Source organism: Diceros bicornis, chromosome 5 (genome assembly GCF_020826845.1).
Source record: "Diceros bicornis minor isolate mBicDic1 chromosome 5, mDicBic1.mat.cur, whole genome shotgun sequence".
In the NCBI taxonomy this organism is placed as follows: domain Eukaryota; kingdom Metazoa; phylum Chordata; class Mammalia; order Perissodactyla; family Rhinocerotidae; genus Diceros; species Diceros bicornis.
The window spans coordinates 92,789,119-92,911,014 of record NC_080744.1 but is presented as its reverse complement, the minus strand read 5'-3'; the positions used below and the strand labels follow the sequence as shown (position 1 = coordinate 92,911,014).

Below are 121,896 nucleotides of genomic sequence, written 5' to 3'. Positions count from 1 at the left end.
AAGGTTTTGCATGGCCAAGGAGGGAAGGAAACTCTTGAGTGCAAGACTCTTGGGGTGGGGGAGCATGGACTGGTACAACTCTCCTGGCTGGGCCAGTGCTTGGCCCTGGGAGACCCTTTGCTAGGATTCAGACAGATACAAAGGAGAAGAAAACACCACCACCACTCAATCAACTCAATATAATCTTAATTTAGGTGATGTTCACCCAGTCTTTTCAAAGAGCACTGTTAGAAAAGCATACAAATCATGCATGGCAACCACCATTTACATCTCACCTTACATTGTGTTTACGTGGTTCACCTTACAGAGCAAGTGATTAAAATGTTGATATCTCACTTATCTCAGGCCTTGGCTTTCTTGCCTAGAGAGGATGGGCTGGTCATTTCTTCCGTATTTATTTGCAAGGCTGGGTTAAAAATCAATCGTGATGAGAAGTTGGTGTTTCATCCATTTTCCTTCAAGCTCATGCTTTGGTGAAGACACAGGAAGGACCTTTTCAGACAGAAAATCTCCACCATACAAAGGACACAGAGCCAGGCCACATTTTTAGTCTTTTATTTTTTTAAGTAAAGAAATTCCATTGAATCAAAGATAACAAAATTACAGTTTTTTTTGTAATGATCTTTGTTTACCACCACACAGAATCAAAATAGAACCAAAGTATTATGAGAACATAAAATGATCAAGGACACCATTGTTTAGTATAATTTCTTAATAAAGGTAAATATCCTCATATTTAGAAAAAATTGCATTGCTAGTTGCAAATTTAAACACCTCAGTGCTGAAGGATCCTGTATTTCCCCGCAAAACCCAGCAGCATGGAGGCTTTCAGAACACAAAGTCAAAAATACATTATTTTCAGGGCAGCATTTTAAGTTTCAGAAAATCCAAACAAAACAAAATAAAACAAAACAAACAAAAATGAGGAATGTGAAAGTGATGGTTCTCAAAAATCAATCTGGAAGCAGATCTGCCAATAGAAGACCATGGCTGGCAGGAGCCTAACCAGGAAAAGGGGAGATGCAAACTGGCTCCCCACCCCCACCCCCAGGTTCTGGTGTCACTAAGGCAGCTGCAGTGGCAGAAGTCAGAAGCTCAGGTACAGTGAAGGTCTTCCTGAGGCAGTGGGAGAGACCCAGATCATCTGGTACTGGTGTGGAGAGGGGACAGGGTTCTACATGGTCTTGTGCTTTAGGAAAACTGAAAAGGCAAAACCAAAACCAAATAAAACCTAACTCCTACACCCAGGAACTTGGGCCACCCACATGAACAGCCTGGGAGGGAAGTTGCTGGCACTGGGACCACGGGGGTCGGCAATTATTCTCGGTGACTGTTGGCTGCTCAACGTGGGTGGTCTGGAAGGAGAATGCCCATTGAGATGAAGGGTATTTCTGCAGGTGCTATAAGTGGACTGTCCCCAACTTATGGCAATAGTAGATTTCTTGGCTAATGGGGACTAAAAGGGGGAGAAGGTAGGTTATAGATTTCATTACTAATTGACAGGAGCTAAGTTAAAAAGACTTAATCCACCATTTAGAAATTAACTTCAGCTTATTCATTAGAGACACATGAACGCTTACCTATATCCATGCTAGGAAAAACAGTTCAGAAAACTTGGGGAGACTGACTCTTCCAAAAGGGGCAGCCTGTCTTCCGTCTGGGAGTCTGAGAATGGCTGCCAAGCTGGACTCTGTGCAGCCTGCTTCCAAGGGCCACTTTGGGAGGGTGCCTGGGCCCCAGCATCCGGAAGCTGTGGCAGCAGCGACACAGGCAAGAGGAAGCAGCTTTTGTTTTGGATAGCACTCCAGTGATCTCTGCCAGCAGGGGCCAGTTCCCCTTCCCTCAGCTTCAAATACAATTTGGCAAAAGCAATCCTCGTTTATGAAGAGGGGATACTTCCCTCTGCTTAGATAACAGAGGAGAAGAAAACCTTTCCCTCAATTGCTTGGCCTCTAAATACCAATTTTCAGGGCTTTTTGAAGCATCCAAGTAATCTAAAGCGGCCTTGAACAACAGAGTGATGCCGAGAGGAAGAAAGGCATCAGAGGATGAAGCACTTGGCCAGTTGTCCATCACTCATATTGTCGGGGGGTGCCTAACGTAACAAGGAGCGTACAGGCCATGTGAAGAAATTCTCTAGTTTTGCTGTGGATTTGCTTCAAACTTCCACAGCAGAAGAAGTGGAATTCCAATGCCAGGGGATATTCTGGCATTGTTGTAATACCAGGGGATATTCTGGAGGCAAGTTAAGGCTCTCTGGGCAAAGAAAAGGATTCCAGATGATACTGTGAGTAGACACTGCAGTGAAATGCTTCCTAACGACTCTCCTGCACTGCCTGAAGGACAAAGACCTGAGTTCTTTCAACTGAACATGATGTTTCGGTGGTCTTTACTTTAGCTCTAACTCAGAATCAATGCCACAGGAAAAGAAAAGCCTCTCACATCTCACACATCTGCTTGTCTGGCAAACACAAACAAGAACACATGTATTGTTTCCCCAGAGCTGGCAAATGGATCTGAAGTCACACAGTTACAAAGAGAGCTCTCATTCAGATGCCAGGCATATCAGCTCAGCTACCCAGAAAGTTCAGCTTGAATGAAGACTGCAGTTTCAGAATGAAAGCCTGAGCAGGAAGGATTTCTGCCCTGGGCCCTCTCAATGCTCTGCATGAGTCACACAGAAGGATGGGGATATTCACCCTCTTCCAAGGTCAGCACCTGTCCCAGTCACAAGACCACCCTCAGAACAGCAAGGATATTGAGATGACCATGGAGACTCTGAAGAGAAGCCAAAGGCACAGGGCTTTGGGCAATATCAAGGGTCTTCACCAGCAAAGGCTTAATGCAGAAGCTCCCTCTCTCCAAGTCCCCTCAAGAAGAGCCTGGGGGCTTGACATATCCATTTCCACTTGCAAGGGCTGTAGGAGGGCTGTTCAGGCAGGCGATGTGTAAACAGATGGAGTGGTTTTAGAGAGGGTCTACGATGAGGTAACCAGGGCTCAAAGAGGTCAAGTGGAGACAGTCAGGACAAGAACTCAGGTCTCCGGGACCCTGATTCCATAACACTGTGTCAAGAAAGGATTACTCCTATTCCAGTGTATTTCCACTCTTATGGTATGTCATAGCCTTCCCTGTAAGTGCGAAATGCTGCTGAGAGGCTAAGAGAATATCGTGACAAAACAGCTTTCTGCTTTCCTTCTGCTCTGGAATCACTGTACAAACTCACAGCAGGGAAGATAAGGTTTTCTTCAAGTCTATTGAACTCCCTTCTAACATAAATGAATCAAGGAAACTTGACACCACTTTGCAGATAATCCTAATTTGACTGGGATCAGTTACTCATCAGTGTCTTTAAATTGTTTAGGAGGCAGGGAGTATAGCCAGGAGAAATGTGGGTGCTTTCCCTCCTTGGTTTTTAACCTATTATTCCTGCAATAGAATTGTCTAAGTCTATGCAACTTACATCCTTAATCTGATTTTAAAATATAATATTCAAATGCTCTTTGAAAATTCAGCCTTGTTTTAACCCAAACAGAACCTTAACAGCAAGAAGAGCACTCACATTATCATCAGAAATGAAGGATTTTAGGAAGAGAAGCAAGGAAAGCTGGAAGGAGGGAAAAGCTGACCTTCATTTAAATGCTGTCCCCTTCTGTACTAGGCAAGTTTGCATCTCTGTAAATTCAATGCCTCTGTGCTCTCATTCAGGGACAAACAAGAATTTTCCTGTAAGACAGCCATAGTCACATTCTCATTTCCATGCTTGACAGCCTGATGCTTGAACAAAGGGCTTCAGTTGATTTCATGCGAGCTAAAATGGGATGTAAGTGCCATTCAGAGTCATACACTGAAAAGATTTCAGCTGGGACACGGCCCCCGTACTCCTGTGGGGTACATTCCAGTTGTATGGCAACAAAGGCTACACCCCAAGCCTTGACTCTCCTCCATGCGGCCACCAGAACTGCCCTGCCGACCAAGCTCCAAGGCCTCTGGCTCTCTACCCTCCCCGCCAGTGTGTGACCACAGGACTTTCTTTTCTCCTCCTGAACGGAGCTGGTACCTGGCCACTGCTTTGTCAGAACAGGTCAAGAGATGTGGCCTAAGGCAAATGAAAAGGAGCCTCTTGTTGCCTGGGATGGTGATTCAACCCCATTAAGTTATTGCTTCATTTACCTAATTTCACAAAAAGTCTTGAGAAATGAAGGGAAGAAATATGACTATGACCCTTCCAGATTACAGCTGTGGTTATTGGGTAGAGGGAAAAGCAATAGCGGAGAGGGATTTGCTTCCAAATTGAGGGGTAGATGATAAAGTGCCAATGTGTGCTAAAAGAACACGAAAAGGAAATGCACTAGAAAAATAACAACTTGGGGAAAAGTCACAATGATGAATTTGGTGTGAGAAATTATAACAAAGCAAAGTTGAGACCACAGAAATCTCAATCTTTTGAGACAATGGCTGTTTTTTATGTTATTAGTTAGGATGATCTGGTGATTGTCAGCAAACAACTTCCTCAGGTGACAGACATCACTGTCACAGTCATTTGGACCAGTGCCCAAACCACGTACCCCTGTGGCCATGAGGGTCAGCATCCAGACCCTCAAGTGGCTCCCTTTACCCCTCAAACACCCAAATGGACCCACCATTTATATTCCTGTTTGTCCTGGAGCAAAAGAGACGAAGCAGGGACAGTTTTAAAAAAGTATCTAGGCAATTTCACTCATAGTTCTGTTTAGTTCTGGATAGCAACTGCTGATTTTTCAAAGTGCAGGGTTTTTAGATATTCGAGTACCACAAGATTGGAGAAGAGGAGTACCTGAAACCTAGAGAGACATTTTCATTAGAGAAGACACACTTTAGAAAGATCTGTCCAAGAGACTACAAATATAGGCTATTAAATTAAAAATCTGGTTTCAAAATAACACCCTCTTTGGTTGGAAAGATCTTTCTCCAAACTCAGATCCAACTTTTGAATTGTTTGGTATCAAAAGCCAAAGTTAGAGAGACCTGGGTTAAAAAAATAAAATTACAATTGAATGCGTAAACAAAACAAAACACCTCTTTATCTCAAATGAGGGACAGAAAAAAAGGCAAATGATGACATCTACATGCTCAGACTAGGAGACTAGCTCCCAGGCTCCGCTGGAGAGATGTTCTCTCAAACCTCAGTAAACTGAGTTTGTCATTGAACTTGAGAACTGGTAGTATTTCGGCAATCTACCTGGTCCAAGTCCCCCATTTTACAGGCGAAGAAACTCAAGTTCAAGGGAGTTTTCCAGGGTCATACAGCCAGTGAGAAGCGGAGTCAGGCGGAGTCCACACTCTTCACTCCCAGCCCAGGCCCCTTCCGAGACATCACACTGGGGTCACACAAGGCGGCTGCTCACGACAGCCCTTGTTGCTCTGGGGGCCCCTGGGAGCTCAGAGATACCTCTAACTATGAATTTCAATAAAATGAGCCACTGAGATGTTTCTAATTTAAAGGCCCTGCAGAAGCATTTCCCAAATTTGCCTGGCGATGAGAATCACCTGGGGCACTTGACAAAAATTAAAATCCCCAGACCCACTGAATCAGCTTTTCCAAGGGGAGGCACCGTGGAGGCTGAAGTTTGAACAAGCGCCCTAGGTAACTCTCATCATCAGCAAAGTGGGAAAACCGTCTTAGAAGACAGTGAGGGAGAAACTTGGTTTGTGACTCCAGGGAATTTTCTTTGCCATGTAAGAGGCCACACTCTGGCCTGGGAGGCCCAGGTCCTCAGGCTCCCAGCTGAACTGCATCCTCAGCAGTGGCCTACACTGGTGAGCTCTTTTCAGGGTCTAAATAAGGACACAGACAGCCACCACGAAATAACGTACATCCTTCACTGTTCTTGGGGAAAGACCTTTTGAATGGCAAAGCAAAACTGCTGTTCAGACACATTTTTAATAGGGAAACTAGAAGTAATTGGCTTCAAAGCAATTAGGTGCTGCAGCTGGACAGGAGGGTGGGAACCCTGTCACTTGTCACCATGGCTAACAATGCAATGAAGAAAACCAGTAACTAAGCACAAAAATAGCCTGGAGCTCCCAGGGACTGCCACCTACTTCAGGACAGGTGTGCCTGGTGGGTGGCCCCCGTTGATGGTGTGAGGTCAGATCCAGGTCACTGAGGGAGATGGGAGACCTGAAACAGCCGGTGAAGGACGCGGGTTCCAGAGGAGGTCAGCTGGAACACGCCAGAGTTCGGGAGGCCTCACTCCAGGTCGGCCTCCACCTGCTCCGTGTCAGAGCACTGAGACTTGTTACGTTCCCACTGGCAGATGGCGTTGGCATACTCCACCACCAGCTTATCCATCCACGTCAGGGGCTCGGGGAACAGCACGGAACCCTCAAAGAAGCCCAGGTGGCCCCCGTGCAGAGGCAGCACAAACATGACGTTCTCCCGTTTCTCTGTGGGGGAAAGGCAGCTGAGTGAGTCACTGGCCTCTGGTTAGCACAGGGCAGGAGGTGCAAAGGGAGCTAGCCACTATGGTCCAGGCTTTCTCCACAGGTGAAGGTCATGCCAGTGGGCATCCGACTTCTACTCACTCTGCCTTGTTCACCACAGTGGGAGGGATCTGGTGGGCCAGGCAAGACAGGGGGATCTAGCAGGTTTGGGAATAGCAGCTTGGCTTTGGAGCAGAATAGGCACCAGCTTAAGAAATCTTTAGAACTCTAAGTGGTTCTCAAACTTGGCTGTATATTAGAATCATCTGGGGTTTTCAAAGATCCCTATCCCCAGAGATCCCTATGCAGCACCCAGACCAATTACATCAGAATCTGTGTGTGTGTGTGTGTTTGGGGGAGAACCCAGGCGTTGGTATTGCTAAAGCTCCGGGGTGATTTGATTGTACACTCAAATGCTTCCCAAATTTGTGCATCCAAATCACTGGGAAATCGCCTTAAAATGCAGGTTCTATTTTAGTAGGCCTGGGGGAGGAGCTGAGATTCTGCATTTCTAACAAGCTCCCAGGTGATGCTGATGCTACTGGTGGGGGCCAGGCTTTGAGTAGGGATTCATAGCATTTATATTGCTTTTTACCAGAGAACAAGGTGAATTCAATGCAGTCAATGCTTTTTCATTACAGACATTTGTCGTTGAAGACTAAAACATAACAAAGCTGCAAGTTGTGTTAAAAGATGCTTAATGGCATATGCTAAGCGGCCATCCTGAGATTACTAACCTGGAGCTTGACTTTATGAGTCCACGTCTAGGTTAGTCCCACATGGGCTAGTAAAGGCCATTACTAAAGATGTGTGTGAAATGGGCAGCCAGGTAGCACAGGAAGCACCTGTCTTCCTAGGCGAATAACTGACAGGGGCCCCTTGCTGGCTACTCCAGGCCTCTGAGCCACTTCCTAGCACGCACACTTCTGGCTCTAGGGGCATTTTTCTTGTCTGACCCCCTTGATTCATCCTTTTCAGTCACCATTTCATAATTTCTGTGTGAAAGCATTAGAGCTACGGATGTTCCTTTAGAGGTACAGAAGGAAACTAGTGCGGCTGCCCTCCCTCACTGCTGCGTGCGTGGCTGAGCGGCTACTTGTGTGTGAGGAGCCTATGGTCTGATAGGGCGTTGATGGGACACAGCGTCTAACACCTAACACACCTGCAACACGCACAGCGCTCACTCTGAGCAGTGCACCGGGGCTTGGGCTGGGTGGGGGTCCTCTGTCCACTGTATTATTTACTTTTGTAGCTTGGGGTTATGAGAGAACCAGAGGCACTCCTCTTCCCTCTGGTTAATATATGATATTTACAAGAGGAAACGTAATCATAGAGGACTATGGAAGGCAGGAGATTAGGTCCTAGGGATCTGAATTACAGTGCAAAGTAACTGCAGAATTCCCAGTGTTTCCTTCTGCTATCCTCTTTCTAGTTTCTCCTTCAGATCCTATCCCGCACGGAGGGAGACTGCACTGGCCTGAAGCTCTATGACATTCCCATGAGCAATGGTCTTTGCTTTCTCAGTTGCTTACATTTTTATCCTCACAGCAGATGGAGAGGCTGTCTGTCACAAGAGGTAGCAGAACTGGCTTTTTTGTTTTGCTTTTCAGGTCAGGTTTTAAGTCTAAATATCTCAGACTTAATGGAACCATAGCCCTGAGACAATAATTTCACAGAACACCAGGGGACTCCCCCAAGCCCCTCTTGGCTATGAATATAAATGATGGTCCTGTCTTTTGCACCAGGATGGAACACGAGAAGGCTCTACCCAGGCCCACTCACAGCCCCAGGACTATCAGGCTAGGCTGAATAAGAACACTGCCACGAGACATCCTTCCCATAGAAGCTGGTCTCCAGGAGAGGACAGCAGGGTGAAGGAGACAGAATTTACTATGGCAATGTGCTGAGGGGGTGAGGGAGCAGCAGGAAGAAACACTTACCTGAAAGAGATTTTGGAATGGTTAGAAGGCTTTCATGCACCAAGGGGTCATCAGCTGCATTAACCAGCATGAGAGGCACATAAATCTGCAATAAGAAAATAAAATAGAATTAAAGTATCGATTCCCTTTGTTTGACCCCATTGATTCAAGGCTCAAATTCATTACTGGACACGTCTTTGAAGCAAAAGGAAGAGGGTCACTGCTCAGTTTGCTGAACAGGTGGATTAAGGTCGCCTCGTACTCTCTGGCAGTAGCATGAATTATAACTGCCGCTGTGATTACAGCCCTGGCAGGTCTGTGTGGGAGCAAGGTTCCCGTGTCCTGGGTGACCCACAGCCTCTGATGGAGCGACAGTAAGTATGCAACGGGGCTCACTGGCAAAATAATTCTGATGATCCTCACAGTGTTTCAGATTAGCCATACCTTTCAGAAAAACAACTTTACAAAGAGTCATGTACATATTCATTCAGTTTATATAGTGGGGAGAAAAAATGGAATATGTTCCACTCCAGAGAAGGGAGCCTTTCTAGAGGAATCTGAACGTTGAAAACAGGAGTAGGCTGGTGGATATCGGGAAGCTCTTAGCAGGGCTGCATTCAACATTCATTTTAGCAAAACAGCCAATAGTCTCCTTTTTCATTTTGGTGGAGATGGTGCTGATAGGGAAACTCAGATATTACCAAACAGCCATGCCCAGGTAGTGTAATGACTGGTTGTGCTAATCTGGAAGTCTCTGACATTGGCTCTAGACAGCTCGACGATTCTGTAATGGCTTAAATGAAGACACCAAAAGCCTGGGTGATGATGCTAAACTGGGAGGGGTGGCCTATGAGCCAGATGGCAGAATTGCAATTCGCAATTATCTGCTCTAGCTGGGGGAGTGGTGGGCCAAACCCACAGGAGGACATTGACAAGGATAAGTGGGAAGTCCTGTGTTTGAGTAAAAAGAGCAATTGTGCAAAGACAGAATGAGGGAGACTGGTTTGGTGGTGGTTCAGGTAAAAAACATATGGGGGTGATGGTTGGCCACAAACTTAATTTAATACACATAAAGTTTATTGTAGCTGCTAAAAACTCCACTCATGTAAACCAGTCTACCTTGTCAACAGACATGTTCCTCATCATTTTGATACAGAAATACATCTATTTTACTCTGTTCTCGCCAGATCATGGCAGGAATTCTGAGTTTAGTCCTAGGCACCACACTAACAAAATACACAATAGCCAAAAAAGGGTCCAGGATTGTAAGAAATCTACATGGAGCTCCTAAGAGGAAGCATGGCAGGAACCAGGGAGGATTATACTGTCAAAGGAGGACTAAGAAAATAGGTGTTGCAGCAATTTTAAGGGCTTTTACACAGACACAGGAGCAGCCTGGTCCTGCAGGCAGCTCTAGGATTAATACATGGAGGTCACGGGGGATAGAGTTTGGTTCAGTAATAAACCCAGGTCAACAACTAGAGTAGTTCGAGCCAGATTCTGGCTGAACTTTCACCAGCGGAGTCTAGGAGGATGCTTGTGATCCCATGCGTGAAGCTGGATGGAGGGACACTAATTCTGAGATGCTGCTGCCTCTGAGTCGGTGCTGCCACTCACCCTGTGCAGGTACCTCATGCAGCTTTCTTCCTCATAATATTCCTTCAGGGAGTTATAGCCATGGAACTTCCTGGGACACACACACACACACACACAAGGAAAAGGACAAAACAATACTTGTCATAAGATCAGAATGCTGTGTTGATTTTATCACTGCTCCAGTTCCCACACTAACTCGTCATATCAGTAGAACATACATAGGCACCAGAGTTAGGGGTTAACAGCACTGGCTTTGGTATCTGGGTTCAAATCCTGACTCTGTTACTTACTGGCTGTGTGACCTTAGGCACAATGTTTAACCTCTCTGAGCTTCTCCTCTGTAAAATGGAACTAAGGAAGGACCTCCCTTGATAGCACTGTGTGATTTATGACATTAAAGTGTGTACTAGCACAGTGACTGACCCAGAGTAATTACTCAGTAAGTGTTACTATAGTAATTATTAGCACAAGTTATGTCTTTTGAGGCAGTATAAAACCAGACGTCACTGTAGACGCTAAGAAACTGAAATTCAAAGGCATTTACTACAACTTTCTTTTCAACAGAATTCTTCCTGGCAGAGTAGCCTGGACTACTGTGAATTGGAATGAAATATGTATTGGATAATAGAAATGAGACAGTGATTCAAAGTTACCAATTCTGTCCATGCACAGGGCAGTAGTCAGGGATAAACTGAAATTTAACAAAACCTTCAGTGCTCCAGCACGAAAGTCCTGCAGGTTGGCTCTGCCCTGTGCTCTGAGAGGCCTCACACAGTTCCATTCGGGGCTCTGATCCCAGCAGGCCGAGTCCACCCCAGACCAGAGGATCTCTGAAAACCTTATTTCTTTCTGACACAGATTAGGACCTCTGGTTTCTGATCGATGGGGTTTTTTTTCTATTCTGACTGGCGTCTTCAAGGTACCCCGCCTCCCCTGAAGCTGTGGATCCCTTCCACTACCAGGCCCCGTGGACATGTCTCACTGGGAAGGACCCAGAAAACTCAGGCTGGACCATTAGGGCCACTTGACAGGGAGGAGGCCGAGGGCAGAGACCATCTCTGGGACACTCGTCTTCATGAAATCAGCCCCTTTGCGGCCTTGGCCACCAGGAAAGCACCGCAGTCCTCCAGGATTACTGGTGCCTGGGTTATGAGGAGGCTTGCCCAATGTGGCAACCGCGAAAACTGCTACTCTCCAACACTGTGGAAAGGGAAGAGCTTCAGGGAGAGCTGCAGAACTTTCTTTTAGGCTTAAAAAGATTCAGAAGATGAATGGTAAATTTAAATGTTTGGTTTTTTTCCTCCTTAGACACCACAATAAAGTCACACACTCCAGCTTAAGGGAGGCTGGATAAAATTTATTCTCACCTTCTGAGCATACCAGCAATTTCCTAGTTTCTATTTCCTTTGAGTAACTGTTAGCAGGCATATTTCAAAGTTATTTGGTGTAACAAAGACACGAACATCACATAAGGAAGGTAAGTATAGATCCTATACTCAGGTCAATATCTGCCTACCTATGGATGAACACCAGCTTGTTTTAGACCATGCCTAACGGCGTCAAATGATCATTAAATAAAAAGGATGATGTTTTTAAAGAGAACAAGTTCAGAGATCAACTTTACCCTTCCAAATAAGGCTAACCTCAATCAGAAACTATCAGTATCAGGAAAGATGACACTGTCGGTGTCTTGACCGCAGGGGCCTGGAGGGGCTGGGCAGGTAAAGGGTAAAAAGTGAAGTGGGTGGGGTTTGCATATTCCACTCAGAGGAGAGTCTTCACGCCCCCAAAGAAAGAGGCTCTCTGTCCATTTCTCCTGACACACACAGCCCTGTTGGTCTATTTTCTGTTTTTCACTTTGATAGAGGCATAGGTATAAGAAATACTTCCTTTTCCTGTACTCCACTGCAGATGCAGGTTATGTGGCACCTGACACTGTTGAGCCACAACAGGTAGGGTGAGGACTGTAGACAACTAGGTCGTGTACACTCCAGCCCCCCAGTTCAAGCTCAGTTATGTCATGTCTTCCTATTTTCCAAGAGAAACTAGAAATTTGGATTTTTCTGTGAAATATTCAAGTTTTTAAACACTGGACATTTATTCAAAGGAAAAGAACCCCTAACACTAAAGTGGGTGGAGGCAAACCCTCGTGCTGGGCAGCTGGCCTGGGGCCTCCTGCCAGGCACCAGCCCTGCAGTGCGGGCACACCTCATCACATTGTCGTCGATCTGCATCAGGGATGTGGCCGTGTAGAGGCGGCTCAGGTCCGTGTCCTCCAGGATCTGGGGTTTCTTCACATGGTCTCCAAAAAGAGCTTGCCTAGAACAAGACACGAAGTAAACAGAGAATAAAAAGCAGACGATAAACCAAATCACCACATTGTACCCATGAACTATCTTACAATTTTATTTGTCAGTTATACCTCAATAAGGCTGAAAAAAGATTTTTAAATTTAAAAAGCAGACAATAAACAACCACAGCCGAGCCTGCCTCCCTGCCCAGAGGCAGCCAGGAGACAGTCTCTGACAGAGCACATGTGGGTAAGTTAGAAATAGATCCCGTCAGCCTTCAGAATGTCACAGAGGATGAGCTGCACTGTTGGCTTTTGAATAACTGAAGAAAGATGAACGTCAAGACCTTATTTTCCTTTTCAGGGGCAGCTAGACAAACTAAAGATTGGGTTCGAGCCTAGGTAAATATCACAAAACTTTCACTGCAGGGGAGGAGGCCTCAGGAGGCCTCTGTGGTGAGTGGGAGGTGGTCGGCCAAACAGTGAGGGGCCTCAATCTAAAGCTGTGGGGACCTTGTCTTTACACTGGTGTTGGCCCTTCTCCCTTTGGCAGAACTTCTTTCCCTCTATGAGCTGTTTCTGTCGCTTAACCCATTTAGCATTTGGGCAAATTGAGGGTTCTCCAACGTGTTGGCTAAAAAGCTAACGTATACTCAGAGGAGTCATCATTTCTGTTAAGAAAAAGATCCATCTCGAGAGGATGACAATAAAGGTAGACATGAAAATGTGTGCGTTCAGTCTTCCATTCCCAGCCAGGGCTCTCAGTCTCACAGCTGAAGGAGGACTGGGTTTGCTTTTTGGCCTACAGCGGGAAAAAGTCATCATGGAAACTAAGTGTTCTGGGATCCATTCACAACCTTGCCCTAAGAAGAGGAACATATTTCTTTAGCATTTATTTTTTTTTCAAACAATTATTAGGAAGATTATATACCTATGAGACAGAACTTACAATTTAAAGCGTCTTCATCACACAGTGCTGTATGTCAGTTATAGCTCAATAAAATTGGGAAAAAAAAATTTAAAAAAAAAGGACAATACTGATGAAAAAAAAATCTTATCCCTAAACTTTCTAGATGTTTGGCTTTCTGTGGTAAATTCAAAAAATGTAAATACATGTAAAGCACATCCAAAGATGCTCCCGATTTTTAAGAATTACACGATGGGGGGCTGGCCCCGTGGCTTAGCGGTTAAGTGCGCGCGCTCTGCTACCGGCGGCCTGGGTTAGGATCCCGGGCGCACACCAATGCACCGCTTCTCCGGCCATGCTGAGGTGGCGTCCCACATACAGCAACTAGGAGGATGTGCAGCTATGACATACAACTATCTACTGGGGCTTTGGGGGGAAAAAAAGAAGGAAGATTGGCAATAGATGTTAGCTCAGAGCTGGTCTTCCTCAGCAAAAAGAGGAGGATTAGCATGGATGTTAGCTCAGGGCTGACCCTCCTCACAAAAAAAAAAAAAAAAAAAAAGAATTACATGAGGGACCTTCTGGACTAATTAATTAGTGGCAAGACTGGGCCCTGTAACAAACAAACGTTCCCCGGGAGGAGTCACTTTTCCTTCCAGAGGTGTGGAAAGGCAGACAGAGGACGGGGACTCAGTGTCAGAGGCCTTACTTCACCCCTTTTGAAACCTCAGCTGAGCCATATCAGGCTCAGGGCCCCGCAGACAACTGATGCTCAAACACCACGAGCTGAATGGAAACAATTTATGTCCAGCCAGCATGGGGGACATAAGTCTCTCTCCGTCCTCCACCCACCTGACACGAGGACCTGAGGACGTGCCTGGCAGCCTGGCAGCACCAGCCCTCCCCAGGCGCCATGTGAACCCCGCCCACAGGAAGCCCGATCTGGGGTGCATGGTCTGGCCCAGCAGTACCACATTTTCTTTTAACCAATGAAAGAAAGAGAATAAGAAACTGATCATTCAGTCGACTGCCTTTCCTAGGATGGCATCAACCCCCCCCAAAACTGTATTTTTGATTATGTGCCAGGCTCTGGGGGGAAATCAAAACAAGCCCAAGCCCTGCAGTGCTTGACAGCTGAGTTCAAGACACAGGATTCACACCAGGGAAGCAACGGAGAAACAGCTGGAGGTGGAGGAGTTGGCTTCAGGGACAAGGAGGACAGAGATGGACCTGAAAGGATGGGCTGGGTTTAGACAAGCAGAGATGATAGGAAGGGCATTCTCGGCAAGGGCACGGTGTGTGGGAGAGGCCAGAGGGCTCTAAGTGGCCCAGTCCAGCTGGAGGGCTGGGGACGAGTGGGGGAGGAGGGAGAGAGGACATGAATAATGATAATCAAGGTGATGAAATCATCGCTGGTGTTTACTGGGAGCGACAGCACACCAGGCACTGCTCTAAGCACTTGTCAGGGGCCAACCCACCCAAGGATCCTGAGGAGAGAGGCAGGACGAGCCTGGTGAATCTGCGGATCCTACGCTTTGCACCAGCGGCTGGGCTCCTGTGACACTGCTGCTTGGTCACAACCCCAACACGCCCAAGAACAAAAGCAGCCTACGGAGAAAGGCTCCTGAGCAATGACAAGCCACCCCCAGGACTGCTCTAATTTGGGAAAGAATGGTGTAGAACTGGTTTCTCGCCTTGGATTTGTTGGGAACGATGAAAGCAGAAAGCCAAGCCATGTATGAATTTGGTAGCTTGGGACAAGTTTGTTTTCTAAGCAAATAACAAAGCGGTCAGCATGGAATCTGCACCACCTTGCCCCTCTTTTTTTTTTCTCCTGAAGCAACAGGAGTTCTGGCTTTTTTAAGTGACTGAAATAAGCTCAGACAGGAACTGTCTTCTGAGAGAAGGGAAGGCGACGCACCTGTGCGAGAGGATGATCTTCTTCATGTTGTCAGCCATGAGGAAGTTGTAGAAGCGCCGGCACTGATCCCACTGCATGAAGGTTTCCTGGGCCCTGAAAGAACCACGAGCCAGAGTGAGGGGCTGCGTCCCAGAGGGGACGCGGCTGGCACAGGCCGGGAGGTGAGGCTCTTGCCCCTGGAAAAGGAGCTTGCCTGGAGGATATGAGCTCCCTCCGCTGGGACAGGGGGCTTTGATGTGTAGGTACTTGACTATCTGAGTACCTATCTATAGGTAGAGACCTTATGGAGACACCATAACAGCGCTGCTGAACGTGAGACCCCATCGAGAAACCTCTCTAAGGCCAGAGGTTTCGTTGGTGACACTCCCGACACCCTCTTCCACCGCCTTCTCATCATCACAGACCCTGCTAGAACCTACCAGTGCCAAAATCAGCTTCAACTGTCATTTGAACACCTTCTCTACTCGGCTTCCTACCCTGCAAACAAGCTTTTCTGGCTTAGTAACAGGAGGGTGTGGGGGAAGGGTGGGTGTGCAGAGGTACAGTGCAGCGGAAAACCTAAAAAACTTCTTTTGTTGCTGTTTGAGAGGCAAAGGGAAATCATACAACTTGAGCTTTCTTTCGATTAGCCCTAGAACATTTAAGGGGCAAGGAAATGGAAGGAGAAGTAGAGAGGCGATCCACCCTTCTGGGCCCAGTTGGAGGGGCTGGTCCGTTCTGAGTCTTTCTGCCTCTAGAGCTAGTGTGTATGGCTGGCATGAGCTAGGCCTGCCTGATGTGAGGTCACCATGACCCCCCAGCAGTGGCACTCGGCAGGTAATATTATCCCCGTGTCCAGATCAGGAGACCAAGGACTCAGAGAGGTCAAGGGACTAGTCCTGGGTCACACTAGAACAGTGAGCGCAGCTGAGGTCTGGGCCAGGCCTGCCACCCCGTGTGGCGGGAGTAGACAGCACTGCCAGCCTTCTCTAGAGCCTCTGCGGCCGACCTCCCTGCCCTCATGTCAAGTGAACAAACACCGATGCGCTAATTCCCCCACTCCACTCAGCAGCACCCCCACCCAACTCCGTGCTCTCCTCCCTTGAGTGTGAACCCAAACGCAGCTGCCACGGAGTCCACGCTAACCTTCATCTTGCAGGTTTCTGAGTCTCGAGGCCTGACTCCATACTGGGAATGAATCTGGGTGTCACTATTCCCACAAAGAATCCATCGTTTTCATATTCTAGATGGCAAAAGAGGGGACTGGGTGGTTCATAGATAGTTTTTAAAAATCCAGGGAGTTTATAAAAGTAATTTCCCCAAAGCTGCCACACTTCAAATTTGAAATGGCAAATGTTTCCCATAATATTGTGGTTAAAAAATAAGAGGTAGTGGGGAGTTAAAAGTAAAAGAGTTTGTGTATTTCATGGTCTGTGACACGCTCAGGAAACACAGGCTGAAGCTCAAAGTGAAGACTAACACCCCCTTTGAAGATCAAAAGGCCATTCTACAAACGCACGGGGGCCTCCCCAAACACCGCAGGAAGAGGAAGGATGGGCCAGATCACTGTGGGAGGGGCCCCAGCTAAGGCAGGACGGTGGACACTTGCCCCTTGGTCTGAGGGAGGAGGGAGGAGGTGCTGCCTCGGCTGGCCCCTTCTCCTCTGACCTTGGACCCTTCCTCAGAGAGTCAACGGTCTCGGAATCCCAGCTTTCTCTTGCCCTCATCCGTTTCTCCCTTTGCTGACCTCCTAACTGTTTTTGTTGGCATGTCCTTCGTGTTAGAGGGAATGCAGAGGTGAGGTAAGGAAGGGAAGAGGTGCTGACCATAAACTTAAGATATGAAAAGATGCTCCAACACTGCAGAAGATTCTCCATTGTGCCCCTCACTGAAAGGCTCTAGGGATTCACAGGTGCCCAGGGTGCAAGGAGAGACAGGGATAAGGATGCTAGGACCAATGTTTCACCCAATCAATGGTGGCTAACACTGATTCCTAGTATCTTTGGTAATTTTATACTGGTTTAATAAGACATAATCAAGATTAATGTGTTATAAAAACATTCATTCCATATATTTAAAAAAAGGCCTGATTTCTTCAATACCAACAACAGCCTGAAAAGAAATCAAAGAGAGGGAAACCTATAGACTAAAAGAAATTTAAGAGACAAATCAACAAAGGCAGTGTGTGGGCATTATGCGGATCCTGATTCAAATAAGGCAACTGTTGAAAAACTTCTGAGACAATCAAGGAAATCTGAACACTGACTAGAAATGGGATATTAGGAAATTATTGTTAATTTTTTGCATGTGATAATGGTATTGTAGTTATATTTAAGAAAAAGTCCTTAGAGTCTTTTGGCGCTACCTAGTGAAATAGTTACAGATGATATGATATCTGGGATTAGTTTTAAAATAATCCAGTTTACGGGGGAGGGGTGAGTGGATGTGGTGTAGAGGAAACAAGAACGGCCTAGAGTTAAGCATTGTTGAAGCTGGTGGTGGGTACACAGGGGGTTTAATATCCTATTCTTTCTATTTTATATGTGTCTAAAATTTTCCATAATAACGAAGAAGGAGAAGGAGGAAGAAGAGAAAGAAAGAAAATAGAAAATCATTTTGGATTATGAGCTACTAAAAATCATTTGCCCTGCTGAGCAGAGTCAAAAATCAAAGAGATACAGAGAAGAGTCAAAATTAGTATTAACTGGTTAATTGTGAGCCTCCACTACCATTTTCGGGGATGGTAACGTGACCAGCAGGTTATCAGAACCTCTATACACATAGCCTTGTCAAGAACCTCACTCATGCAGCTCCCATCAAAGCCAAACTCCAATTTATTTGCCCTGTTCTTGCAGTGAGAGGAGGCAGGAGACAGGACCAGGCTAGTGTGGCAAACGAGCCCAGGGCATTGGGGCTGGTGATGGGATGAAAGTCTAACAAGATGTCCAGGCCACCGGGCTGGCAAGAGTTAGAGCAAGGACTTGAACTGTGGCCCATCTGACACCATTAGGTAGTTCACCAAACTCTGCACAAGCCACTTAATGTCTCCAAGCCTCAGCTTCCTCATCTGTCAAATCAGAGGGTTGGACTAGAGAATCCATTTGCACACCCAGATTGCTCCATGGCTGAAGTATCTAGACAGTTCTATCACAGGCCCGACAGAGGCCACCCTGGGGGACCTGGGTGGTGTCTTCATTGCTTCTGCTAATGGTGGATGGAATTCTGTAGACAGGGGTGGATGTGGTGAGTAAGAGAGCTGGCCAACTAGTGGTGTCAAGAATGGGTCTGAATTCTGGCCTCGGCTAAAGAGACCTGAAGGCTGGGCAGGCTCCTGGGCTAGGCGGAGCACGCATCTCATAAGGATGGGGAGAATGTCTCCCTGGAAACTAGATGACTCGACCAAGAAGGTTTAAAGAGAAAGGTGATGGTGGTAGGGAGGGAACACTCAGATGAAACTGAGACAACATGGCGGACAGGCTTCAAGTATGACAGGGTGATGAGAACAGCAGTCATGAGAGTAAACAGGAAACAAGGGGAGGGATAGAAGGGGAGGGAAAGACGACAACTACAATCGCAGGTATCAGTATGCCACTGGGCAGAGCACACACAAAGTGAACTTAACTCAGGAGAGTACACAAGATCTCAGAGGGATCAGTGAGATTTGCTGAGATGGGACCAGGATTGGAAGGAATCCTGTGATGGATACTGGGTGGCTATTCAAAAAACGAAAACTTTCAGGAAGAGAAGCAGAAAAGTGCTATATGGCAAGAAAACACTTGTATTGAACCCGAAGTCCAAGGTGGAAAAAGTGTGGAGAATGTCTGGATGAGATCTGCCAGGTCAGATAGAAGAAATGAATTTTACATTTCTTGATGCAAACCACAAAATGGACACCCAAGCCAGAGGACTTCAGCTCTCTAGACAGTGAACGAATCCTTTACTTGGCTAAGCAGCAGAACTTCCAAGTTCCTGACTTGCCTCTAGACAGCTATGTTCTCCAGAAGACAGAAAGGATGGAGGAAGTGCTCCCCAGGCTGAGCTAGACACTGGTCCACCAGGAGAAACTGGCTGAGGACACAGGAGAGATGTGTGGAACCTGGGAGAACGCAGCCAGGTCATACTCACAGGCAGCAGAATGCTTTGTATAATCCAGAGGGAACCCTTGTTGGTAGGAAGGCAGGTTTCATAAACTCCAGAAAGAACTAGGATGACTCCAAAAGGGATGATGCCTCCCAAGAGCTGCAAAGCCCTCAAAAAGTGAATCTGTCATTGAGATCACAAATGAGAAGACAGTACCCCAAAAAACCAGTATGGCTTCACTGGGAGTCTTATTCCAGAATGATAGGTATGGACTTTTAAAGAACTTTATCCATCCATCTACCTACTTAATTATTGTCGAAACAAAGTTCTTTTAAAACCTTTATTTCTAATCAATGTAACATTAAATAATAAGATATCATCCATACTAGTTTCCCAGCCATCTGCTGGTGAGGGATTTCTCTTTGAACGGTTAAAAGAATTTTAAAAGGTGTTGTGGAAGGAGATGGAATTTTAAATCCCTTAGAAGAAGGTTCAAAAACACAGGTGTCTACAATTATGTTTGAGTTGATCAATTAGGCAAGGAAGAGATAATCCAAACACTCATGCTGTTGGGGGACTGATGAGAGAAGGCTCAACTTTCCAAGTCATACTTTGCAAAATGAGTGGACCAAGCATTGATTAAAGGAACCGAAGCTGGAAGAGAAGGAACTGGGGAAAGAATGCATCTCCACCCAAAGGAATGCAAATCTCCTGGCTCAAAGAAACTACATCTCAGAGTGCTGAGGGACTGTGACAGCAGCCAGACAGCTTCCCTGTGGTCTCTGAGAAAATATGAGAATGAGAGAGAGATTCTGTAAGACTGGGATGGGTACATATGACTCTCAAATTCGAAAAAGGGAAAAGAAGGCAGAGGTCCTGCAAATTAAGATGCGTGATGAATTTATGGGATGTGGAGGTAGGCAATATGAAAAAATACCTTGAAAGTAACATGCTAATTTAAAGTACATTAAGTGTTTTCCCAGAATGCTACCACACCAATGTAAGAAAACTTTATTTGGGGAGGGTGGGGTTCCCTTCCAGGCTTGCCCATGTAAAATCTTTTTATTTTTGAATTGTGGTATAAAACACATACCATAAAATTTACCATCATGACCATTTTTAAGTATATAGTTCAGTAGTGTTAAGTATATTCATATTGTTGTGTAACAGATCTCCAGAACTTTTTCATCTTGCAAATCTGAAACTCTATACCCACTAAACTATGACTCCCCATTTCCCCCTCCCTACAATCATATTTTTACATAGTGGCCTTCCTCTCTACTTTTAATATAGACATTCTGTCATGTTATGCATTATCTTGATTTTTTTTTTTTTGGTGACAAAGATCAGTCTGGTGCCAATCCTCATCTTTTTGCTGAGGAAGACTGGCCCTGGGCTAACATCTGTGCCCATCTTCCTCTACTTTATATGGGATGCCGCCACAGCATGGCTTAACAAGCGGTGCAGAGGTCAGAGCCCGGGATCCAAACCTGCGAACCCCGGGCCGCCGCAGTGGAGCTTGTGCACTTAACCGCTATGCCACCAGGCCAGCCCCCATTTTCTTGATTTTTAAAAATAAAAGCTGCTTCGTCTTCTACTAAATTTGTGTATCACAATTTATAACTCTCTCTCATGCTGGACATGTGGGCTACTGTTAACTTGGCCTTACAAGACAGTCATACTGCAGTGGGAGCAAAACCAGGACCAGCCTTGAACAGTGTGGCCTCTGAGATGAAGGATGGCGGAGCCTCTGGACCCAAGAGACCCAGGCAGAGGCTCTGGGCTACCAGCTTGGGTTCAGGGGTTCAGGGGCAGGGCTGACCTCCAGAGAGGTCATTACTTCCAGCTAGTTCAGCTTGAGAGTGCAGGCAAAAGAAAACTATCCCTCCAACCTACTGGGGAGTGGGCCCAGAAGCCCTCATGCCTGCCTGGCTGGGCTCTGTGGTAGGATGGGGCGGGGAGCTCAGACAGGAGAAGGGATGGCCACCCGCCAACTCCCTTTCTTCCTTATCAGAATACTTTCCCTTAGGATGTACTTTTACAGGAATGGGATTACTAAGTCAAAGCATATGTCATACACCCTCATTTTTCTGATTAAAAAAATTAACAACAAAAAATAAACAAAAATCCCTGAGGCACTGAGGGCAAACCATTTGGTCAGCTTCACAACTGACTGGTGGAAAAGCTAAGCCATTTCCTAGGTTGGAGTCCTGCCCATAGAGTTTTGTCTCAGCTCAGCAGATTTTTCCCCTTCACTTAGCTCTGATACAAAATTACTGATTGTTAAAACTGTTGGACAGCTCTTCAACTATAAACACAGATTCGATGAAGGTACAATTCTACTAAGGGACCTTATGAACAATAACGCTCGCTTTTGTCATAAACTCATCCATAGTCTGGAGTTTGCCCATTAAAAGCAAAAGAGAGAACAGATACGCCATTCGGCAGGACAAGTGGTGCCTGGCCCTTCTCCTTGGCAGGAAAGGCCTGCTAAAAACACTGGGATGTTCAAGTGGCTAAGACTTAGTGACGCTCACACACATCGCTAGGAACACAGCCAGGAACATAACTGCATTTAGGGAGACCAGGTAATTCCTCTATTGTCCTTTATGGGGGCTCTGTCCCCAGCCTGGGCACGGTGCTACTGTCCTCCTCACCCGCGCCTCCTTCCAAAATCCCTCCCCACTTGACCGAGGACTTCCTTGGCACCCATATGCCCACTGTGTAATCTATTAGTGACATGCATTTGTTGGCTTGCTGCTTTGTAAACACCATTCTATTGCCATTAAGTTCTGTGAGGCTCTCCGTCACACTATCTCTTATACCCAAACTGCAATAAAATGCTTGTATTTTAATCCTATTATTATTGGCAGATTCTGCAATGCAAGATTGTTGAGGTCTTCTTCAGAAATGAAGAATTGATTTTACCTGAAACCAGACCAAAAAACCTTCCCTTCCCTTTTTGTTAAACCCTGTGAGGGCAGGGAATTTCTCTGGCTTGTTCCCAGCTCCATCCCCACTCCCTAGAAGAAAGAATTCTTACTGAAAGAATCAGGGAATGAACGAATCTGTGGGGATCTTCAGGCACCACTACTTCTCCCTCTCACATTCCTGTCTGGTCGCCATTCGCTGGATGAATTCATAATCAAGGCTCTTCATAATCAAGTTTCAGATGATTAACTAAACCAGAGAGGTAGACTGCCTCTGACCACACAGATGTCCAGGGCTGGTTGGCAGCTGTTTATGCTGAGGGAACCTGTGAAGTCGGCTACATACCATGTAGTTCCAGGGCTTTTGTCTCCCTCCTTCGGGGTTCAGCACATCACACAATGAAGCTTGTCAGGTAGCAGCTAGACTCTGCTAACTACAGCAAGCGGGCGCTGGCTTCCGAGCCATGAACTAGCTCTGGCTAGAGGGGAGGTGCGCTACAAGACGAGAAGCCAGAAGGGGGGACGGTCACTGACAAGCGGTTCTCTAGACTCAACCAGGAGGATTTACCAGAAGCATCGACTCCCGTGTGGCCCCCGTAGAGGTCGATGAGCCCTCCCTGCTCCACCTCCACGAAAGGAAGCATGGCTGCCATCATCCCAGTGCTGAGAAGGCTCATCGCCCTCAAGCCTTGGCAGGAAAGAAAAGGTTACACTGGTTTAAAGTGAGGCACTCTCCTTTGGTGAGGGGACCTGCGTCCTGGGCAGTGCCAGCACACACAGTGCGATGGTGTCTTCCTGACCTGTCACCAGTTCCCATGTGTAGGGCCACAGGATCTTGGCCCCAGCATTAGTCTCTGTGCTCCAGAGGATAAAGCTGCCTCTTTCTCTCCTCACGCACGAGGCTGATGTGACGATAAGTAACTATGAGTATGAGGGCCTTGGAGGTCTCAAAGAGGGGTGGTATAGACTATGTCTACAAAATGTACAGACCCTCACAGATGTTAGTTGCCTAGCTTTTAAACCCTTGCCGTAGTTCGCACACCTTGGTTCCCCAAACGTGCGGCTCACGTGCTCTTGCCAACAGCAGATGGCGCTACCGCAGCAAAATGAAATGAAGCTATTGTGTCATTTAAGATCTTGTGCATTGGGAAAATAAAAGAAAACAAACTTGTCCCACACTCTCCTACTAATGAAATCCAGGGCTCTCTGAACACAGAGTCAGTGTTCACAGGAATTTCACAGCACTTGGTTTAGCAGGGGATGCCCGCGATTCCAATTTCACGGAGGATAGAAGGCTTGCCACAAACTGGACCATTTGTCAGTGAGAGCGAGCAGGGTCCTCCTGCCAGGCCCGCCCCCTTGAATCTTGTGGTAGGCCCCTTGCTCACCTCTCTATTATCCCAGTTACTGGGCAGGATGGGACTTTGGTGAATTCTGGTTACATACTGGCTATGAACTGGGAGTTGAATATTTCTAGTCAAGCAAAGATAAAGGAATATGTCCTTTCAGCTGGCTCTCCAGAGCGTAGAGGGGAGTGAAGGGGAGGATTCCCAACAGAAAGATCGGGGGACCAGCCTAGGCCTGCAATACTAGAGCCGGAGAGACCACTGAGGTGCCAGGCCCAGTAACTGCCAAACGTGGCTAAATATCAGCAGTCACCTGTGAAACGTGTCCAAATGCAGATGTCTGGCCTCATGCCCAGACTCATGAATCAGAATCTCCAGGGGTGGGGCCCAAGAAACTGAATTTATTTCTAACACGATCCCCCAAGTGATTCTTAATGAAGTGAGACAATCACCAGCTCACCAGACTGGTCTTTGTGAGCCACTGAGCTAATCTGCTTCTCATTTGACAGTGGCTGATGACGACGATAATGAACAGTCACCGACTGACTTTCTAGGTGCTTCGCGCTGTTCTGAGTACTTCATACTCATTTCACTCTCACAATGGTGCTATGACGTAGGTACTATTTATTATTACTGTCATCCCCATTTTGCAGGTGAGGAAAACTGGAACCCAGGCCTTGGTCCTAGAATTCAGGAAAGGTTCCATCAGGGATGTCATTCATGCCTACTTTGGGTACATTTAAATGCTCCTTTTTGGCCAGGTTGAAGCCTCATAGGCAGAGGCTGAATTCTGGCCCTTTGGATGTGCTGGCTTCAAATTCCAGTAATACATATTTTTAGAAATAACAGAGATAGCCTCTATCCATCGGAAAATGATGAAATAGGTTTAAACTATACCATGAGAGATATAGGTGAGCCAAAAAGGAAGGATTCATTTGTAATGCAAAAGATATTATCATGAAGAATGAGTACAGAAAAATATATGAGTGCACTTGACGAGTCTGGAGAGATGTGTGCGAATGAATGTGTGTGTGAGTGTGGTGACTGTCGAGAGCTCTGGGACCACACTGATCTGGAGGGGGAGTCAGAGCAGACGATAATGCCCTCCTAGGACTCATCCTGCAGAGACCAAGGAGCAAGATAAACTTGACCTAGTAGGTCATCTCCTTTGTGGCGACGCCTGGGATGCTTGAGAGAGACGGATACTTGAAGGTGAGGGCTCAGATTAAATGACTTCTGCAGGTCCCCTCCAGATGCCATCTGAGACTCGACTCCTCTGTAGGTGGGAGGAATCTGGGATCATGAGGCCCAGCTCTCAGGGCCTGGTTTGCCAGTCTCCTGTGTTCTTCATAAACCCACAGGTCTACAAAACTCCTGGAGCGTGAAGGGAGTGAGTCACCTCACAGAGACTCCACCGGGAAACAGCAGCTGTGAAGGGTGGCTTTGGCTTAGTCAATTTCAGATCTGATCCCAAAATACAGCTGCATATCCCAGACTTAAGGGGTCTAAGAGGACAACTCCAGTGTATGATGTGGAAGCAAAACAAGATGAATCCAAGACCCAGAAACTTCTCCTCAGTCTGTCACAGCATTTCCCCTGACCTTCACGGACCAGTGTCTGGTGCACTGAGGCATCTCAATAAATGGTGTTAACTGAGGGACCGGATGGAAGGAAGGAGTGGGAGCATGTGTTGGGGGTCACTCACCTCAGTGCGCTGTACCCCTGACACACGCTGACGCAGCACAGGACCTTTTCTTGGTTTGCCTGAGTCTCCCCCAGGTATTTGCACACGATGTTACCACCAAGGCTAAAGCCCACGACGACCAGCTGGGTCAGGGGGTATGTCTTCTTGATGTAGTTGACCATGGCTCCAAATTCCCAGGTGCAGCCTGTGGACAGAGTAAAGCCACTCAATCATTTTAGGTGCATAAAGATCAGAGAAAGTACAAGCTGGAGGGTTACCAAATGGGTACCAAGATACTAACAGAGAGAGAGAGAAATACACGTGCGTGTGTGTGTGTGTGTGTGGAGAGAGAGAGAGAGACAGACAGACGGACACTTCTCCTGGGCTACCTGGAGAGAAGTTCCAAGATGCCCCTTGGTATAAGAGGAAACAGCATCAGCAGTGCCCAGGAGGGGAGGTATCGTGTATCCAACAGGTGTGCAATGCTCCTTTAAAGGTGACTGGTAAGAAACCTGGCTAGACGCTCACGGAAATCAAAACAGATATTCAGGGTGTGCATGAGCACATTTGTTCGCACAGATGTAAACGAGCAAGAGCAAAACCTTTGGGATTAGCTTCTTAGGCTACAAAACAGGATGCTATACCCATGTGTACCATGATTCATGGTGTTAAGAAGAGTACCAAGTGGATGTTATTTACAGGATCTTCTTGTCAGCATGGGGGAAGGAAGGAAAGAAACTTCAGTCCAGAGGGACGGCCAGGATGCTCTATAGGATTAGGATAAAACGTTCTTGGTGACGTACGGACAGGGTGCCAAGGGAGGCAGACCCATTCAGAAACACACAGAGGAGACTTCTCAGTGGGGCCCAGTTTGCCCAGGAGGGATGATCTCAGCTGGTGTCCCCTTGAGAAGTGGCTGAAGCCATGTTATGTCTCAGCAGCTTTGCTAAGAGGAGGTTAGTGGCCATATGTGAGTGAAGGGATTTATCACATCCTTCTAAGACCCAATCCCTTGCTCTTCAGGGAGCCAGTTTAAAGTAAAACCTAACAGGGAAAGTTAGGGACGTTGGCCAGAAGCATGTACAAGACAGACTGGCAGGAGGAGAGCATGGAGTTACAATGGAAACACAAGCTGCTGACCTCGGCACCAGCTCAGAGGTTTCGACATCCCTGATAAGAGCTGAACGGCTCCTTCCCTAACCAGCGAGGCACGGGGGGCACTACCATTTGAGCCTGTGGCAAACTCCCATTACATCCTTCTTCCTCTTATATTGGGATGCAGCCTAAGCCAGCACAACCCCACGCAGGGGTTCTCAAACTGTGGTGCATGTTAGAATCACCTGGAGAGGGTGTTAGAAATGGGCATTCCTGGGCTTAACCCCCAGAGAAGCTGATTCAGTAAGATGAGGGAATCTGCATTGAAAAAAGTTTTTGAATAGGTAACTCATGCACATGGCACAAAATTTAAAAGACATAGAAGATGTGGTAAAAGGTAATTTCCTATATTCTTTTTAAAAATATCAACAGTAGCACACATATTGTGTAGTACCTTGCTTACCTTTTTTTTTTAACAATATGTCTTAGAAAACATTGTGTAACAATACACATAAAGCTGCCCTGTTCTTTTTTCTTTTAATGCAGTATAATATACACTCAGGGAAGTGCACAGTGGGTGAATTTATACATGTTTACGACCATGTAGCCATTGCCCAGGTCAAGATGTAGAATATTCCTGACACCTCCGGAGGCCCCCTCATGCCTCCTTCCAGACAACAGCCCCTAGACTCTGACTAATGATCACAGTCGGGAAATATTGGGAGCACCTGAGGCTCGGAAGGCGGCAAAAGATGCTTAAGACTAAGGGAAAAACTGGAGGCCAAAGAGATGCTTGCTCCCAGCACGGAAAGATCAGGCTTTACTCTGAGAAGCAAGCACGTCTCTCTTTACAGTGAGACATCAGGTATCTGCTCTTTTCCTCCCTCCTGTATCCAGCAGGGTTGTGGCAGTTTGCAGGCCTTCAATAAACAGCTAATGACTTGAGTGGATTCTGATGGCCTCTGAGTGGGTCCTGGTGACAGGCTCCTGAAGGAACCTTGAACGCGTTAACTTTGGAATTTGAAGTGCCAGCCTTTCGTCCCCAACTAGGTCATTCATCCAAGTTTCTCTTTTTAAAAAGGTAGCAGTGGAAGGACTATTGTACCTCTAGGGAATGCTGGGTTTAAACTGCGGAGCTGTGACGTAAAAGAGGGGGGTCTTCAAAAGCACTCGGTGGCTAGCACAGCCACTCGGTCACACAACAAATAAAAAATTTAGAAATCCTGTTAGAGACATTCGTTCACCTCCCTCAGGCCATAAGGGGCCTTATAAACACGGCCTGGATGAGGCAGCCTGGCCTCCCAGCTGAGTGAAAGGGCTCTGTGGTCAGACTGCCTGGGCCTACCACTTAGGGGCCCCAAATGCTCCCAACTTCCCTCTGATGACAAGCAAGCCCTGGGGACGAGAACAGTCTACAGCTTCCGGGTTCCCTGCTGGAGGCTCGGAGTCTACAGGAACAGGATGGGGCCTGGGAACGGGTTCTTTTAACAAACACTCCAGATGGTTTTTATCATGCAGGAACTTTGGGAGATACTATGACCTTGGGCAAGTTACCCAACCATCCTGGGTCTGTTTCCTCATCTGTAAAATGGAGGCAATCATAGTAAATACCTCATAGAGTTGTTTGGAGGATTCAATACAGTGACATAGGTAAAGAGCTAAGACCAGGGCACGGAACATGATAAGCATCTAATGTTAACTATAACTGTTAATTCTCTTCTAAAAATATCATTTAAGTACACCCATGTTCATAGCAACTTTATTCACAATAGCCAAAATGTGGAAGCAACTCAAGTGTCCATCAATAGATGAATGCATAAACAAAATGTGGTATATCCATAAAATGGAATATTATTCAGCCTTAAAAAGGAAGGAAACACTGATACATGCTACACTATGGATGAACCCAAAGGATGTTATGCTAAGTGAGATAAGCCAGTCACAAAAAGACAAATACTATACGATTCCTCTTATCTGAGGTACTCAGAGTGGTCAAATTCATAGAGACAGAAAGTTGAATGGTGGTTGCCAGAGGCTGAGGGGAGGGGGAATGATTGTTTAATGGGTATAGAGTCTTAGTTTTGCAAGATGAAAAGTCTTCTGGAGATTGGTTGCACTACAGTGTGAATATACTTAACACTACTGAACTGTGCACTTAAAAATGGTGAAGATAGTAAATTTTATGTTGTATGTATTTTACAAAAAAAAAAAAATCATTTAAACAAAGAATTGTAGCTCAACACTTGAAAAGGCCAAACTAGATTTCTAGATTTTTCTCCAAAACAGTGTTCTTCAATCTGATTGCACATTAGAATCACATAGGGATCTTGTAAAACAACAGCAATAGACACTAATGCGTGGGCCCTGCCCAGACTAATTAAATCAGAATATCTGGGAGTGGGACCCCGGGATGCATGTTCTTTTGCAAGATTCCCAAGTGATTCCAAAGTGCAACCAGGGCTGAGAGCCCCTGGTCTAAGGACCAAGGATCTCTCTGGTTCAGATGGATGTGAGAAAACATTTTTTTGAGGCATCCTCCCACTGTCTCTGGAACATCCCTTTTCAGACTTCCTTCCCTTTCCACTTGCAGTAAACGACCTTCACACATGGGGGCACTGCTCTGCCTTTTGGAAGCATCTGAAGCAGGGCTGTTGGCCTGGTAGCTGCTTTCCAAACATTTCCTCCAAGCCAGGTTTCCACAGGTGGCAAGTCCTCCCTCAACACAACCTGGTACTTCCTCCAGGTCCAAGAAACACCTAACAAAAATAATCTTTAAGGGGCCGGCCCGGTGGTGCAAGCAGTTAAGTGTGCGCGCTCCACTGTGGCGGCCTGGGGTTCGCCGGTTCGGCTCCCAGGTGCGCACTGACGCACCGCTTGTCCAGCCATGCTGTGGCGGCGTCCCATATAAAGTAGAGGAGGATGGGCACGGATGTTAGCTCAGGGCCAATCTTCCTCAGCCAATAAAAAAAAAAAGGAGGATTGGCATCAGATGTTAGCTCAGGGCTGGTCTTCCTCACCAAAAAAAAAAAAAAAAATCTTTAAATCTCTAAATACATACAGTTGCTTTCTGGTAATCTTTCCTATAAAGAGTGAAATTAGAAAAGCTGCATTGAGGTTATACATCACTGCATGAATGATGCTCTAGCCCAGTGGTTCTCACAGTGTGCACCTTGGACAAGCAGCAACAGCATTGCCTGGGAACTAGTTCAAAATGCATGTTCTTGGGCCTCACCCCAAACCTATTGAATCAGAAACTCTAGGGGTGGGGCCTAAACAGAGGGCTTGTTACAACATAGATTGCCAGGCCCCACCTCCAGAATTCCTGATTCAGGAGGTCTGGGTGGGCTGAGAATTTGCATTTCTAACAGGTTCCCAGGTGATATTGATGCTGCTGGTCCAGGGACCACACTTTGAGAACCACTGTCCTAGTTGACAGGAAAGGTGGATGAAACCTCAATTTTCTGTTTCTTTTGTCTTTTAAAAGGGCAGTTCAAAAAGATGCTTCATATCACTCATAGTTAAATAAATGCAAATTAAAATGACAATTAGAAATCATTTTCCACCGCCCATATTAAAAAAGATGAACAAGTTTGCCAATACCCAAGACTGGGGAGGGTGTGGGGAACAGCCCCGCTGGCCCATCCAGAAAGAGTGTGCACTGGTATAGCCTTCAGAAAGCAATGTGGTAACAACATCTATTAAGGTTTTTAAAAGACCATTCCTTTGGTCCAGGAATTCCACTTTGGGGGACTTTATACTGCAGATGTGTGCACAGATGGATGCACATGTGTGCAAAAGTATGTAAGAATATTCATTGCAGCACTCTTTGTAACAGAAAAGATTTGGAAACAACCTAAATGCCCATCAATAGAGGCCTAGTTAAATTGCTGTGAAAAAGAACAATGCAGAGTCCAACATGCTGACGTGGAATGACTCCAAGCCATCTTAGCAGGGGACAGAAACAGGGGCAGAGCAGTGGGGATGGCACCACCTCATGTGCACTTGGGTTTTAAAGGGCTTATATGTGCACACATATCTGCTTGAGCATTCAATGAAAAACTGTAGCAGATAGAGATTTTCTGGAGAGGAGAATTGGGGGTCTAGGGTGAGAGGAAGATGTCGTTTGACTCACTGTATATAGACTTTTGCACTGTTTGAATGTTTTTACTATGTATATACATTACTTCAATAAAAATCCAGCCACTTAAAAAATCTAGTGAAAATAAAGAATAAAAAGAAAGATGCTGAAATCCCCTGAGACCGGTTTCAACTACACTAAAGACACTGAACATCTCCCTCATGCTGGAGCAGTGGTTTTGCAGCTTGTGCAGGGGACGTTATTTGTCTGCATAAGAAATGCTACTGAGGGACTTATTTTCAATTGTTACTAAAATCTTTACTTCACCATTTCCTTGAGGTTCTGCTTAATTTTGTTTATCCCTTGGCTAATTATTTATGTCTTTATGGTTTGTTTTAACACTGAATGAGCCTCATTAGGTTATAAATTCCAAAAAGCAGAGATATTCTTGGTCTTGTTTGCCACCGTATCCGTGGGGCCAGATGCTGCGTGGGCACTGGATCAGTATGACCTAAATGAATGGATGGAAGGCTGGATGCACTAGGTTGCAGGCCCTGTACTAGGATCTCAAACACAGATGAGGAAGCGGATTTAAAGGGATGAAATGACTTGCCCAGCCTCACGTGGTGAGTGAATGGGAGAGCTGGACTTTGGACCCACATCTAACCCCAGAGCCCAAGTCCTTTGCCTTGCATCCTAAATCTACACAAGTAACAAGACTGCAGGGACTTATGTTTTAATTATTAAAAGTCTTACTTTCTCACCATCTGATTCCTTTTAGACCCATCTGCCTTCACCCAAGTTGGAGCCTAATTATTTGAGACCTAGAGCAGATGCTCAGATGTCACTGGGGCAGTTACAAAACTTGGATTTGCTACACCACTGAGGGGCAATTACAACTAATTGTGTAGGCCCCCTGGGAGCCTCAGTTTCGTTAAACACAAACACATCTGGTCTGGATAAAGGGCTAGCCCTGCTTAATGCTGGACATGCTGTTGAGTGTTTTGTGAAGAGCTGCCATCTCTTCCAGGCAAGAAGGCAAGGATGTGGTGTCTGCCCAGCCCAGGATCAGCCTCCCGGTGGGTGCTGGGTCCTCCTGGGATCTCCATCTGATGGCGGTTACCACACGCTCTCAGTGTCTGGGAGCCCCTCCCTGGCCTGTTTCACTAAAAGCTACAGCAATCCGTTTTGTAACACTAGGAGGATTTTAATGAGGTTCTATGTATTTAATCCTTATGGAATTAGCACCAGTAACAAGATTAAGGTATCTAATTTTGCTGTAGCTTTCTAAGACAAGGCGAAATATGAGACACTAACTTGGCTTTAGAGAGATGAGTGCTACAGGGCCATCTTGGAAAAGCAACCTGCTGAGAACAGAAAAGACCTTTGTCCTCAACCTCCCACCCCTAAACAAAGAGAAGGCTGAGGCTGCCTGAAAGCTACTATTTCAAAAGCCATTTCCTCAAATGGCACTAACATGACTAAGTACACTCAAATACAGGGACCCAGAGACGTGGTGTTCCTCGTGGATGAAGACTTTGAGTCATCTGTCTCCCCACATCACGCCTGGGCCTGGCACGGGTGGGTGTGCCACCCATGTTAGCTAGGTAAGAAGGAAGTTTGAATCATGTGGCATGAAAGTACACAATACTGGCTAGTGTGACCGTGCAGGGGCTGGGAAAGAATTATCTAAATATCTTTCCCACTAAATTGAATCCAAGAAAATGGTCTGGTCAGGCAACAACATGGCTTGCTGGTGGGCCTAGCAGTCCCTCTCATTTTCATAGTGAAGGTCTGTGAGTCACTTCTTAGAGCTGTGGGGAAGCTACTGCAAAGCTGAGTCACTCATGAAGAAAACAGCTGCAGAAATAAAGGAGAGCCTCTTTGCCTATCTTATTAGTTGGACTTGTCCTTATCTCTGAAATGAAAATTTTCACAAATGACTGCTTTTAGCTTTGTTTTCTCAGGTATACAATGCCTAAAAGTGCCCTCTTCTGGCTGAAGGTTAAGTATTCAGACCTTACCCTGCAAGTGCAGACCCTGCCACTGCTTCCCCACAATCCTGCTCTCGATATTACCCCCATCACAGTCCCTCAACTCCGGCCCCTGGGCACCACCTCAATGCTTGGTGACTCTCGGCAGATGATCTTGTCAGATGTTTAACTAAGAGGCTTGAGCTTCTGCAAATTCACAGCCTTCACTTCCCATTCTCCCTCTCTCTTCACTCGTCTCCTCTTCCTCCTCTCTTGCCACTGTGTCCTTCTGCCATTAGAACACTTGACTGTTGCAGAGGCAACATAATTCATGGTTGTCATCTGGAATCATGAATACAATTCAAAATTGAGTCTGCATCAATTAAAATGATAGACATGAGAAGCTTATAGAAACATCTGTGTTCAGGATCTAATCAAATGTCTTCAGATAGATTGAGCAGTAAAAACAAAACAGAAGTTCCTTAAAAATCACTGTCTGCAACTCCTTATGGCAAGATGTCCTGGATGGTGGGTGATCTCCACAGGATGCTATACAGTAGGGTGACATACATCCTAGTTTGCCGGAGAGAGTGCTGGAGTTTGCCTGTTATTCTGATGCTGATGAGGTTGTTAGGAAGGTCCTCTTTCACTCTCAAAAGTGACTCAGTTGGGACGCTAAATTATATGGTCACCCCAGGTATAGGGCCTCTGGCCCTCCTAAGACTGAAATGCTGCCCTCCAAGCAAGGCAAAGTTTTCTGATCTTACAAAGAGGTTCCAAAAGATCGTTTAAAAAACAAGAAATTCCAGTATTAAACTCAGTTGGACATTTATGAGCTCCTTCTCCAAGCAAGTGAAGACAATGCTGTGATTTCAGGGACCTCTTCTCAGCTTGAGGCCAGAAAGTCATGTGTTTAGAAACAAGGGAAGGGCCCCACTTCACTGTTTAAACTCAGAGGAAAAGGCAATTTAAATCTTTGCCAAAATGCTCTAGCTTGGTGTTCGGTCATAAGTTCTCAGTAGGATCATGATCCTAAGGGAATCAGTCACCTTATGCGGGCCAAAGCCAGGTTGTTATTTTTATTCCTTTCATCTGATATACAAGAGACTTTTAAAAACTCCTAATTTTTTTCTCTCTTTGAATCAAGATCAAATGCGCAGACCCTTTGTCACTTGGCTCTTAACTTGCTGGACATAAAACTTCAAGAGTGAATCTTAGAAATGGACGTCAGAATAACCACAATTGGATAATTCTAGTTTTCAGTTCATTTCCTTGGCTGGGAGACTTGATCCAGCTTTACTTTGCTCTGAACGTGAATACTGGACTGTGGGGATAAAGCACTTAGCCAAAGACAGAAAGATGGAGCAGAATGTTTCTTGAATTTACTGGTCTTATGCAGCATCATTGACAAAAATACTCATATTCCAAACATTGTCTGGGCTAGAAAATCAATTAAGTCGATAAAGAGTAAGCCAACATGTCTACTGCTGCACTGTTCCAATTAAAGATTAAGCTCTTTATAATAAATACGCTTCAAAAAATCTTCAAGACTTCTACGTCTTCCTTCATTTTCAAGTGTTATTCTTTGATCTCATCCACATGATAGGGTTGTGTACCCAGTCTGATCCAGGAGAGCACTCTATTTCAATAAGAAATTTAAGACTGATAAATTTCACGCTTGTGGGTTCTACTAGTCATCCTAACGGTTTCACCTTTTGTGTTTGCTCAGATCAGCTAATATCATTTAATTCATCAAAAGGGAAATATTTAGTATTTGCTAGTTGTAAAAAAATCTATGAACTATACTGATGCAAGTGGTGAGGAATATTTTTTTTAATAAAATAATTTTTAGAAAGTTAAAATATAGCTAATAGAGCATGTACTACAATAAAAAAACTTGCCAGCACTGACTGTAAGAGTTGACTCTGAATTTAGAAGCCAGTGGCTTTGAGCTGGAGGCATGTGACCCTGCTCCTGGGCCCACCAGATCTGGCAAGGAGCCAATACTGCAGGTTGTGCAGCTAGAAAGCAAGCGTGGTCTCCTTCAAAATAACCACCTGGGCCTGACCATCCCTGTAAACAGAGCCACAACTCAGACCAAGCTCCAAAAACAGACTTTTATGCTAAACAAGCAGAGCTTCTCAAATTAGCCCTTGCCAAAGTTCACATGCAGTCAACTGTAAGGAACTGAGGTCGAGGCTAGATCATTTAACTGTTCAAGTAAAGTTTTGCATTTTCTTCTCTCAGCTGGCTCACAGAAAACACAAAGTGAGAGTGAAAGACAAATAAAGACAATAATCATTGCTATTTACAGTATTTGCTGGACTCCACGCCATACACTTTTATATTCATGCCGTTTCAACAACCTTTGTGAACCAGGCACTCAAATTCCTGTCTGTTGGACTCTAAAACACAGGCTTTTCCTTATGCAGGCATTTCGTGAGCTTATCTCTCTAAGTGATATACTAAATGCGGGAGATTAACAAAAAATAATATAAAAATTGAAAACTAAAATCTGGTGCCTATCCTTGAAAAGGTTGCTATTGGTAAATATTCTTTTTGGACAAACCCAGCCAATAGCTTTGGAATGATTGTGACTGTTTCTCCCCCTCCTCCCTGGATGGGGAGCTGTTTGTCACTAGACTGGGAGCTTCGAGAAGGCAGGGACTTGCACTCCCGCCTCTACTCTCATCACAGGGTCTGGCCCCATGAATGTATGTAGGATGTGGGAGGAACAAACACTAGAGCTCAAACCCACCAGGCCTATTTCTGTGGCTCTGAGAAGTTTCTGGATGCTTTTTTGCCTTAAATCTAAAATGCATCTGACTGGGAACTATTTCCTTACTCCTGAGAAGTATCAGCAGGATGCAGCCTCCTACACGGAAAGGCAATGTAGCCTGTTGTTCAAAACCATGGACTCCAGGACTAGACTGCCTGGGTGGGAAACCTGGATCGCCCACTCAGCAGCTTTGTAATCTGGAGCAAGTGATTCAGCCTTGCTGGGCCTTAGCTGTAAAAGTGGGATGACTGATTTCACAATTCTTTAAAGAGCTCAGAACAGTGCTGGCGCACAACCAATGCTAGGTAAGCGATAGCTATTAATAAAAACGGTAATGACCACTACCACCAAAGAAGGGAAAAGTCTTTTTAATGCTCAAATATCTCCCTGCCCCTCTACAGTCTAATGCACAATATCCTAAACAGGAAACGAACACTACAACAGAGGTGGTATTGTGTTGGGGTTAAGAATCCCACAGTTTGAGTGCTGGTTCTGCCACTTACTAGTTATGGGACCCCAGACAAGGCAGTTAACCTCCCTAAGCCTGTGAAGTAGGGAGACTAACACCATCTCCCAGGCAGCAGTGAGAAGGAAGTGAAGGTAACGCACGGAAACACGCAGTGCACGCCTGGCACTTGTTAATGTGAGATAAATGATAACTGCTGTCATGCAGGATTTTCCTTAATGTGTTTATCTTTCAAAGGCAGCACAAAGGATTCTAAGTCACAAGAATGCATAATTATCCATTTAGGAAATTCTTCTGTTCAAGAGAGATCTGTTTTCAACAATTTCTAATCACATCAGCAAAGATGTCCAATAACAAGAGATTAGCGTTTCTGTGGTTTGAAACAGAGTTAGTTCGATAAGTGGGAAAAGGTCTTCTATAATTTTCTCAGAAAGAGAGATCTGAGGGGGCTGCATAACAAGAAAAGAAGAATGTAGGGCTTCATGTTAACACCCTCTTTAGCTTTCCTCTGGTCAAGATCAGTTTCCAAGGGCCAATAGGGTATTCACAGTGCCCGAAAGGCCTGCCATCTGTTTAAGAGCGACGCGGTTTGCACAAAGGAAGGCTCACATAACCATGAGGCACACCTGTGGGAGACACGCTAGTTTGCAAAATATCACCTTACATCCACAAACCATCATTTTCTATCCCTCACTCAGTCCTCATTCAGTCACCACAGATGTAGTGAGCACTTTCTATGGGGCCAAGCAGGATTCTAGGCACTGGGGAGCTATAGCAGGGAGCACGAAGGCCACCAGCTCTCATAGAGTAGACTTCTGGGATGGAGAGACAGGTAATAAACATGCAAACAAATACATCATTTCACCAAATCATAAGTGCCGTGAAGAATGTAAAGGGGGGGATTAGATAGAGGTGGGGTGAGGGGAGTCAAGGAAGGGCTCTCTGAGAAGGTGACGTCTTGGTCAAGACCCAAATGACGAGGAGAAACCAAGTGAAGACCAGAGAAGCGCCTTCCAAACAGAAACTGGGCAGATCTGAGATTAGCAGGACCCTGAGGCCAGTGCCTGGTACTCGAATATACTCTGGGTGGGCTATGGTATGTCCTGGGGATCCAGAGCCCCCTTAATGTCACATCCGGTCACCCCCCATGGAGGAGGCCAACTTGGTTGAGGGCTTATTAAAAGTGAAGGGAAGAAGATCTAAAAGGAGCTTAGGAAACCTATCGGATAACTGCAATATATGGACCTGATCTGGATCCTGAATTGAGCAAACTATAATTAAAGCGGAAAAACAAAGATAGAAGTCAGTTGGGGAAACTGAACTGGTACTAAGGAGTACTGTTAAGTGTTTTAGGTGTGATGATGGTATTGTGCTTATGTTATGGGCTGAATTGTGTCCTCCTGAAATTCATATATTGAAGTCCTAACCGCCAGTACCACAGAATGTGACTGAATTTGAAGAAAGGGCCTTTAACATGACCGTAATCTATGCAGAAATAGAAGTATAATGATGTACACCTGAAATTTATACAATGTTATAAACCAATGTTACTGCAATAAACAAAAAATTAAAAAAAAAACCCTAAAAAAATATATATGGCAAAATGCTAATACTGGTTAAATCTGAGTATTGGATAACATACAATTGTTACATTATTTTCTGTATGTGTGATATATTTTAAACTAAGTACTAAAAATAAACAAAACTGAGAAGGCAAAAAAAAAAAGAAGGAAGAAGAAAGGGCCTTTAAAGAGGTAATTAAGTTAAGATGGGGTCATTAGGGTAGGCCCTAATCCAATATGACTTGTGTCCTTGTAAGAAGAGGAGCTTAGGACACAGACAGAGAGAGATACAGACATGGACACACAGTGAGATAACCACTCTGTGAAGACATGGAGGAGGAGATGGCCGTCTATAAGCCAAGGAGAGAAGCCTCAGAAGTGCCTTGAACTTGGACTTCTGGCCTCCATAACTGTGAGAAAATAAATTTGTGTAGTTTAAGCCTGTGGTATTTTGTTTAGCAAACTAAAACTGAAACACCACAGATGAAATGATAGGCTGTCCGGGACTTGCTCCAAAATAATCTTTGAAAGGGCATACAGGAAGGGGGGTGGTTTACAGATGACACAAGATTGGCCATAAGCTGAGTAATTGTCGAGGTTGAGTGATGGGTACATAGGGGTTTATTCTAAGTTCATTTTACTATTCTCTCTACTCGTGTATAATTTGAACATTTCTATAGTAAAAAGTTTTTTAAAAACTGAAGCAGAAACAAGGGATGTGTAAGACCTATATCTGTGGTCTCAACCCTGTGGGTAACTTAGACTCCTCTGGGGCCAGGGCCTGGGCATTGGTATCTTTTAGAAGTACCAGGGGGAATTCTAATGTTGACAACCATTGACCTACAAAAAGAGAACTAGAAGTTCTTTACGGGAGAAATAAGGGAAGACTTGAAGGAAAAGGCCGTGTTCCTGCAGGAGAAAAGTAAATACTATAAAAATAAACTTTTCCAAGTTAATTTATACATTAAAATTCCCATTCAAAAATTGTGCTACATTGTGCTAGAGTTCACCAATATCTACTTTCCCTCCTTGGGCAGAATGCTTCTCCTTCACCCCACTGAAGGTAGGCTTGGCCGTGTAATTAGCTTTGGTAATAAACTGTGACCAGGAGTGACCGCCATCATTTACAGGCAGAAGGTTCAAGAGCTACATTCTTTCCACTCTCTGTGGGGTGGGTAACGCTCCAGTTGGTGGCTCCTCCATTAGCCTGCGTCCTTAAGTAAGGATGGTGATGGCAGGGACAAAGAACCCCCCTGCCAACCCATGATGGATGTGTAGTGTGAGGAAGAAATACATCTTTCTTTGTAAACCACTGAGATTTGGGGTTGCTTGTTTCCATAGCATAACCTAGTCCATCTTGACCAATACAGAAATTCAACACAGAACTTGACAAAATAACTCTAAAATTCAACTGAAAAAAATAAATAGGCAAGGAGACAAAAGCATACTCTGAAGAAGCAATGAGTCAGGGTTAATTCTATCAGATACTATGCCATATCACAAAGCAACAATAATTAAACATTAATAATGATATTAGATGTAGAAACAAAAGTCGACAAATATATTTGTACTGAAGTATAGAAAGCCCATAAACAGACAGCTACACACGTAAGAATCCCATACATGATGAACTGTGCTGAAGGTTTTTCAGTTCTAGCACATTGTTGAACTACCTCAGTTTATCAGTCAAGAGTAACAAACATGGGTTGCGCTTTAAGGTACTAGGCCATCTTTGTTGAAGGATTGCTCCTTATTTACCAGTCCAGGGAAACATTTACTAAAAACACATTTTTTTAAACTAAAGTCACATCAGTAGCACCTAAGAAACACTAATCTGTGTCTAGCTATTTCGAAGCTACCAAAGACGTTTCATGTTCAGATTTCAACGAAGTGTCTGAATTTCGGATTTTTGACCTTTTTAAGGCCACATTTGTTTGACCTTATCACCCAATGGTTAAAAAATGCATCTCAACAGTTAAAAGATGTACCGATAAACAAAAAGACTAAATAGCACAGCTCAAAAAATCACCCATTTCTTCTAGGTGACCTGTCTTTCTAGAGAACTACTAAAGTATAACAACTATAGGAATTTACTCCTAAAATTCTGATGAAACAAACTGTAACAACCACAAATAAAAGGAAACAGTTGAATTACTTTGAGAAATGTGGGAGCTGGACTCTCCCCAGATGGACTCGCCTCGCCCCATGGATTTTCCTCGCTCAGATTCAGCTCGCCAGCCCAGACACACCACACTCTTAAAAGGCAGCTGTGCATGCTGCTTCTCCCCATAGCCCACTCCCCTCTATTTATGAGCTCCAATCCATCCTCACCTTGTGGACCCACTTCAAATGCTCTTCCTGGAAGAGTCTTTCTTTCCATAACACAGCTCCTTGCCTAGGGAGACAGGCTGGTTTCTCCACGCTGCTGCACATGCTCACCAGACTCCCATTCATCACACTGTATTGTAATTATTTATTGATATTCCCATCTCCCCCTGCAGAATGTCTTATTTATCTGGGTCACACAAAGCAGGGCTAATCCCTTGCTACCATTAACAGATCTTCACCTATTTGAATAAGAATAAACTGAAATTTTTTTTTTTTTTGGTGAGGAAGATTGGCCCTGAGCTAACATCTGTTGCCAACCTTCCTCTTTTTGCTTGAGGAAGACTGTCGCTGAGCTAACATCTGTGCCAATCTTCCTCTATTTTGTATGTAGGATGCCGCCACAGCATGGCTTGATGAGAAGGTGTGTAGGTCCGTGCCTGGGATCCAAACCCGTGAACCCCGGGCCACTGAAGTGGAGCACGCGAACTTAACCACTACGCCACCAGGCCAGCCCCTAAACCGAACATTTAATAAATGGTTACTATACGTTAGGCACTCAACTGCCTGCTAAATTCTTAGTAACCCATGTTTAGTTATAAAATTATAACCCCGAGTTTGCAGTTGAAGAATCTGGAACCGAGATTAAGCAAACTGCTCAAGGCCACACAGCTGGTCAGCAGCAGGGCCAGGGTATCCTCTCTGTGACCAGGTCCCACATTAAGCCTACTCTGCTCTGCTCCTTCAGCCGCTAGACTCCACGACTGTGTGTAAATGCCTCCCGCTCTCGTCTCCTTTCCCGACAGCCCTAGCACAGCACTGGGGTGGGGGCGGGGCCACACAGACCTAGCTCTTCTGCTGTGGCTCTGGAGGCCAGAGCCAGGTCTTGCTTTAGCTGTTCTCCTCACTTGGCTCTTCCACGTCTACCCACTTCTTCTGCTCCATGCCTTGCCCAAATCACTAAACCTCTCTGTGCCTCCGTTTTCTGCACCAGAATTTTACTAGCTGTCTCGCGGGTTGCTGTGGAGCGTAAAGAGATTATGTCTGTGTGAGACACTAGCACTGTCGGGCACACGTTAAGTGCCCTCACTGGCATCTTTCGACTCATTGTTGGCACACCATGCTGTTAGACAACACTTCCAAGTCTCTATCCCGGGCCCTGCGGCCAAGCCATGCCTCCTCGTTCTCTTCTTGTACAGACAGATTTTTTTATCCAAGGATAAGACCTTATAATCATTTTGCATTGTTTTCATTTTTGTTAGATTCTGCCTGTTTCTGCCTTTTGGACCCAATCCTATCTCCCACATACTCACTATTCTCCACGTGCCTATGTTATCTGTAAATCTGGATCTTCACCTGTATCTTCAAGCCACTGACCACACTCTTGAACAGAATAGTCCGTAAAATGGGTGTCTTTACGTGTGGGAGTGAATGTAGAGAACCCAGAAAAGCGCGATGCAGAGGACCCAGTCTGGCACAGAGAAGGCACACCTGCTCATGCTTCCCCACCATGGCCTTCCCTCCCCGCCCTTACACGTCCATCGCCAATGGCAGTGTAAACTAGAACAAACTTGCTGGAGGACAATCTGACACTATGTACAAATATGCATTAAAAATGTCAGCTCCGAAATTCTGCTCTTGGAAATTTACTCCAAAGAAGTCATTAAAGAGAGGAAAGAATTCTATGTAAAGATATTTACAGCATTGCTATTTAAAATGCTGAAAAACTTTAAATAACCTAAATGGCCTACAAAGAGGAATGGTTAAATAAACTATAACAGAATAATAATAGCAATGTGGCTCTTAAGAAAGATTAAACATAATGTCTATGCATCTTTATGTTAGTGAATAAGTCACCATAGATATATACACTATGACTGCACCTAAATAAAAACTATGTATGCACAGATAAAGACAGAATGGGAGGATGAACAAATAGAAATAAATTACAGTTATGGTGAGATTATAGATCTAATTTTCAGTTGTTTCCCATGAAAACACATTATAATTTATTTGGTTATAAACATCCCAAATGTTTGTACATATACAGACACATATTTTATGTGTTTATTACTTATGTGTGCATGAATTATTTGAAAAGAGAGTTAAATAAGAACCAAGAATGAGCAGTCCAGAAGACAGAGCCTTAGCTAACACAGGACTTCAATGAAAGGCAAGAAGCATTTGTGTGAGATCCAGTTCCTGTCCTTAAGGAACTTGAAATCCAATGAGTTGCTAATGTGCGATTCCTTTCCCATAGACATTCCTGTGCCTCATCACAACCCTTGCCTGCCGGTCACAAGAGTCCTAAAGAATGAGGCATGGTGATAAAGGGCATTAGCTACCCAATCTACCTGGCTCCCAGCCCTGCTCTGACACTTACCAGCCAAGTGACCATGTGTAAGACCTTCCACTGTGAGCTGCAGTCTCTGTCTCTATGAGATGGAACGAGATGGGGGTGGTTTCAGTGCCCATCTGAAAGACTGATGTGAGGCATGGCATCATAAGTGCCCAGTACAAGTTGGCTGCTGTTATAACTGTGTGCCCCACCGTCTCCTGCAGATAGGCTAAATTCTAAATTTAGAAGACTAAGGCAGAAGCAGAAGTGGCAGTGCACTTGTAGTGAGAACAGAAAAAGATGGGATTCCACTTGGCCATGCCCTCTGCTTACCGTAGGTGAACATGCGTGGCGAGGTCAATTCAATGTTGGGCAGGGCGCCCAGGTGGTTCAGCACGGCACACCGATAGCCATTTTTCTGGGCGTAGTCGACAAATGTTCGGATGTACTGCTTCTCGCTGTGATTGGCAATTCCAGGGCAGATGACCATGGTAATGTCATCTACAGGGTGGAGAAAGAGATCCCAACATAGCCAATAAATAGTGACACGTAAATGGACACATTATACTTCACTGGCTTAGAAAATGGTAGAAGGGAATTTAACATACATCTTTTTGCTCAGTTTTTTTTGGAAAAATATCTTTCTCTTCTAGCTGGAGCTGTCTACATCAGTGCTTCTCCAACCATTTATCGTGAAGAGTCAGTTTTTAAAATTTTCAATCTATCACGAACAGACACTTTTGAAAAATACAATAAAAATTACTAGAAAAATGAAACAAAAAATAGAAATCTCAATTTTTTATTTAGATTCAACATATAAAATTACTCTGTGGAATTGCTATACAAGTTTCTGAACCTTACTCTTAACGTCTATACAAAATTCCGTATGAATGAATGAATGGAAAAATAAAAAGTAGTGTTTGCATAGACGTCTTTGATCCAGCAATTTTACTTTCAGGTATTTATCCTACAAATATACTTGTTCATTTATGAAACAATATATGTGCAGTATAAACTGTCATGGCAAAAGAGTGAACCTAAGTGTCCAGAAATAGGGATCTGGTTAAATAAATTATTGTACATCCAAGTGATGAAATGTTAAGTAGCCCTTAAAAAAAAAGAGACATCTTTATATACACTGCAATGGCAGGCTCTCCAATCTGTATTAAGTGGAAAACAGCAAGTTGCAAAAAAGGGTTATGATATGCTGCCATTTGTGTGCAGGAGAAAAAGACATTCGTGTTTATAAATGCATCCACAATCTCTGAAATCATATACAAGAACCTAACAGTGGGTGCCACAGGGGAGTAGCAGTGGGAGAGAGACTTATTTGCACTATATATCCTTTAGCACCTTTTGAATTTTCTATCATGAGCATGAATGACCTACTTGAAAATATGAATACATATTTTTCTTTAAGAGAAAAGTGGTGTTTAGGTTATTAAATCTTACAAATTTTCCCTCCAAAAGTTAAGATAAAGCAATTTAAAAATTCTTATACAAGATGCATAAAAAACCTTAAACAGTTTATTAACATTGACCTAGTAACTCTAATTCTTAGAATCTTGACTCAGGTTTTATGATTGAGGATGCTTATTAGAGAATTATTTATAGTAACAAAATTATAAACAAGCTAAATGCCCAAGAAGAGAAGAATAATTAAATTATGGTAAGGCCATGTTGTAGAATATTAAGCAATTATTAAAATTATGTTTTTGAAGACTTTTAGACTTTTAATGAAATGCAAAAATATTTATAATATAACGTCTAATAATTCAAATTTTGGAAAAACTATGCATAGAACTGGAAGTAAATGGAACAAAATGTTAACAATGGTATGCTGGGTGGTGGGATTATAGGTGATTTTTATTTTCTTTTTAAAATGTTTCTGTATGATTTAAATTTCCTAAAATGCATATTTATTTCTTTTGTAGTCAGAAAAAAATCATAAAAAGGAAAAAAGGGCTGCATTTCTTAAAGCATTTCTTGGATGCAAACACTACCTTCCCCAGAACCACCTTCATCAATCCTGTCGGGGGACAGGGATGATAGACAGACATGAATGAGTACAACAAAGAATCAAAGTTTTGCCCTTTTCAACTTTCCACCTCAGTCTTGGTAGAGAGAGCAGATTGATTAAATTGAATTTTGTGCTTTAATGGTACAAGAAGGAGGAGCATTACAAACAAGAGAAAAATATTTAACTGAGTATGGTAGAGAAATAAATATTTGAAAGATCAGCTACAAGACTTATAAACACAATGTGAACTCCTAACCTAGACATTTATTCATTCCTTCTGGGACTGTTTATTGGGAGCCTACTGTTCTGGACTCAGGGGATTCTTACATCCTCGCGGACAGATAAAAAACAACCACTCAAATAAGTTTAGAGAGTGGCAGGTACCAGGAAGCACTAAGGCAAGAGGGCTTGATGGATTTACTGGGAAGGAAACAGTAAAATGGGAGGAGGGACCATCTCCCTGAAGAGGTGACATCTGAGCTGAGGCCTGAATGACAAGAAGGAGGCAGCCATGTGAAGGGCTGAGGACAAGCATTCTAGACAGAAGGAACATAAATTAAACCTTCGTCACTAGCTTCTCAGCAGATCTAGTTACTTTAAATAACCGAGAGTTAGAACATATTTATTGGAATTTACCCACAAATATTTACTGAGCTCCTACGAAAAACTAGTTCTGTTGCCTCCTACAGAACTCAAAAGACAGGTTCTCTTCCAGTAGGAACATCATTTAAAAGGATGCTGCCATCTAACTCCACTTCCTCAAAGTCCCCATTATGAAGCCTTTTATAACGAGTGTTTATTGTGCAGGCTGAACAGAGTAATGCCGAGTTCCAGCAGCAATGGAAATTGGAGTTGTTTCTGAGAAATAGGTGTCCCAGACCCCTGCATGCTAAATATGACCTTAATGTGTCTTTTTGTTCATGGAAAACTAAGCAGAGGTACCTGAGAGCCTTTGTTATCTGCTGTATCCTACAAATAAAACCAGCCTGCACTGCATGTCTAAGCTTCAGTTTCCTCACCAGTAAAGTAGGGATAATAGGGCACAGACCTCTCAGGGTTGTTGTGAGGATTAAATGGGATAACAGTACATATAAAGCACTTAGAACAGTCTGGCTTCTGTTGCTGTCATCAAACCAGAGGCCTGGTCCTGGGGGGCCTGGGCTCCAGGTTCTCCCTCAGTCTCTTACACCAAGCTTCTGTCTTTCACAAGAGGATTAAAAGTCTGTACTCAACACTGCTTTCTGAGGAGCTCTACAAGGTGACTGGCAAGCAGACCCTGAAGCTAATCCCTGCTGGCTGCTCCTAAGCGACGTATCTCAGCAGACTTCCTGCCAGCCCCTGGATGTGACTGCGAGAGTCACCGGCAGGAGCCATGCTCCCTCACTGACTGGTGCTCCTCATTCGAGGGCCCAATCAGAGGACCTAAACTAGCTCACCTCCAACACAATGCTCAGCCAAGGGCTCGAAGAGGTCGAAGGTCGAAGTGGCTCCGTCAGACATGGTGATGAACTTCCGGTGCCCGTAGGGGTGTGGCGACCTTACCCTTCCCATCTTCCCATACAAGGCTGTTTGGATGTGTCCACTCTTCCCCCAGATCAACGGTGGAATGTATCTAAGAAAGAGGAGAGGAGAGGTCAATTTTCTCCATGTTCCTTGACTAATGCTCTGAAAAACCTTTGAGCAAAAGTCTTTCAACCTATTTAAGTTTTTTCCTGATAAATTCTGTTCACTAAGCATAAATATGAGATTTTTTCTTAACCTTCTATCCACGCCATGATTTATCCCCTTTCCCCACTTATTAGTACATCTTGCATCAGATTAGCTTTAGCAATCAATCAGGGCATGCTCGTAAAGACAGGACTTCAAATTTAGGGTGTTAAGTAATTCAACATGGGTTATTTCCATAATGCAGAATAAAAAGCAAGCAAGTAATACATCTTGAACACATGCTACTTGACAGGGTTAGCCTCGTCATCAAAGGAGCTAATGTATACGCAATAGCCAGCACAAGCGCCCGCGCTCGCTAAACGCTCCCTTCCTCGCCTTCCCCTACAAAGGCAGGCCACAGCTGCAGTGGTCACTCCAGTAGCAAACCTGCTGCTCTCCTTCACTGGGAAGGGCTGCAAACTCTTCTAAGAGCCTGTAAGTGCCTTGTGTGTGTGTGTGTGTGGGGGGGGAGCACCATATGCCCCAGAGAAAGTGCTGGAAGGGCAGAACAATGTAAATATTTGTTGGATTAATGAAAGATAAAGGCTTGTTAGCTTAAGCAGGGCACAATGCCGCCCTAACAATTGTCCTTTGTGAAAACACGGAGTGACTCTGGTCCTTGGCAGGAAGTTCAAAAATCACAAACTAGTTAATTACTGGGAAAACGAGGTGCTCCAAGTTACAATTAAGAAATGATTACAGTTCACAACCACAGTGCAAGATGAGCTCATTGACTGAAACTGCTATTGGTTTCTCTTCCGAGGCTTTGAGCCCAAGCTGGACGGCTGGCCAGGATTTGTACGCAATGTAAACTAGAGTCATATAATATAAAATGGTCACGACATCAATCCTTCATCTCTGTATTATATCACACTGGTCAGCATTTTATTAAGAGTTTCCCTTAACCTATTTGCTGATTCATGCCTATCATTTCTATCAAACCACATGATCCTAGAAGCTCTTCTTAAATTAAACCAGATTTACTTTTTTTTATATATAATACATTAAATCTACACAAATTTAAGAGAAGCGAATCTATCACCTTCAGCAAGCCGGTTCCCGCAACAAGCCTCCTCTCTAGGGGTGGGGAGGAGAGGGAAGAGTATTCTAAGACCTGAGGACACGAAGCTACTCAGGTGCAAAGGTCAGTGCAGAGGTCCGGGCCTTTGGGAGGCAGTCGAAGGCATTTATAAGAGATGAGTAGATTATGACAGTAACAAAAAGCAAGCTTATAAAAATAATGTCAGTTGGACATCTGAATACTATACAAGATTTAGATATAGAATTTATAAAGGCTTTTAGACTACCAAATTGGATAATAAATTGTGCACAGGGGGAGGGGTGTGATCCAAAAAACCAAACTCCTCATCATTCCTGGAGGAAAGTTCGAAGAAAATTTTGTTCACAGTATAAATTAAAAATAGAAATGTGCTATTATATTTTATTATTTTTAACAATAAAAACGTCAGAAGAATGGGTTAAATTTCATATACCTGTCTTCTGATCTTGTTTAGAATACAATATAATCTTAGAAAATATAACAAATGAAATAAACAAATGAAATAAAATTTCCTTCTGGTTATTCACAGATTTCCCACATAATCATGATACATGTGATCGTCCTGAAGCTATGCTCCTGATTCCAGGTCATGTCATTTCCTCTGAAGCTTGCCAATAGCCCCCCAAGTGGCCTCCCAGCCTCTAGTCTTGTTCCCACCCACCCCAGCGTCCCCCCTGCCAATGGAGGGATAACTACAGTCATGTGTCACTTGATGACGGGGATACGTTCTGAGAAATGTGTCATTAGGCGATTTCATCATTGTGCAAACATCAAAGAACGTACTTACACAAACCTAGGTGGTATAGCCTACTACACACCTAGGCTCTATGGTACTAATCTTATGGGACCACTGTCGTATACCCGGTCCATCCTTGACCCAAACATCCTTATGAGGTGCATGACTGTAAACACACAAAGCTGGCCAAGGCCCTCCATGGCATTGGCCCTAGGTTGGCCTAGGAGGCCCGCCTCGCCCTGTGCCTGCTTCCCTCTTTCTGCCTAAGCTCCAAAAAACCTGAACCACCAGGCTGGCTCCACCCCAAACAGGCACACCTTGTGCTGAGCTATTTTTATCTCAAGCTGTTTCTTCTGCCTGGAATGCTTTCCTTCTCTCCTTTCACACCCAGTTTTTCTCCAGCTATTACTCGTCTTTCAAGACTCACTTCCAATCAGGTTGCTGGGGGAGCTGTCCCTTCTCTGTGCCCCCTGGCAAAGCACCCTGGACATAGCTCTGTCCTAGCACCCCCGAGGCTTGATTAATTTGTGTACTCTTTTCAAGCACACTCCTCCCTGCCATCTGCAGGAGACAGGCTCTTTCTCCCTCGTGTCGATCCCCAGGGATCAACACACACTAAGCATGTAGGGAGGACTCGCTGATGAACAGAGTACAGACGCACTTAGTAAATCTGAAAAGACAAAGATATACTTAAAAAATCATACCCACCATAATAATGTGAATTCGGCTGTAGTATGATTGGTGTCGGGCTGGTGTCCTCTTTCCAGGCTACCAAGGACCTTTTCAGACTGAGCTGGGATAAAATTCTCAAGGTGTGTGTGTGTGTGTGCGTGCGTGTGCGTGTGTGCTCGTGCGTGTGAATAAGAGACTAGCTCAGGACCACTTGGGACTTTCTCAATTCAGTGTAGGGTCAACTGTGCACAGTGGAAGTTTCACATTGTTTAATTTTATGCTAATACCACCTACTGATAAAACACTGTTTTTAATTAACTTCACAATAACACCACATGAGGGTTTACAAAATAGAATTTTTGGACAGCATTTACTGTGGTCGAGTTTTACTGTGTGTTTTTGTTTGTTTACATAACTTATCCACAGAAAAAACTAAAAACCAGAATAGGCGCCTAGTCACATGGTTTAGGTCAGGGAGAAAACATGGAACAACACAACAGAATATTTTGAAATTTACATAAACACTTAAGAGATGCTGCTAAAACACTACATGGAGGAATATGTTTCACTCTAACTACCTATGTGGTAGTTTGTCAAAAAATATAGCTGCCAATAATGCCACCCATTCCTGTCCCGGCAAGCCATTCTTCTATCAGGAGCTAGATACGTCCCCACCCCCCATGAATCTAGGCAGCCTCTGACTTGTTTGGGCTGTTAGAACGTGGTGGAAGGACTGCTCTGCAGGCCTGGGCCTGGCCCTTCAGAGGCCTAGCAGCTTCTGCGTGTTCTTCCTTGGAAGCCTGGTGCCATGCTGTAAGGAGGCTGGGGCTTGAGGGCATTATGCTAAGCGAAATAAGTCAGACAGAGAGAGACAAATACCATGTGATTTTACTCTTATGTGGAAGATAAACACACACACATAGATAAGGAGAACAGATTAGTGGTTACCAAGGGGAAGGGGGTTGGGGGAGGATGAAAGGGGTGAAGGGGCACATATGTATGGTGATGGATTAAAACTAGACTATTGGTAGTGAACACATGTAGTCTATACAGAAATTGATATATAATGATGTACACCTGAAATTTACACAATGTTATAAGCCAATATAACCTGAATAAAATAATTTAAAAAATAAATAAAATATCAAGGAATAAAATATGTATTGTTGAGGACCTAAAAAAAAAAAAAAAAAAAAGAGGCCAGGTCTTGACTGCCTACAGAAGGGCCCAGAGGGTGGGAAATGGAACCAAGAACTACGTGCATTTTACATTTTATAGCACCACCAAATTGCCTGCTCGAAAAGACGGACCAATATACATTCCTGATGATTATGCATGAAAGTACCTATCTTCCTCACCCTCATCAATAATTGGTGTTATCAGTCTTTTACATTTTGGTCACTTTGACAGGCAAAAAAATGGGTGTTTCATTTCAACTTGTGTTGATTCAAATGTTTACTAGTCATTTATATTTCTTTTCTCTGAATTGTCTGTTCATATCCTTTGTCCATTTTTCCATTTTCTTTTCCTTTTTTCTTTCAATTTGTAGGTATTATTTTCATCACCCCTATATTAAGTCATTATATATTATATGTTGCAAAGGTTTTCTCCCAGTCTATTGCATATTTTAATTTTATCTTTTATCTTATGAACTTTTATATTTTGTGGTTACATTTGTTAGTTTTTTTGCTGTTAAAACCTTTGTGTTTTGCATTTTGTTTTAAAAAGAGCTATTCTAACACCCAATTATAAATATATTCCCCAATATTTCCTTCTATTACTCCTATAGTTTTTAAAAATGTATTACCCTTACATCCACTTATTTTTGTAAATGATGGGAAGTAAAGATCTAATTTTTTCCTAACAGTTAGCTAACTGTCCTTACACCATAAATGGCCCATCTTTTCTCTACTGATTTCAACTGTCATTTTTAACATAAACCAAGTTCCCAATCACATATTTAGATTTGTTTCTGTATTTTCTATTCTGGTCCATATGACACTGCTTTAATTACTACAGCTGTATGAAATATTTTGAGGGTTGATAGTGCAGGCCTCCTTCACTCTTCTTTTTCAAAATTTTCTTGGCAGATATTCAGCACTCTATTTTCTAGATGAACTATAGGATTAGCTTGTTCTATGAAAATTTTGGGATTTTTAGTTGGAAATACATCAAATTTATATATTACCTTAGGGAGAACTGAAATCTTTACCATCTTGACTTGTTCCATTCAAAAACATGATGTATCTCTCCATTATCCAGGTATTTATGTCCTACAGTAAAACTTTATAGCTTGCTTCATGTTTCAATACTCAGTTTTTACTACATTAAACTGCATGCATTTCTAAACGTATTTTTTTTTTTGCTATTCTTGGAGTTAGCATCTGGGCATGTTTTACTCTAACTTCCTGAAAGCAAAGGTAATGTCTTCCACTTCTTTACTAATCTATATGGTATTTTGTCCAATGTTGTGCTGTGGCCAGTGGTTAATAAATGCTTGTTACTAAGAAAGCTAGCCCACAACAAAATATAGAGGCCAGCCTGTCCTTATCTTCTGAACCTATTTATACTCTGGCTATCCTAACAGAACTGCCCAGTGGGAAAGACCACAAGGGAAAATCTGGACACCCCTCCCACCCACATCCCTCCACACACACACATGCTGCCTTGGGGCAGATGGAGTTCACATCAGCAAGGACAGATGGTTGCTGGGCTGTTTAAAAGAGAGTTGAAAACAAGGTTGACTAATGCTCATCTTTGCCCTAAATTTGTGAGTGACCAATTCTTCCTTATGGGACCTGGGTCCCCTGGTTGTAGATCAAACCATTTTATAGCTATTGAACCCAGACTTAGCTGTTATTCCCTTTGATTCTCTCCAGTACCTCTCTACGAAATCAGCACAGGGCTGGGCACACAGCAGGTCTTTAGGATATGTTGTCTGAGTGAGACCCCCACCCCGACCCTCAGCAAGTCCTTTCCCGAGAACCAAATGCCCATCAGCAGCTACTCTCTGGCATTTTAAGTTTGTATCAGACAGGATGCTTTGGTTAAAGCAACAAAACCCAACTGTGACTAACTTAAGAAGGGACTATGTTAGAGGGATGCTGGGGTGTTCACCAAATGGACAAGAGGCTGGAGAACCAGGCTTGAAGAGGGCAGGATACAGGAAAGAAACCAGAGGGCTACCCTAGGGATGTGCTCTTTACACAGTCAGCTGCATCACCCCCAGAAAGAGTCAATGTCCCAGGAGTGGGGTGTCTAGAAGAAGAGAAACTCAGACTGGGTGAGCAGGACACCCTGATTTATTACCTACATGCAATGGGAGAGAAGAACTTCCCCAAAAGGAAATTTGTGTGCCCTTGGAGAGTAAGAATGGAGGCTGGGTAGCAGGGAAGTGACAAATGTCCCCTACAAGGGTTGGGCTGGACTTGTCTTTGGTTCAAGAGTCTTCTTTAGTGACCATGATACTCCACAGCCCCCATCAAACCATCATGTTCCTATCTAGTTCTTCCAAAGTCTCCTCTTTCTCTGTCTCTGTCCCCACCCTGGCCCCAACACTTAGCATTTCACATACTTCTTAAATGTATTTACTTTGAAGCATCTGTTTCACCCATAACACAAGTTGATCAGAAATAGGCAACCCACTTGCTCAAGTGTTTTTTTCTCACACATCCATCTTCCTAAAAGCAAATTTTATCAAAAAAGAGTTTGTGTTATTTTCTTTAAAAAAGACATCTAGAAAAGTAGAGTTTTTATGACTCCCAGTCAATGATCTTTACTGGTCCGAGTAAAGTAGCACATTTTGTGCAACCCGTCACTTTGCCCCCACCATTTTTTTGAGGTAAAATTCACATAACATGGAATTAACCATTTTAAAGTGTACAATTCAGTGGCATTTAGTACATTCACAATATTGTGCGGTCATCACCTCTATCTAGCTCCGGAACATTTCATCACTTCAAAAGGAAATGCCCATATGCCTTAAGCAATCACTCCCTATTCTCCCCTGCCCCCATCCCCTGGCAACCACTAATCTGCTTTCTATCTCTATGGATTTACATATTCTGGACATTTCACATAAATGGAACCTTACAATATTTGACTTTTTTGTCTTGTGATTTTTCACTTAGCGTTATGTTTTTGAGGTTAATTATGTTGTAGCATGGGTCAGTACTTCATTCTTTTTTATGGCTGAATAATATTTCACTGCATGGATATACATTTTGTTTATCCATTCATCTGTTGATGTACACTTGAATTGCTTCCACCTTTTGGCTATTGTGAACAGTGCTGCTATGAACATTTGTGTCCTAGTTTTTGTTTGAATATCTGTTTTCATTCTGCTGGGTACATATCTAGGAGTGGTATTTCTGGGTCATATGCTAATTCTATGCTTAACTTTTTGAAGAACTGCCAAACTATTTTCCATAGCAGCTGCAACATTTTACATTCTTACCAACAATGTACAAAGGTTCCAATTTCTCCATATCCTTGCCAATACTTGTCATTTTCCATTAAAAAAAAATTATGATAGCCATCCTAGTGGGTATGAAGTGGTATCTCATTATAGTTTTGATTTGCATTTCTGTAATGATTAATGAGATTGAACACCCCACTATTTTGGCTCCTGGCCATTTCTTTCACTCTACTTTCATCTCGATCTCCAATATTAATCACAATTTGAAAAATGAATTAGTTGATAAATAAATATATACTATCAGTCTTTTGTTCATTTCAATGGCTATTACTGGTAGAAAGAATCAAATCAGAATGAAATTGGCAACAGTTAAAACTACATGTGGTATAATTTAGTATTGTCTAAAAATTAACAAAAGAATCCAGTTTTCATAAAAGCATTTATACTTGCAAAATTTAACCTAGAGAATTGGACTTGGTGGAAATATCAGCCGTAAGAGAACTTGCTATAGCAGAAGCTACGGTCAGTAACACACAATATTGGACAAAAAACTAATTCTAAGCTTTGTAGTAAAATTTAAATGGAAAACAAACCTGATGAAGATAAAATTGAACTGTATTGTATTAAAAAATCATCATGGAATCAAACTGGCTCAGTAGAATTTGTTTGAGAAAATATTTTTTCTAAAACTCTTTAATCTTAGCATAACCCTGATGAAAATATTTATATTTAAAATGCCCTTGGGTTCAACCTCTCCTAAGCCTTTTCCCGAAGGGAGTGCAGGCGGTCAGAACCCAACTAGAGCTCCATTCCTGCACGTTCCTTCTTCCCAGCCCAACAGAGACAAAAGACTCGGGACCAACAAGGGAGATGCCACAAGCTGACGAGTAAGGAACTAGGTGCGGGGGAAGATCCCCACTGCAGGGTCCACTCAGGGGCTGTGGAATGGGTGGCTGGGCAGGCCACTTGCTAAGGAGCTCCGTGGGGGTCACCGGGTAGTCTTGCTTCTCCTCCTTAACAAGGAAATAATAGGGCTCACGATTTCACAGAGAAAAAGAGAATGGGAGGGAAGAGTTACCATGCTCTAATTCTCTGCATGAATGAGATACCTGTGAGGGCAAAGGCCACTGGAATCTTCCTACAGCAAAAGAACATCACCTGGAGTGAAACCTGAGGCCTCCCCTTAGTGACTTCAGGTACGTTAAGGATGTCCCTCCAAGCCCTTTAACAAAGGAAGTCGGGGCACCTGAGGTACTAATCGGGGCTCTTGCATCATGAATTTATTTACCTTCTTCTTTGAACCCAGAGCATGATAAATAAAACTCCACTTGATCTATAGCACTTCACAGTTGTTCAAGGTCCTTTTTGTACATGATCTCATTTGCCTTCGATAACAAGCCTGTGAAATGGGCAGATGTAGTTAACCCCTTCTTACCACAGGGACCCTGAGGACCAGACAGTTAATGGCTTGGCCATGGTCATCATGCTAATCAAGGGCAGAGTTGAGACTTCAACTGAGGCCTTGACCACCGTGTCCAGTGCTTATCTGGATGATAAAATAGGCATGATGAAGACAAATACATACTTTCATTCCAGAGACTCCTATGACTCTATTAGTCATCATTTAAAAATATTACAGTTATCTAGAACCAATGTAAATGGGGCTTAACATATCTTAAATAGTCAATAGCCAGCCTCTAGCTTTAAAAATATATCAAATTAGCATATGCATATTCTAAGTGTTGGCCATTTTTAGGGCTATGGCCAACCAGGGGCTTTTCAGCAAGATGGAGATCCCTGGTAGTTATTCCTGACAGAAATCTGCTCACTGAGGAACACTGAGTGAAGGCTTCCAAGCCAGAGGCTGGCAGTGAACAGGAGAAAGGGCACTCAGACCACGTTCTGGGGCTTCAGCCAGTACAAGACACCAATAGTCACAGCAAAGGGGATCATTCAGGAGTGACCCCTTCTTCCATTCTAACTTCTGCTCCCTTCTCCTCAGGGTCATTCTGGTTTTTTTTGAGGGGAGGGGGTGGTGGGGTGAGGAAGATTGGCCCTGAGCTTACATCTGTTGCCAATCTTCCTCTTTTTCCTTGAGGAAGACTGTCGCTGAGCTAACATCTGTGCCAATCTTCCTCTATTTTGTATGTAGGATGCTGCCACTGCGTGGCTTAACGAGCAGTGTGTAGGTCTGCGCCCAGGATCCAAAACCACGAACGCTGGGCTACCAAAGCAGAGCAAGTGAACTTAACCACTATGCTGCTGGGCTGGCCCCAGGGTCATTCTGTTTTTAGTGTGGTGGGGTCACGTTTCACCCACAGCTTGGTCCTCAAGTTACAAGGTGAAACTATCAACTATAGTCAAACCACCCCCGGAACATCCCTCGGGAAGGAACACCCTATCTCTTGGTAAGCGGAGCCCAGGCAGTTCTCCTCCAGTGCCGGGCAGACAGCTGGGACGGCATTAACCCCAGATGGCACTGGTGGCCTGAGGTTAGGGCTGTGTTGTGAAACAAAAAAAACATGTCTTTAAAGGCGAGGATGCAGCAAGATGCTCCCTCTCATGGAGAGGCACACAGGCCCTGGCACTGCCAGAGGGGATGAGAGGCTGCAAGCACTCAGGGCTTGTGCTCGTCTGAGTGGAGAGACCGGCTGAAGGGTCAGCACAAATCAACAGTGTGTGTGTGTGTGTGTGGGCGTATGTGTGTGGGTGTTTCTCGGTGGACAGAGTTGAATCTGCAGAAGTTAAAGGTACACATTATGCAACTCTATACTAGAAAGAATATCAGGGTAATAGTTAAATATGGTAATGTTTAAAAAAAAAGAGTAGTTGGGGGCCGGCGCCGTGACATAGCAATTAAGTGTGCATGCTCCACTGCTGGCGGCCCCGGGTTTGGATCTGGGGCACGCACCGATGCACTGCTTGTCAGGCCATGCTGTGGCGGTGTCCCATGTAAAGTAGAGGAAGATCGGCATGGATGTTAGCCCAGGGCCAGTCTTCCTCAGCAAAAAGAGGAGGATTGGTGTGAATGTTAGCTCAGGACTGATCTTCCTCACACACACACAAAAAAGAGTAGTAAGGAATTTATTCTTAATTTACCCCCTGCTTAAATTCACAGGCCTTGGACAGAAGAAGGAACTCCCAGCATAGAGCAATACATCTGCAGGATTCCATCAGGCATCCACAGCCACCTTGGTTATTCGCCTAGGACTCACTCTCAAGGTTTAAAAGGTCATCTGGCAATATGAGTGGCCATCTTCTCAAGGGTTTGTGACTTTAAAATGTTTGTGGACACAGCACTAACCGGAAGTCTCACAAGTCCACAGGCCCTGACGCTGCTCCCTGTGCAGGTGGCTCACCCTACAGACCCGGGCCTGTCATTTACATGCTGCTCCTCATGTTTCCCTCTCCTTCTGAAAAGCCCAAGCCCAAAGGGACACTTCAGTGACGGGGCAAAAAGCAGAGTTACACGGTCCCGGGAAGCCCTCCGAGAGAAAAGCTCTCTCTTCGTCAGGCCTGCAGAGCATCACGGCACGGCTGGCTGCTCCCGTTTCCCTCCTGAGAACCCCACTTTCAAGTGGCTGATAATGTCCTTCACTGGCCTCCTGCCAAGACACCGGCCAGAGATCAAGGCAGGTGCTGGGACTGTTTAGGAGACATGGGCTCAGGAGGTTTCCAGAGAATGCCCATCTCAACAGGCCCTCCACTCTCTTCACAGCACACACTCAGGTAAAGAAAAACAAATTCCCCATTTCAGGAAAAATATTTGTCCACTGAGAAGAAAGATGATCTTTACTATGACCAAGAGATTTGTTTTGAGAGTGACAACATGGACCAGGAATGCCTCCAGGAGCACGCAGCTAGCATCTGGTATCAAACCAAAGACATTATCAGGACTGAGCCTGCCTCTGCCTATATTTTCTTTTGGCTCTTATGTATTGAGTTAATAAAATTCAGAGATGAGCAAGGCACAGTGCCTGCCCTTGTAGGGTTCACAATCTGGGGGTAGAAGCTCACGAAGACTACACAGACAACTACTGTCACAGAGAGCAGGAGAGGGCAATGGGGTCAGAAAGGCAGATGGGATGATATTTTGGGGACACAATGACATGGCTGAGAAGTACCCGTTTAACTCAGTGCACGAGGGTGAGAGCTAAGGACTGAATGTCCCCCCAACATTCATATTTTGAAGCCCTACCCCACAATGTGATGGTATTTGGAGGTGGAACCTTTGGCAAGTAATTAGGTTTAGATGAGGTCATGAGGGTGGAGCCCTCATGATGGGATCGGTGTCCCTATAAGAAGACGATGCAAGACCAGGGCTCTCTCCACCGTGCGAAGACAGAATGAGAAGGTGACTATGTGTGGCCCAGGAAGCAGGCTCTCACCAGGAACTGAATCTGCTGGCACCTTGATCTTGGATTTTCCAGCCTCCAGAACAGTGAAAACTAAATTATCTGTTGTCTAAGCCCCCCAGTCTATGGCATTTTGTTATAGCAGCCTGAGCTGACTAAGACAGGGGGTCTCAGGTTCTCAGAGACTGGGGACATTTCTGAGTATCCAAGGTCTAAGTCAAGGATGGGCTGCTCATGTCTCTTAGACTTCCCAACAACTCTGAGTGATGGTATCACCCCATTTTACAGATGAGAAAAATAGTCTTGACGTGCCTGGTGTCACAAGGTCAGGATCAGAGGACAGGTCTCAGATTTCTCTCCAGAGCTTTTCTGACCAAGACTCAACTAGACATTAAAATAACAAACATCTTTGTGCCTGTTTTCTCCTGTCTGATCAATTGTCAGAATGTTACATTAAATCCTGTTTCTCCAAATTGATAACTGAATTTGTTGGAACTGCTCTTTGGTGTTCTTCACATATATTAAACAAAAAAACATTTCTTTCATGTTACGTGTTTTTCACAGCTATAACCAACTTCTTAATGTTAGTGAAGTTTTTTCTGCAGGAGATTCATCTGGGGGTAATTAATTTGAAAATTCACATTTGATTATTTCTAAGGTGAGTCCACAATGTTAATAAAATCATACTGAATGTCTCCCCAAAGATAATGAGACCCAGGAGAGAGATGATAGGGCAAGAGGATGGAGGTGCTTCTGGAAAGACGAGGGGTGTCTGATTTGGGGAAGCATTTTTATCCCACTTTAATGAGTGAGAATAAATTAATCAGAATGAGCATCAGGGTGTGTGTGGGGGGGAGGGGCACTCTGGGAGCAAAGCTTTGTGGCAGCTCCAGAAGTCAGAAAACTGAGCTCCAGGCCTTCCCGTGTGTGTGTGTGTGTGTGTGTGTGTTGTGTGTGCGTTCACAAGCTTGTGTGCACACAGGGGAGGTGAGGAAGCAGGGAAGGGGAAGAACTGTTCAGAGTTTAGGGAAACATTTTGCAGATGCTTATCCTGTACCGTGACCTGCCATAGCCTCCCCTCCACGGGCCCTGAACCCAGGACTGCTGCTTTTCCTACCACAGACTTCTATGGTTCCCTTTGTGGCCTCTGTCCCCAAATCCAGCCTGGCTGACCTGAAACCAGGAGGTCTTTTGTGAGCCCACCCAACTCGGCCTCACCCTTCTCTGTTAGGACACAGCCCCCTGGAAGTCCCTTCTTTTCAGGAGGCCCAGATGTGGAGTAGACCCTGCACCACAGCACACTGGTCCTGCTGGGGAGACAAGGTTGAGTCTGGGAAACGACTTCTTTGTTAGCTTCAGGAACAAACATCTTGAGTCTTTTATCTCAAAATGGCAAGTGGCATATTCAGCTTCCCAAACACCCATTAATAGGCTCATCAGAAATACGCCTTGAACACAGTATTTTCCCCCACTGGAGACAAATACTTCTTCACAGCTGTCACACGTTACATTTTCACTGTTGTTGCTAGATGTTCTATTCCGGAATTGCAGGATTATGCACAGGAAAATTCCAATGCAGAGACTGTTTTGTTTCTGCCTGAAATGACCAAAAGTGGCCTGAGGAAACAAGAGAGAAATCATCGTCTGTTCCTGTGACTGGTTTCTAAATACATGACACTGGCATATGTATGACCTACTGGGTATCTTGTGCAAACTATAAAACACAAATGTTAGAGAGAATAAGCACACGAATTACAATGAAACCACTTAAAAAGAAACCACACTTTTTTGTTCTAAGGAAAAATAAACTCAATTTTAAAGTTCAAAGAAAACTAGTTAAAACTCCTCAGAATTGTATTCACATGTTAAATGTATCTGATCCCATTTAGGACTGCTCACACTCCTCTGTATGCAGGTGAAGCACGGTCCTCTCAGGCACATCTCAACCTGGTTTTGACATTATGCTTTAAGTGGGCTTGTAGTTTATTAAGAGGCTCCAGGGTTCCACCCGACAAATACCACGCATTAAAGAACTAGCCCTGCAGGGGTCGGCCCAGTGGCGCAAGCAGTTAAGTGCGCGCGCTCTGCTACGGCGGCCTGGGGTTCGCTGGTTTGGATCCCGGGCGCGGACCGATGCACTGCTTGTTAAGCCATGCTGTGGCGGCATCCCATATAAAGTGGAGGAAGATGGGCACAGATGTTAGCCCAGGGCCAGTCTTCCTCAGCAAAAAAAAAAAAAAAAAAAAAGAGGAGGATTGGCAGATGTTAGCACAGGGCTGATCTCCTCACAATAAAAAAAATAAAATAAAAAGAACTAGTCCTGCAAAGAGCCAGTCAAATATTAGTTACTTAACCAGAAGAATGCATTGCAGCTCTTGGAGTCTGGCCCCCAAGGTGCTAAATTCAAAGCTCTCAAGCTCACTCTGCTTGCCCAGACTTTACACAGAAGACACTACCCCTCCGCCCTACCCTTCCTGTTGCTAAATGATGGATTTGAAAAAACTACCTGTGCTGACCAAACAGGATGTATGCTGATGCAGAGCACATAGAGCACCCTTGTTTGGGCCCTGTCCCCCCCGGCCACCCATCTCCTGTCTGGAGGACACCCACACAGATGTCAACGGTCTGCTCTTTACCCAACCCAGTATTGCCTCTTGGCCACTTGGCCCAAGGCCACCTCAAAATCTATGCCAGGGCTGGCGAGGAGGGAATGTAAGGGCTGAAAAATCACATTGTATTTGCTACTATTCCTAGTGGGGGACACTGGAATATCTACCTGTGAAGTTCCTGGATTACCTACATAGAATGCCCTTTTAAGAACACTTTAATCAAGAGATTATTATAAGAACTAAAATGTTGACATTCAACATCAGCACATATCTTGCCTTTCTTTGATGTGCAGAACATAATTCACAAAATGGCAAGAATGATGTTAGGAAAAAAAATGGGTTCTTAAAATATTTAATAAAAAATATGCTTCTTTTGTCAGTAATTATATGTATCACTACTAATAACCCACACTCAAAACCTGACTCCATTCTTGTTCCCCAGGAGTTCATAATCATGAGAAGGAGATAAAAAGAAAATTTTATAATGCTCTTTAGGACTCAAGAGACTGGAACAAATGAACTTGCATTGGAAAACTCAGCATCACAAACATGTCAATTCTCCCTAAATTATTTATAAATTTAACAGATACACAGTAAAAATAATAACAGGATTTTTATATTTGGAATTAAACAAGCATTCTAAAGTCCATATGGAAAAATAAACCAGCTATAATTGCCAAGGAAATTATAAAAAAGAAGAGTGGGGGCAGGGGATACTAGCACCACCCCCACTGCCAACGTAAAACATATTAAAAAGCTACAAATATGCTAATGGTATATATTCAGGATTATCAACAGAACAGACTGGAAATATGTCTAAATACAGCCAGGAAATTTAGTAGGAGAAAAAGGTGGCATTTCAATAAACGGGGTAAAGATGGCTTGTTCAATAAATGGTGTTAGGCAAAGGGTAGCCATCTAGAAAAAAATTAAGTTGGAGGCACACTTCACACCAGGACAAATTCCAGAGAGATCAAACATTTCAAAGTAGAAAATGAAACCATACACATGCTAGAAGAAAGTTTGGAATCTTGTTTTTATAATCATACAATGAAGAAGACTTTTCTAAGGAAAACAGAAATCCCAGAAGCCCAAAGAAACAATCAAAAGATTTGACTATGCAAACATTTAAAAAAAATTCTGCATGGCAAACACCACCATGGGCAAAGTCAAAAAACAAATGACAAACTGAGAACAAATATTTGCAACTCACACCACAGGGGAAGAAATTTCCCTGATACATAAAGAGGTCTCTCAAATGATGAAGGAAAAGACCACTAACCATCAGAAAAATGGGCAGGGGCTACCGAGAGGCAGTTAATAGAAAAGGAAATAAAAATAGTTCTTAAATATATAAAATGATGCACAGCCTCTTTCATAAGAGAAATACAAATTAAAACCACAGAGAGAAAATACTTTTTACCTACCAGACTGGCAAAAATCAAAAAGTAGGAGAACTCCTTATGTTTGCGAGGTTTCTTGGAGACAGACACTCCCACATGGTGCCCGTGGGGATAGGCTTGAGGGCATTAGCTCACGAAATTTTCCATGCACATCCCTTTTGACCCAGCAATTCCACTTCCAGGAGTTTATCCTACACTGACACGTGTGCACCATAATGTAAATGCAAAATTATCTGCTGCAGCATTGTGAGAGCAAGAGATTAGAAATAAATGAAATCTCCATCTAGGAGACTGGTTAAAGTAATGGCCCATTATGGAGTACTAAGCAGCTAAGACATATACGGAGGAAGCTCTTCCTATACTCATATGGAAGAATCTCTCAGTGATGTTTCATGAAGAAAAACAAGGTGCAGAAGAATACATAGTACACTACTAATTGTGCAAGAAAAGGAAAAGAAATACGTGTGTGTGTGCACGTATAATTGTTTTTGCATAAAATGTGTCTGGAAAAATAGCCAAGAAAATGGGAAACACTGGTTGAAGGGAACTGGATGATGGCTGAGGGAGTCTTTTAATGTGAATGTATTACCTGTTTTTTAAAATATATAAGCTATAAAGGAGTTAAGGACGCTTGTCATATGCATAACTATTATAAATTTACTCTGATAAACATAGGAGTCTACTGACAGGAAGGGCAACATGAAGGAGAGAACAAGGTCACAGCTTCTACCTTGTTGATCTGTGAGATGAGAGAACTACTGGGAAATGCAGTCACTGCTTCTTGAGCAGGGTGAGCCCTGAGCAGAAATGTAAAAGGAAGGAAATGATGCAGCTGTTCTGGAGCTTTCAAGAAGAGAAACACAGTTCCAAAAAGCTGAAAGAAGCCACTGTTGATGGCTGTGGTTTAGCTCTGTTGAAAGGGCGGCCCTCTCCTACGGCAATAAGAACACAGAAAAATATTTCCTCACATAGTCACCAACTCCACCCTGAAAACTCACAGCAGCTTAGGCACCAAACCTTCATTCTTGTCCACACAACAAGAGAGCATCACAAAACCATACAGACAAGCATGTTCTAGAAAGTTCTGTTAAAGCAAAGTCCATCTCTCTTTACACACAAAGGACAAATGCAAAAGACAGTGGCTGGTGTTACTGCTTATACTTATCATTAGCAATGAACTAAGTACGACTTTCAGAACTATGAAAGGTGAAATATATATCAGAGTCCTCTTAATTTTATTTCATATCAATTTGAAACAGCTAGAAGAAATCAAAAGTTTGAGAATCATCCATATCCTCACAACCCTTACAAAACTATTTTCATTTTTTGTTTCCTTTTTCTCTGTATCTATTTGAATATAGAGCACTTACCTAGTTATAATAATGGTATATAGATACAGATATATAATTTTGTCTTCTGGTTTTTTCACGTATTCTCTGTTTTTACATATAGTTATTATACTAAGTTCTGGATGACTCCACAAAATTCCCTCCTGTTTACTAACAATAGCTTAGGGAGCAAACATTTATCTAACACCTTCTATCAGCATATTACATAATTTAATTTACCCCTCACAGCAATCCTTATTATTAGGACCCCCTCTTTATGGACCAGGAAACCGAGTGTTATTTGTTGTTATTTTTGTTGTTATTGTTGTTGTTAATAATACGTTATTTCACAATATATCATGGGATACAGACTAATAAATAATTTTAAAGCAAATGAATGTAAACCCTATAATGGAAGTCCCAGATGCTATAAGACAACAAAGAAGAGAACCGCTCACTCTGCATGTGGAAGAGAAAGTCTGGGAAGGCTTCTTCCAAGAGGTGATACAGTGTTCTCTCAAATTAGGAGGGTGTGTAAAGGTAGGAAAGGATTCCAGGTAGAAGGGAAGGCAAGTGGAAGACAGACAGGGGAGAACACGAGGTATCAGGAAAAGTGGGGTAATCTGACGTGTCTAGAACACACGGCATGTGGGAGAGAAGAAGTAAGGCTTACGCTGGACTTCACCCTACAGTCAGCTTAAAGGGGGGGTGTGACATGATCAGGTTTGTGCTTTAGAAGATCACTGGGTGGCCTGCAAGATAAATCAGAAGTGGTAGAGAACAGAGGGGAAGCGATGGCACCAGTCCCAGCATGTGCTGATGATGCCTTGAACTGAGGCAGAGGTGATGGAATGGTGAGGAGAGACAGACCGAGGAGGGTCAGCTGACAGGGTGTCCATGGTCACCATTATCCTCCCCACTTCTGGATACAGGGTAAGTCTGCACTTCTGAAGTTAGACATGGCCATGAGCCTTGTTTAACCAATGGAATGGGAAAGAAAATGATCAAGTGTCACTTACAGATAGCAGTCTTCAAAGGCCAAAAGTGTGTGAGTTGTCTCACCCCTTTTCTTGCCTTGGTGGTGACCATGGAGCACATGTTGAGGCGACACTCCATCAGCTGGAGTCCCAGTGGGACTACAGTCAGCAGAGCTGGCCAGCCAGTTAAACACGCAGCACAAGTGAGAGACAATGTTTGTGATCTTAAGACAATTGAGGTTTAGGGGTAATTAGTTACCACAGCATAAACTAGCCTATCTCGACTAATACTGTGGCCAATTTAATTTCATATTGATAATACTGCCAGATTTTCCTGAGTATCAAATAATACTCCATTTTCTAAAGTTTCATTGTTAGAGAGGCTGAACATTATTTGGTGTTTATTACTAGTATTTCTTCTTGTGGAAATCATCTAGTCATATCCTTTACCCATTTATCCACTGAGGTCTTACTGATGTTCAAATACACTTGTATAAACTTGGTGTACATTATGCCCTTTGTCATTTGTACCATTGATCCAGCTAATCATATTAATATAAAAACAGCTATAATAATAGCAGCTATGTTTATTGAAGTCCTACCCATGTGAAGCATCCTATAAGTTATTTCACATGCTGTCTCTTTTTATCCTCATGCCAAACCTATAAAATAAGTACTATTATCCCCATTTTACAAATGAGGACATAGAGACTCAGCAAGGTGAAGTCGACTGGCCAGTAGGGGGCAGAGCTGGCAGCAGAGCCCAGTGGGTCTCACCCCGAAGCCTGGGCTTCAGATCCCCATGCGCAACGGCTGGCTAACTTCTCCCTCTCCATGGCACCTCTGCACGCCCCTTCTCAATCTCGGGGAAAACCTCATCCAATTTGCTTTTTCCTCAGTTTCCTATTTTTCCTCCTTCCTTTCTTGGCTTGTTTCCTCACTTGTTTCTTCCTTTTCTATGAGCTGACTTCTTTTCTCTTCCTACTACTGACAATTCATTCTCAAACAGCCCTGATTCTTTCTGGCCAAGCTCAAAGGCCTTCGGTCAGCCTCACCCTTCCTGACTTCTCCTGGTCCCTGACACCTTCTTCAGTGCCTTCCTTCTCTGGCTTCTGTGACACTCGAGGCTCCTGGTTCCCCTCCGAACCTTTCTTACTGCCTTTCTCTGGCTCATTGGCTGGCTCTTCCTACCACTGTAACCTGCCTCAGCCATCAGTCCTCAGCTCCCTCCCCGCTGCCTTCCTCTCACGTGCCTGCCTGCAGCTGATCTGGAATCTGCGTGTCTGGCCTTAAGCTTACACCTAATTCTATTGGCACCTTTGCACTTGCCCATCTGCACATCCCACAGAGTGCCCCCAACTAAACAACTTTCCCTGAGAAGCAGCTTCCCCATTTGACTTCTCTATTTCTGTCAATGACTCTATTCTTTCAACTGCTCAGTAGCCTTGGCATTATCTGCGATTCAGCCCTTTCCTGCAACAGCCAAGGCTGTTCCATAATCCACCAGCATCTGTTGATTCTACCTTGAAACGTCCCTGGAGTTTGCCCCATCTTTCCCTTTCCTACCACCACTAGTGCTCACAGGATCAAATCCAAACTCTTCCTTTGTGGAATCTGAAACTCTGTGTGATCTGACCTCCTCTGTCTCCCCAAAACACCCAGGGCTCTCTGCTGTAATCAGACAGCTCTTGTCACACCACATCATGGCAGAACGACCTGGCAAGGAGCTGGCCAGGAAGCAGCTGTAGAGAGCAGGCCAGCGACAGGGCCAGAGGCACATTAGCAAACAAAATCAAAGGTACAGTGAGCAAAGAGCAGAAAGAGTGGCAGGTCCAAAGACCACACAAAGAGCACCAAGGAGATCTTTGGGAACTGCATGAGAGACGGTCAAAGTCCAGCCAAGTGAAGCTCCATGGAGAAGTGGGGACAGGAGCAGAGTGGCTGTGGGGTCAGGGAAAGCAGAGACAATGAGGAACAGTGCCAAATCAGCGAGGTTCCCGTCCTCTTATTACTCAGGCAGGCTGACTGGAAGGCCCACAGGACAAAGTGACAAATGTGGGTGGAAAAGTATTGGCCTGGAGAGCAAAGTCAGTTTTCTCCCAGAAGCACTTGCTTAAATGATTGATTTTGCTGGCTCATGCTCACACCAACCTCTGTGCCTTCTCCCATACTGTTCCACCTATCCAAATCAACTGATCTTTCAGGATCACACGAGACCTCAACATCCAAGCTGCAGAGTACTCACTCCCTCTTTCTCTAAACTCCTCTGTCACTTACCTGAATTACTCATTCTGACAGTGCCATGGGTTCCTACCAAAACTATCTACAAACATAGTGTGTACTGACTTTGTGCAAAGTAGCAGCCATAGAGAATACAGAGGATTTTAAGCAAGTCTCTGTCTTTACACTTCTCAGAATACAGTTGGGGGTGAAGAGAGAGACACACATGGAAAGATGTCACTTACATCCCCGTGGTTAGGTAGGAGCAGAAGGGACAGAAGACGGGTAAAAGTTAGAGAATGCTGGAGGAGCTAGGACATGAGAAGGCCTTGAGGGATGGAGAGGCTCTGAGGGACAGAGAAGGTGGAAATACAAGAAAAAGGATTATGTGTGTGTGTGTGAGGGGGTGAGTGTGGTATACAGACAGTGAACAGATGAAGAGCAGGTTACTAAATATTAACTAACTTAAAACGTATATATATTTATTTATTCCCCGAGAAAAATCTTCCTTTATTGAAATACCAAGGAAGGAAAAGTCTGTACTGTTATGGCTTAGCAGATTTCAAATTTAAAAAGCATATATGGAATATATGTTTTCATATTAATTCATATTAATAAGGAATTACTGTTCAAGCTTTTGTGATGTGGCTGAAAACTACTCTTGTCAGCAGGAGAATTTGGTGCTACATGTTACAGGAAAGTCAGGTTGGTTGTAGCAATGGCATTAGTACCCAGTGGAAAGATGGAAAAATACACAATCTGCTGCTTCTCAGGGACCTCTCCCTTCCTGGGAGGCCACAGATGGTTCTGGATCAACCACTGACCTCCAGGCAAGGAGGTTTCCCAAACGCTCGATTATAGACGCTTTTAATGGCTACCTCAGAAGTTAAGCTGTCTGGCTGGATGCCACGTGCCCACACTGACCTAGAGCCTTCGCTCTAATTAGAAACTGACACGGGATGGAGATTTAGGGCGGTTCACAAGCTGCCACAATGGCTGACTCATTTCCATGGCTCACGGTGACACTGCACCACAGACAGCCGCCTTGGGCAGAAGAAGAGCTCTGAGGAGTACACAGCCCTCGGTAGAGGACACTGCTCGGCTTAGCAGACAGTCATCTGGGGTGGCAACAGGGATGGCATCTCATTCAATCATGTGAAAAATCCATTTGTCAAGGATTATAGCTTTCTGTATACGTAACGGCTTCACTTCCCAGAATTTCGTGGAGGGGCAGATTTCCTTACAAACCCAGGAAAATGCTTTCCTCAGGCAAATATTATACTATCTAGTAGATTCTGATCCTAAAATGTAGTCCCCCCAGCAGACTCCATTCGCATGGAAGGTTTTCTCGACGCTGCTGAAGAGGACCGGACTTCCAAAGTCAGTCGCTTCATACACTGCTGCTTCAGACGAAGATGAAGCATAAACTGCAGTCAGCTCTCAACTCTCCTCACCGCTGGACGGCAACAGTGGCAGTAGAGTTTAGAAATTATACTTACTCATCCTCTAGAATACACTGTAAAAGTCAAGTTTCTGTCTTAATTATAGTTTACCAACACGGTATACGCTGTTTTGTAGTATGACGTGTGGTATCCATCACAGTGAAGGGAGACATGCAGAGGAGCAGATGGAGAAAAAGAACAGTTTGAGATAAAAATTGGGAACCACTGAATTTAAAGGATCAATAGAACATAAGAAGCTGATAAAAGTTGGCTACACTTGGAAATTTAAGATTTTCTAGAAAACGAGGTCCATTACTTGCTCCTGGATACTGGACCAAGTTTTAGTCAGTTACATATTGAGCAAGACCATAGAAGTAGATCTGATCCCAGGCAAGTCCTGTAAAGTAAATTAGGTTTAAGTATAATTAAGTAAAGTTAAGGATGAGTGGTGGACCAAGACGAACCCTGGAGCCTAGTCTGGGAAAGACTGAAAGAGACGGTGACTCAGCAGTGGGATGGGGCCTAGTGTGAGCCAAGGCACACTTGCCTACCCATATGTGCTGGGTTTGACATAGTGTGATGAAATCAGTCGTAGCACACACTTCTTTTGCTTTTTTGAAGACTAATATATTAGAGCCCTGAAGAATAAATTCAGGCATGATGAATAGGGCAGTAGGTTGGTCATAAATTTTTGGAAACTGGAACTGAGTGCTTTAAGAAGTACATGGCACATGGGAAATAGGCTTCCTTCCACCTGAACTAAATCAAGGGAGTCTTGAATATTTTGGACTTCGAATCTTTTAGAGCTTTTAGCAATTTCTGAGCAAAAGGGTGGTCTCTAAAAAGAAGCTACAGTCTGTACCTAGGTTAGAGAAATCGGATGAATTTCGAGATAGACTCAGCTGAGTCATCTTAATTCAATACAAGAGGCCTCAAAGATGGTAACACTTTCCTTCCTGGCTTGGCTGGCCTCCTGGATAAATGACCTGCTGGGTCGGAGACACTGCAGGTGGGCAACATCCAAGAGTTAAATTAAGTCTGGCCACTGGCAAACTTCACACCCACCCTCAAATGCACACCCACTCATAAAAACCTCACCATCTGATGGCAGAAGGCGGTTGAGTTATAGAGAGGGTGAGCAATGCATCCCTGTGTGTCTGGGACTTCCTCAGTTTTAGCATTGAAAGTCCCAGATTCTGAGAAACCTATCAGTCCTGGGAAAACCGGGATGTTTGGTAAGTAACCGAAGACAGCATGCCAGGTTAGCAATTCAACTTTCTCACCTTGACAGTTTTGGTTTGGGACATTTCATTAGAAACACAAGCAATTTTAAGATGAAGTCACCTGAAAATGTGACCTCACTGATGCTAACCATCAATACTCAGTCTCAATAAAGATGATTTTGAGACTTTCATCTTTCAAGAACTCGATTATGACGTAAGTTTCCAGGTAAATGTGCTCTGAAGGTCTGGAGCCTATATAATAAGTGCATTGGAGCAGGACAGATCCACTTATCAGTTGTTAATGGTTTACCACAAGCATCTAAGGAAATATTTGCACAGTTCTTAAAATGGGTAAAATCAAGTCAATGGAATTAAGGCTCTTAGCAATTAGGAGTTTATCCTACAAAAAGGACAAAGCTTTTGTGTTCAGCCAAGAAGGAAAGGATCTAAATCTGATCTGGAATGTCTCTGTGAGCAAGAGGGAATTAAGAGAAATTTAAGCCCAAAATAATGAACTTTCTTTTCAACTTTAACTCACTAAACAAGCTGTGCTGGCTCCAGAATTTCCACCTACAAGGGCCTTAGGGGTGGCAGTCTGACTGGAAGGAACTGTGTGAAGTTGTATTTGCATAGCATTTTATTGTAAGACTGGAAAAATATTAATTGTCCATATCCAAGCCCCTCACATTAACTTCCCCTTTGGCGCTGCCACCGCAGATAAACAGCCTTATAAAAAGGAGGTAAGGAAGGAAATGGCACGGGGAGGAGGGGTTTACATACTGAGTCCAATGCTCTTTAGATCTGGAAAATAACTCCTTAGAATGTGCTATCAGAGGGGTTTGAACTGGTGCTTTTCTGTAGAATACTTCTAATTATTTAATATGTCCTTGCTACACTAGGACAAAAATAGCATATCTTGTACATCTATGACAAATATAGTATTTTTATATATAGAACCAGGCTTTTATTTGGGGTAAATAAAAGAAAAATGAGTATTTACTGTTAGGAAGTGAATATGTATGACAGCAATAGAGAGAGAATTGGTATTGTTTGAGAAAAATCAAAAGTAGATTTGCTCTGCCTTATCAGAAATAATTAGGAAGCATACTCAAGCAGAAACCAAAAAAAAAAGTGCTTCTAGTAAATTTCCACAACAGGAAAGTTTTTAGAAATGGCCCTTTTTTAATATCCCCTAACAACGATGCCTCAGAGTAGATCCTCAAATGTTCATTTACCAAGACTATCAGATAACTACTGGCAGGAAACTAAAGACACAGACTAATTATGATGAGAACAGCATTTCAGTAGGATTACTATGTGGAGTTTGTACTCTCGTGAGTGAGGAGAGAAATCGGGAGAACCCCAGAAGATGAACCCACTACAATCTACGGAAAGGTCATGGGCTTTCCACTATTATCTTATGAGGAAATGCTCAGATAGGGCACCATGGCACAGGAGAGTCAACTACTATTTTTGGCTTGGTGTTGGAATGGGTGTGGCCCTCATCCCCAAGTTTCAGGTATTTGTCAAACCCATGGAGAACAATAACATCCACTTCTTATTAATATAGGTGGCAGCCGGTTGCAGAAAAAAGCTATTTTGTCTCTGGTGAAGAAAGGACCCACAAACATGTGGTTGTGGTTTTGATCACACTGCTTCCTTTTTTGGACCCTGCAGGGGCTGCTAGGTATCTTTTGTATCCAAAAAAAAAAACACCCCAGCTATCTGTTTTCAGGCTTGTCTCTTGTCAGGCTTGTCTCTTAGCTAAGCACTCCATCACGCTCCTCCTGAATGCCTTCATCTGTAGTTATACCACAACCCACACAGACGAGCCTGCTAATGAGTGAAGAAGCAGAAGCCTGGCTTCCCGTAGGGAATATATAAATTTTAATAACAGGCTTCCAGAGACATGGCACCTGCCGCCTGTCTCCGCTTTCTAACGAGGACCTGGTGATGGAAACTTCAGCTAGGCCCAGGGGAAGGGTAGAGGCTGCAATCTGCTTTTATGCATATTCCTGGGGTCGCCCTGACTTAATTTAATACCAAACCAACAATCCATCTTCTTTCAGAGACAGAGAGGTGACTTCCCAATAAACACAACTCTGTGAGAGCTAAAGGTACACCCTGTTCCCTGGAATGCCCCTGAGTAGCACTGATTTTCTCAGCTGTAGACACTGCGTCTTCTTTTGCCCAAGCACACGTGGCATTCACCAAAATGGGAACATCCCTCACCTACGCCTGTCTATGGAAAACAAGAGACAGGATGGCATTACGCCAGTTTGGAACCCCTAGGGATCCTGTCCTGTCTTGTCAAGAGCATGGCTCTTGATTTGGGATACATGAACTCTACCAATGAAGAAAAGAGGCAGACACAAATTCCCATAAAACAAGGTGGAACGTGCTAAATGGACATAGAAGCAATATGCTGGGGAAACCTATGGGTAGGAAGGTGGAAGAGGGGCTCCTTCCGACTGAAGAGGAGCGGGAGGAAGTCAGGGAAAGTTTCTCGGAATAGATACTATTTAAGTTTCTCTTACAGGATAAGAGGCATTTTAGTGAAGAGAGAAAGGAAGGAATTTGGAGGCAGCCAGGAGGTAACAGGCCAGGGGGCATGCACTCAATGGGCAATGGGAGAACGCCATGAGTGGTGAGCCTGGACAGGCAGGCTGGGGTCACACTGAAGCGTGTCTTGGGTGCTGGCCTGCTTGACAAAGCCAATTCAAGTGGTATTGTGACAGATGGGTGGGTTAGAGGCAGACAGGTAACTTGGGACACTCTTGTAAAAGCCCAAGGGAATGGTAGTTACACAGGTGAATACACAGGCAAAAGATCCTGAAAGTTGGTGCATTTTACTATATGTAAATAATAGCTCAAAAACGTCCTTAAAAAAACAAAGCCCAAGGGAACCAGTGCCAGCTCATCCTAGAGCATGGGCATGGAAATAGTCAAGAGAGGGCAGATATACAAGAAAACCCTTCTCTTTGGGTTCCTGTCCTTACCTCGTAGCTAGGCCCCCCTCCCCAGGGTCCTTCCTCTAAGAGGATTTTTCTGATGCTTGGTGACAATGCAGTGGTACTAGACTCAGAGGATGTTAGTGCTGAAGGGCATTGCAGGAGAGCCGCCTGTTTCATTTTACGTAGAAGGAAACCAAGGACCAGATGGGTCCTAGGATTCCACAACTGGTTTGGGAGTAGACGACCCAGGTTTGCATCCTAGTCCAAATTTCAATTCAAGGTGCTTTTTCTCTACACCACTGCTTCCAACAGCCATCAGGAAATCTGAATGGCTGATAGAATCCTGAAGCTGTTAAAAATCAAATGTTAGGAGATATGCAGCAGCGTGGGTAAATGTCCATGGCATACTGAGTGTTAAAGCAGGTTACCAAACACTATCTATTCCCCTGATTTTGTTGGGGGGAAGTATCTTTACAAGAAAAACCCCACAGGGATGATCACCAAAGTAGTAACAGTGCATCTCTGAGGAGAATTATAGATTATTTTTGTGTGCTTCACTTTATCTGCCATTTCTAAAAAATGAATATGCATTAAATTTTTTATTCAGGGCCGGCCCTGTGGCTTGGTGGTTAAGTGTGCGCGCTGCGATGCTGGCGGCCCGGGTTCGGGCATCGAGGCACCACTTCTCCATCCATCCTGAGGCTGAGTCCCACATACAGCAACTAGAAGGGTGTGCAGCTATGATATACAACTATCTACTGGGGCTTTGGGGGGAAAAAATAAAATAAATAAAATCTTCAAAAAAAAAATTTTTTTTATTCAGAAAAAAATGGAGATTTATATCATTATCTAGATTTTCTCATAATTCTGAACTGAGGTTTTAGTCTGCTTGTTTCACTGAAAGCAAACACTTCTTGAGAACAAAAAATGAATCATTAGGTAAATATTGATCTGTTGCTAAGTGAACAAGAAACATCATCCAATCTAAGCAGAGTTTCCCTCCAGACAGTAAAGGATTTATTTCTAATGCATCTTTGCATAGATCATCTTCAAACAGACTTTAATACTGAAAGGGGGAAAAAAAATCTCTGTTCTCCTAACATGTTTTCAATGTTCACCTTTCAACAACTTTTTCTATACCAGAACATCTGAGGATATGGTCTGATTCCCCACAGAAGTTGTAATAACCGGCTGCTTTCAGTCAGGGTTACTGAGTAATACCATCAGCTTGCTGTAAATCAGTTCACTGAACTTTCTAGCCTAGACAATTATTTGTGAAAGCTGCAGACAGGCAGGAAAAAAATCTTCAAAGTCCCAGGAGAAGCACTTTTACCCATAACGGACATGTTTCCTGCCCTCAGCTTCAAATATATGGGAGGCTGTTACAGAAATGCGACACAGAGAAAGAACATCAAGGACAGCGGCTTCCGATAAGTGATTAAAACAGAAAGAGGGTCACGTGGGAATAGACTGAGGCCAGTCCTGCTAAAGGCTCTCCTCATGGGCTGGCCTGTACTGCTCTCTGCCTCTCCGTCTCACCTGCACCGTGAGAAAAGTCTCTGTCCACCTCCCCATGGGGGAGAAGGGAACTGAGTTGAGGCACAAACTAGGGTTCAGTTTTCCTCTCCCTCAAAATGAGAGGGAAAATGAATCCGACCTCAAAGTTGTTAAGAAGATTAAATGGCATAATATCTATGAGAGATAGTCAATAAATTTAAAATGCAGTAACGTGGACAAAAGCGGGTAAGGTGAAAACATTTTGGTGATATGTTACATGAACGCAGGATACAGTTAGTCCTAAAATTAGAATCTAAATAACAAACAAGAGATTAGTTAAAAGATGGAAGGAAAAAAGGGAATCCTTTTGCCCTTTAGTCATTTGTCATGTTCAAGTCAGAGAGCTTGGTTGTTTGGAATTCAGCTACTTAAGTACTGTTCCAATATGCTCTAAGAGGGTTGGTCCTATAATCAAAGGGACGGGTCTTGGAAGGAAACAGTTTCTGGGGAAACTTGTCCCTTCACACTCACCTTCAAACCATAGCTAAGTAACTGAGGCTGACCTCTACCCGTCCCTAACTGGAGTTTCACCAGGAGGGAGCATGGCAACTGGTCAGTCACAGGGGTGTGGTGTGGGGATAGGGAGTAGATGGCCACGAGGTCCAAGGAGACTGTGACCAGGAACACACTTCCACACCAGGAGGGTGGGTGGAGGCCATCTCAGTAGAGGTCACGTGGCACCAGGCCAGCGCCATAGGCTCACGGAGAAAGTGCGCCAGAGAGGGAAAAAAGCCAAGAGAAACCATGGTTTTAATGTCTCTGGGTTATGTTTTAAAGGAAAACAAGAAAATAGGTAAAAAAAAAAAAACTGCCATAATCACCTTTTTTGGCCCCACTTTGAACAATCAGTATGGAATCAAACCTATATTTTTTTGGAGACTAGACAATAGCAGCTTTTCCGTGGCTTCCTCTAATTACTCAGGAACCAATGCTGGGTGGAAATTTGCCCTCATCTGCACATAAACTTACAGAGTTTTTAATACCTTGGTTTTCAAAAGCTCTCTGAAAATGAGATGGCCAAGGAGCTGGGTCTAGCTGGGTCCCACTCAATCTGAAAGTAGGTGCAAATGTAACTGGCCAGTCCAGATTAGAGAATTATCTAAATTAAGTATTGAAGAAAAATGCCAGACAATTTGAAAGGCATACAGATTCTGTGTACCCCCTTCAAGGAGGAGATTTTTCAAACACAGCTTAATAAGAGCACCATGACCTTGTCTAATGCCTGGTTGTGGAGCCTACTGTGACATAAAGTCCACTCAGCAGGGGCAGTCCCAAATTCCATATGATGACGTTTATATTGTACATGGCACTCCACAAGCATTAGGCAACATGATAGAGTTATGTCTTTCTCGACTTGATAGTAACTTATGGATCATGGCATCAGTGTTCCGAAAAAACTGCACATGAACACCCAAAACACCCACAGCCCCCAGCTCTTCACCCTTGGCTAACAGCGTGTAAAAATTAACTAGACAGTCAAACAAGACAAGGCAAGGACCCGAACTCTCCCATGTCTCTGCTGGCCATTTGCTCTTAGGAGAGAATCATTGACCCAGTGTCATCAACCACAACAGAGGGGGTGAGAGATTACATCCAGATAGAGAGCAAAGCTTTTATTGCCATCCACCGAGTATTAGAGACGCCAGCGAGTGTTGGTCATGCGCGGAGGGAACACAGCGTGAATAAGCAGCTTCTGTCTAATAAGCACACCTGGCAGAATGGAATAAGCTTGAAGAGACACAAACAGAGTGAAGCAGCAACGATGAGGAAGGAGGAAGGAATTCAGACGCAGGAGAAAATGGGATGCTTCAGGCATGAGGCTTGGCCCGAGCCCTGAAGGAAGACACAGTTATTCAGAAGACATCACTAGGGAAAAAGTTAACAATGCACCTCTTGAACACAGTATGTGAGACATGGAATGCAGATTCCCTTTTCCACTATGGTTTCCCCTATCACAAGCAGTGTTCACCCTTGTCACCTCCAAAATACAGACCTGGGGCTCATGCAGGGAAACTTGGTTCACTCAGAATGGAAGCATTCTCTTAGCTAATGTTCAATACATTTTTCAATAAGGCAGATGGAGAATACCCAACTAATAAGTCTGTGCTTTTTTGCTTATTAATTATTTTGGGTAAGGATGGTTTCTCTGTCCTAGAACTGGCAACAAAGCATTTGATAAAGAGCTACAATACTGTCCAAGTTTTCTGTGTCTACCTGAAAATGACTACTGTTTTCTGCAAAGTCCTTGTCATGGATGATGACTCCATACTGTGGAGGAAGGGGTGTTTCCAAGCAACAAAGATCTGATTCTTTCTCCTTACTCCAGGAGTCAACAGCAGACTTCTGTTGAGATTCTGGCTATTTTAACACCAATGACACTATTTTACATGGATGCCCTGAGGACACAATGTCAGAAGGTTCTTCTTCGAACACTGAACAAGCCAAACAGATTAGCAGGCGGCATACAGGGGGTGCGAGGTCTACTCACTCTTTGGTCAGAAGAGGACAGGACTTGAGCAGAAAGCGTGAGAGCCCCGAGTCCTGGAAGTAGAGGTCAGGCGGGGCTGTGGGGCTCTTCAGATTCAAACACCGAACGATCACATATAGCACGGCGGCCACTGCAGCCAGCTTCACCCCGTCAAACACGGCCGGGAGCTCGGAGGTCTCCAGCATGGCGTTCATCTTGATCTGGGGGGCAGAAGCACAGGTCTAGGTTTAGAAGCACAGTGAGGGTGTGGAGCCCACAAAGAGACAAGGCCAATGATGAGACGTCACGATCAGATGTGTCCACAGGGCCCACCGAGGCTAATTCCCATCAGGACCTTACAGCTGCCAACCGACTGGCAACAACCCAAATCATAAACACAGTCCTGAGCGCTGATACACGAACACTTCTAAGATAAGCAAATTGGAAAATGGTGAGAATAGCGCCCTTTTGAGAGTGGGAGAAAGAAGTCCAGTCAGAGAGGCATGAGCTGGACTGGAGGTAACACTCCAATTCCTAACAGGTAGCCTTGAAGCTCTTTGTAGATTTAATCCGCAGCTGGTATGCCAGGTGTGTGTAAGAATCACATTTACAGCCTCAGACAGAGATGTGGGATGGACTGCTGTTGCCCCCAGGTGTGGCTGTACTGCCTGGTGGCCCCACCCCTCAATTTCCAGAGCAGGATGAGATAAAGCAACCTGGGCCTGAGCCAGCCATCTGCTCCTCGGAGGCAGCCCTGGTGCTGGTCAGGTTCAGACTCAGCCCAGGTCGTGGTGGTCCTTGCTCCTAGGGGTTTCAGGTAGTGCAAAATGGAGCTTGGCCAATTTTTTTCTCCTAAAGGTGCTTATTGCCATTAGTCCAAAATTAGGCTGAAAGTGCACCAAATTCAACTGTTAGCCCAAAATCAAAAACTGGAGTATAGAAAGTGTATGCATATCTGGCTTTCCCCAAGCTTGCCTAATATTTTATCTTTTGAGGTAGCATTACCTTATATACAATGCGCAAATATACACACACACACTCCTCCAAATACATAAAACCAAACATCAACAACAACAAAAGCAACAGCAACACAGATCCAGTCTTTCCTTGCTGCTTGGTAGGAAAACAGAATATCAGCTGTTACCTTAAAAATCAGGAAACCACAAGCTAACAAAAAGGAGAAAATGGTAACTCTCAGAGCCAAGGTAGCTATGGCAACAGCCTCCCCTGGAATGGTTTCAAGTAGCCTCTGCTAAAAACAGTCAGCACGAGAGCTCTGGTGGCCAACAGTGAAGCGCAGACAGAAAAGGGAGGACAAAACAACCTCCCAGAACTGTGTTTGGGGCATAACCGAAGGAACTCTCTTGAGACCCACAGCAAGGCCAGAGGGGACTCAGAGACCCTTTTCTAAAGTCAAGGTGACTTTGGCAAATACAGAAGCAAAACCAGCTGAGACGACCTTGCACAGGGGCTCCCAGCTCTGTGGGGAAAGGCAACCAGAGATCACAGCGCTGTAACCAGCCTTCCACCAGCAGGGCAAGAAAATATCATTTACAAGTGTATCCAACACAATTTAGAATCAAGGCTAAACCTCAGAATATACTTGCAGCTGCATCAACCTTTGAACTTTTACGAGCTGACAGTTTCCTGAAAACTTAACTTCTGGGGACATGTCACCTCACTCCCGGGGCCATTTCCCCTACAGGCTGGCTATTTATAAAGCCCTAAAACAGGATTCTTAACTTGGGGTCTGTGGGTCCCCTATGGGATCCTAGGGTCCAGGAACCCCCGAAATGTATGTGAAAGTTTGTGTGTATGTACAGTTTTCTAGGGAGAGCACCTGCAGATTTAATCAGATTCTCTAAGGCGTCTGTGGCCTAAAAAATTACACAGCACCACACTCAACGATGCTCCACGGGATAACCTGCAGCTCTGGTCCCTCATCACATCAGAGCCCTGCCACTTATGCTGGTCAAACCGACAAGAAACAAATATCCAGGATGATGCAGCTCGTTAATATGGATTTTTAACTCTAGTGAATGAAGGGCCGAAAACAAGATCCCGCTGGAATTCCAAAGTTTCTCTGACATGACACTGTGATACGGAACGGAAACAGACACTCTTTCTCGTCCCCTTTGTTGGAAAGAGAACAGAGGAATGCAGCAGGTGGCTTGACCAGTTTCCTTGTTCGTCTAGAGTAGACTTACTGAATTAAAAAAAATAAAATAAATCCTTCCTTCCCCACTCCCACTCACTACGTACTACCATAAGGGGAGGTGGGGAGGGGAAGCAAAAATAAGAGTCAGGCAGTACATACCTATATCCCTGTTCCTCTCTACTGCGAATGTTAAGCGTCCTTGAAGAGTTGTACAGCTGGGCCCGTCAGGTCAGATCTCTTATTCAATTAACCTAAAAGCTGAAAAGATTGGATGGTGATGTTTTAAAGGATGAGAAAGAAGCAATTTAATTGAAATATAAGCACAGTCTAAGTTTCTCTGCATTTCAAGTCTTTAGGGAAAAAGGTAATTTCTTTAATTAACATGTGTGCCACACTCGGCTGTTTGAACAAACCTGCCAGGGGAAGCCCTTGTGAATCCAGACTGACAGGCCCCCTCTGGTTTCCAGGACAAGTTATCTGCTGTGTTTAGAGTTCTGGCTATAGCAAACGCCCACTGCTTTTCCCCTTTACTTCGTAATGTCATCTTGAGAAACGCCCGACAGGCATCATCTCTGTGTGACCAGTGCAAGAGCTTAGCAAGGCGTTAGGTCAAAACAGTGATCAGTTGACTCATTCCTTCTCTTCCAAATGTACAGCAATGACAGAAACAATATGAGCTGAGAAAAGTATAAGGACACAGATGGGCTCAAAAACATGGTTCCAGAAACACCAGAACTGAAAATAATGGGTGGGGACCTACGTTGCCTGTCAGGTCTGGGTCCAGACTGGGGGCTGGAGGCTGGCTGAAGCCAGCACCGGGAGCTAACAACGCTCACTGTGAGACAGGGAACCAGAGCCAGGCCAACTGTGCTAGAGATCTCTGGCTTCTAAAGCAGCAGAGGAAACAAAAAGGAGAAGGGGTGGAGGAGAGACAGCCAGTGTTTACACAGCGCTGCGTGCCAGGCTCTGTTCTTCATACTTTCGATGCACTACAGCGTTTAATCCTTACCATGCCCTATGAGGCAGGTGCTATTATCCCCATTTTACAGATGAGGAAATTAAGGCATAGAAAACGTGAGTGGCTGGCCCAAGGGGACACAGCTAGTAGTAGAGAAACCAGGACTCATATCTGGCTCCAGAGACCCGCCTCTTGGCCACCATGCTCTGCCACTTGAAAGCAGAGACAGTAGAGAAAGAGAGAGAAGCAAGCAAGAAAATGGATGGTACAGAAAACACAAATGAGAAACCAGAGGCTTACCCAAAGTGACACAGTCTCCTGTAAAACAGGAGAGTGGGGATTCAAGCCCCGTTCTCTCCGATTCCACCACACCAAAATGATTTAAAAAGAAAATGAAAGCCAGCTGAAGGGAAACTCAACCTTCAGAGTAGTCTTGTTCCACCTCAAATCCTTCTTATCTCTTCATATTCTAAGACAAATTAGCCACAGAGGACCAGGCTTTGTTGAGGTGGACACTAAAGAGCAAAGTCTCCAGCCACATCACAGGCCACTTGACCTCTCCAGGGCTTGGCTGCCAACTGAGCAACAGGCTGGACCAGATCAAAGATCCTAAACGGGCAGCTCACGGGATGACATTGCATTTGGCTGGCATTTTTTAAAAATTATTTTATTGAGATCACATTGGTTTATAACATTGTGTCAGTTTCAGGTATACATCATTATATTTCAGCTTCTGTATAGAATTGGCATTTTTAAAAACTGAATTTATTAGCTGCCAAGTTATAAACACCAGGAGATTTCAGATAAAAATCTGGATTTCTGATTTCTCTTGAAAAAAAAAAATCAGAAGATTGGCAACCTGCAGCCAGCCAGCATTCTCACATGGCAACAATGAACAGAGCTGAACAGCTGCTGCCCCCGTCAGCCAGGGCATGCTCTCTCCAGGATGCCACAGTCCCCACCTCTCCCTATCATTGTCTTCAACACTGACCCCTGGCCTACTTACTCATTTATGGTACCTGAGTGGTCCCTGTAGGCATCTGAATATGCAACCCTTAAAGAAACATGTGTAAGATCCCTTCTAGCCCTGGATAAGTCCATATGAACTGCATATTCAAAACATATACTTTCAGTATATGTATAAATGATGAATTCATACAAAAAATTATGGAAAGGCAGAGTGGCAAATAACAAGACGTAGTACTGTTTTCTTTATTGTTATTTACGTTGATGTTTATTTACACCTTGACTCTTTCTACAAACTATTTGACATAGCTTCAATAAAACACTGAATAGAGAAAGATTCAGAAACATGGCAGACTGCTGATTGCTTCCGAATAAGTCTCTTCTTCTTACTTATAACAGAAACCTGGAAAATGTGCCTAGCTGGAAAAAACTACAGATCCCAGCTGCCTGTGCGGGTAGGCGAGTCCATGTGACTAAATTCTGGCCATTTCTGGAGGCGCTGGTCTGATTTCTGTGAAGGCTCCTTAAAAGGCAGGGAGTTAACTCTTCTTCTGCCCTTTTTCCTTCCTGCATCCCTGGAATGCAGACAACATGGCTGCAACTCCAACAGCCATCTTGGGCCATGAAGTGACCTTGAGGTCATTCTAGGAGCCCTATTAAGAGGACAGCAGAGATGCTCAACACCACTAATCATCGGGGAAATGCAAATCAAAACCACAATGAGATATCACCTCACACCTATCAGAATGGCTATTATCAAAAAGACAAGAAATTACAAGTGTTGGCAAGGATGTGGAGAAAAGGGAACCCTAATACACTATTGGTGGAAATGTAAACTGGTGCAGCCACTATGGAAAACAGTATGGAGATTTCTCAAAAAATTAACAATAAAACTACCCTATGATCTAGCAATTCCACTTCTGGGTATATATACAAAGAAAATGAAAACACTAATTTGAAAAGATATATGCACCCCTATGTTCATTGCAGTATTATTCACAACAGCCAAGATATTGAAGCCACTTAAGCGTCCATCAATAGATGAATGGATAAAGAAGATGTGGTACATATACAATGGAATATTACTCAGCCATAAAACAGAATGAAATCTTACCATTTGTGACAACATGGATGGACCTAGAGGGTATTATGCTAAGTGAAATAAGTCAGACAGAGAAAGACAAATACCATATGATTTCACTTATATGTGGAATCTAAAAAACAAAACAAACGAGCAAACAAAACAAAACAGAAACAGACTCATAGATACAGAGATAAACTGGTCATTGTCAGAGGGGAGGGGAAGGGAGTTTGCTACGGGAGAAATAGGTGAAGGGGATTAAGAGGTACAAACTCCCAGTCATAAAATAAATAAGTCATGAGGATGTATTGTACAGCATAGGGAATATAGTCAACAATACTGTAATAACTTTGTATGCTGACAGATGGTAACTAGACTTATCACGGTGATCATTTCGAAATGGATAAAAATATTGAATCCTTATGTTGTATACCTAAAACTAATAATATTGTATGTCAATTATACTTCAATTAAAAAAAAATTAAAAACAAAAGAAGACAGCCGAGTAGAGAGACAGAAGCCTGGGGTCCCTGATGATTTCATGGAGCCACCATATCAGATCTAGACCACCTATCTCAGGATTTGTTTTACGTGAGACAATAAACCTGTGCATGTTTAAGCCACTGTTCTTTCTAGACTCTTTTAGTCTGCAATTTCTAATGACATAGAAGGAAATATTATCGACCCAAATCTTTACGGATGCTACAATCACTGGGTTGAGTATACACAATTCTTCTTTTTTCTTTTCTAAAACTCATAATGATAATAAACATTTTTATTAGAAAAAAACCTTTAAAATAGCAACTAACAAAATCTAAGAAGAAATTAAGAAACTCTATACAAGGAAAATACCTATGTCAACATCCACAACAATTATGTATGTGATTAAGCCTAGAATGTATCTTAGCTTTCTGACTGCTGGGAGGAAAAGGGAGACCCAGTCAGACCCCTGGTTCTCCAAAATGGAAAGAGAGCGCACATGTATTCTGCCCTTATCCCAGGAAGCATGACTGATACTCAGGGAACAGGGCTTCTCTGGCACGGACTCATAAAAAAAACCTCTGCAAGACTTTACATAAGGGGACCTTGAGTGATGTGATAGGCAATGTCCTCCCACCACTTTTTTTTAATAGCAAATGCAGTAGAGAATTAATTTTGTTAACCTCGTAAAAAAGGCCAAGGGTTTAAAGTCAAATTCAATTCACTGCAGGCACTCCTATGAGAGGACTGTAACTATTATGGTCCAAAGATGCAGCCTTGATCCAACTTGAACCTGAAGTCTTGAGGAGCAGGAAAGTTCTACTGCATGTCCCTAGGGCCACCTCCTTTGCTCTTCAGTGGCCTAAGGACCATCATGATGACCTACTGTGTGCCCGGTGCTATGCTAAGCATTGTGTAGGACAGCAACTAAGTAGAATTCTCACTTTAACTAGAGAAAAAGAAATTTATGTTAAGGCTATCTATACTTTAGAAACTTGGAGACAGAATAATTAGTCCAAGAAAAAATTAACTGGGGAAAGACTTATAGAGCAGCCAGATTTGGGCCTCAGTGAAGTACAGGATTTAGAAGAAGTGTGTGTAAGTGTGCGTGTGTGTATACAGTATGTATGTATTACATGTATGTATATATAAATACATACTTAATATGCATATATACATACATATGTGTGCATATATATATGTATTAAACCAGGAATTAACTGGAAATTTTAGAACAAAACTCTTGACATTCTTTTTTTTTTTCTTTTGTGAGGAAGATTAGCCCTGAGCTAACATCCATGCCAATCCTCCTCTTTTTGCTGAGGAAGACTGGCCCTGAGCTAACATCTATTGCCAATCCTCCTCCTTTTTTTCCCCTTTTCTCCCCAAAGCCCCAGTAGATAGCTGTACGTCACAGTTGCACATCCCTCTAGTTGCTGTATGTGGGACGCCGCCTCAGGATGGCCTGACAAGCGGTGCGTCAGTGCGCGCCTGGAAGGGAACCTGGGCCGCCAGCAGTGGAGCACGCACTTAACCGCTAAGCCACGGGGCCGGTGCCCCTTGACATTCATTTTAACTTATCTTGCTGCATTTTATTTTACAGTGTTCTTTCTCTCTTTCCAAGTTTGACCTGCCACTAAATACTAATATTCTGAACTTGTTCCAGACATAACAAACTTAGCTTTCACTGTACTCTTTTGTGTGTCCCCTCTCCCTTTTCTAGGCAGGTGAAATCCAGTTAAAATGAACATCAGGCATTCCCCTAGATGGGGAAAAGAAGTCACACAGCATGGCTGGAGGGCTGGGTATGTGGAAGATGGAAAGGAAGCCTCTCCCCACCCCCACCCCACCTCCATCTCGGGGACGGGCTGGGCTCACTGTGCAGCCTATCAGTCCTTCCTCAGTTGGTGAGCCCACTCCTCCCCTGCTCACATCACAGTCATTATATGAGCGGGACTAGGTGCTGGAAATGATAGTTAAAATTTTGTGTGTGGTCTCCACATTAACAAAGAAACCCAAGATGCTGCCGAATGCCCAACAGATAAGGAACTTTCAGTACTGTTTGACAGGTATTTCCACCAGCGGGAGGACCTGGGTTACTCACTGCTCTCCCATGGCTAAGAGCATTATTTTAAGATGGAGGCACAGACGCAGCAAGAGACAGGCCCACTGCGCTCGTGAAGCTCCGGTCTGGGGGTTCTGAGACTTGGGTCCTAGTGTCAACTCTGACCCTTACTAGCTGGTGACCTGAACAAGTCAGTTAACCTTTCTGGGCCCTAAAGACCTCATCTGTAAAATGAGAGAGTTAGATTAGAAGTAGATAATGCCAAAGGCCTCTTTCAACTAAAAATTTCTGAGATTCTAGGGATAAAAGTGTAGTCCTTGGCTAAAGAGCATAGGGAAAACTCACTGTGCTCTGTGACAGAACACAGCCCTGTTTTCCAGCCTACTTCGTAGACCATTAAACAACAAAATTCATAAAAACAACCCTCAGGGTCTTTGTTCTTCCTTTGAATAAGTTGAACAGTTATATATTTTCAGCTGTGCCATTTATGCTAATAATTCCATCATATTCATTCCATCTGCATGAATGAGTGATGATTTCAGCTGTGGAATATCAATCTTTACTGACAACACAAAACTTACAGTGAAGAAAGAAAGAAAAAACCGAGCAGAGACCTCAAACACAGAAAACTCATTACCTGGCGTAGTCGGGTGAATAGTGTCCCCCCAAAATTCATGTCCACCTAGAACCTGTGAATGTGACCTTATTTGGAAATAGGGTCTTGGCAGATGTAATCAAGTTAAGATGGGGTCATACCGGTTAGCGTGGGCCCTGACCCCATGACTGGTGTCCTTGTAAGAACAGGGAAATTTGGACACAGAGACACAGACACACAGAGGAGGAGGCCATATGAAGATGGACATAGAGAATGGAACGATGCATCTCCAAGCCAAGGAACGCCAAGGATTGCCAGCAACCATGAGAAGCTAGGAGGAGGCATAGAACAGACTTCCTTCAGAGCCCTCAAGAAGGAACCAACTTTGCTGACACCTTGATTTCAGACTTCAAGCCTCCAGACCTGTGAGAGAATATGCCCCAATTTTCTCTGGTGACTCAGGGGTTCCATGCGCCTGTCCTTTAGAGGCTGAAGAGACTTCGTGCCACATTCTTTTGAAAGGTCCCTAGTTACCCAGACAAGCTCCAACCAATTCAGACCATAGCCAGCTAACCGACATGAACGCTCACAGGCTACTAGTTAACACAGTAAAAACTGTATTCTGGGAACAAATATCTACTGGCTTGGCTTCTTTGCCTCCATGATTCAGCTGTCAGACCATCCTTTCCTCTCTTGCTGGTTATCAGTAAAGTGAAGGAGCCCAGAGACAGAGACATGGGCGGCGGCGGGGCGGTGGTCTCTGTTCCTTGCAACCCAAACAAACAGGACCTGCAAACAAGCTTCAGTACTTACAGGAGTCCCACGGCAAACACTTCTCAAGGAAACCCAAACCAAACTCCTAAAGAATTTCTCTCTTCCACTTCCAATCTGGTTGTGGATGTGGATTTTGTTTAGGTTCAGGCCCTGGAGTAAGAAAGCCCAGTGTCAAATCCTGGCCCACCAGTTACGGTGTTTGTCCTTGGGCAAGTTTCTTAACCCCTCTGGGCCTGCCTGCAAACTGAACGTGTTAACACATAGAGAGTATTTTAAAACAACCCCTGGCAGACAGTAAGTGCCACCAAATATTAGCTCTACCATCACTGCTACTAAACCCTCCTCCATTCTGCCTCAGTAAACTCCCCAATCCAACAGACCGAAATCACCACAAAAAAATACCTCCTAAGTGACACAGAGCCCTCATCAACAATGAAATAACTAGCTGATGGACTGCTTGGGCCTCCTCCAACAAGTTTAAAACTAATCCCAGAACACATTCTCGATTCTTCTAACACAGAACCATGTTAGACTCAATAAATCACTGGATAATGCGTTCATCATCAAGTTCCACTAACAGTTGCAAGATGTAATCTTGTTTCTGTGCTAAGTGGTTCTGCAAGTGCACAGTCCAGACCCCCTTCTCCTGACACACACACACCCTTTCTCTCCTGCCAAGGGGTCCCTCCTTCCCCCCGAAAGGCTGCCCCCTCACCCACACCTCCTTCCTGCAGGTAAATCCACTCTTGCCTGGCCCAGCTCTCCTAGCAAACCTCTTCAATGTCCTGAAATAAAACTGTAGGCCAGCACAGTAAGCCTCAAAACTGCCCTGTGAGTAGTATCAAAAGGATGGCAGAAGGCCACAGTACACTGCTGACAAAAACCTCACGTCATTCCAATCCGTCAGCCTTTTTCTAGGCCCGTGTGTCTTTCTCCCAAGGAGAGTTCTATTGGATGAGTCTTCAGCATAAGCAGGTTTTAAAATCCCCCTTCTCCCCCCCACCACCACCTCAAGCCCAAAATGATGGAGAGCTGGCAATGACAGGGCCAATGCTGTTTTCAAGAGACACTCAGAGACATTTATCTATTTATTTATACTCGAACATCAAACACTGAGTACCTAGGTGTTTTCCTTCAGCAGATCAAACAAGGGAGCGGCCCTGGGAGGTCGGGACCAGGTTACGGTGCTGGGAAGTGGCTGGCGGCAGGGAGACTGAAGTAGCAAGGAAGGAGAAAGCCCCTCGGTGATCTAGTCCCTCCTCTTACAAACCAGGTCCTCCAAGGTGAGGGGGTTGTCTGAAGTCACACACACTTTGGTAAATGAGAAGGGAAGGAATTTACAGATAAATACATTTATGTTAACGTTCTCAGTGGTGGCCAAAATTAAGACCTTGAAATTGCCTTTTTGTGCAGACTCACTCATGTTCAAACAGTTTTATTTAACCGTATTCTTCCACAAAGTCATAAGGTCACACACTCAACCTGCTGAAATTCCAGGAAATGTCCTACAGGTTCCTAGTAAGAGGAGAGTTACTCTATGCAAGAAAATGTGAACTTCACATTTAAATGTCAGGAATGGCTACTAACCCACGAGCTTTCATAAAAGCAAGTCACTAAACTAAAAATAGCTGAAGATTGCATCACCAGTTAAGCGCACACATTTAATTGAGCACTTTTACATGCCCTAACTAAAATACTGAAAGAAGCTGGCCTTAAGCTGTTGGCAAACAGCTCTGCTGAAAGAGTATTACAGCCGTCCCTCAGTATCCGTGAGGGATTGGTTCCAGGACCCCTGCGGATACCAAAATCTGTGGATGCTCAAGACCCTTATATAAATGGCGCAGTATTTGCATATAACATATGCGCATCCTCCCGTATACTTTAAATCATCTCTAGATTACCTATAATACCTAATACAATGTAAATCCATGTAAATAGTTGTTATACTGTATTGTTTAGGGAATAATGACAAGAAAAAACAGTCTGTACATGTTCAGTACAGAAGCAGCCATCATAAGCCTTTCCATCCGAGGTTGGCTGAATCCACAGAGGCGTAACCTGCAGATACCGAGGGCCGACTGGACTTTCTACTAGAGGACAATGGGTAAGGCACTTAGTCAAATCACAAGCAAAACTGTTTTCTCTACCATCAAGAAATCATTCAACCCACACCTGAGAACAAACCAAAAATCATAAGTCAGGTGTTTCCTCTATGGGGATCCTAGAATTTTCTAAGGGGATAGGCACTTTAATGCAGAAAGGGGATAGCCCTAACATTGTATTAAAAAAATTATACCGTGATTAAATTCTGTAATATGAAAAGCAAAATCTCAGTTTTCTAGAACCCAACAAACTCAAGTGCCCAGTTTACTGGAATTTTTAAGAGATAAATACAACCAAAGAGAAGAGCATCTCCAGATTTACCGTACAAAAGAAATTTCTGTGGCATTCCTGGGAACAGTACAGATCCCACCCAGTCTTCTATGTCTACAAACATCTTCTGGAGATGGGGCAGGAGGGCAAGACTGGCACAGCCCGTGACTGAAGAACTACTGACCCCATGGAAGTTACAAGCAAAGAAGAAAGTTTCACCTTGAGCTGCAACAGAAAAGGGCTCACAGCTCCCTTCAATTAAAGAGAAAATAAAAATAATTGTGAGTCCCCATTCCTGACCACTGTTTCCCAGTGCCAGACCCGAGCACAGCTCGGCTAATTGGCTAATAAACACACTTCTGGGCCCATAATGAGAACATTAACGTGCGCGGCCCACCCACTGGAACTCTGCCACTTGCCCCTCACCGTGGCAGACACCAAGAAGCAGATCTGTGAGGAGCCCCAACCAACAGGGCAAGTCCCTGGCCCCTCCCCAAGGGAGAGACACTTCTGCCCACTCAGGCAGCTGGGCAGGGCTGAGCTCCCCGCTCTTCAGCCTCTTCCAGCTCTGCGACTCTCTGATGATGAATTCTGCTGGTTGTGGCAGGCACAGCTCCCTTCAGGCTTGCTCTAGAAAGTAGGAAAGGTTCTGGGCTCCTTGTCCTTCCGAGACCAAGAGAAGGTTCTGGGGACAAGAGTATACAGTGTGTATGGCATTTTAAGGCACTCTTTACTTATTTCTGTTTTATAAATACCTCGGACGCTGTAAGTAGAAACAGGATCTCCTGCCAGCTTGGAGCAGCAGGCCTAGAGGTCACATGTATACCACTGTGACAAGTGCCCAAGTCTTAAAAGACAAACTCCACTAGCTAAAAGCAGATAAATATGAAGGACTCAGGCCCTTGGGCTAAAAATGAAGGAAAGGGGATTGTGAGATAGTCACCCTTTGGCGCTGACAAGCCAGCCCCAACACCCGCCTCCAGGGAGCCCCTACCCAGCCTCTACCATCAGTCCCAATGATTCTGAGAGCTAAACAGAGCCTCTCCCCCAACTTCTATGTCACAACCCAAGTGGAAGGACTCAGAGATGCTGGATTCTGGAAGTACAAGAAGGAGGGGACCCCATTTGTGTCTCCATACATCTTGCTTCCAATGGCATCTGGAGTTATTCTTCCCTCTGACCATGCTGTGCTGTGCAGCTCTGGGCAGGTCACTTGCCCTCTCTGAGAATTTTGAAGGCTATCCTAAAAGAGCCCATGTGGTATAGCTGAAAAACACAGATCTTAGAATCAGAGGACCTGGGTTTGAGTTCAGGTTCTGGCAAGTGACTTGGGTGAACTATCTAAATTTTATGAAAGTTTGCTTTTTCTTCTATAAAATGGTAAAGAGGTTACATTACAGGTTATGGAGAGAAAGAAGTTGATGAAATTATGTAGGCAAAAAAAGCTTTATAATTATAAAATACTCACAAATATACTCAAGATAAGGTTTGTAAAATGCTTTGAGCTTTTTAGATAAAAGCTGCCTTATTAAATATTTCAAGATTAGAAAAATATTAGTTTTAAAGCAACAGGTAGGGAATTTTAAACACATGAAGAGGATGGGAATTGGTCTCCAGGCAGTCCTGAACTTGGCTTTATCAGATCCTTCTACTGAGGACATTGAAAATCTAGAAAAATAAAAACTCAAAAGCTGTAAGATGGAAAGGGCAGCCCTCGGGGTTGATATATTTTGGGGTCTTAGCTAAATAGATTGCTTCTCCAAGTAAACAGACAGACGTAGGCTCACACCTTCAATGTTCCTGTCTCCCCATCCATCCAACACAAACATCAATTGTTGATCTAGACATCTCTTCCTCTCCCCTCCCACTTGGGAAGCAAGTTTTCTCAGCCTGCTTTAAAGGCTGAGGGCAAGTCCCAACTGCCACCCCTGGTTCCCAGCAGCCCTCCTCCTCCAGTTTTCAGGCAGGCGTTTGCTCCGAGTCCACCCCCAGTTCACCTCCGCCCAAGGCAGCATAAGAGCTCCATACAATACTCCACGACATAAGGCTGGTACATCTCACAGGAAGCAGAGGCTCAGCCACTAGCTCACTGTACAGGAGTTCTTCCTTTGCCGGGCTTTCCTGATGCATACGTGGTGCCAATCATCAGTCTCCTGGGAGGTGAGGACCCAACCATCAAGGAAGATTTTTCATCAGAAAGGAGAGAAATGCTTCTCTATAACTGGGAAACAAAGTGATCCCATTTACAAAAAATTGATTTAACGGCATAAGTTGGGAGCACCCTCACGGATAAAGCAGTGGTTTGTAAATGAAGAAGACAGAATCCCCTCAAGAAGAGTGTCAATACCACTGGAGGGGAAGGTTTTGCAAACCTACAACCCTCTTCTGACATTCCACCCCGCTCCCCAGGGAGCCCAAAGGCATCACTTCATTCTAAGCTCTGTGGGGGCTATGAAAGAAGTATAATACATGGCATCCATGAAATTATTAGAAAACAGTGCAAATCCATGTATAATCAAGCATGAAATCTTGAAGTATCTCTTATAAATACTAGAGGAATTCAACCAGAGGAGGCAGAAAGAAGGAGGAGGTGGACCCAGATAGCTGGGTGACCATGGGAAGAGATGGAACAGAAGGGAAGGTGAGGAGGAGGGTTGGGTGCAGACATCAGGCTGGGCTCACAGGCTGAGCCAAGGCCGGAGAATGCAGGACAATTAGGAGACTGGCAGGCGGGGCAAGAGGGAGCAGTTTGGGAGCAGTGGAAGTGAGTCATTGGGGAATGAAGCTTCAGGGCTTTACTTACAAGGGGAGTGCCAGAGGTCAGCCTGGAAGACGGCACCACACATACGCCACCCTGGCCCTGCGTGCTGGGCCGGAGCACTGAGGGACTGACTTGCAAGCAGGAGGTGTTGAGAAGCATTTGCTTGGCTACATGTAACCTGACCCTTGGGATGCTGGACAGCCATTGTCATTCACCATTTGAACATCACCATAAGCCCTCGATTCCATGCAGTTTTGTACAGCCTGCTTGGAATAGAATCTTCATTGGGGGGCCCATACCCTCCAGGTCCTAAAAATCGTACCATTTCCCCCCTTGACATTTTGCAAATACCCTTTCATAACCAGAAAATTTGCCGGTCTCATCGATACATAAAAGTGATGATTCATATCCCTTTAATCTCTGTTGGGGATTCTGGTCTATGCCCTTCTAATTCAGTCCTCATGTGTAAATTCTACACAACGTTAAATTTATGGTGTTGAGCACACAGTGGGCACTCTGTAAACATTTCCTGATTGACTGAGTCTGTGGGAAAGGCCTAAAGCATCGCCATTCTGATCCCTCAAGCAGAATTTTCTTACAAGGAGATTATTACATTAGGCTGAGAGGTATGCGGCCTTCATGAGGAACTGCCATGCTACCCTGGATCGAGAGAAAAGGCTCAATGTGACCTGGGCTGTTAGCAGCTTCTGGATATTTTAAAGAACATCTTAAAGTTCAGGCAATAGCTATCCATCTAAGTGAAAGTTTTCCATTCTCCATCACTTGTAGAAGCTATTGTCCAATGTCATATTTCCTTTACCCTCCCCCTTTGTCTAAAGAACATCTTACTAAGTTCAAAGAGTCATAAATCTACTTCAGAAACTGCTCACAAATAAAGAAAGAGAATTCAAAGCACAACCAGGCTGTTCTAGGGAGCAGAAGGAAGGAAAGGCCCCCAAAGAGAAGGCAAACAGAAATCTACCCGCTGAGTGTTAGCATTCAGACAAACACTGAAATACCATCAGAGGACTCAAGATTTCTGCTCCTCACTCCAAAACATCCAAAACAACAAAATCATCTATGGCATTTCCCAACTGACATGAGCTTATATGATCCAGAAAATATAAATCTGGATATAATTAATCCTGGGTTAACCTAGATTGAGATGTTGGTGAATTATTAACATCTAAGGAAAATGGAAAACTCCCTCCTCAAGTATCTGTGATACCTGAAACAGGTTTGTGTAAATAGGTCAGAACATTTTTGTTACAAAGATTTCTGCTTCATTGAGATGCTTTCTGTGGGTGTGCACTGATGGTGGTGAGGGCGTTCACAATAGGGTGGATCAATTCTCTGGGACAGACAGATCTGGCCTGAATCATGACTCTACCCCTTACAGGTTGTGTGACTCTAGGCAAATTTCTTAACCTCTTTGCACCTCAGTTTCCTTACCCACTAAATGGGGATAATAAGTGTCCTGCTCTTAGAAGAAAAATTAAGAACACGAGCACAATGCCAACTTGGCAGTGGTGTGCTCACCAGAGAAGGCAGAGGAGGGGCTCGCTTTATCCAACGAGGCTAGTGGATCCCAGCCCAGAGCCAAATGTCTGCATCTTCAAGCCTGGTTAGTCCAGCTCCCAGACTTGCCTGTGAACAATGACTACCAATCCAATTTAACCGTCCTCTACAGGTGACGCGTGGATCCTGCACGTACCTGTTCCTGTCTCCATTCCAGACCATTCGTTTCATTCAGTCACACAGAGAAAATACTAAGTTTGTGAACCACAAGTTGGGGTCAAAATCCTCATCCTGGGATCTAGTAGAGCTCTCTGGCTGATGCTAACAAGTCACCATATCTTTAAAATGAAGGAGCAGAACTAGGTGATAACAAAAATTCTTATTTGTGTAGCTCTACAATTTATCAAATGCTTGTGATTTAACTACATTACCTCAGTTACTTCTCAAACATGTCACAAAATGCATTGGTGTTTGGAGTGGGGACCAATTACATAATTTACTGTTCACAAAGTGCGTCCTCAGACATTACCTCATTGGTACTCCCAATAGTTCTGAGTTATTATTAACGCAAGAGAGGAAACTAAGGCCTGGGGACCCTCCCTGTTCCAGGCCCTGAGTGAAGCTCTAGCAATACACAGAGGTGAGGCATCTATCCATCCCAGAGGCCCTTCGCAGATGTGGATGGATCCCGACCACTTTAGCCCCATTGACAGATGCTCTCTAAGGCCTCTCCTACCCAAAGAGAGCCTTTAAAAAAAATTTGCATTCCTCTTATAAGCTCTTCGGTGGCAAAGACAAGATTTCTCTTGCAATTTTAGTGCAACAACCAGCTTTCTACGTAGAGTCAATAAATAGATGGATGATATTAATGACAGACCGAGGGAAAGGGACTATGTTTTTTCTAAATTGGGAAAAACATCCTTGGCTATAATCTACTTGGCATTTCCCATCATCTTACTATTTAGAAGGGCACATTTTTCAATGTCATTGACAAGAGTGAGGGAGCACTTAATTTACATGATCAGACTAGAGAAGGGAATCACAGCCAGGGTATTTGGAATCTGAGAAGCTCAAATCTACAGTGTGAATACAGGGCAGGCCACACAGGGAGCCGTGAGGAGCTGGAAGTTCAGCAGGCACTCATGGAAAGCGACCTCGGGGCCACGCATGGGCCGATGGTGGGGCAGAGGGTGTCCAGACCCCAGGAGAGCCTGATGGCAGAGGCCCAGCAGAGAGAGGGCTCGATAAATATTTGCTGAACAAATGAAAGACTCCAGTGCAATCACATCATCCTAGGAATATTGTGTTTCCCTCAATTTTTAGGGAGCAGTAATGTTATAATTGGACACATGAGAAAGGTTAATAGGATGCCAAACAATACCTGTAGAAATTTGCTAAAATGCATCGTTCCATTTTAAGTCAACAAAGCAAAGAAGACAGCAACATACACAATATGCTGCCAGTTATATAAAAAAGAAAGATACAGGACACAGATATACACACACGTTTGCTGAGATATGCATATAAAATATCTCTGAAAAAATACACAATATACTAGCAACATTCATGGCTTCTGGGAGGAAGGTTTTTACTGTTCCATGTCATGCCTTTTGAATGTTACACCATGTGAGTGTATTACCTGTTCAAAAGTAAATAATATCTCTATAGGACAAATTACCCAGTTTCTCCAACAAATTGCAGGGAAAAAAGAAAAGGAAATGGACTTGTGATTTAAAAGAAACATAAATGGCAGAACAACTAATCACAATGTGTGAATCTTATTTGCATCCTGATTCAAAAAAATTAAACTTTAGAAGAAACGTAGGGGCCAGCCCCATGGTGTAGCGGTTAGGTGCACGCGCTCCGCTGCTGGCGGCCCGGGTTTGGATCCCGGGGACACACCGAGGCACCCCTTGCTGTGCCACGCTGTGGCGGCATCCCACGTAAAGTGGAGGAAGATGGGCACAGATGTTAGCCCAAGGCTTCCTCAGCAAAAAAAGAGGAGGATTGGCACGGATGTTAGCTCAGGGCTGATCTTCCTCACAAAAAAAAGAAAAGAAGAAGAAGAAACGTACTTCTGACATTTTAAAACAATTAGAAATTTGGACAATGACTAGATAGTTGATGATATTAGAGAATTATCGTTAACTTTTTAAAGCATAACGACAGCATTATAGTTATGTTTAATAAAGGAATCTTTATCTTCAAAGGAGATCACGGAAATATTTATAGATACAACTACACGATGTTTGGGATCTACTTCAAAATTCCTGCGGGCTTGGGGAAGTGGCTAGGGGTGGTCATGAGTAATCACTGTTGAAGCTGGTGATGAGTACAGGGGGTTCACTGTATGAGTCTCTCTACTTCTGTATATCTTTAAAATTCCCATAATAAATGCATGAATGATTATTTATAACAGCACAAATAGTCTCAGTAGTCACTGAATTTCCAGTTCACATCCAACCTTCAGCTACAGTCCAGCCTCCATTGTCCCTGGGAGGATGAGTTGCTTGTGGCAAATAAGCTTCTGGCTACTCCCAGCTACAGCCCTTCGGGTAAGTGTGTAGGTCACGCAAATGTCAATAGAAAACTTTATCACTAACTCCAAAATTAGACAAACAAAAAGAATCAAAGAAATTACTTTTGGAGGGCTCCCTTCCACTGGTGTGGACACTTCGTGTTGGCTGCACAAACAGGCTCTCATTAAGGCAGGACACCAACGACGCAACTAACTCTTCATTTCAGCTCCATGAGTATTTCTCAAGTGTTCGACACGTGAGAAGGAGCCATGCATGACACAAACATGACTGGAAATCTGTCTGCCTCACAGAGCTTACATTCCTACACTGGGGTAGGTGCTAGGTGGACCCCTCTAAGGGAAAAAATAGTGCTGCCAGATCTCTTGACAACTTTTTATTCAATTCTTAAATTTAAATTGAATTACTTTTATTCAATTATTATTTATTATACTATATCTTAAATGTACAAACATAAAACTAGACATACAGGGCTGGCCTGGTGGCATAGTGGTTAAAGTTTGCACACTCTGCTTTGGTGGCCTGGGGTTCACCAGTTTGGATCTACATCACTCATCAAGCCATGCTATCACAGCGTCCCACATACAAAATAGAGGAAGATGGGCACAGATGTTAGCTCAGGGCCACTCTTCCTCAAGCAAAAAGAGGAAGATTGGCAACAAATAAAATTACTCAAACAGTAAAATTCAGAGTAACTACATTAATGTAATGAAGTTGATGCCATTTTTCATACCTGAAATCCCTGACAAAGTTAATGTGTTCCCGCCCACTCCTAGGCAGGTCCTGTGAGCACCAATCACAGTGTGACAGCTGCCTTCTTGCACCCCTTTTCTCTGTGGGGCCCACTTTTGCGGCCTTCATGTGCACAGTGCTCTGTGTGTGGACACTTCATGTCCACTTGGCTTCTCCTGAGGTTATCTCATCTTCTCCAAGGTAAGTTCATCTCCATTATTTTTCTCTATAGCGAGTTTACCTGGCTCCAACTCATCATAAATTCCAGCACAAATGGGGGACACTGAGGCCGTGTGGCTGGGCTCTAATAATTAGGTTATCCCAATGATACAGAACAGGCTTTTAAAATATTTCCAATTATTTTTAACATGAAACCAAAAGGTCTGAATGCTCTTAATTTAAGGAGAACTCAAGGAACCTCAAAAACATATCCCTGGCCTTGGACTGGCAAATACCCATAACACAAGATGGAATGTCATGGTGCTACTGCAGTAGCGCAAAAAGTGCCGTGGGGACTCAGATCAGAAGTCACATTATATCTCAGAAACAATATGAACTACTACCTGATATATTAAATCAACAATTTAATAAGTTTAAGCATAGGGGCCGGCCCGGTGGCATAGCGGTTAAGTTCACGCGCACCGCTTCAGTGGCCCAGGCTTCACTGGTTCTGATCCTGGGCGCGGACCTACGCACCGCTCATCAAGCCATGCTGAGGCAGCATCCCACATGGAGCAACTAGACGGATCTACAACCATGACATACAACTATCTACTGGGGCTTTGGGGAGAAAAAATAATAATAATAATAAGTTTAAGTATATGCTTCAAAAGACTGAGGAGTAAACACACTGAAGGGCCTCACTTAATTCCAATGAGCTGCTGAGGTCCCGCCTCAGCCTCCCCTACTCCTCATCCTTAAGAACTACAACATGGCACTCCAGACACGAACAAATCCTGAGCCCTTAGAGTCAAAGAACAACTTCCAATATCAGCTCATATCACTATAAGATGCTACAACTGCATATCCACATTGTGTAGTCCGTACCACCCAAAAAGACCGGGCATAAAACCATACCAAATGATGCCATGGCTAGTTTAGCTGGGCTAAGTGAATGGCCTGGTTTCCCAGCAAGAGAATAGCCAGCACTGTCCAAGAAAGCTGAAAAGTGGAACCCTCCTTGAATAGAATCCTCTACTTCAGGCCCTCTCAAACTCCATGATTCAATTTGCATTAACTCAACCTTTTTATCAATCTAAATATATTCTGTTTAGAAGGTTGCTCTTTGGGGCCGGCCCCGTGGCTTAGCGGTTAAGTGCGCACGCTCCGCTGCTGGCGGCCCGGGTTCGGATCCCCGGTGCGCACCGACGCACCGCTTCTCCAGCCATGCTGAGGCTGCGTCCCACATACGGCAACTAAAAGGATGTGCAACTATGACATACAACTCTCTACTGGGGCTTTGGGGAGACAAAGGAGGAGGATTGGCAATAGATGTTAGCTCAGAGCCAGTCTTCCTCAGGAAAAAGAGGAGGATTGGCATGGATGTTAGCTCAGGGCTGATCTTCCTCACAAAAAAAAAAAAAAGGTTGCTCTTTATTCTGGGATATTGACCTTCCCACATTTTTGGTGTTAAAGTATCTTTTCTTAAATGATGGCAATGATTATAGATAACAGGGCTTATTTCCTTATTTGAAAAAATTAAAATTTGGCAACCCTATGTTGGACTTCCTGATCTGTTTTTTAGTACCATCACTGACATGACTAAGTAAACAGCACACAAATAGAGTATATAGTCATGTGTCGCTTACCGACAGGGAGAGGTTCTGGGAAACGTATCGTTAGGCGATTTCACAGTTGTGCAAACATAGGGTGTACTGAAGGGGAACAAAATTTGCCACCCCCAAATGTGTCTCTTTAACATGAGGGTTATTTTAGGCTGATTATTATCATTTTTTTATTTGTGAGGAAGATCAGCCCTGAGCTAACATCCATGCCAATCCTCCTCTTTTTGCTCAGGAAGACTGGCCCTGAGCTAACATCCTTGCCCATCTTCCTCTACTTTATATGGGACGCCGCCACAGCATGGCCTGACAAGCGGTGTGTCGGTGCGCGCCTGGGATCTAAACCCAGGCCGCCAGCAGCGGATAGCGAGCACTTAACTGCTACGCCACGGGGTGGCCCTAGGCTGATTATTTTTAAGAAACAAAAGACTCAGAAAGTTTTTCTTGTTACCTCCCCCTGAACTGCCTAAAAGAATTCAGATAAAAAACCTGTCTCAGGAAGCGAGCTATCACCTTAATATAACATGGACTAGGTGTAGACAGGGAGGAACCTAGAAAAGCCTGTTTGTTGGGCTCCCCTCTGTGTTCTGTTTCTCTGTGACCAAACACTTGTTTTCCAAACATTTGCTCCTTTTCACCTACTTGTGAATTGCTTTCCTTCCCTTTGAAGTCCCTGACTCTCCTCACCCCCAACACCTTCTGTCTTCAGCTGAGGATCGTATTTAAGTGCTTTGGCCATTTTGGCGAGTTCATGGGTTTTCCTGGGTTTCTCCCCATGTATACATATTTTAAACTTTCGTTTGTTTTTTTCCTGTTAATCTGTCTCATGGGAATTTAATTCTTAGACCAGTCAGAAGAACCTAGAAGGGTAGAGGAAAATTTCTTCCTCTCCTACAGTACTTACACAAAGCTAGATGGTACAGGCTACTATACACCTAGGCTCTATGGTACTAATCTTACGGGACCACTGTCATATATGCGGTCCATCATCAACCAAAACGTCATTATGCGGCACACGACTGTACTAGAGTGATTGTGTGAAACTGGGGGCAATTTTTCAAAGCTTCTATCTCTTTACTCTAATCTCTACTGGAAAAAGTGTAACTGATAATGCCACTCCTTCTCCTCATATTACATAACACCGTATGTGTGGTACAACTGATTGATAATGTGGAAGCCCAGCAATGAGCAAAGACCAAAAAGTAATGACTCCAGAATAGACCAGCTGACTAATATCTTGAAGATTCAATTCAATTTCGAGGTGACTCTAAATTAGGCTCAGAGGTAAATAAAAGCAAGATGAAGATTAAGGAACATTCAAAGAAAAGAGAAAAAAGAAAAAAGGCAGAATCTGGGAGCCACAGAAGACCATGTTTAAATCAGTGTCGTGATATAAAACACAAGCACAGCCATAAAAATTCAAATATGAAGAACCTCAAAACTCTCAGAGTCATCATCAGCGAAAGCTTAGCAAGGCTGTGCTCAAGCTCAGACCTTGGAAATGGTAAAGCTAATTTGGAGAACTTCGGAAATGCTCCCGAGGAGAGCAACAAAAATTATGTTCCCAAATGTTGATTTGGGAAAGATGCTTCACAGAGGCGCAGGTGTGAGAGCTGGTTTTTCCTGGGGTGACAGAAAACAAGGGGTGGGGCACTTAACAAAGCTACCCAAACAGGATGTCCAGTGATGAAGGGCAGGGTTCCTCTCTGATGCTCAAGGGCGAGGACAAACACAGCCAGTGATGCCAGAGACAGGATTAGATGTGACGGAGATGCTGGAAATGCTTATCAGGAAGGCTGAGAGCCTTCTCTGGAGACCAGAGAAAACACAGCAAGCTTTCCCTGGCAATTCCAGCACATTCTGCCCAGAGGGCAAGGCAAAGGTCCCATGCAGTTCCTCATTCTCAACGCTTCCCTCTCCCTGCACGAGATGACCTCTAGAAGAAGCCCTCACCTGGCCTCTTATGAGGCTGGGAGCTGCAGGATGTAGAGAAGAAAAGTATTTGCTCCCAAATGTCCACAAAATGATTTAGGATCTCCATGCGAAGCATCTGCCTAAATAAGACTGGTTCTTAACATCCTTAGAAACAGAAAACAGATATCTAAAATAGACCGCCTTCATAAAAAAGTGACACCGAAGCTCTTTCCACACTGCCAAGAAATATTAAGTGAAAAAAAGCAAGGTTCCAAATAGCAGGTATAGTACCCTACCATTTGTGTACAAGGGAGGGGAATATTCATAACTAATTTGCCAATACACGTATACAATACCTTGGATGTGCATGCAACACCTCTGCAGGATGAAGAAATCAGTAACACTGGTTGCCTCTAAGGAACAAAACTAGGTAGCAGGAGTGAGGGGTGGATAGAGATGTATTTACTATCTAACCTTTTCAGCCTTTTGAATATTTTCTTTCATCATGTAAACATATTACTTTTTAAAAAAAAACTGAATTAAAAACATTAAAAATTTTTAAATGTAAAATAAAAACAAAATAGTCTTTATGGAACAAACCAAACACACTGTTAATCTGGACAGCTGTGTTCCTGGCACACGCCAGGTGCTCAGTTTGTTGAACTTAATGAACCTCCACTTAAAGCCAACAAAAGAAAATCAGAAACCAGGCAAACCCAGGGGTATCAATGTTCCAATTCTCTAATAAGCTCTTTACCTGTCTGCTACTTAACTATCGCAAAAGATCAGAAAATGCGTTCTGTGTAACAAGCCCTGTGCCCAACTGGGTCCAGTGCACAAGCTTCATGGGTAACAACAGGTCGATCATCCTCCACACCAGCCATTTTATAAACAGAAAACATTTAATCCCAAAACATGATGCTCTGGAGCCAAGACAACAAAAATAAATGTGCAGATATGCAAATGATCCTCAAGGGAGATAACATCAGCACCTGCACGGAATCAATACAGAAACAGCAGTACGGGGGTTCAAAATGTCCTTAACCGTGCATCGTCCAAAAAGGTTGGAACATGAAAAGGTGCTATAAAATCCTAATGTCAGACCATATCAAGAGGCAGCCTGAACCCTCAGTGCTCTGTTCCTAGGGATAGCTTAGCTCAAGATGAAACAGGAAGGCTTAACCACCTGATGCCCCAATCATCTACACTCTTAAATTGGTCAAGGAGTACTCAAAATCTACACTGCGATAAAAATCAGAATAATGTAAGCAGTAGGTCATGGCAGAAATTCTGCCACAGGGAATTCTATTATATTGGAAGTATCTCTCTGCTAGGGCTTTCCTAGAGCCAGGTTTGGGGCAAAAAAATAAGACAGACTCTGCCTCTGTCTTCCACAGGACCAAAGAAACAGTTTCGTGCTCTGGGCAGGAGCCCTGGGCAAGGGCAGTGGGGAACCACTATAGTATCTGTGGGCTCTGCCAGAGGTTACGAGGAGAAAGGCGTTAAGTGGAAGAAGTAAGGAATACCAGCAAATGAGAAGCCCTTTCCCCAAGACGTTACGAGAAAAGAGAGCAAGATAGAGAGAAAGGGGCACATATTAATACACAAAGAAACCAAAGCGATGATTCAGATGGCTGAGCTCTAGAACGTCCTAAAGAAAAAAACAAAACTCAGAATCAACTCTTAAGAAGGTGCCAATCAATGAATAGTGATAACCTTTGGTTGATTCTAGAAAACATGTAAAAACAGAAAAAAGGAAAACCAAAGTTGACCGGATTTTAGCAAGAAATAAAGGTGACAGTTACTTCCAATTAAAAGCGAATTGGCTGGCAAACTGAGAATGAGTATTTATCAAAACTGTGAAAGTGATACAGGAAATGAAGGTGAAAGCAAAAAGGAAAGAAAGGGAACTTCCCCAACTGAAAGGAGAAGAAAAGGCTGTTCCACTGCACTTGCCATCTGGTTTATTTCAAGCTCAAGAAAAGAACAGGAAAAACGCAGAAAAACCAGTGAACCAGCTAGATTACCAGCAAGAATCAGTCACACACTTGTGTTTCTGCCAGGCGAGCAGGCGCTGCTGGTGCTCCCTACTCGAATGACTAAGTAACCTGCTTAAACGCATTTGACACACGATCCCTGAACTTCCGAAAAGCACTTAATACAGTGGCTCATGAAATCTTAATCTAAAAATGTTCATCCATTTATAATCAAGCTGCACCACACTGACAACTGGGAAGGAGGGTGGAACAGAGGGAAGAGGTATTTGGAAGGACGCCATGGAGAATGGTATCATCGGGGGCTGTTTATCACTTTGAGGGACTTCCCCTCCTCCTTTTTAAAGAGAACACAAGAGATTTGGAGTCTACAAAGAATGTAATTACAAGGAGAGGGCTAACAGAGAAAAGGAATTACCTGATTCAATAGAAGACAGAAAAATAAATAAGAAATAAAATGCAATGTGACTTGGAAAACCCCACAGACGTTTGTGCTACCATGAAATCTGGAATATGTCTAATGAACCGGAGGTGGAGGAGGCAGGGAAAAAAATTAGCCCCTGATAGAAAACATTGGGTGATAGATATGAAGAAAAACTGTATAAAAGGGCAATAGAACATCGCATGTAGCAAATCTGTAGTGGTCACTATGTGCCAGGCACTGTTCTAAATGCTTCAGATATAGTAACTCATGTCATCCTCAAAACAACCTTCTAATCTAAGTACCATCATCATTCCTGTTTTATAGGTGAACAAACAGAGGCACAGAGAGGTTAAGTAACTTGCCCAAGGTTATAGCTAGCAAGAAGCAGGCCTAGAATTCAAATCCAGGCACTCTGGCACCAAAATCTGTGCTTCTAACCTCTCTGGACTCCCCTAGAATTTAAACACGGAGAGTGAGATAACTAGGTTGGGAGTGAAATACAAGCCCTGCACTGGCTGGATCCAGGGTCAACAGATCGTCCCTTAGTCACGGCCTCATGATGAGCAGGCAGCCCTGTTCCTCTCCTGTGCATTGACAAGATGGATTAGATGAACTCTACCTAAGGGGTCTTCAGCGCTAAAAAGCCACAAGTTCATGCTGATTGATCTGCTTTCTGACTGGTTATTCAAAGGTGAATTCATCCTAAAACAGGCAGCAAGTTGTGTTAAGGTTCTTTCTCTGCCTCCTGACCTTCAGAAGATTATGATGTCCTCTCTACTCAGGCAAATGACAGAGGGCAGTGAAAGGGGTACTGTATGGTTTCTCTTTTGGACTCTTCTTACTGCAGTTGTAATGAAATGGCCCTCAAAAAGCTCTGGGCGCAGATCACATTAACTCCGCCAAACCTACCGTCTTCCTAGGCCCCTCTCATGAGCCTGCTCTTGGAACCTGCCTTTGGATCCAGTTACTGGAATGCAGGTGAAACTGACACACTGGAGGTGGAGCAACCAAAAGAGAGGAATTGGGAGGATTAAGAGAGGCAGTCCATGGTAGGTCAAATTAAGGAGTTTCATGATGGCTAAAGAAATCTTATCTTCTTGGTATAGTCCATTCTCTTTGCTAACACCCATTCTTGAGAATTGAGACCACAAGATCCATTATGGGTGAATTTAACACCCACTCCCAACTTAAGGGACCTCCGGAAGCATCCTTCACAAGTGAGGTATTAAAGGTCACCCAGAGTGCATCTGTGAGTGGAGATGGGCTGTAGGTGGGTCATGCAGTCCTCCCTTGGGAGGCCTCTCTAAGCATTACTGACAGGTGGCTGTCATCTGGCCTCTGCCTGGTCACATCCAAGGTCGAGGCGCTGGTTGCCTCGCCTGGCAGGGAGCCACCTGCGCTGCTGGACAGCTCTCGCTGTGAGGAAAGCCCACGAAGCGCCTAGAACAGTGCCCGGAGCGGGGCGACCTCAGTAAGTGTGCCTCCAAATGGGTCAAAAGCTGTCTCCTTACAATCTGAACCCAGCGATCCCGGGTGTGCCCCTGGAGCCCAGAAAAGCAAAGGCCTCTCGGATATCCGGGGCTATAAGCAGGCCCCTTGGCCTTCTCCTTCCAGGTGCGTAGCTTGGACCTCCATCACCACGCCTGGGCCAGCATACCCCCACTCCAGACCCCAGACGTCCCAAGAGTGCGCACCGATGTAGAGATGGCCGGCAGGGAGGCCGCGGTCGAGGCTGTCCCCTACCTCGGAACCTGGGGCAGGAGGGGACAAAGGGCTTTCAGGAAGGCGTATCCCACCCGCTGTGGTCCAGGCGGCCCCCCTCCCCGCCAGTGGGCGAGCCGGCTCTTGGGATCCCCGTGGCATCAAGTGACAGGCCCCCAAGGATCCCCGAGGATCTGGGGCGTGCAGACTGCGGCGCGATGGGCCAAACCACGATGGGAACCGCGGGGCTCAGAGGTTTGACCCGACGGATCCGGGGCGCGATTCCGGCTTAGCGGAGCTCGCTCGGCCAAGGCATTACCTGCGCGTGGTTGACTACAGCGGCCCAGCTCGCGCCCAGACCGGTTCCCGCACCTCCGCAGCTGCCGGTGGCGCTCATAGAAATGCAGCCGGAACCCCTGGCCAGTGCAGCTCCCGCCGCTACCGGCCCCGCCCAGGCAACTGCCGCCACGCCCCTGACGACCGCTTCTGCTACGCCCCTAACCGCGGGAACCCGCCCGTTCATTGGGCGGCCCAGCCGCTGCTCTACTAGCCCCGCGCGCTCATTACACCTGGAGGGTAGCCCATTGGTCAACGGAGCTGCTCCTCAGAGTGGAGGCGGAGCCCTAAGTGGAGAGCGCTTGGTAACAATTGGTTACTTTTGACGTCTGTAGCGAGTGAGCCAAGACGCTATTGGATAAGGCCAGCCCGGAGGGGGCGGGGAAAAGGGAGGAGGGCTAAAAGATGGGTCGTGTTTGATGTTGATGGGGGCGGGGTGCAGAGACAGTGGCAATTGTGACCTGAAGCTGGTTGGGGGTGGGGGTGGGGGTGCTGAGTGAGGTCACGTGTCGTCTGGGGTTGGGAGGACGGAGGACCGCTGGTACCTCAGCTGCGGCGTCTGATGGCTCCAAGCCGACCGACTGACTCACCTGTTTCCCAGGACGCAAGGGGTGAAATTTGGGGGTCGTGCCCCAGAAGAGAGGAGGGAGGGTAATGAGTCACTAAGCCGCAAGGAGAGGAAAGAATGTGGAGGCAGCAGCCTCTGGCCCCTTCCAGCTAGGGAAGGGTGATGAGGACATGCCGGGCTGTATGGACCTCACTTGTTCCACTGTCCTTTCAGGCTTTAGGATGACCCTTGTCCAGTTGGAGGCCGCCTGGAAGAAGGTAGCCTTTGGAGTTAGACCTAGAATTGAGCCCCCGGTTGGCATGTACAAGTTGCATGGCCTAGAGCAAGTCACTCACCCTTTCTGCATGCACTCTGATTTTTTCATTTGGCGACTGGGAGTAACAATAGTAGTTGATGAGAAGATTAAGTAACTGGTAAACACTCACAATGCCTGGCATTCAGTAAGCATTCAATCACCACTGGTTCCCCACCCACTCACCCCCATCCATCCGTGGAACTAGGCCCAGTTCTAAAATTCTATGAGCCTGAAACTGCTTTGCAATGGCATGTGCTTTACCAAGAATAGAACACTCGACCGAGTTGAAATGCAACCCCCTTAGGGCAGAGAGGGCCACCCTACCAGGACACAGTAGGGCTGGAAGAGAGAGAACAGGAGATGAGATGGGAGGAGCAAGTTAGCCAGAGAAGGGAAATGGTATTTGTAGCAATGTTAAATTTTTTCCAACACTTTCAGGATTATGAGGAGGAAAAATGGAGCTTCCTTTATCCAGTTCACCCATTCAAGGGTCTGATGGCTCAAGTTTCATGGAGCATGACCAGATAACCCTTTGAAGGCTGATCAGCTCTGGACCAGAAACCACTGCATAAAATCTGTCAGGAACCTCTAAAGCCCATTCCCCACTCTGAAGGTGTGGAATTCCTAGAGTGTGAACAGAGACAGCCTCTCAGGCCTGAATTTAGCCCCAGACCCTTTGGGTCTGCCTTTGAGAGCCCCTGCACCATGGTGTTCCAGAGTGAAGGTGGAAAAAGAATCCTTTGCCATTGCTATATTTTTCATTCAGTTGTCATGTTACCTAAAAAAGAAGTTTTACTTCAGCATTTATTTATTCCCCTATATTCTCTTCCACCTTGGGAAAGGAAAACCCAGGCTTTGTAGCAGAGGATTTTAGTGATCAACCCCCATAGTTCTGACTCTTGTTGTTACGACAGTTTGAGCTTTCAGAAAAGAACTTCAGATCTGTCGCCAGGTGTGTGTGTGTGTCTGTGTGTCTGTGTGTGTGTGTGTGTGCGCGCGCGCATGCGCGCGCACGCTTGGTTCTGCTCCACAGTTTTCCAGTTCTTGTGTCTTTAAATGACACTGCTTAGTGGCCCTACATATGTCTGTACGTGTTCTAGGGAAACAGCACTGACCCAACACTGGTTTGCTCCTGCCTGTGTTTGCTAAAGGAGGCTGAGATGTCTTACTAGGCCCTGAAAGGCATGAAGTGGCTCCTGAGATCCGGGAAGATTTCTCCAGCTTGATTCAGAGCCACAAATAGCGGCTGTTATGAGTAGATCGCAGAGGGACTTACCACTGTGCAAATGGATTTTTCCCCCATGTCAAAACCATAGGTTCAGCCAAGAGTTCCAGAATGGGATGTCCATCCAGTTCAGGAATTCTAAAACACAACTGTGTCACAGAGGCTCACAAAGAAGCACAGAATGAGCCCAGGCAGAGGAGGAAGAGGGAAAGGACCTGTGCATCCTCCCCTCTGCAGCTCTAGCTGGCTTAAAATAATGACCCATTACCATTTGCAACACTTAGAACTGTTTTCTTATTTGTCTCTGGTTTCTGCTTCCTCCCTTCTGCTTTGGCTTTTGCCGTATTCTGTTGAATCATATTATTTTAATCTATAAGGCATTTCTATGGGAGGCCATTTAGGAGTCAGAATGGACTCATTTTTGCCTTCAGGTTTAATAGCCTGTCGGGCTCGAGGATTTGGTGAGGCTTGGCCTGGAATAACCAGTGGTTAGAATGTAGCTATGAAGTACATTTCTGAAAGCATGCGAGTGCCTTGTCATAAAGAGAAAAAGGGAGAGGGTGTGCACCCACTCACCTTCTGGAATAGCTAAAGCTCCAGGACTTCACTAAAGTAGAACTTCTAAACTCACCTGAGGCCTCTCGACAGGATTTCCTAGTTCTGCAAAAGTCCTCGAGGTCCACTGGAAGACAGCAGGCAACAGTGGTCAGAGCATATCGTGTGCTGTTTATTCTCTTCTTGCAAAATCAGCAGTTCACTTAGTTTGTCATTTTCATTATTCTGAGCCCTTAGGGGATGGTTGAGAGCAAGAGGCTTTGGAGCCTCTGCTGCTGGGGCTTGATTCCTGGCTCAGCCCTTCCTAGCCTTATGACCTTGGGTGAGTACTGCACCTCTCTGTGCCCAACTTTCTTCTGGAAAATTCAGATGATAGTAATTGTGCTTCCCTCTGGGGCACTCTGAAGAGCAAATGAGTTAATAGATGTAAAGTATACCAAACAGTGCCTGGCACACACTTAGCTCTTAATAAATGTTGGCCATAGTTATTATAGGAGCCCATATAAGAACCTTTCTCTGAGATGCTAACTCATTTTCTAAGTTCTGTCCCTCAAAGTAGTGATCACAGGATTCAGGATTTGTTTTTATATAGACTTTATTTTTAAAAATAGTTTTAGATTCACAGCAAAATTGGGTGGAAAGTACAGAAAGTTCCTGTTTACCCCCCAACACATGCAGAATTTTTTTTACTAGCAGTATCTACCAGCTAGTGAGAGAAACTTTTCCTTTGGAATATCCTTACCAAAAGAGGATTCAGAGGACTGAGTTACGGTTTTTGAGACTGGACCTCATCAACCTAATCACTGTGAGGACAATGGGCATGGATGTGGCTGAGAGAACAGTAGTAGAAGTTGCAGCCTGGATGTTCATGAAATTCCCTTGAAGGCCCAAGATGGCACAGGCTCTGAGAAATCCAAAATTGTCACTTTATTGTCACACCCAGTGCTGCCTGTGTATAAAGTCTAGGCAGAGTTCAGGATGCCCGTGGGCAGGCCTCCAGGCTAGCTTCTTATTTACAATGGAGAAGAAGTTTGTTTATAAGTTCTAAGTCCCAGCATGCAATAATTCCATGAGGATAAACAATGATGAAATGCAAGAGTTTGGCTCATCTGTTTTTGGAAAAACTTTCCTGCTGGCTATTCAAAACAGTGATGAATAATAACCTTGTCTATGATTCGGGCTGCTTCCTTAAACCTACATGTGAGTTGTCTATAATAAAATCATAGGGTGGTTTTATGCCCAGGACAGTCTTGGTTTATGCCTGTTGTCCTGGCAAATTTTTAATAGTGCCCCCCTTTTACTCTCAAATGGTCTCAGTGTGGTTGATAAATTACATGGTGATACTTATACTTACATACATAGGACCCAACAATGAAAATGCTCATGAAACACACACACACAGGCAAAAAGCTGTTCCAGCCTTATAATCAGATACAGAGTGTCAGGTGGTTGGCTTAGTCACCATGCATTCCCCTTCTTGACATCATCCTTAATTACAGTAATAAAAATTGAGTTCTTCATGCTATTAACTCAAAAGGAGTCAATAAAACTTGTGCATTAAAAAAGTGCATCTCACACTCTTTCCTGCGTAATTTCATGTTATTGAGCAGTTTTAAAGCTGTTTACATCCTATCAGAGATCCCTATATTGTTTTACCATATATTTGAATTATTTAACAAGAGAGTAAATATTTTTACCGAACAAGATGTATAGTACCAGAGGGATAGAGAGAACCATAAAGCAATGTCCTGTCCCTATATAGGGCACAGGGAAATACAAGAAAAGATTACTAAAAGGACTGAGCAGTAAGCAATAGAGTGTAATCAGTGTCATGAACAATTATTCAGAGGAGGGAACAACTTCTTCTGATTTAGATTCTTGGAAATTTGAACTGGTCTTTGAAGGTCTGTGGGGCTGAAGTTGAGGTGGAGGTGACGTGGCCTTCCAGGCAGGCGAGGACAACAGAAATAGAGGCCTCTAAGTGAAAGAATGCAAGTTGTTTTGTCTAGAGCAGAGTCCAAGTGGAGAGTCAGTAGGAGAGAAGATGAAAGGGTAGATAAGACCAGTGAAAGAAGCCAGTTAATGTTTTCATCTAAGTTAATGGCTTCCTCTTAGCTGTCTGAGTATCTGGATGTCCTAGCACAGTGTACAGCATGCTCTAGGCATCGGAAACTCCAGGCATCTGCATATCACCTTCATAATTTTGGCCTTATCTCTTTACTACCTGCTTATTATTTACTTAATGGTTTCACTAAATTTACTCACTTTTAAAATTAAATACCTTCTTCAGCCTCATCCTAAATCAGTGGTTCTCAATGGGGGGCAAATTTGTCTCTCACGGGACATTTGGCAATGTTTGGAGATGTTTTTTGGTTGTCACAACTGAAGAGAGTGCTGCTAGCATATAGTGGGTAGAGGCCAGGGATGCTGTTGAACAGAGCGGCCCCCACAACAAAGAGTTATTTGGCCCAAAATGTCAGTAGGGCTGAGGTTGAGAAACCCTGTGGACCTAAGCAATAATATCTATGATATTGCAGGCTTGATGTACTGGTTATATTTTTTCTACTCTACGTTAAAATAATTTCATAACTATTAAATTTTTAAATGTTCTTTCACGTGCCACTTGATTCAAACAGATATTTGTACATCCATATTCCTAGCAGCATTATTCACAACAGCCAAAAGGTGGAAACAACCCAAATGTCCATCCATGAACGAATGGATGAACAAAATGTGGTATATACATACTATGGAATATTTTCAACCTTAAAAAAAGAAGGAAATTCTGACACATGATACAACATAGATGAACCTTGAAGACATTATGCTAAGTGAAATAAGCCAGACACAAAAGGACAAATACTATATGATTCCACTTATATGAGGAACCTAGAGTGGTCAAAACCATAGAGACAGAAAGTAGCATGGGGGTTGCCAGGGGCTGGGGAGGAGGGAATGGGGAGTTATAGATAATGGGTACAGAGTTCCTGTCTTTCATGATAAAAGAATTCTGGAGTTGGATGGAGGTGATGGTTGTACAACAATGTGAATGTGCTTAATACCACTGAATTGTTCAGTTAAAAATGGTGGAGAGAGTAAACTTTATGTTATGTATATTTTACCACAATAAAAAAAAGGTAAATTTTTTCTCAAGATCACCTGTGGTACATCTCAATTCACTTTGGAAAACATGAGGCCTAGCTCATAGTAGATGGTCAATAATGTTTGTTGAATAAAATTAAAAGGAATTAGATTTATCTTCTTCTAAGCCATAAGAAGCAATTGAAGAGCATATGCTTTAGAAACAGAAAGATCTTAATTCAAATCTAGGCTGTGGCATTTATTAGTTGTGTTTTCTTGGGCAAGTGAACTAAGACTTTAAAAGTCTCGGTTTATTCATCTGTAATATAGAGAAAATAATACCCATGTAATAATGTTGAAAAATGAGATAATGTGCATGAAATACTTAATACAGTTCCCAGTATATAGTAAGTGCTCTATAAGTGATAGCTACTGTTGTTATATTATATATATATTATGTAATATATATATAATATCATGATTTTATCTAAGATCATATTGATCATAAGATCATAAGATGATATTATCATGATTTTTTAACAGCTTTATTGAGATATAATTCACACACCATAGAATTCACCCACTTAAAGTGTAAAATTCAATGGTTTTTGATGTATTCACAGATATATGCAACTATCACCACAATCAATTTTACAACATTTTTATCACTCCAAAACAGAACTCCTTACCCACTAGAAGTTACTCCTCGTTTCCCCCAAACATTCTCCTCACCAGCTCTAGGCAACCACTAATCTACTTTCTGTCTCTATAGATTTGCCTGTTCTGAACATGTCATATAAATGGAATCACACAATATGTGGTCTTTTGTAATTGCCTTCTTTCACTTAAAATAATGTTTTCAATGTTCATCTACATTGTAGCATGTATAATACTTCATTCCTTTTTATTATTGAGTTGTAAGAGTTCTTTGTATATTCTAGATACAAGTCCCTTATCAGATATATGATCAGAGAAATATTTTCTCTCATTTTGTGAGTCGTCTTTTCAAATTCTTGATGCCATTCTTTGAAGCACTGAAGTTTTTAATTTTGATAAAGTCCAATTTATCTATTTTTGCTTATGCTTTTGGTATCATATTTAATAAGGCTTTCCCTAACCCAAGATCTGTGAAGATTTGCTCCTAAGAGTTTTATAGTTTTAGCTCTTGCATTTAGGTCTATGATCTATTTTGAGTTAATTTTTGTGTATGATGTGAGGAAGATGCCCAACTTCATTCTTTTGCATGTGAATATCCAGTTGTCTCAGCACCATTTTTTGAAAAAACTATTATTTTTCCGTTGAATGTCACCCTTGTTAAATATCAATTGACCAGAGATGTATGGGTTTCTTTCTGGACTCTCAGTTCTATACCATTGATCTATGCATCTATCCTCATGCGAGTATTACAGTGTCTTGATTACCATAGTTTTGTAGTAAGTTTTGAAATTGGTAATTGTGCGTCCTTCAACTTTGTTCTCCTTTTTCAAGGTTGTTTTGACTATTCTGGGTCCTCTAATGAATTCTTCATTTCAGTTATTGAACTTTTTGACTCCAGAATTTCCACTGGTTCTTTTTTATAATTTCTGTCTCTTTACTGAGATTCTCTATGTAATGAGACATTGCCATCAGACCATCTTCTACTTCTCTAAGCATGGTTTCCTTTAGTTCTTTGACCCTATTTATAACAATTGCTCTGAAGTCTTTGTCTGCTAAGTCTGACATCTGGGCCTTCTCGAAGACAGTTTCTGATGCTCGATTTTTTTCTTGTGTATAGGTCATACATTCCTGTTTCTTTGCATGTATCAGAAATTTTTGTTGTTGAAAACTGGATATTTTAGGTAATATATTGTAGTAACTTTGGATATAGATTGCTCTCCCCTCTAGAGTTTGTTGTTATTGTTGTTTGCTTGTCTTTTGATTAGTGACTTGGCTGGACTATTCTAGTGAAGTCAATTCCCCGCACAGTGTGCAGGCTCTGATGTCACTCCTCAGAGGGTGCAGCCTTGGGTGTGTGCACAGTCACCTTGGGATAACAGTGGTGTTACCAGGGCTCTCTCTACCTGATTTCTCTGTTAAGCTGTCTGCCTCCTGTGGTATCCTAGCCTCCACAAACTGGCTGGTTGCTCCACTATTTGACAGTGCTCTGGAGCTTAAATCCCTCCACAGGCTTATCCACTTAAATTTGAGCCCCTTTGCAGGGGCAGTCTTTGAGGCTTATTCTAACCAAGAGGGCTCTTCTTAGTTGTCTCCTTCCCTGGTTCTCTCTGGTACACTTCTAGCTGGTCTACAGTTTAACTTACTGATCTAATAAGCAGCTTTACACTTGAACTTCCCCACACTGCATTCCAAATAAAGTCAGTTCCCTTGGGGAAAGCTTTGGAGCTCTCTGTTCTCATGGCCTACTTCTTGTGCTTGATAAAACCTCTGTGCCACTGCTCTAGAACGAGGAGCATGAGCAGAGACAATGGCCTTCTTATCTTAGAGTGACAACAATGCTTTATGACCAGGGTGCTAGACAAGGGCAGTAGCCTCTAGTCTCCTTGCTTGCCTCTCCCAGCATAGAATCTTTGCCCTGTGAGCAAGCTGGGGCAAGGGTGATGGGACCCCAGTATTCTCAGCCTGCTATGCCTGAGGTAGAGCTTATGCCCTGTGAGCGGAGCTGGGTATAGGTAGTGAGCCCCAGACCTCGCAGCCAATCTTGCTCGGATTCTTTTGCCACATGAAGCTGGAGGGGATGAGAAATGCTGGAAATCTGCCCCTCTCAGGGAGATACCACTGAGAGCTGAGGGAAGAGAGAGCCCCATGTTCTTGGCTTCACCAGCCTGGAGGGGAGCTTCAGTTGTGCTGGGCTGGGACGGGGAGGGAAGGAGAGGTTCGAGGCTCAAATGTCACTGACTCTCACTGTTCTTACTGAGATTTAGAAGATTTTCTTGAATAAAAGTTTCTTAATTGGCTGTGTGCTCTTAAGACAATTTTCAGAGAATGTAAATTGTTGTGATTTGGGTTTTGATTTTTTTAATAATTTTCACCAGTTATGGTTGTTTCACTGGGAAGAGGGTTTGTGGAACTCCTTGTGCCACCATTCCAGAAGTCAGATGCTCCATTGTGAGGCTGTATTTTAGTCAAGTTAGTCTGGAGGCAGTGTTCAGGATAATTTAGAAGCAGGAGAGACCAGGGCCAGGTAGAAAAGATAGCAGGCTATTGCATTCGTTTAGGTGTAAAGTGATAAAGGTCTGAGCTTGAAGAGGGAGTAAAAAGGAAAAGAAAGGAAAGAATGATGTGAATACAGAAAGACTCATCGGGACTTCCCTGTAGGTTAAATCTGGGGTGCAAGAGAGAGGGAAGGGTCAGAGAGGATTCCAAGGCGATTCTATTACGGAAGAGGAAGGGCAAGTCTGATTTAGATCTGTAGAGACTGTGGTAAGAGCTATATTAAAGGAAAAGGGCAAATAGTACATTGTCACTGTAAAGACAGGATTGGAGAGGAGGAGGGAGGTCAAGTTTTCTAGGCAAGGCTTTTTGGAATCATACCTTTTATGCAACACTTTGCAAAGTTGCCCACATACAAGATAGTGGAAGTCATGGGAATAGATATGTTTCAGAGAGAGAAAAAAACAGACCAGTTTACCTTGAACTTGGGAGAATGGAACTTTTAGGAGGCAGGAGGAAGAAAATAGTGAAAGAGATTAAGAAGTTACCACAAGATAGGTAAGAATAATGATAGCTAACAGTTATCAAACTCTTACTAACAGCCAAGCGCTATTTTAAGAACTTTACATGCTTTCTTGTAGTTAATCCTCATGGTAACTCCATCGGGTGGGTATTATTATCCCCATTTTACAGATCAAGAAACCGAGGCCAGAGAGGTGAAATAATATCAAGGTCACACAAGTGGTATGCAGTAGAGCCAAATGAAAACCTAGGCAGTCATGAGCAGGCATAGCATTCATTCCCAAGTGTGTACTCAAAGAAACACACATACTACAACATTCGTGGTAGCACTATTTGTAATAGCCTGAGGCTATAAACAGCCCAAATACCCATCAACACTAGAATGGATAAATAAATTGTAGTATATTCATATTCAGTGGAGTATTATACAGCATTGAGAATGAACAAAACATTGCCATAAGCAACAACATGGACATAATATTGAACAAAAGACCACCAGTCACAAAAGAGAATGTTGTATGATTCTATTTATATAAGTTCAAAAAGAGGCAAAACGAATCTATGGTATGAATAAGTCAGGTCATCTCTGTGGGGTAGTAGAGACTGGCAGAGGGCGTGAGGAGGGGCCTAATAATGTTCTGTTCCTGATCTGGGTGGTGGTTCCACAGGTGTGTTCATTTATGAAAAGTTATCAAGCTGCACACTTATGATTCATGTACTTTTCTGTGTATAGGTAATATTTCAATAGAAAGTCTACTAAAAGAAAAGAAAGCAAAATAGACTAAGCCATATGACTTGAGGACACATCCTTTTCACCGCTGAGCTGTGAAGACAGTAAATGTCCTCTCTCCCCTTCAACAAATAAAATGCAAAGAAAAATGTGGAGAGGATCCTGTAAAATTATAAATTTAAAAGAAAATTAAGAGATAGACTAAATGCAATTAATGGGTCTTCTTAGCATCCTTATTAAAACAAACAGAGTGTAAAAAAATAAAAATAATGAAAGAATCGGGGACTTTGAACACATTGCATTTTGGATGATATTAAAGAATTCTTGGTTTTTATGTGGATTAACTGCACTGCGATTATTTTTTAAAGGTCTTTATATTTCAGAGATACATACTGACATGTTTATGGATGAAATGATGTTATGTTTGGGATTTGCTTCAAAATAATACAGGTATGAGTGCAGAGATGAAACAAGATTGGCCGTGAGTAGATCATTGTTGAAGGTGGAAGGGCTACCTGGATTTCATGGTACTATTCTCTCTCCTTGAATATATATTGGAACATTTTTTTAAATAAGACGTTTTTTAAAAAGAAGAAGAAAACTAAGCCAGCCCTGATGGCCTAGTGGTTAAAGTTGGGTGCTCTCGCTGCTTCAGCTGCCCGGGTTCTTTTCCCGGTCAAGGAACCACACCACCCGCCTGTCAGTTGCCATGCTGTGGCGGTGGCTCACATACAACTAGGATATACAACCATACATTGGGACTTTGGGGAGGGGAAAAAAAAAAAGAGGAAGATTGGCAACAGATGTTAGCTCAGGGTGAATCTTTAAAAAAAAAAAAAGAAGAAGAAGAAGAAAACTAACATTCAGTGTGCTGGGAAAGGAATTGATTCCCATGGCTTCATATTTTTAAGATTGCACTTCCTTTGAGAGAGACAGAGGAGAGAGCAAACACATGGTCACGGATATCAAGGGAGGAGGGAATGGTCTTGTGGTGCCCATTCTGTAGTTCTCTTTCTGCCCCCACTGCCCACTGGAATGGTTCTGGCAAAGGTCACCAAGACCCTTGCTCACTGCCCCATCTAGCAGTTGGCTTTCAGTCCCCCTTACTTGACTTCCTGGTAGCCTGAGATTCTGCTCATTAGGCACCTCCTTTTCCCTGCCCACCTCCCTGCCTTAGTCTGCGCTGTGTACTCTTCTTGCTGTGTCTCACTCATCAGCCGTGGGTTCTGTCCTTAGCTCTCTGCTCTTCTCTGCATACACTCTTCCCAAGTGGCTTTCCTAGTGGCTTACATTGCTGCCAGGCTGTCTTTCTAAAATGCAATTTTGATCGACTGATTCCCTTGTTAAAACCCAGGAATGGCTTCCCATTACCCAAGTGATAACGTTCAAACTCTTATTGGAGGCATGGGAGGTCCTTCAGCATCTTTCTGCATCTCCACTTCCTTTCCACCTTCCCTGTCCAAACTTCCCTCCTCGCATTCCCCTTTACACCTTCCATGTCAGCCAGTTACATCATCAGCATTTCTGGAATGTGCCATGCTGTTTCTTGCTCCCATACCTTTGACTCCATCTGGAATACCTACCTATACACTTCCCCACCTGGAAAACCCTATTCATCCTTCAGGACCCTGCTGCATAGTCACTTCATCTGTAAAGCCTTCCCTCATCTTCCTTTGGAATTCATTTATCCATTCAATCATTCATTAATTCATTCAAAAAATATTTATTCTCAAGGCCCTGTGCTAAGGCTGGGTATTGAGGTCAAAACCCCACATAGTTCACACTTTACATCATAGCTCTTATCTCAACAGTATTGACTTATTTACATAATAGCTGCTCCCACGCCCCACCCCTTGAGGCCAAAGATGGTGGCTTATTCATCTTTGTACCCGAGTGATAGTAGGCACTAAAATATGTTTGTTCAATTGAATCCAAGGAGAATAACTACGGAGAAAAAGCCTTTAGATTTGACGATTCAACCACTTGATAATTTTTGGGTGTCTATGTGCTTTAGGGTCAGGGATGGAGAGAACAAGCCCTATTCCTCTAGGACTTGGCCCAATTGTGGTCCACTTGCTTGAGAAATGTATCCGTGTGAAGAGGCAGGAAACAGGTTGGCAGCAAGATTGAGTGTTGGGGGTGTTCAGAGTACTTTAAAAGACGTAGAGAGGAGCCAGTAGGAAAGAGACTTAAGATACTGGTGAGAGGAGGCAAGATCCAGAAGCAAAATGACAAAAGTGACTAGGGTTTTTTTGAGGGGGGGGGTAGGGGACCAGATGGGCCTTGGACCAGCCTGGAGACAGCTTTTTCTCTAAGGTAGAAGGGAAGGAAGAAAGCAGTGATGGAAAGTGAGTGGTAATAGCAGCTACGTGGAGTGCCTGCCTCCTGTCAGATCCTTTACATCTTTAATTTACTTAATCCTCGCATAATCTTCATTTTCAGATGAAGAGATGGGCTCAAAGCCTTTCAGTGACTTTTTACCTGGGCTATACATTAGAATCACTTGAGGAACTTTTGAAAAACATGGTTCTAGGACTCCCAGCTTTTCTAATTTAATTTGATCTGGGATAGGACGCTGGCATAGGAATTTTTAAAGTTCTTTGGGTGACTCTAATGTACAGTCAGAGTGGAGTACCAACCTAAGGAGTTTGTCGGAGGTGGCCCACTTGCTGGGACGGAATTTACCTCTGTCAGCCTGATTCCAAAGCTCACACGCTTCCCCTAGAGCAGTGGTTCTCAGTGTGTGGTCCCTGGAACTTTTCTAGCAAGTGGAGGCCCCACTTACTTGTTAACCTACTCAATCAGAAACTCTAGGGTGGGACCCAGCAATCTGGTTTAACAAGCCCTCCAGTAGCTCTGACGCACACTCAGGTTTGAGAACCACTGCCCTGAAGCCTGGCTACTCAAAGTGTGATCCACAAACATGGAATGTGTTAGAAATGCAGGACCTCAGGCCTCACCCCAGGCCTCTCGAATCAGAATCTGTGTTAGGCAAGACCCCCAGGTGCCTCGTACATGCATTCAAGTTCGAGAAGCACTGCCTTAGACTGGTAGTGTCCAAACCTGGCTGACAATCAGAATTAATTTTTTTTTTTTAAATACAAATTACCTAAGTATCCCACCCAAGTTTTAATTCATTAGGTCTGAGGTCACACCTAGGTCCCTTTTTTAAAGCTCCCCATAAATATGATAATCAGTTAAATTTAGGGACTACTCCACTCCACAATAGTACCTTTCTGTAGAAGAGGGAATTTTCTGAGTATACTCCTTGTCCCAGGCAGCTCAGAAGGTGTTTTCCTCACAAATAGAGTGGCAACAGATTTAGCCAAAGAAAATACAGAATGCCCAGTTCAATCTGAATTTAGATAAATAGAAAATAAATTTTTAGTATAAGTATGTCCCAAATATTGCATTATAATTATTAAATAGTAGAAATTTTTAATTTAATGAATTTACTAGTAAAAAATTTAAATTTAGTAAAAATTGCTAAAAAATTATACATGGTTTATCTGAAATTCAAATTGAACTGGGAATTCTGTATTTTATCTGGCAAACCTACTCACAACAGCTCCGAGTTTCAAGAATAAATTTGGCATAATCTTAGGGAGAGGAAGAAGAGGCAGAGCTTGCCAGGATATCAACAAGAAATGGACGAATGAATGGCTGACTGTCAAAAGCGCCATTTTTAGGCTAAGTTATGCCTAACGCTGCAGTAGGAAGCAACTCTCACATCTCGGTGGCTCACCAGCACAAAGGTTTACTTCTTATTTGCATTACACATCCACAGAGGTCTGCTGCGCCTCCTCTTCACTCTATAACCAAGGCTCTTGGGGGGCTTCTAACTAGGACATTCCTGCTTTCATGGAAAAGGAAAAAAAGAAAGTGTTTGACTGTGTAGTGATTCTTAAAGCTAGGGTGACAAAATGTTCCATTTTGTCCAGGACTGGGGGTTTCCTGAGACATAAGGCTTTAGTGCTAAAACTGGTATAGTCCTGGACAAAACAAGATAGTTACTCACCCTAATAAAGCTTCTACTTGGGAGTGGTACATGTCACTTGTGCTCACATTCCATTGGCCAAAAAAAGGTCACATGACCAAGACTGTCATCAATGGGGTGAGCACTTATAAGTCTCCAGTATTGAGGGACCCATAGAGAGGGGCAATGAATATTCTGAATATTAATACAATCTACCACAGAAAGCAAATGGAAAAACCTCACAGCCCCCAGGAGAGCTTATGCCTTCTTTAGGAAGAAAATAGAACAGGAAGGACCTCCAAGATGTCAGAACCAAGAACTGTGAAGGACAAGGCCTGAGGAATCCCCTCTCTTCCGGGAGCAGGACTAAGAGCCTAATCGAGAAACATTCCCCACACCCAGGGTCGGTGTCAGCCCAGTGGAATTTCAAGATTTCCATAGAACAGTGACTACCATGCCTCCCATTCTTTCCTTTCTAAATGGAACGTTTATTGGGATTGCCCCATCCCTGTTCTTCATTCGGACATTGGGTGTGTAGAGGGCTGATAACTTGTCTTCAGATGTCTACATCTCCAGATCGAGAGGAATCACACCCAGACCTGATATAGGAACTATCATAAAATCCTGTACTTAAAGTCTGGTGCCATGGTTAGATGGGAATTGAGGTTGTCTCCTGTGAGAGGGCTGAGTTTATTTTGCAGAAAAGAGGGAAATTTTTTATAACCAAGGAGAAATATTGAGGTTGACTGTGTTATTATCCAAAATATTTGTTGCTCCTCTACGGCTACTCCCTTTGGGGTCCCTATCTACATGAGGATTATATTTGCAACCCCATGGACCCTAGGCTTAACCATGTGACTTGCTTTGGTCAATAGCATGTGAGTAGAACTGATACATGTCACTTCTGAGCAAGAGTTTGAAGAGCCAGTACACGGCCCATCATCATCTCTTTTCCTTCTGCCACGAGGCTAGCAATGTTCCAGATAGAGGCTACTGCTTCAGCTAGATCCCAGAGCACAGCTGCAGCCAATCTGCAGCATATATATAGTATGAGTGAGAAATAAATGCTTGTACTTATATGCCACTGAGATTTTGGTGATGTTTTTTTACCGCAGCATAACCAAGCCAAGATACAAGAGTAAACGAATAAGATCACATAAGAATACCTCTGTATAATTCTATTTTTATAAAGTTTGCAAATAGGCAAAGCAAATAATATATTATTTAGGAATAAATCTGGAGTGGCAAAATTATAGAGAAAACAAGAGCATGATTGACACAAAATTCAGGAAAGTGGTTACCTTTGATTGAGGGTAAGGGAGACAGATATGATTGGAAAGTTCTAAACTCTTCATATGTTATATTTACTCTTTTGTGTGTGGACTACACAATTTAAATAAAAAGCATGACAGATTGTGTTTTTCCGAAGGTGGACATAACAACTCCTGTCTACAGGCTCTTCTAGAAACTTGCCACTCCCCCACACCTTGAACCTGGGCAGCTGTGTGACTGCCTCCATCAATATAGTATGGCAGATGTGATGCTATGTGATTGCTGAGGCTGGATTACAAAAATGCCACGCACTTGTGCTTTGCTTTCTTGGAGAGCTTCTCTTGGATCCCAGCTACTGGCTAGTTTGAGGAAGCTCAAACTAGCCCATGTGGAGAGACCACATGGAGAAAACATGTGTAGGTGTTCAGGCTGACAGCCAGCTGAGGTTCCAGCCAGCAGCCAGCATCACATGGCCAGACATATGAGTGAAGACACCTCCAGATGACTCCAGCCCCCATCCACTGAGACACCCTTGGCCTTTGAGTCTTCCCAGCTGAGACCCAAGACATCAAGGAGCAGAGACAAGCCACCCCTGCTAGGCCCTGTCTCAATTCCACAAAGTCTGTAAATGTAATATAATGGTTGTTTTATGCCACTAAATTTTGGGGCAGTTTGTTATGTAGCAGTAGATAACTGAAACAGCTCAAAAAAACATACACATTTTTAAAACTATTTCAGTTATCTCCTGTATAAAAATCTCTCCCCTGGGTCCTTTCAAAGTGAGTTTGTGTATGTTAGATGATAGGCTGCCCACAGAATGCGCTGCAGGGGAAGAAAACAGAAAAAGATCATGAAGTCTAGGGCCAGGGTCTTTGAGAAAGAAATTCTCCCTTATTCCATGGTAAAGGAAGGGGGAGGGTATTCAGTATTTGCGTCCAGAGAGTTTCACTGGTTAATGATTCTTTCACTCACTCACTCATTCATTTACAAATTAATCCATTCATCAAACAATTGCTGATCACCTACTGAGCTCCAGGCTGTGAGTGTAGAGCCCAATAAATCACGGTCCCTACCTTCGTGGTTTGGACCCTCAGAGCCCAGTGAGGGAAGATGGACAAGTAGAGAGTTGGGAGTGAATGAGGTATAGGGAAACCCAGCCAGGTGTCTAGGAAAGCATCCGAGGCCCTTCAGTCAGTTCAAGCCTCGTTTCTTGACCCTACAGAAACTGGAATGGAAAGAGTCGTGAATCTCAAGACCTTTTGCCTCAGAGTGTTTACTCAGAGTGCAAACTCCCTAAGCCAGGTGGCCTCACAAGAATCCAGCCACATTTTCCAAAGGGCACGGCATCCGGAGGAGGGATGACTAATGCAGCTGGGCGGTGTCACTGTGCGTTCAGGAGCTCAGCTGTGGGTGCCACGAGGAAATGCTTCACCATAGGTCTGCTCAGCTTCTGCTGGCCCGCCGGCTCTCTTGGCCTGCAACCAAGGGGTCCTGTTCACTGAAAATGTGTCTTGCATAGCACATGTTTGTATCCAGCTCTCCTGCTGTGGATTTGGCTCAGGAGAGGCCTCCAGCACCTCATATTTACTTGTCTGAGCAGAGACTACTGCTAGTTCCTGCCATGCCCAGGGAGGATACAGGGCAGGAGAATGGCCGGCAGACAAAGATGCTTAGGGTAGTAGAGGGTTGAATTGTGTCCCCCCAAAAGATGTTCATGTGAATGTAACTTTATTTGGAAGCAGGGTCTTTGCAGATATAATCAAGTTAAGATGAGGTCACACTGGGTTACGGTGGCCCCTAAATCCAATGACAGGCATCTTTATAAGAGAAAGGAGAGGGAGATTTGGATATAGAGACACAGAGAAACATAGGGCATGTGACAACAGAGGCAGAGATTTGAGTGATGCATCTACAAACCAAGTAACACTGAGGATTACTGGCAACCACCAGAAGTCAGGAGAGAGGCATGGAAGAGAGTCTCCCTCACAGCCCTCAGAAGGAACCAATTCTGCCCAAACCTTGCTTTTGGACTTCTAACCTCCAGAACTGTGAGAGAGAAAGTTCTGTTGTTGTAAGCTACCTGGATTTGTGGTACTTCCTTACAGCTGCCCTAGCAAACTAATAAACCCAGGAATAAAATTCTAAATGTTGCAAAGCATTAACTCTTTCCAGAGTGTAGAGAGCATAGTGGTTACACACACACTTAAATGATGCACAGATCTGATTCAAATTCTGAATTGATCATTCACCAACCAGTGTCTTTGGATGCATGATCAAACTGGCGTTTCCTCATAAGCAAAAGTAGTAAAATTTTCTTTTCAGATAATCTATGTAAAGTGCCGGGAACATAGCGAGCATTATGTAAATTGTAGCTAATACTAGTATACTAGCCCCAGACCCCATTGTCTGCAATCACCAAGAAAGCTTTTCTTTTTCACAGAATCCTGCAATAGGACAGAAGTAAACAGGATACTAGCTTTAAGGCTGCAGTTATTTCTGTTATTATGGGGGCTTCTGGAAGGAAGATGCCTGAGGATAACCAAAGCTATGGTCTGGATAGAAGGAGGGTGAAGCAAAGGGGAGAGCTAAAACTTCTCTGTACAATCATGAAAAAGCCTGTGTTCATTTGGGATAGAAGAAATCTTCTTCGGTTGTGTTGCTTTTAATTAAAGGCCTCCTTAATGTGCAACTAAACAATGTAGTGTCTGAGATCACAGTTTGCTCTTAGGAGAGGAGTGTTGGTGTACCCATTTTATCCAAGAGTTACCTACAGGTTGTCAGGAAAAGAAACAAGAGGATCTCAGGAAGGAGGAGGAGGCATAACACGTCCCGGAGGAGGGGCCTCCAAAGTCATGAGTTGAGGATGCCAGAACCCACCTGGGTGAGTCTACTGAAGCCCCCCAAAGTGGTGTTTTCAGATTTCAAGGTTTGTCAGATTTCAGGAAAATGTGCTGTGGAAAATTAGTTTTCAATAGATTTGCCCTAATGGTTGGATGGGGGTGGAGGTGGAGGGTAGAGGGATTCTAAAGTGATACTAACTTTGTAGGGAGGGGGATTTCCTTGAAGGAGGTGGAAAATCATATCGAAGGTGGAGAAAAGGCCCTCTCAGATGGAAAGAATTGGATACTGTGAGTCTGGAAAGGAAGGCCAGGAATCAAGATGCCCATAGCACTGTTGTTCTTTCTTTTATCCTGTAGGCTCACATTTGGGATCTAATTTTGGGGGAGGAGGATACATACTCATATGATAAAACTATAGAGAAAAGCATGGGAATGATGAGCACAAAATTGAGGATAGTGATACTTCTGGAGGTATGAGAGGCCAACAAGATGAGGCAGACCCTCCAGGGGGCTCCTAAGGTTCTGACAATACTCTATGTCTTAAGCAGGGAGTGGGGGTCCAGAGGTGTACATTTTATTATTATCCCTTAAACTATACATATACATTATATACTCTCATGTGTCATATATTCTCAATAACAATTTGTAAAGATTGTTCATCGCTGAGAGGTTTATTAGTTAAAAATTTGGAAACAACCAAGTGTTCACTATCAGCAGTCTAGTTAAAAAACTTATAGACTATCAGTTTAACAAAATACTAACTAGCCATTAAAAATAATAATGTAGTCATACTTTATTGACATGAAATGTTGTCCAGAATATATTAAATGAAAAAGTCAACTTAAAAAATTATGTGTACCAAGGCCCACTGACAGGTGAGTGGATAAACAGAATGTGATACACAATGGACCATTATTCAACCTTTAAAAGGAAAGAAATTCTGACACATGTTGCAACGTGGATGAACTTTGAGGACGTTATGAGAAGCGAAATAAGCCTGTCACAAAAGGACAAATACCGTATGATTCCACTCATATGAGACACTTAGAGTAGTCAGATTTATAGAGACAAAAAGTAGAGTGGTGTTTGCCAGAGACTAGGGGGAGGAGGGGAATGGGGAGTTAGTATTCAATGGGTACAGAGTTTCAGTTGGGGAGGATGAAAAAGTTCTGGGGATGAATGATGGTGATGGTAGCACAACAATGTGAATGTACTTAATGCCACTGAGCTGTGCACCTAGAAATGGTTAGAATGGTAAATTTTATGTTATATATATTTTACCACAATAAAAAATAGCTATATGTATAATATGATTACCTTTCTGTGTGTGTGTGTGAGTGACAGAGAGAGAGAGAGAAAGAGAGAGAATGTACTGTCTAGGAAAGAATCTGGCAGGATTTCTACCGATATGTCTATAGTGGTTATCTTTTGGTGTTCAGGTTACAGATGATCTTTATTTTCTTCCTTATACTTCATGTTTTTCTACATTTTAGGGTTTTTTTTGGCTATGAGTAAATTTTACATGTGTAATCAGAAAAAAATAAACCTGATTTAAAAAGAAAGGAATTCTAAGTTCTATCAAGAAACAGCAATTGTGATTAAGAGACTTGACATAGTCAAAGAAGCAAGAGAAAAATTTAAAAGGAAATTATTC

General features: G+C 43.8%; 1 protein-coding gene and 1 long non-coding RNA gene across 2 annotated transcripts; both read right to left on the bottom strand.

Moving 5' to 3' along the window:
* Nucleotides 1-539: 539 nt before the first annotated feature.
* LOC131406439 (uncharacterized) lies at nt 540-5,559 on the bottom strand. Its single transcript, XR_009220140.1, has 2 exons — nt 3,630-5,559; nt 540-1,200 (listed from the first exon to the last, which is right to left on the bottom strand). It is a non-coding gene; the product is annotated as an uncharacterized LOC131406439 (long non-coding RNA).
* Nucleotide 5,560: 1 nt separating this feature from the next.
* Nucleotides 5,561-102,117, bottom strand: ABHD2 (abhydrolase domain containing 2, acylglycerol lipase). Its single transcript, XM_058542423.1, has 11 exons — nt 102,012-102,117; nt 77,198-77,296; nt 74,902-75,101; nt 45,190-45,365; nt 42,067-42,234; nt 25,139-25,322; nt 15,099-15,191; nt 12,189-12,299; nt 10,002-10,071; nt 8,406-8,490; nt 5,561-6,429 (listed from the first exon to the last, which is right to left on the bottom strand). The coding sequence occupies exons 3-11, from the start codon at nt 75,093-75,095 to the stop codon at nt 6,233-6,235; spliced, it is 1,278 nt and encodes a 425-aa protein (XP_058398406.1). The 5' UTR covers nt 75,096-75,101; nt 77,198-77,296; nt 102,012-102,117; the 3' UTR covers nt 5,561-6,232.
* Between the last annotated feature and the right edge of the window lie 19,779 nt (nt 102,118-121,896).

Excerpts from the sequence above, each read along its gene's own strand:
- ABHD2 (XM_058542423.1), bottom strand. The coding sequence starts at position 75,095 with ATGAACGCCATGCTGGAGACCTCCGAGCTCCCGGCCGTGTTTGACGGG. Across the intron at positions 8,491-10,001 it reads GCATGAGGTACCTGCACAGG|ATTTATGTGCCTCTCATGCT; the intron begins GTGAGTGGCAGC and ends TTCTTATTGCAG. Across the intron at positions 6,430-8,405 it reads CATTCCAAAATCTCTTTCAG|AGAAACGGGAGAACGTCATG; the intron begins GTAAGTGTTTCT and ends TTTCCCCCACAG.